This window comes from Salmo salar, chromosome 05 (assembly GCF_965601325.2).
Source record: "Salmo salar chromosome 05, fSalSal1, whole genome shotgun sequence".
Lineage (NCBI taxonomy): Eukaryota > Metazoa > Chordata > Actinopteri > Salmoniformes > Salmonidae > Salmo > Salmo salar.
The window spans coordinates 23179749-23323927 of record NC_138295.1 but is presented as its reverse complement, the minus strand read 5'-3'; the positions used below and the strand labels follow the sequence as shown (position 1 = coordinate 23323927).

At 42.9% G+C, this 144179-nt stretch overlaps 2 protein-coding genes across 3 annotated transcripts in view; both read left to right on the top strand.

Annotated features, from left to right (window-relative positions):
• Window positions 1-35599: 35599 nt before the first annotated feature.
• Window positions 35600-117010, top strand: glra4a (glycine receptor, alpha 4a). Its single transcript, XM_014199085.1, has 9 exons — window positions 35600-35961; window positions 95796-95929; window positions 97700-97767; window positions 99300-99523; window positions 100432-100514; window positions 109219-109356; window positions 109664-109878; window positions 112207-112356; window positions 115997-117010. Exons 1-9 carry the CDS (start codon window positions 35894-35896, stop codon window positions 116291-116293), a joined length of 1377 nt encoding a protein of 458 aa, XP_014054560.1. The 5' UTR covers window positions 35600-35893; the 3' UTR covers window positions 116294-117010.
• A 24359-nt stretch (window positions 117011-141369) lies between these two features.
• The window catches only part of gla (galactosidase, alpha), a 7753-nt gene continuing 4943 nt past the window's right edge, over window positions 141370-144179 (top strand). The window contains exons 1-6 of one of the 2 annotated variants that reach the window (XM_045717709.2): window positions 141370-141647; window positions 142349-142523; window positions 143104-143278; window positions 143434-143525; window positions 143702-143863; window positions 144126-144179. The exon at window positions 144126-144179 is cut by the window's right edge and continues 144 nt beyond it. In XM_045717709.2, coding sequence (XP_045573665.1) covers window positions 141487-141647; window positions 142349-142523; window positions 143104-143278; window positions 143434-143525; window positions 143702-143863; window positions 144126-144179 — 819 coding nt within the window. In that variant the 5' untranslated portion in view covers window positions 141370-141486. The remainder of the gene's footprint in view (window positions 141648-142348; window positions 142524-143103; window positions 143279-143433; window positions 143526-143701; window positions 143864-144125) is intronic. The other variant, NM_001173665.1, reaches the window with a different exon arrangement.

Sequence of the window (144179 nt, the reverse complement as noted above, 5' to 3'; positions counted from 1 at the left end):
AAACATTATGTACATAATAAGTTACAAATAATGCGGAAAAACACACACACAATAGGTTAGGAGCCCATAAAACAGCAGCCATCTTGTCCGGCGCCATCTACATCCCCAGCTCAGGGATGTCAAGTTGGTACCTAAACATGTGCTATGTGTATAGTGTAATTAACAACTATCAATAGACCTACTAAATTATAGGCATATAGTCAATCAAGGAAAGACTCTGTAAAACAAGGAATGCATTTATTCAATTCAACTAATAGAATGTATGTGTCACGACTTCCGCCGAAGTCGGCTCCTCTCCTTGTTCGGGCTGCGTTCGGCGGTCGACGTCACCGGTCTTCTAGCCTTCGCCGCTCCACTGTTCATTGCTCCATTTGTTTTGTCTTGTTTCCCTGCACACCTGGTTTACATTCCATAATCACACTACATATATATTCCCTCTGTTCCCCCCCATGTCTGTGTGGAATTGTTTTTGTTACACGTTTCGTGTTACGCGCCAGGCTGGTTTTTCCCCGGGTACTGTGTTGTACCCAAGTGTGTTTATTGTTTAACTTATGCATTATTGTGACTGTTGTCGCGCTTTGCACTTTTGCCATTTGGCTGGCGGTTTTGACGTTGCGTCCGTCTGTGGTTACTTCTGTCAATTAAAGTGTGCGCCTGATCACAACTCTCCGCTCTCCTGCACCTGACTTCTTACCAGTAGCGCACACCTGACAGTATGTCACTAAATGATTGACACTCAAACAATTCCAGTGTACATGAAATACATGATACATTACAGAATACACAGAGTAAATGACTATCAACTAAGACTTAACGTGGATACACGTGTCTTCAGTTCAGAATAATCTCTGAGAGAAAAAAACGGTGTCTGACAACTGAGATCTTGCTTGGAAGCAAGATCTCAAAGTATGAGCGAATTCACTACCCTTTAAACCAAATTCAAGCGGGAACGCACCCCGAACCTGAATTAACATCTCTTTGCACTTTTCTAGTGAGAACATAAGGCTGGAACAACACACCCAGATTCTAATCTAATCAACTTCATTTGAATGTGGAATGTGCCTGATAACCAGTCAACCCAGCATACAATTTAAATCCATTCACTTTAATAATACATCAACCAGAAAACATACAATGCAATAAGATATACAGTATACAAATGTGCAGCTCTTTATTAGCTCTTGAAACAAACCAAACATGATTTAATTGAATTCACACAGTAACATTAATTTAGTCAATTGAAGTTTTCATTAGTTGTCACACCTCTCCTGGCGTCAGTGACCCCAGGACTTCTGTGGGAACGTCTCATCCTGGAGATTGCCACGGCAAAGGTATGACTCTCACCTGTGAGATCCAGACAATGCCAAATTGACTCAACACACATGCTGCAGCTGCACATAGATCAACCCCGGGCCAAGTCATTGAGACAAAGCTACAACAGTTCAGTGTATGTTGTCAAATTGATCTTAGGGTGGCTCCATCATGGCTGCCAGAGTGGAAGCAGAACTGTGACGCTCGTCAGAAGGAGTAGACCAAGGTGCAGCGTGTTGAGTGCTCATGATAAATGTTTATTATTATACTCAGAACACTATACAAAACAATAAACAAAGAAACACGAACGTCACGTTCTGCTGGCTTCACTGAGCAATACAAAAACAAGATCCCACAACACCAGGTGGGGGGAAAAAAACTACTTAAGTATGATCTCCAATTAGAGACAACGAGGACCAGCTGCCTCTAATTGGAGATCATCCCAAACAAAACCAACATAGAAATACAAAACTAGAACATGAACATAGAAATACAACACAAAGAAAAACACCCCCTGTCACGCCCTGACCTACTCTACCATAGAAAATAACATCTTACTATAGTCAGGACGTGACAAAAACGAGCGGGGCAGAATTACACAATCTCTTCTTCAACAGCTGGCTCTCACAGAGAGCGAGAGAAACTTCAAAAACACAGATTCCAAACTGCTGCTCGATAAGGCCCAACATTCCCCTTTATATCTATCCTAAGAAGAGAAGCTTGCATGGGGATACATGGTATACACCCCACCACTCCACTACTCAACTAGAGCTTGTAAGAGATACAGCAATAACTGGCAATTGATCATTTGACTGCAATAGATTTTATTGAAAACGCATTGGGGTTAGGCAAATCCAGTCAACCACAGTCACCATCCTATGTAGATCTGCTTCCAAACACAGGGTGCAGAAAAGTAATAGGGTGCATCCCAAATGGGTCAAAAGTACTACACTACATCGGGAATAAGGGTCTATTTGGGATGCATAGGTTTAAATCTCCTCTGTGTTTGTGATTCAACGTGAGGGCAACCTTGTATTACTCAGAGGTTAACATGAATAATTGATGCAGGCTGGTTCAGTGCGTCAGATGATGATCATTACTACAGAAGACGAGATTTTAAAAAAAAATTGGAAGAAGAGGAATGGGTCCAACTTTACAAATGTTGCTGCTACTTCTTCACAGACCAAAGCATCGAAAGACCCATTTACTCGGTTACACACAGTTGGACCGGCAGCCATGTAACTGCCAGATACAAATGAAATCCAGGGTTTGGGAGCCTTTAAAAGACGATGGTTGCCATAGAGACGAGAGGGTAGAGAATGGTTGGGTGGTTGGAACGGGTGCCGGGGGAGACATCACCAGTGTTTGCCTGGTTATTGTTCCAATACGTTCCCTTCCTCCCTCCTATCTCCCTGCTGGAAAATAACCAGGCCCCGTATAAACTCAGGTTGTACAACTGATGTACAACACATTTGACACAACAATTGGGATACAACAGATATTTTTGTGATACAACAGAGAGTTTGTCTGCACAAAAGTTATTACACAACTATTGTGCGGTCTGTGTCTCGACAATCATTGTGTAAACATTTTTGTGCAGACATACTCTGTATCAAAACAGTTGTGTCAATTGTGTTGTACATCAGTTGTGCAAACTGTGTGTGTACGGAGCCAGCTAGCAAGCAACACGGTAACAGACGACCCTCATGAATCTGCTGAATTATTCTAAACTTGTAGTGTTTTTACGTCTTGAACACATCTTCGTCATACATTCTTTGGTTATCGAGGTCCTCTGCCTCATTTTCCTACTAACCATATTTAATTATGCTATTTCTAACTCACGAGACAAGAGGCCCAATATTATGGCTCCTGGTGGGCTTTGCAGTCATGTCGTTAATCTAAATTTGTTGAGAAGTAATGGGAACAGCCAACACACAAAAATTGTATCTTCTATAATTCACATTTCTAAATTGTGTGTTCCTGAGGTGGGTAGGCACAGCTGTTCCAGAGTTAGATTTAGTTAGATTGTCATCACTGTCCTACAAATTAATTTCTTTCCCACAAAAATACAGAAATAGAAAAAGTACTAGATGCACATTGTGGCGGTGATAGAGCAATCAAAATATCTCAACCACATCAAGTTAGTTATCATTTCCTTAAAGGGCAATCTGGGATTGGTATATTTTTTTACTTTTAAATAAGTTATAAAGAGGTGATCCCAGATTGCCCTTTAAGTAGCTCAATACCAAAAAAGAGAGCCAAATAAATGAATACTATTTTGTTCAAGACAGAATTAGACAGATGCTAATATCTGCAGGCGATCCTTTTATTTCCTATGTAATTCCAAATGTCGTGCATTTAACAAGAGATTCAGTAATTAAAGCCCCTGCTTATGTCCCAAATGGCACCCTATTCCCTACATAGTGCACTACTTTTGATCAGAGCCCTATGGTATTCATAGGGAATAGGGTGCCATTTGGGACATATTCTCTGAAAACCTGTATCATCCTGCCCCCAGTCCCCACACACAAAGCAGCTTTAAACAACAGACAGACATTCATAAACATTTTGTTAATTTGATCTGATTAGGACACAGAGACATTTGGGTGGCCTACATTTCTTTGCAGAAAAGAAAAGTATGTGGATGTTTCTGTCTCATTAAGGGGATTAGATACACTCACCTGGCCTCGTACAAAAGCTCCATTTATTCCCGCTTATTGGATTGGAGTCTACATTGCTACTGTTTTATTCAATTGTGCGCCGCAGTTTGTATTTATTATGGAGACTATAGGCAAGTCAATGTGTACCAGAAACAATGCCATGCGGAGCAGCAAGTATCCTGGACAAAGCATAGATCTGCTAAAAAAATATCCTAGCATTACCATTTCAATGTGTGACACTCTGTCTCTCAAAGAATGGAGAGAAACAAGGATGAAATACCAAGCAGTTGCATTGTTTGGGATCCACCTAACCTGTTTAGGTGGATCACGTTGGACTAGTTAAAAAAAAAATCTTTGCCCAGTTCGAGGTGAAAAATCGCTGTTCTGTTGTCCAGAAGTTATTTCGGTCATAAGAGACGGTAGAAGCAACATTTGGTACAAAATAAGTTAAAAAATAAGTTACAAACAATGCGAAAAAACTAACAAAATAGAATAGTTGGTTAGGAGCCCGTAAAACGGCAGCCATCCCATATTGTTTTCTTCTATCTCACGTGCAATGATGTCCGAGGGGAAAAAAACAGTGTTCGTTGTTTGCAGTAACTTCGTGGTCGTAATATCGCAAGCGGACATGACTGCTTGCAAAAAAGAGAAAAAGAGGAGAAATGCACTACAGGGTCTCGGCAGCAGTATGAAGTAGAGCTCAAAGGCTTCCTCAAGCAGAGAGCCCTGCAAGTAGCTCTACACACAGACTTCGCTCCAAGGCCTATTGAAGTTCTAGGCGTGGGGAGGAGGGAGGGAGGAGGGGGAAAGAGAGGAAGGTGTAACTATCTCTGAGTCACCCATCTTAAAGTGAGCTAAGATGAAAACTTCAAGTAAAAAAAAAATGCAGCAAAGAAAGGGGTTCACTGACGTATTTTTCAAATGCAAATCTTCCAAGCCTCGGCAACCACATCATTAAATACAAATATAGACACAGGGACGGAAGATGGCTGGTTGTTTTGGGTATTTGGTATTTGAAGGTGTCTGCCTTAAGACAGCAGCACCAGGTGGTGGGTACCATTGATGTAATCAAAACACGGTGGGTCGTTTGAGGTATGAAATCCAGAGATTTGAGAAGAACAAGAAGGATGACGGTGTAGATGGTGATGGTTGTGATGAAAATCACCTATAGGCAGGAGGTGATCATTGTTCATTACAGAAGATGTGGATGTGCCAAGGCAAATGTGTTACTATAAGCTGTTTGCATCTGTTTATGTTATGAAAATGTGTGTGTTCGTGTGTCACACAACAAGAAATCTCCACATTTTGCAGTCCCCCCAGAGTGGGTGTTGTATCCCACAATAGAATAGAGACACTTGTTGCTGCAGGCGGCCAAATCTGATTTAACCAAAGACGCATCTGTGACCTAAATGCTCATGCACCAACTTGAGATGTGTATGATTCATACAGTTCATTTCTATGGGACAAAAAATATGTTTCCCCAATGACTACATGCTGTCTCACATTGTATGGAGGGACAAGGGATGCATGCATTGAAAATAGAGGAAAATGAAGTGAGTATTCATAATGTGGAGACTGCATATATTGTGCTCCCAATGACTAGAAATGCGGCATCTCATTTGCAAAATATGCTGTCGGCTAGTTGCACAATTATTACCAGTGCTGCTGTATGACTTGACCATCAGTCAAGAGGGAAACAAACACATTGTATGTTTGTACAGTGCATTCGGAAAGTATTCAGACCCCTTGACTCTTTCCACATTTTGTTTCATTACAATCTTATTCTAAAATAGATTTTTTTTTAATCCTCAATCTACACACAATTCCCCATAATGACAAAGCAAAAACAGGTTTTTAGATTTTTTTGCAAATGTATTAAAAATAAAAAACAGAAATACCTTATTTACATAACTATTCAGACCCTTTGCTCTAAGACTCGAAATTGAGCTCAGGTGCATCCTGTTTCCATTCATCATCCTTGAGATGTTTCTACAACTTGGAGTCCACCAATGGTAAATTCAATTCATTGGACATGATTTGGAAAGACACACACCTGTCTATATAAGGTGTGCATTTCAGAGCAAAAACCAAGCCATGATGTCAAAGTAATTGTCCAGGATTGTGTCGAAGCACAGATCTGGGAAAGGGTACCAACACATTTCTGCAGCATTGAAGGTCCACAATAGTACAGTGGCCTCCATCATTCTTAATTGGAAGACTTTTGGAACCACCAAGACTCTTTCTAGAGCTGGCTTCCCAGCCAAACTGAGCAATCGGGGTAGAAGGACCTTGGTCCGGGAGGTGACCAAGAACCCAATGGTCCTCCAGAGTTCCTCTGTGGAGATGGGGGAACCTTCCAGACGGACAACCATCTCTGCACCACTCCACCAATCAGGCATTTATGGTAGAGTGGCCAGACGGAAGCCGCTCCTCAGTAAAAGGCATATGACAGCTCGCTTGGAGTTTGCTGAAAACACGTAAAGGACTCAGACCATGAGAAACAAGATTCTCTGGTCTGATGAAACCAAGCGTCACATCTGGAGGAAACCTGGCACCATCCCTACAGTGAAGCATGGTGGTGGCAGCATCATGCTGTTGGTATGTTTTTCAGCGTCAGGAACTGGAGGACTAGTCAGGCTTAAGGGAAAGACGAATGGAGCAAAGTACAGAGAGATCCTTGATGAAAACCTGCTCCAGAGCGCTCAGGACCTCAGACTGGAGAAAAGGATCACCTTCCAACAAGACAACGACCGTAAGCGCACAGCCAAGACAACCAGGAGTGGCTTCAGGACAAATCTCTGAAAGTCCTTGAGTGGCCCAGCCAGATCCCGGACTTGAACCTGATCGAACATCTCTGGAGAGACGTGAAAATAGCTGTGCAGCGATGCTCTCCATCCAACCTGACAGAGCTTGAGAGGATCTGCAGAGAAGAATGGGAGAAACTCCCCAAATACAGGTGTGCCAAGCTTGTAGCATCATACCCAAGACTCAAGATTGTAATCGCATGTAAATGCGATATTTCGTTGTTTTTTTTAATCAATTTTCTAAAATTTCTAAACCTGTTTTTGCTTTTTCATTATGCGGTATTGTGTGTAGATTGATGAGGGGGGAAAACAACAATTTAATATATTTTAGAATAAGGCTGTAACATAACAAAATGTGGAAAAAGTCAAGGGGTCTGAATACTTTCTGAATGCACTGTATATCCAAAGTGCGTCCCAAATGACACCCTATTCCCTATATAGTGCACTATTTTTGACCAGGGCCCATAGGGAATATCATGTCATCTGGGACACATCTCAAGTCTCCATCTGTAGTGTATGTAATTACTGGACTGGTTCAGTCAATGAGAATCCTCTGCTCATTCCTCGTACCCCCTCTCCTCTCATTCCATCCACCCCCTCCTGTTCTCCATCACATCTAGGGAACCTTTAACCAAACAAATCATCAACTTACAGTAATTGAATTAATTGAATTATTTAAATTTGACTCAGGCAGATAGCGTTGCAATTAGCAGTTTGCTGTTCGACTCCCTGCTCTCGACTCAGCCAGTATACAAACAAATGACCATCCTTGCCCCTTCACCAGCCAAGCTGTCCCAGGTAGAGCAGCAGAGTGTCAGAAGGGGCGGCATCCTCTTCAGCTAGAGCAGCTCTGACAAAAACACTGGGGGCAAAATTTAGGTGCTCTGGGAAGCAAGGGGAGTTTTGTCTGTTCGGAGCCACGGCAAAGTGTTTAATTAATTTCCTAGCCAGTGCGTGAAGCAATTAACCTACATCAAACTGGAGAGTGTGGGAGCTGCTGTCAAAGGCTGCATCCCAAATCTTCACCCTTCTCCTCAAGTGCGTACCTACTTGAATGGATTTAGCAATTGTGGAAAGTTACTCCTGCCAATGCTTACACCAATCCTACGCTTTCAAATCCATGATATGGAATGTGCAAGTGCATATTTCTGGAGAAGGGTGGAGAATGGGGACGTAGCCCCTCTAGGGTGGAGAATGGGGAGGTAGCCCTTGTAGGGTGGAGAATGGAGACGTAGCCCCTGTAGGGTGGAGAATGGGGACGTTGCCCCTGTAGGGTGGATAATGGGGACGTAGCCCCTGTAGGGTGGAGAATGGGGACGTAGCCCCTGTAGGGTGGAGAATGGGGACGTAGCCTCTGTGTACTCTGTGAAGAGAGCTATAACGGGTGCTCTAATAGTGAGTTCGAGCTGTTGCCAGCTTGGACAGAGCATTGAGTGCAACGTTGGTCTCCTTGGGCAGCTTTGTTGTGTGGACAGTAGAAGTGTTGCTGTAAAGAAAATAACAGTGTTCATCTAGAAGTGAACACTGTAACAAGCATGTTACATGTAACAGGAGAATAATATATATTTTTTTTTTTACCCCTATTTCTCCACAATTTCGTGATATCTAAATTGGTAGTTACAGTCTTGTCCCATCGCTGCTACTCCCGTACGGACTTAGGAGAGTCGAAGGTAGAGAGTCATTCGTCCCCCGAAACACGACCCTGCCAAGCGGCACTGCTTTTTGACACACTGCTTGCTTCACCATCTGCTTCACCAGCCGCAACAATGTGTTAGAGGAAATACTGCACAACCGGCGACCGTGTCAGCGTGCACGCGCCAGGCCCGCCACAGGAGTCACTAGAGCGCGATGGGCCAAACCTCCCCCCTAACCCATACGACACTGGGCCAATTGTGCGCCACCTCTTGCGTCTTAGACCGCTGTGCCACTCGGAAGGCCCCAATAGGAGTATAATCTAAAACAGTGTGATCGTGCAACTATATGTTTTATGGGTCACTGATGGGGGGGCATTGAATTCAATGTATTTGCTTTTATTCTTTGTATACCTTGTCAATATTTATCTTCAAAATTTATCAAAATGAGGGGGCACGTTGAACATGATGACACCTCAGAAAGTCGTTCATGTTTTTAGATATCCGCTCAGGAATCTCTGCTCCTTCTCTGATTTGACCAGAATATGAGTTTCTAGTCCAAAGTGAGAGGCGAGACATCAAATGCATTTATAATAGATCATAGACAGTCCTGCTGAGCCCTGTATGGTGGAGTAGTTTCAGCACATCAAGCTGTCTCCCACTGGGCAAAACTGTTTGAATCAACGTTGTTCCATGTCACTTCAACAAAATAAAATCTATGTGATAATGTTCAATCAATGTGGAAAATTGATTGGATTTGCAAAAAGTAATCAGTGTTAGGGAATTTCGTATTTTTGTCACCCGAATTTTAACATAATCCAATGACAGATTGACATTTTTTGTTGATTTCACATTGAATTCAGGTTAGTTGACTGCTCAACCAAATGTAAATCAAAAATAGACACTGAAATGAATTCTGTGCCCAGTTGACTAAAATCAACCGAGACTGAGTTTGAGAAATCTCTCAGAGGAGCTTTAGCCAAAACACAAAGTAGTCACAGAGGACGTTTATCAACGGAATGCTGGGATGTTCATCTAGTACTCTAACATTCTGCACCAGAGCTCTGAATTCTGACATTTTTCAAAATTTTTCTGTTAGCTGGTGCCGTCAGGGATTGATTAGGACATGAGACGTCTGGCCTTTAGAGCAGGTGCGTTAAGCGATAATACCCTGCTCATGACCGGAAGAAGCATCTCACAGCTCTTTCTCACAGGCGTTTTGGGCTGCTTAATCTGGTTCTGCTGCACAGAATAAAACATTCATGAGCAGGGAGACCAGGGAGGGCCTATGAGGAAGCAACGTTCTCAAAACAAACTTGGCACCTGGCCAAAGTTTGAGAAGAGTGTGTTCCTCCTGCTGCAACGTCTTCCTTCTTGTTTGTTCTGATGGCAAAGGTCAAGGAAGAAGGAAGACCCCATGCTTGGATTGTTTGCCATTTTGTTGCATCTCTGGTGGTTTTTCTAGCTAGGGGCTTATTTTGAAGCCAGGCTGAGAATTTCTTTTTTTTTTGCCTAGACAGAGGAAGGTAATCTTATCAGATGGCCTGAGGTTATTAGACAAAATGTTCCTTTAGCCTGCAAGACGTACAGAAAGAATACAATGTTTTTATTTCAAACACAAGTACACATTTCTTTCATAATGATTTATATAAGGCTACTTAAGATTATATATATTTTGTCACTAGTTCTGGTCTCCAGCCATTCAACAAACTTAATTCCCCAACATCACTTTGTTTTCAGTGCTATATTTTATGTGTGTACGTTACACAACCCATTAATAAGCAATAATCACCTGGATTAAAATAAAGAAATTACTCATGATTTCTTTATTTGAATCCAGGTGAATATCACTTATTAAAAGGGTTGTGTACCATACACATTGACGGAATAACCAGTCGAGACAGCAAACTGAAGCTCAAGCAAACGTGGCTCTGGGTGGTGTTCAGACTTGAGAAAATTGACTCTCTCTCCTCTTTTCTAACTATCCCTCCCTTCCCAACTCATTAAATAGTCATTACTGGGACACCTGGAAGTTTCATTCTGTACTCATCTGAGAAAACCGACCCCAGACCCTCCTGCATCTAGCCCCCAGACCCTCCTGCATCTAGCCCCCAGACCCTCCTGCATCTAGATTGACATTAGCACCATTTTTTTTTATTACAGTAGCCCCCATACTTTGCTCTCTCAGCGTGGTGAGGCAGACTACCGCTCAACTAGGACATTGATGGTGTGGTGGGTGGCCTCCTGAAAATAAAAGTGTACAGAGGAGGCTAAAGAGTAAAAGGTGGGCCAACAGTACAAAGCTAAACACAAACCTCTCTATGAGCTTTATCACAGGACTATATACTTTCACCTAAATGTTCAACATCTTGAATGTTTTTGCCCCACAAATTCAGGAAAAACTTGTCTATTGTAACGCTCGTCGTAAGGAGTAGACCAATGTGCAGCGTGTCGAGTGCTCATGATGAATATTTATTTTAACTCAGAACACTAAAGACAAAATAACAAACAAATGGCCAACAGTTCTGTCAGGTACAGAAGACAACTACCCACAAACACAGGTGGGGAAAAAAAACTACTTAAGTATGATCTCCAATTAGAGACAACGAGGACCAGCTGCCTCTAATTGGAGATCGTCCCCCCCAAAAAAACATAGAAATAGAAAAACTAGAACCTGAACATAGATATAGACAAACACAAAACACCCCCTGTCATGCCCTGACCTACTCTACCATAGAAAATAACATCTTACTATGGTCAGGACGTGACATCTATAATCACTGCAATGTCAACACAGCCTTTGTGGCCAGGCTTTGTGTAGCCTAAAGTAAATCCCTCAAAACACCCTCAAACTTTAGTAAAGGCCTAGCTCACCCTGTGCCAACACCAGCATGCTACCAGAGCACAACAATCAATCATCTAGGAAATGCTGCTTTATCATCCCACAATGTGCTGTCATGCAGCAAGTACTAATGTTATAATGATAGTTATGGTCCTTCCTCTTGCCACTGACTCATCTAAAGTTGACTACATCAATTAGCAAGCTGTGCTTTGAAGTGCTTAAACGTCTGTTTCACATGAAAAATGCTGGTGCGCTTGTCATACAGCAGGGGAAGGGTCTGTTAAGATCAGCGTAATTGTAGTTATCATTTTATATTAGTTGACATTAACTGTCTGCTATATTTGGAGGATTACAGTTTCTACCTTTTGCAGTCAAAAAATAGAACCTGAGCTTACTTCAGATTTCATCATGGGTCAAAAACAAAAAGCCCTTTCATGTTGGACTCAGTAACCACCTCTCTTCTTCCTGACAAACAGTTTTAACGGTCGAGGAAAGCTTTCTGTCTGGTCAGTGTTATGTAGAGAAGCTCAATTCCCACTTAGACCATTAACTCTGGCTCTGAGAAACATTTCCATTCCACAGCAGCTCTGGACATCAATAACAATCAGAGAAAAACGAATTAACTCATGCCAGCGAATAGGATTCAGACCAACCAGGGGTGTCAATAGACACAATGGTAATTGGAGCCAAATTCTCAACCACTAAGTTCAAACTTGATTCATGTTGTGGCTTAGGGACGCCATTTTTTCATTTTTTTTAATCGATTCATTCTTTCAATTTGAACTATGGGTAATGTGAAAATCAAACAACTCCATCATGAATACATATTAATTTCTAATAACCTCACAGACGCATGTATTTCAAATGCCCTGTTGATCTGCGGTAATCGTCTCATACCAGTTAATAAGATGGTTCAGTAGGGGCACTCACATCATTGCGCTTCATTTTAAGGCACTTCCTGCGGAGTAGACAAGGCTAAACTAATTGTAGGTGCATTTTCTCAGTCAGACGTCTGATGCTAGCCTAGCAGAGGGCTTATCAGAGAGAGGTTTACATGGTGAAGAGGGAGCATCACTCATGTACTAACATGACGGGTTCCTAGTCCCTGGTCAAGACAGCTCTTCCATCAGTCCAGGTCCCAGATTACACAATTGATATATAACATCATAAAGGTGAACACTAAAGGAAATTCAAACAGTCACATGACTTGATGTGGAGATGATTTTCTTAGACTTTGGAAACACTGTGCGCTTTGATACTTAATAACATTTTAAGGATTGCACCCTTTTTTCCAATTTTCACCTAAAATGACATACCCAAATCTAACTGCCTGTAGCTCAAAACCTGACGGAAGGATATGCATATTCTTGATACCATTTGAAAGGAAACCCTTTGAAGTTTATGGAAATGCTAAATTAATGTAGGAGAATATAACACATTAGATCTGGTAAAAGATAATACAAAGAAAAAGCATGTGTTTTTTTGTATTCATATTTGAAATGCAAGAGAAAGGCCATAATGTATTATTCCAGCCCAGGCGCAATTTAGATTTTGGCAGCAGTGTATGTGCAAAGTTTTAGACTAATCCAGTGAACAATTGCATTGCAATTCTGTTCAAAATTTTGTGTCAAGACTGCCTTTCTACTGAGGTTAAAGTTGAAAACATTTTCATGTAATGTATCCCTGCTTTCCACAGGGGAATGTATCATGTTCTGGAGTCCAATAAAAAATAAATCACAAATTCCAGGTAAGCAAGACATATGCAAACGTAAAAACAGCAGTGGATGGGAGTTCATACAATTCTCCAATGACCAAGTGATTCAGCAGCCACACTACTGTTTGCTAATTACCTTTAATGCCTGTGTTGCATTCATTTTTCTCCATTATGTATTCAGCACTGCAGCTACATAGGAGCCCCAGGGCACTGTATTGTTGCATTTTCCACATCGTCCCATCTCCAGCCCCATGAGCACACCACACATAGCTGAGGAAAATGGGACAGCCCACGTTAAACACTCCTTCACATCCCATTGTTACGAATCTGACTCATATTGATGCTGCTCAAATCAAATCAAATGAAAATCAAATTTTAGTTATTTAGCAGACGCTCTTATCCAGAGCGACTTACAGTAGTGAATGCATACATTTCAATCCATCCTTTTTTTTTTCCCCTGTACTGTCAAAAGGGCCACCTCTACAATTTACGACAAGATAGTCCTTTCCCTTACGAAAAAAGATTGCAGTACATTGCAGTATAACTGCAGTAAGCTGCAAATACTGCGTCCAAAATAACAGTTTTTTTACTACTGTAATTTTGCAGGGTAACTGCCGTTACAGTGCATTATAACTGCAGTTCAACTGCAGTATACTGCAGTTATTCTGCAATTACTGCGTCCGAAATACCACAGTCAACTACAGTTACTGCACTTCTACTTGTAAGGGTTGGTTTTGTGAGCTAGGGGTAACAAAAACTTAGCATTTTCTTTTTCTTTAACCCACTAGAGTCAATTGACACACCGGTGCGTCAATCTAAGTTACATAATACAAAAATCCCCATCAAAATCCGTTAAAAAAATAATTCATTGGACGTGTCTCAATCCACCGCATCAGCCTGTGTCGCAATTCCGCATCTACGGTGAAAGGCGGCAGAGCTAGAGCGGTGTTTGTCAGATCATTGTGGTGTTATTTGCATATTGCATCCTGATTAGTCATATGCTAATGAGGGCCTGTGGGAATGTAGGGGTTCATGAGGAAAAAATCTCTCATGTGGCTTGTAATGTGAAGCAACGTTAAATTTGAAATAAATGCATTCATAAAGATACACCATAAGTAATTATTTTACTCACGTACAGACAAGTTTGATTACACAACAACCATGAGACATCCCGAAAATCGCTCTTCTCACGTTAACGTCTGTAGCATCCGAACGGTTTGACCACTCTACAATGACCACTCTATGGAAAGGGGAGACTCTCACAAACACAATGGTGTTCTCAGTTTTGCTCTACCCCCACAAGTGTCAGGAGACTCGTCTGAAGTTGGTGCTGTTGTGCCAACTACCAACTTCTGTTTGGTAGTGTCCGAACAGTTTGGGCTACAAGCTAATGAGACCCCATTGTGAAAAGGGGAGATTCTCACAGACACAATGGTGTTCACCGTGTTGCTTTATGACCTCCACCCCCAAGTGTCACGGGACTCGTCTGGAAGTAACCAGTACCGGTTTAAAAAGCAAATGGAAGTATTAAGGTAGTTTTGTGTCTACCCAAAAAACTGAATAACACATTCATAAAGAACAAAAAGGACAGTCAAAAAATAAATCATAATATGAAAGGTTTTGAAGTGTGTCCTAGATCTATGTGTGTAAAAACTCAGAAAAAAATGATTAATATATATATATATATATATATATATATATATTCTGAGTTTTTATATATTTCCTAGATTTAGGACACACTTCAAAACCTTGTTTATTATGAGTTAATTTTTGACTGTCCTTTTTGCCATTTATGAATGTGTTATTCAATGCGTTTCTCTGGGCATTAATAGTCATGGCCAAAATCAATATTTTACCAAAAAATATATATACAGTATTTACTCAATCAAGGGTGAAAGTTAATTTGTGGAATTTCTTTCCTTCTTAATGCGTTTGAGCCAATCAGTTGTGTTGTGACATGGTAGGGGTGGTGTACAAAAGATAGCCCTATTTGATAAAAGACCTTGTCCATATTATGGCAAGAACAGCTCAAATAAGCAAAGAGAAACGTCAGTCCATCATTAATGTAACACATGAAGGTCAGTCAATGCGGAACATTTCAAGAACTTTGAACGTTTCTTCAAGTGCAGTCGCAAAAACCATATGATGAAACTGGCTCTCATGAGGACCGCCACAGGAAAGGAAGATCCAGAGTTACCTCTAAAGGTAAGTTAGTTAGAGTTACCAGCCTCAGAAATTGCAGCCCAAATAAATGCTTCACGGAGTTCAAGTAACAGACACATCTCGACATCAACTGTTCAGAGGAGGCTGCATGAATCAGGCCTTGAATTGCTGCAAAGAAACCACTACTAAAGAACACCAATAAGAAGAAGAGACTTGTTTGTTCAGTGATTTATTTATAATTCAAGGCACATTTAACCAGCATGGCTACCACAGCATTCTGCAGCGATACCCCATCCCATCTGGTTTGCGCTTAGTGGGAATATCATTTGTTTTTCAAAAGGACCATGACCCAACACATCTCCCAGGCTGTGTAAGGGTTATTTGACCAAGAAGGAGAGTGATGGAGTGCTGCATCAGATGACCTGGCCTCCACAATCACCCGACCTCAACCCAATTGAGATGGTTTGGGATGATTTGGACTGCAGAGTGAAGAAAAAGCAGCCGACAAGTGCTCAGCATATGTGGGAACTCCTTCAAGACTGTTGGAAAAGCATTCCAGGTGAAGCTGGTTGAGAGAATGCCAAGAGTTTGGAAAGCTGTCGTCAAGGCAAAGGGTGGCTACTTTAAAGAATCTAAAATATAGAATATAAACTCAGCAAAAAAAGAAACGTCCTCTCACTGTCAACTGCATTTATTTTCAGCAAACTTAACGTGTAAATATTTGTATGAACATAACAAGATTCAACAACTGAGACATAAACTGAACAAGTTCCACAGACATGTGACTAACAGAAATGTAATAATGTGTCCCTGAACAAAGTGGGGGTCAAAATCAAAAGTAACAGTCAGTATCTGGTGTGGCCACCAGCTGCATTAAATACTGCAGTGTATCTCCTCCTCTTGGACTGCACCAGATTTGCCAGTTCTTGCTGTGAGGTGTTATCCCACTCTTCCACCAAGGTACCTTCAAGTTCCCGGACATTTCTGGGGGGAAATGGCCCTAGCCCTCACCCTCGGTCATGTCAGGAGGAGCCTGCAAGAAGGGTACCACATGAGGGAGGAGGATGTCTTCCCTGGAACGCACAGCGTTGAGATTGCCTGCAATGACAACCAGCTCAGTCCGATGATGCTGTGACACAGCATCCCAGACCATGACGGACCCTCCACCTCCAAATCAATCCCGCTCCAGAGTACAGGCCTCGGTGTAACGCTCATTCCTTCGACGATAAACGCGAATCCAACCTTCACCCCTGCTGAGACAAAACCGCGACTTGTCAGTGAAGAGCACTTTTTGCCAGTCCTGTCTGCACCAGCGATGGTGGGTTTGTGCCCATAGGCGATGTTGTTGCCGGTGATGTCTGGTGAGGACCTGCCTTCCAACAGGCCTACAAGCCCTCAGTCCAGCCTCTCTCAGCCTATTGCGGACAGTCTGAGCACTGATGGAGGGATTGTGGTGACTCGGGCAGTTATTGTTTCCATCCTGGACCTGTCCCGCAGGTGTGATGTTCAGATGTACCGATCCTGTGCAGGTGTTGTTACACGTGGTCTGCCACTGCGAGGACGATCAGCTGTCTCCCTGTAGCGCTGTTTTAGTCGTCTCACAGTACGGACATTGCAATTTATTTCCCTGGCCACATCTTCAGTCCTCATGCCTCCTTGCAGCATGCCTAAGGCACGTTTACGCAGATGAGCCGGGAACCTGGGCATCTTTCTTTTGGTGTTTTTCAGAGTCAGTAGAAAGGCCTCTTTAGTGTCCTAAGCTTTCATAATTGTGACCTTAATTGCCTACCGTCTGTAAGCTGTTTGTGTCTTAATGACTGTTCCACAGGTGCATGTTCATTAATTGTTTATGGTTCATTGACCAAGCATGGGAAACCTTTACAATGAAGATCTGTGAAGTTATTTGGATTTTTACAAATTATCTTTGAAAGACAGGGTCCTGAAAAAGGGATGTTTCTTTTTTTGCTGAGTTTATTTTTATTTGTTTAACACTTTTTTGCTTACTACATGATTCCATATGTGTTATTTTATAGTTTATGTCTTCACTACTTTTCTACAGTGTAGAAAATAGTACAAATAAAGAAAAACCCTTGAATGTGTAGGTGTGTCCAAACTTTTGACTGTTGCTGTATATATTTTTATACCTAAAGGAGTCCTACAATTCAAAATCAAATAGCTAAATGAGCCATAGTATAACCATGTTTAAACAATTCCATATGTCAGTTTAGCACCCCTCTCTCCTCCAACGTCTTAGACTGTAAAGAATTAATAGGAAGTGCTTTGAGGTCTGAAATGAGGACAGGGAGCAGAGTAGAATGTTCAGTAGCAACAAGCAAGTGTTAGTCAGCACTTCAGATGATTTACGTCCACAATATGTTTCAGTCTCATACAATTGTACACACTCAAGCCAACACAATTAGATCTGTATTTCATTGTTACAATCGCTCTGTACAACCACTTGCCATGTCATAAAAAGGCTTTACAATTAAAATACACTGTAACATATCTAACATTCCCAACATGTCCTGTTAATGAACAAATGTGCTTGACGCACAAATCATGGCATTTGATATATGGAGAATGGAAGGTGTGCGTGTGAGAGAGAGAGAGAGAGAGAGAGAGAGAGAGATGTCAGTCATTTTCTAAATTATCGCAAATAAAATCATTGCATGCTTTTCAGGCCAAATACACATTTCAATGAATACATGTGCGTGTGTGTGTGTGTGCATATGCACACACTCTCGTGTGTGCTTGTGCATGTACTGTCTTGCATATGTGTCTATAATTGAAAACACAGCATAAGGCAGCTGGACCAGGTTGAACAGTGGCTTCTCTGAAGTCAGCCACTGGACTGAGGCGTTGAGAGGCACAAGCCCTGAACCACTGAAGAGTCCCAGGTTATTTCTCCGCACCACACAATCCTTCCTCTACTTCTTTAACTTCCAAATGAACGACATGGCCGAGACGGTAGGAATGCAAATGAAGTAGGAAGGGGCAGACAAGGTCTCGAATCGTCATTTGGGCCTTCCCCACATGGTTGAAAAGGAGCGTTATCGGAGAGTCGGAGACAGAGACACTCTAGCTAAGCAGTAGGACATAAGCCGGAGAGAGAGTGTGAAAAGGTGGTGAATGGACGTTACCGATTGAAAGACCAGCAACGGTTCCACTTTGGGTTTCTGGTGCTTATCTGGAAGTAGGAAGAGTAGTTGGTCTATCGGTGAAGGTGTCTGTGAGGGGGAAAAGTGTCTGGCTGTCAAGGTCTCTGTGAGAGGGGAAAAGTGTCTGGCTGTCATGGTCTCTGTGAGGGGGAAAAGTGTTTGGCTTGTCCCTGTGAGGGGGCAAAGTGTCTGGCTGTCATGGTCTCTGTGAGGGGTGAAAGTGTCTGGCTGTCATGGTCTCTGTGAGGGGGCAAAGTGTCTGGCTGTCATGGTCTCTGTGAGGGTGAAAAGTGTCTGGCTGTCATGGTCCCTGTGAGGGGGAAAAGTGTCTGGCTGTCAAGGTCTCTGTGAGAGGGTAAAAGTGTCTGGCTGTCGTGGTCTCTGTGAGGGGGTAAAGTGTCTGGCTGTCATGGTCTCTGTGAGGGGGGAAAGTGTCTGCCTGTCAAGGTCTCTGTGAGGGAGAAAAGTATTGATGTGGGCCCACTGAGTAAAGTATAGCAAAAGGACCTTTTATATTGATGAAATAAAAAAAAATGTCATCACATGAAGCTCCAAATTTTCTCCGCTTCAGATGAATCAATTTACCTGCTTTACTGTTATTCGTCAAAGCCGGCTTTAGCTAGCTAGTAGGATTATTCTCAGGAGTACTATGCCAGCACGGCAGAGTCTGTGCGTTCGGTGCACACACCAATCACGGAGAAAATTCCATTCAAGGTGGAAGTAGCGTAGTTTCACAATCATGCTACACATAGTGTCATGCAGATAGCATTGCTGAATTAAAGCTCTAAAATGGCACGCTTCTTCCATACACAGTTTGTCTGCCAGCGGTTTTTCTGTTTTGGAGATTGTTACAGCGTACATTGCTCACTGCCTGTAATTATAATTATTATCTTAACATTATACACGCTCTGGCTGTGAGTTACCCCAAAGGAGCAGAGCCTAACGCCAAGACAATGTATCCAGTACGGTAATCTTTTCTAACAAATAGTTAGACTAATACGTGGCATTTCCTGTCTGAAATGTATTTTTAGATGTAAGGGGACCACTTTGAATGAGGTATCTGGAGATCCTCCCCCAATAAAACTATACAGTCAAAGTGTCCATGTAAGGCCATAAATAAAAGGAAACCATACCGTTCGTAAGTAAAATAAAAGGAAACCATACGGATGCCCTATGAGCAGGCAGGAAGGCATCCCAATAATCCAACAGAGGTGACCTGACTAACCTGCATAGCCATGGTCTGTCATTAAAGCATTTTCCTTTCATTAAACCTTTTCCTCTCATTTAACTGCTCTGGGTATTTATGCTCACGCTCATTGCTCTCGATACAAGACTGCTCTCTCCTTGAGTCTCACCACAGCTGTTTGTTGACATCCTAGCCGGCCCTATCCAGAGGAGACATCCTAGCCGGCCCTATCCAGAGGAGACATCCTAGCTGGCCCTATCCAGGGGAGACAGAGAGAGAAAATGAGGCCAGCAAATCCACAGGGGTATGACATCCATATCATTCCCCATTACCTTTTCCACTTCTTCCTCCAGGCATTGTTCATGTCTAATCTAAAAGGGGTTGATGTTGCTGTTGTGGAGATCGCCGTCTCCCGCTGAGTTCACAGAGATTCCTTTGTAGTTATGTGTCAATCAGGCACCTTTCACTGCATTAATGGCCCAAGCGATCCGGGAGCTCGACTTGAAGCCGGGCGGGTGAATTCGATGGCAGATGTTAGCTTTTTTTCTGTAATCTTCTCGAAGCAGGTTTATTTATGTTCTGTCATATCATTACTTCTGAGTTCTGACCACTTTCACATATATCAGAAGCTATAGCAATGTTGGTGTTAAGGACATAATGGATAGGCTGGAGGACCTTGAGTAGTAGTGTATGGAAAATAACTCATCACAGTACATTCTGTCCCACTTCTGATACCAAAGTCATACATCCTTTAAATACTTAGGACAAACTCTCAGAGGGTGTCTCGGGGAGAGTTGGGATATGTGAAAAAACACATTTCCAATTCACACATGCCCATAATACACACTTCTATATGAAATAGGATAAATATAAGCACCCACCAAATTATTATTGTTATTATTACTATTATTATTATTATTACATCCTTTAAATTGGTGCTGCATGTCTGGAGGACAACTCATGACCTGGGTCATCATTTAGATCCCTTTTTCTCAAAACTGGACCTTGAGGCCAAAAGTCCTGCTGATTTTCATTATTCTTTAATCGGGGACTGATTCAGACTTGGAACACTACCCGGCAGGCAAAACTGGTTAGGTTATAAACGTCATGTTCAGGTTGTATAACAACATTTTCTTAACGTCTTTTCGCAAACAGACGTTTTTATCCGGTTGTAATCTGGTTATCTGAACAGATATTAAGCGAAATAGGACGTCTTTCTCATGATGTCTTAATGTCATCATGAAAACGACGTCTTTACTAAATTGCAACCAATTGGTTGAAAACAGGTTATATTATGATTCCTCAATAAAAAAAACTGTTTGCAACCAGAAAATGACAATTTGGACTCTGACTTTTCACAAAGCACAATGCTGTCAAAAAGATATAAATACTTCTTTGAAAGTCGTGGGGGAAATTCTCAGAAAACCTTATGAAGATTCCTTAATGAGTCTGTGTTAAACATTGGAATTTAGTTTAGACGACTCTCGTCTTAGCACCGGGGCAAGTTTTCAAATCACAAAAACACCCTATTTTTGCCCAGAGACATCTTACCCAAATGTTGCATTGTTAATGAAAATCTTTTTTGGCATCTTTGTTACCCACGTACTTTGAGACAGAATACTTTTGACTGCTTAGAAAACACCTTGGGAAGTAAGAGAATTGTTTGTCTTCCCTTGTTTGGAGAACAGGGCTCATCTTTTAAAGAGAACTTGGTCTCAGCATGACTCGCTGTTAAATTAAAGGTTAAATAAATAGAAAATTGGCACTCACCACAGCACCGACAGCTGATGTCAGGATTTGAATTTCCTGGCACCCTGGCACATGGTAAACATATCAGATAAACATTAAAGAAAGGTCAAGAACAAAATGTCAAATTTCAACTTCTGGGTGGAATTCCCCATTTAACTCTCCTTATATCACCACTATGATCTTACATCATATCTGGATATGGGTAGTCATCTGCTCGATGTCAGCCCTTTCATTCTGTCAGTGCCTGTTGCCATTCATGTGGATGGGCTGTCTACTTTGGCTGCCTTGGATATTGTACGAACGCTTTAGGCCTGCTAACTCATGCTAGAGTCTGTCCCATTGAATAAAGCCTTGCTGTCAACAGGGAGAAAGAGCAAGCGAACGCCATCCCTCTGGATTTACATCTGCTTTCGGGAACGTTCCTTTCTGGCGCGCCACACACGTAATCAAATGATATAAATATTATATTTAGAAAGCATTTTTGTGCTTTCGAAAGTTGCCTCAAACCAGGTTTTTTGGAGATAAAAATGTGAACCGGCAAATTGAGAAAGACCACGAGGATTAGATTTAAAGGGAGGAATGACATCTTTATGTATGGGGCGCTTTAAAATGAACAGGCATATTCTTTGTTGCATATGGGTCCTCTATCTTTGAATAGGCTTATCTGCATACCTTTTAAATAACTTTCTCATAGAATTGGTTTTGTTGTCTTTGCACCATGTGTATATTCTAAGTAGATGTTGTGTATTTCTAAAAGCCCACCATTGGAAATGCTGAACAGATCCTTTAATGTTGTGATTGGGAGTGTACTTATCTTACTCTATTGTTCACCTTAGAATAAAGTGATTTGTGAATCTAACTCCACGCCCCAACTCCATTATCTTAAACCTTCCATTTATTTTATGTCTCACTGTCCACCAGCTTGATTTGAAACGACCTGGTTGTCTACTCTCTGTTTTTGACTATATCATTCTTTCTCAAGGTTTTGGTTGTCTAACCTCTCTTTTTGACTAATTGATGTTCTCTAACCTTAAAAGATGCTTCTCCTGATCTAAGAGGAGGGACCAAAGATTTAGCTGGACTAATTTCTATCTCCAAGACAAACCCTGTAGTATTCCACTGAACCAGGGTCTTTGGTGTTTAGTCTGCTGCTGTGCTATGGAGGATCAGTGGAAGGCGAGGTTAGCTACAAACAGAGCTTTACAGCCACAGGTCAATCCCTCCTTGGGGACTTCAGACTGGGGGGATTGTGCGCCTCAGGGATGTGTTTGTGCACGTGCTTACCAATTTCAGAGGGAAGTGTAGGGTCAACACCCCTTGGAAGGTAACCCCTAAGCCTGCTTTATGGCCACTTTCTGTTGGATTGCAACTCACATCAACAACATAATAGAGAGCTGAAGGCCTGGAAAGACCGGATTGTGATGTTATAGGCTTTGGGGCTTTGCTCAATTTCGTTTTCGATTTCAAGGTTGGTTCTGTTTGGGTGTGGCTTGCCCTGATTAGAATCATCCTAGTTGGTCAGGATGTGTTGCACCTGTCACCTCGTTAGTCAGTCATTAGTTTCACCTGTGCTGGCACAGATGATATGTAAGAGCGGCTGGCCCCGTGGGCATAAGAGATGTTGGAAGACCTTGACTCTTCCTCATTGAGTTTGTGAAAAACAAAGCCTTTTATCGTGTGTTATCTTTAGTTAGCGCCACTTACTATTTACTCCATATTACAAGTTGGTGTCGGTTTTTATTTTAATTTGCCTTTTCTTGGGAAAATTTAGTTGGACTCATGGTTGGTGTCTTTTAGGACCCCGTTTCTTGTTGCTAGTCAACTTTCAGTGTGTCTGAGAACCTCTCCTAAAACCACACCTGATTCATTTTGGTTGTTGTTAGTGACTCTTTGTTAGTTCCCTTTCTTTTTGGTTTCTTGTTGGGGAATGTATTAGTGATCGTTAGGCACCTAGCAGAAGAATACTGACTGAAACAGGGAGGTACTACCTAGCCTTATAATAATAATAAATGCTTCGGTTTTTTCTGTTGCATTCACTTAGGAACTCAACCTTGACAACCTTTGCTGTAAATACGTTCTGTTGTTGTTGAAATGTGGGCATGTCGGGTGTACATTAATATTTTAAATTCTCTGTGATTTAGACGGTGATACAGGTATGTGACAGGGATGAAAGCAGCGAAGTACAAGACCTAAGAAGCCCTACCTGCGTGTTTGGTTATATTAAGGTTGTATAGGTAAAAGGGACAAGTTTGGTTAAATTAAGGTTGCTGGGAAGTTAGACAAAAGTAAAACTACATTTGTGTACTGTATGTGACAGGGATGAAAGCAGCTGCATTAAGATCAAGACTTTGGCTAAGTACATGCATGTTTGGCTATATTAGGGTTGCTGAGAGGTATGTGTTTGGTTATATTAAGGTTGCTGGGAGAGGATGTTCTATTGGGGTTGTATGAGTGAAAGGAACATGAAAGAGACATGGTCTGACTGACTGCCACAGCTGGAGTCATACCTTTCGTGGCTAGCTCCCATAAGTAGAAGGCAGGGAATAGAATGATGTTAGAGGTTGCGCAGCATGAGATGGATTGGAATAACTGGGTGGGTATTATTTTATAGCAGCATCCATTGTGTGGGGTTTGTCTGTTGTAGCTGTCTGTTTTCGCCCCTGTAAGGTGTTCTTAAGTATACTGTACATACTTTAATCTGTAGTGTCTATGTTAGCGTTGAATTGTAGCACAGACCTTTTTTCCTATATTCATAAGAGTACACTATATCAAAACGTTTCAGTACTTTTTATTCCGTTTACTGCCTAATCAATAAGACCGTCTTTTTAATGGGTATTGACTGTTTGGTACTTCTCATGTAAAGTTTTGTCTCTGTTATGACTATGAAAACGCTCACCATTGCTCACTTGTAGACCCACCAGAGTACATACACACAAACACACTAAGGCAAACAGCAGAAGTGACAGTGACAGCTCCTGTGCTCCAAATCTCCCAAAAGAGGGGAAAATTCACAACTTGATTTGTGGCCGAGCAAGCTGTCCCCAAGACAATGGTCACGCACCATTAATATTCGCCTATATTTGGTCAGAGCTGCGCTCTCCCTGTCACGTTGTCGAGGTGGGTGACAGATGTATCCCCGGCCCCAGATGTCAGCACTCCCGTTAGGGGGGTCATGTCAGCCAACCAAGCCTAGGTGTGTAGCTCCATGCTCAGGGAAAATGATGGTGTCAGAATAGTGTTTGATAAGTGCTGCTGCCAACAAACACCATTCTTCTTCCCCCTATCTTCTTCCTTTCTCCCTCCACCATCACTTCTTCTCTCTCCGCCATCACTTCTCACCCCATTCCACAACTTTCGTCTCAACACTATTCCACTTCCCTCATTATCACTCGCTTCCATTCCTCCTCCATTGCAGGTTGTTACCATGGAGTGGTTGTCTACAAGACATGATGGGAGGGAGGAGAGAGAGAAAGCAAAAAATAAAGAGAAATATACAATTGTGTCAAAACACACAAAGCCACGACGCCAGCTACCAGGGAACCTAACAGTGGCAGGTGTAGCAAGCCATTTTTACAGTCAATTTTGCAAATCTTTTCTGGCTTCTACTCTGTCTGCTGAATCATGGCACCCCAGGGAGAAGCGCTTTAGCAGCCAGAAAAACTCCCAGTAAAAGCAACGATAAAATAAGAGCTTTTTATTTCAAAGTGAAGAGAGAGGAAGAGAGAGAAAGAACAAAAGAGTGCAAAATCTTGTGATTGGGAAAATGTGAAGCTGGCAATCATAGCATCAGAATCAAATGCATTTTTAATAAGCTGGCTTCAGTGCAGAAGGAACAGGCAGATAATTGTCCCACTCACAAAAAAGGATGAGTTTAATCGGGCGTGTTTTCTCCCCACGAATAGATTAAAAAAATACAAGACCTTTATCTCTTTAGGTAGCGTCAGGGGCATATGGCAAAATCCGCAAGGAAGATGAATGACTTAAACAGAATGGAGGAAAATTGATGGTTAGGACCCGAGAGTGATTTCTCATGTTGTGCTCCCACCCTTTGATCTCCCAGTTTACAAACCCGTTAAATGAATTCCGTTATCACTCCTTACTTTGTGTTTTTCTTCAGAAAAGTGCCTCACGAGACATTCCTATTCAGATTGGTGATTGAGGGCTCAGCGTGGTGGCATCAAAAGAAACTAGTGGATAAACGAGAATGTAGAGAAAATTACTTGCCTTACAAAAAGTGCGTTTACACAGTCAACCAAAACATTTTTTTCACTAATTGGTCCTTTGGCCAATCAGATCAGCTCTGAAAAAGATCTGATGAGAATAGATCGGATAGGTCAAAAGACCAATTAGTGGGAAAAAAATCAGAATTGGGCTGCCTGTGTAAACGCAGCCAAAGTGCATTGGTGTTCTTTAAAAGGCTATATCCCCAGTTGGGTGTCTTGCGCATAAAATAGATTTAACCCCCCAGGACACACTACTTTGTGTGTCGCGTTTTATGCACCCTTTACCTCCCCTATGCTTTACAACTCGATAAAATGTGGCATGTATCAATGGCGACCTGTCATTCAGAGCAGAGCCCCACCTGTTTTGAGCCCCATCTGTTAAGCGAGAAACTAAAAAGGTGTTGGCATTAATGTGTCACATATCAGTTTGTAAACAATGTAAAAGAAATGAGTTAATTGAGTCAATAAAGCCGCATACAAACATGGTCTCTTTATTGCTTTCTTGAGTAAGGAAGCGCCAAAACGCAGGTGTTAAAGCCTTTATAGCTTTTTGTGGTGGTGCAGCCAGAGCGTAGGGGTTGGTAATGTTATCTAGTTGGCCGTGATTGGCTCAGTGTTCTGTCAATCATGGGGACACTACATCATCTCAAAATATACAGGGAGAGCTCGAAATTCAAGCCCCTTGGGTGCTGCCATAGATTTACATTAGAAGTTCCCATCCAAGAAGGCTTAAGGTCATTGGCCACAGATAAAATGACATCAAATCACTGTTACACTCGTCGTTTGAATGAGGAGACCAAGGTGCAGCGTGGTAAGCGTACATCTTACTTTATTTGATGAACACCAACAAAACAACAAAATACAAAACCGAACGTAACGTTCTGCAGGGCTAGACAGCACAATGCAAAAACAAGATCCCACAATCTCAGGTGGGAAAAAGGGCTGCCTGAGTATGATCCCCAATCAGAGACAACAATAAACAGCTGCCTCTGATTGGGAACCATACTAGGCCAACAAAGAAATATAAACATAGATTTGCCCACCCATGTCACACCCTGACCTAACCAAATAGAGAATAAAACAGACTCTCTAAGTTCAGGATGTGACAATCACGTTATATCTACCGTAGCTTTGATTGGACTGATGTCAACATCATACTTTCAAAATCGTAGCTAGCAAGCTAGACAAGCAGTCATCATTATGAATCAAGTCAACAATCTACTGGCAAATCCTTTTCAAGGATTTTCATATGAAGAGAAATAATAGATAAAACATATTGGTGTTCATCGGACATTGGACATAAACATTACAAAACAAATAGGAAATCACAAATTCAACAATGAGTGGTTTGGAAGGAATCAAAGGCTAACTGCAAGCGTTGCAAAGCAATCATTAGCTTGCTATTCAGTTGAGAGGGTGTGTGGTCCATGTCTGGGTTAAAGGGTCTCTTTTCCTATCTTAAAAGGATAAACATTCACATGCAATATCATAGGCCAGAAAAGGTTGAATACATTGGCCATGCTGTCAATCCAGCATGACTTCTGCCGCATTCAAAACAGCTGGAAACTCAGAACTGGAAAAGCTCAGTTCAAAACAAGTAGGAATTCTGAAGAAAAAAAAACGAGCTCCGATTGGGAAAATACGTTTTGAACAGTCAACTAACTCGGAATTCCAAGTCGGGAACTCAGGCCTCTTTCTAGAGCTCGACTCGGAAGTTCACTGACGTCATGAATCAACCTTGTTTTTTTGTCCCAGAGTTTCCAGTTGTCTTGAAAGCACCATAAATCCACAGAATTCCAAATGTTGATGACAACATTTTCCCACAAGGACCATCGCAGCAACTCCTGTTCAAGTTAGCACAGCACAACAAGGGGAGTCCAAAAATGTATTGTATGCTGCTGCATAAGTTATGTAATATGCCAGGGAGAGATGTATACTGTAGCTAAGAAAGTGTAAGTTGTGTTAGTAGACCATGTGCCTCGCCCTAATAATTTGGTCCCTTTCCCACTCATAACTTAGCCTACTGTTCTGACTTGGTGGTGCACATGTAGCCTATAGCCTGTTTTAGAGAAATGTCACCACTGAATACTGTAAGAGCTTTCATTGTCTGCTTATATGCTCCCTTTATTTATCCTACGGTTCTGACTTGGTGTACAGGGAGAACATTAAGAATGGCCCATATTCTGAATTCTGTTGCTGTAAATTTCAAAGGTGCTGAACAAAAAGTTGACTATGTCCGTCTTAGGTCTCTCAATAATGTCTTAATTGAAATTACAGATTGCCTCTTATCTGCCCATCATTCCCTTATGCCATAGTTTGTACATCTCAATTGTCAGTAGAAACCACATTTGTTTAAGCAAGTCAGCCATATCAGCTACGTTTAAAAAAAAATGAGTCTGAAGGCACTGTTTCACTCTCAGACAAGGCTCTGCTGATAGCCAGCTGTAGCAGTGGTAAGGATCAATTCCATTTTGCTGAAAAGAAAGCTCTGTTGTTGGGACAGCTTTATGTCGGCTCTAACAGTTTGTGGGCACCGTTTGTCACAGTTATAGTGCAATTCATGTATTGTATAGTGGCTTTGCTGGCATGTATCTAAAAAAAATGGGGGGGTTTGCAAAAATCGCCACTGACAGGTATATGCTTGTCGGTTGATAATGTAAATCAAGGGTTATGGTTAAAACAGTCTTTTCACTTTGACAGTTCACAAGTTGAGGACCAGACATGAAACGGGTTTAGAATATTTGAGGAGATGGATCGGAGAATAAGTTTCATAAGGGGAATGAGAATGGACTGGATGAAGCCAAGATCTGCAGATGAAGGATCTGGGGGGGGGGGGGGGGGGGACTCTGTAGGGTTTGGCTTGGAGTCTCCCATAGACATTACTGTCAGGCCGGGATAGTTAGATTGTTGTGGTTAAGGCAATCCACAAAAAGAGAACTCCAAGTTAGTCAGACCCTGGAGAGGAAGTTAGAGGTTCTGGACTGTAGCTGCTGAATGGTTGGCAATATAGTTGAGGTAGTACAGGCATACGGACGAGATGTCCACAGTGAACCAACCGTAGATCCCAGGAGAGCTAGCAGAAGCGACGGTGGCAAGGAAAAAAATTAGGTGCATTGGAGGACCTTGAGGAGAAGGGAGACATTCGGGTGAGAGGATGAACATGGAGACCCAGTAAGAAAATTGAGAAAGTTTGGATGGAAGATGTCCGCATGGAGAGGGATGAGCTGGCATTTGTAACGAAGGCAGACATAATGACCAAGTCATTGGAGAAAAAGGCATGTGATAGATGTATAAGGAGGGACAGGGGTTGGTAGGGGTTCTGTATACGGGGCCAAGCACCTGAATCGCGATTGAGTTACATTAGCCGGGTACATGTACAGCTCTAAGAACGAAGCGATTGGTTAACAGATTGCCAGGCTAGACGTCTTAGGAAACTCATGATACGGAGGGAGTCAGAATGGCCATTGTTAAGGTGTACCACAGAAGGTTGGTCAGAATGGATAAGTATGGCCCTTCTGGACCATTCGTGTCCGCGGAGAGGTGGCTACGACAATTGGGTACAACTCAAATAGGGCGGTGGGGGGGGGGGGGACGCAGGGGAGGAGGCAAATTCAGGAGGCCATGCAGCAGCAAGACAACCACTGTAGAAACCCCTGTACCTGATGGAAGGGGCTGCATCAGTGAACAGCTGTAAGTCTTCAGGAGAAGAGTAATCGGTGATACTATTCAATTGACTCTGGAGGTGGCAAAGCCTGAGCTCCGAGGGATCAAAACACCACAGTGTGAAGCAGGGAAGTCACAGAGGAAGCCAGGAGAGAAGATGGGAAGGAGCTGCCTTGAGGGATGATCCTGATAGCATAACTCAGGTGACCCAGCAGTGAAAGCAGCTGACATTTAGTGCAGGGGGGAGATGCCAAGTAATTGGAGCTTCTTCTGTAGACTAAAAACAGTCCAGGCTGACAGCATTGGAGGCTCTGATTTGGATGACTCAGAAGTGGATGCGGGAGCAGAGGGGAAGGGTTCTGTAGAAGGGTGGGATGGTGGGGGTCGAGCCTTCCCCGCATGCGGAGAAGGAAGGGTGGTGAGCTCCGGCGGGCAAGGCGGTGGGGAGATCAGCCTGAAGGCTGGCCAAAGCATTTCGGTTCTTTGTGAGGCTTGGAACGGTGTTGGGGTACTGAGACAACACAGCTGTCTAGTTAGAGGTGGTGCGTCCCCGATAATGGAGAGTCTGGAACTTAGTCTGAAAACATCTCAGAATACAAGGCAGTGAGATCAATCTCCATTGTAATCTAAGTAAGTTATCTAACTTGAGTAGACCTTACGATAAAGGTTTTTCACACACAGTGTCTTGCATGAGAAGCAAAAAAAGAATGACTGTTTGGTGAGGTTTAAGTAGGATGGTAGTGGTGATTAAGGAGAGTGAGAACAGGTGTTGAGGCTGATTAGCACTTAGTACTTCCGGCGCCGACAGAGATGGCCGCCTTGCTTCGCGTTCTTAGGAAACTATGCAGTATATTGTTTTTTTATGTATTATTTCTTACACTGTTACCACAGGAAATCTTAAGTCTTATTACATACAGCCGGGAGGAACTATTGGATATAAGAACAATGTCAACTTACCAACATTATGACCAGGAATACGACTTTCCCGAAGCGGATCCTCTGTTTGGTCCACCAACCAGGACAATGGATCGGATCCCAGCAGGTGACCCAAAACAACGATGCCACAGAAGGGGCAGACAGAGCCGTCTTCTGGTCAGGCTCCGTAGACGGGCACATCTCCCACCGCTCCCAAGTATACTACTCGCCAATGTCCAGTCTCTTGACAACAAGGTAGACAAAATCCGAGCAAGGGTTGCCTTCCAGAGAGACATCAGAGATTGTAACATTCTCTGTTTCACGGAAATATGGCTCACTCGGGATACGTTATCAGAGTCAGTACAGCCACCTGGTTTTGTCACGGATCGCGCCGACAGAAACAAACATCTCTCTGGTAAGAAGAAGGGCGGGGGTGTATGCCTTATGATTAACGAGTTGTGGTGTGATCATAATAAAATACAGGAACTCAAGTCCATTTAATCACCTGACCAAGAATACATTACAATCAAATGCCGACCGCATTATCTACCAAGAGAATTCTCTTCAATTATAATCACAGTCGTGTATATCCCCCCCAAGCAGACACCTCGACGGCCCTGAAAGAACTTCATTGGACTCTATGTAAACTGGAAACCACATATCCTGAGGCTGCATTTACTGTAGCTGGGGATTTTAACAAGGCTAATCTGAAAACAAGGCTCCCTAAATTTTATCAGCATATCGAATGTGCGACCCGGCCTGGCAAAATTCTGGATCATTGTTACTAACTAACTTCCGCAACGCATACAAAGCCCTCCCTCGGCCTCCTTTCGGCAAATCTGACCACGACTCCATTTTGTTGCTCCCAGCCTATAGACCTAAACTAAAACAGGAAACGCCCGTGCTCAGGTCTGTTCAACACTGGTCTGACCAATCTGATTCCATGCTTCAAGATTGCTTCAATCACGTGAACTGGGATATGTTCTGGATAGCGTCGAACAACAACATTGATGTATACGCTGATTCTGTGAGCAAGTTTATTAGCAAGTGCATCAGTGATGTTGTACCCACGGCGACAATTAAAACCTTCCTGAACCAGAAACCGTGGATTGATGGCAGCATTCGTGCAAAACTGAAAGCGCGAACCACTGCTTTTAATCAGGGCAAGGCGACTGGAAACATGACCAAATACAAACAGTGTAGCTATTCTCTCCGCAAGGCAATCAAACAACCTTGTTGAATTGGAACTTTACTTTGTCTCTATACTGATGCTTATCAGTATAGAGACAAAGTAAAGTTCCAATTCAACGGCTCAGACACGAGAGGTATGTGGCAGGGTCTACAGTCAATCACGGACTACAAAAAGAAAACCAGCCCCGTCGCGGACCCTGATGTCTTGTTCCCAGACAAACTAAACAACTTCTTTGCTCGTTTTGAGGACAATACAGTGCCACCAACACGGCCCGCTACCAAAACCTGCGGGTTCTCCTTCACCGCAGCCAACGTGAGTAAAACATTTAAACGTGTTAACCCTCGCAAGGCTGCTGGCCCAGACGGCATCCCTAGCTGCGTCCTCAGAGCATGCGCAGACCAGCTGGCTGGTGTGTTTCCGGACATATTCAATCAATCCCTATCCCAGTCTGCTGTTCCCACATGCTTCAAGAGGGCCACCATTGTTCCTGTTCCCAAGAAAGCCAAGGTAACTGAGCTAAACAACTATCGCCCTGTAGCACTCACTTCCGTCATCATGAAGTGCTTTGAGAGACTAGTCAAGGATCATATCACCTCCACCCTACCTGACACCCTAGACCCACTCCAATTTGCTTACCGCCCCAATAGGTCTACAGACGACTCAATCGCAATCACACTGCACACTGCCCTAACCCATCTGGACAAGAGGAATACCTATGTAAGAATGCTGTTCATCGACTACAGCTCAGCATTTAACACCATAGTACCCTCCAAACTCGTCATTAAGCTCGAGACCCTGGGTCTCGACCCCGCCCTGTGCAACTGCGTCCTGGACTTTCTGACGGGACGCCCCCAGGTGGTGAGGGTAGGAAACAAGCTCTCCACCCCGCTGATCCTCAATACTGGGGCCCCACAAAGGTGCGTTCTCAGCCCTCTCCTGTACTCCCTGTTCACCCATGACTGCGTGGCCATGCACGCCTCCAACTCAATCATCAAGTTTGCAGACAACACTACAGTGGTAGGCTTGATTACCAACAACGACGAGACGGCCTACAGGGAGGGGGTGAGGGCCCTCGGAGTGTGGTGTCAGGAAAATAACCTCACACTCAACGTCCACAAAGCAAAAGAGATGATCGTGGAAACATTAGAGGGAGCAACCCCCCATCCACATCGAAGGGACAGTAGTGGAGAAGGTGGAAAGTTTTAAGTTCCTCGGCATACACATCACGGACAAACTGAAATGGTCCACACACACAGACAGCGTTGTGAAGAAGGCACAACAGCGCCTCTTCAACCTCAGGAGGCTGAAGAAATTTGGCTTGTCACCAAAAACACTCACAAACCTTTACAGATGCAAAATCGAGAGCATCCTGTCGGGCTGTATCACCGCCTGGTACGGCAACTGCTCCGCCCACAACCGTATGGCTCTCCAGAGGGTAGTGAGGTCTGCACAACGCGTCACTGGGGGCAAACTACCTGCCCTCCAGGACACCTACACCACCCGATGTCACAGGAAGGCCAAAAAGATCATCAAGGACAACAACCACCCGAGCCACTGCCTGTTCACCCCGCTATCATCCAGAAGGCGAGGTCAGTACAGGTGCATCAAAGCTGGGACCGAGACTGAAAAACAGCTTCTATCTCAAAGACATCAGACTGTTAAACAGCCATCACTAACAATGAGTGGCTGCTGCCAACATACTGACTCAAATCTCTAGCCACTTTAATAATAAAGAATTGGATGTAATAAATGTATCACTAGTCACTTTAAACAATGCCACTTTATATAATGTTTACATACCCTACATTACTCACTTCATATGTATATACTGTACTCTATACCATCTACTGCATCTTGCCTATTGCGTTCGGCCATCGCTCATCCATATATTTCTATGTACATATTCTTATTCATTCCTTTACACTTGTGTGTAAAAGTAGTTGTTGTGAAATTGTTAAATTACTTCTTAGATATTACTGCATGGTCGGAACTAGAAGCACAAGCATTTCGCTACACTCGCATTAACATCTGCTAACCATGTGTATGTGACAAATAAAATTTGATTTGATTTAGTAGCAGCTGGAGCTTGTTTGAGGAGCTACATTCAAGGCAACTAGTTAAGTGTTGCAAATGGCAGTGGAGGCTGATTGGCAATTATTAGCAGCTGGTGCTTGTTGAGTTGCTAGGGAGCTGAGTTCAAGGCAACTAGTTAAGTGTTATACTACATGACCAAAGTATGTGGACAGCTACTCAAACATCTCATTCCAAAATCCTGGACATTAATATGAAGTTGGTCTCCCCTTTCCTGCAATAATAGCCTCCACTCTTCTGGGAAGGCTTTCCACTAGAAGTTGGAACATTGCTGCGGGGATTTGCTTCCATTCAGCCACAAGAGCATTAGTGAGGTAGGGCACTGATATTGGCCAATTAGGCATGGCTCGCAGTTGGCGTTCCAATTCGTCCCAAAGGCGTTCGATGGGGTTGAGGTAAGGGCTCTGTGCAGGCCAGTCAAGTTCTTCCACCCTGATCTTGACAAACCATTTCTGTATGGACCTCGCTGTACGGGACATTGTCATGCTGAAACCAGAAAGGCCTTCCCCAAACTGTTGCCACAAAGTTGGATGCATAGAATCGTCTAGAATGTCATTGTATGCTGTAGCGTTAATATTTCCCTTCACTGGAACTAAGGCGCCTAGCCCGAACCATGAACAACAGTCCCAGACCATTATTCCCCCTCCACCAAACTTTACAGTTGGCACTATGCATTCAGGCAGGTAGCATTCTCCTGTCATCCGCCTAACCCAGATTCATCCGTCGGACTGCCAGATGGTGAAGTGTGATTCGTCACTCCAGAGAACGCATTTCTACTGCTCCAGAGTCCAATGGCGGCGAAATTTACATCACTCCAACCGACGCTTGGCCACCTTTACATTTACCGCTAGCCCAGTAATCACTCCTTTCAATGGTACCCTGTTACTAAGAGCAAAGCAAGAAACTGATCTTGCCCCGAGTTGTGTGACACGGAGCGCCCACTCCCTTTTGGATGGAAGAAACATGCAAATATCGCAAGCCCACTACAGGTTTCCTTCACTGACTCAACTGCACCCAACTCCTTTCCCACCCACCCTGAAATCACAAATGGATCTGCTAAATGGCAAGGATCCACTTTCTCCCAAAATGTCACTCCTACTGGACCAGATTCTTCTTTATGTCCATTGATGAAAGGCTTAGGCTCCAAGCTCTTCACCACATGTTCCACTTCACATAACTCGCCCTCAATCAATTCCATTTCACCTCCATCACTCAACCTGGAGCACTGCTCACTCTTCTTCGCCCCCCGTCCCTCTTTCTATCACCATCTTCATCAAATTCAACCTCAACCTCTGCATTCCTCATTCTCGTCAATGCCTTCCTCTTTTTCATCTTCCCTTCCTTACAGCTGAAACAGAAGACTGTGTCCTACAGTTTAGGTAGAGGCAGTAAATCCCCACACTCATAACAGAAGTTCCTGTGGTTCCCACTTGTCTCTGTAGCCTTTTTCCACTCGACCGTCCCCAAAAAATCTTCTCCCCGTATTGAAACGAAGAGGAAAACCATCTCCGGCTGGAAACCGGAAAGTTTTTACCACCCCTGCACATCCACTCTGTACTAGTACCCCGTGTATATAGCCAAGTTATCATTACTCATTTTGTATTTATTCTTCGTGTTATTATATTTCCATAATTTTTCTCTCTGCATTGTTGGGAAGGACCAGTAAGTAAGTCTACACCTTTTGTTTACAGAGCATGTGACAAATAAAATGTGATTTGATCTCCCACACATAGAGCTAATTGCAAAAGAGAGAAATAGTAATGGCGTCTTTTTGTAGGCACTAACTCCGCCATGGTTTGTTGGACAAAGCCTATGAGGAAAATGAAAAAAAAAAAAAAAAAGTTTTGGGATGAACGCCCAAAATAAGGTCTGTGGTAAACACAGGTTTAGGAGATCTTATACGTTTTGTCCTATGAGATAATCTTCATCAGCTAAAGCCACTTTTTGTGAATTTTGAAGAATGTATGTAATAATAAAAATACATAAATCATAAAGGCTTCATCATTCATAAAGTTCATGTTAACCAACTGCTATTATCTCGTAGCACAAAATATAAGAGCCTGTGTTAACCTCAGAATTTATTTGCGGGGTTTATTCAAAAACTCTATTCTTTCCCATTTTTTTATCCATAGGGGTGGCTGAACTAACCAGATGTTATTTTTTGAGGGGTTTTAGGACTGCAACCTGGCGAGCTCTATAGCCATCTATCTATCTGACCAATATCAAAAAAGAGGCTACTGTCCCTTTAAATCCTCCCCCGTATTATTCCTGGAGTAAGCAGTTTGCCATTAAAAAAAAAAAAGAGCGAGAAAGAAGGAGAAAAGCACACTCCCGCTAAAACATACACTGACAAACACAAACACAAGTGTAAAAGAAGAGACCGAGTGGATTCGTACAGTCCTCTGGATTTAGTGGTTGGGGGGAAGAAGTTTCTTTCCCCAAAGCCAAACTGTTGTATTAGATTTGCAGACTCACAGAGACGATGCCTTTCTTTTGCCTAGTCTCAAAAACCGCTCAGTGGATTTGATTGCCGCTCAGATTATTTTCTGCAAATTATTCCAACGGGAGGGATTGAGAGACTGAGCCAGAGAATGCTCCCACGGGTCATAAGGATTCTATATGTCTTGTCTTTTTGCTTTTTTCAAGGAGGCTTTATCAGGTAAGAAAGACAGTATTGCATTGCTTGTGGGTTATCCTTCACTGGGCAACAGAGTGGATTTAAAACTGTTTTTTTTCTACATTTCATATAATCCCTCACTGAGATTATATCACTATCTATCTGATTATTGTGGTTAAATTTTGCTTTGAGTATGCAGAGGAATAAAAGGTGAAGTTATGATCAATTGATTTTGAGACTAACCGGACATTGATTGCTACCAGACTTTTGTATATTTGGACATTGGCAAACACATTCAAATATAGAATATTTGAGCCCTAGATCCTTTGTTTAAAAATGCATTCAAAGTTATCTTGACAGCTCAGTGAAAAATAGAGGCAAGATGTTGACCACTAACAATCGAATTATAACGGCGGGTAAATAACTAGCAACAAAAGAGACATGCAAACAATGGATTATTCACAGCACTGTCTCCTTATGTGCAAGTAACAGGTTTGTGTGATTCTACCTGGCATGTTAACCTTGTATTAACACAATATGATGCAAAAGACCTCTATCTCACCCACACCTAAACAGAAGAGAGAGAGAAGATAACCTGTATTGATTTAAACTACCTGTAGAGCATCCAGCTGAACTTGTATTATAAGTAGTGGCTACATGTATATTGTAACCACTATATAACAGTCGCCATAACCTGGTAACCTCACCATAAACTCTACCTACTAAACCATTTTTTTTTTTTTAGAACAAATGCCTTCTTTTGAAAAATCTGTCCTGATACGATTTCAGAAATGGAGGGATGAATTGTGTACCTGACAGGTGTACAATGCTTGATTTAATTATCATAAAAAAACAGTTGAATGCTGCGGTCTCATTTCTGTTTAGACACGGTGTCTGGGTTGACAGACACGAGAGAGACGCTCACTCTATTTCTCTCTCGATCCCACTATCTCTCCCTCATCCCTGCTTTCTGTATATACATTTTTTGCTTCCTTTCTCACTCACTCTCTCTTGCTCAGTCTTTCTCTCTCTCCTCTCCCCTCTATCTATACATCTATACATACACCTGAAGTCGGAAGTTTACACTCACTTAGGTTGGAGTCATGAACTTGTTTTTCAACCACACCACAAATTTCTTGTTAACAAACTATAGTTTTGGCAAGTCGGTTAGGACATGTACTTTGTGTGCATGACACAAGTACATTTTCCAACAATTGTTTACAGATGGATTATTTTACTTATAATTCGCTGTATCACAATTCCCGTGAGTCAGAAGTTTAAATACACTAAGTTGACTGTGCCTTTAAACAGCTTGGAAAATTCCAGAAAATGTCATGGCTTTAGAAGCTTCTGATAGGCTAAGTGACATCATTTGAGTCAATTGGAGGTGTACCTGTGGATGTATTTCAAGGCCTACCTTCAAACTCAGTGACTCTTTGCTTGACATCATGGGAAAATCAAAAGAAATCAGCCAAGACTTCAGAAAAAATTGGTAGACCTCCACAAGTCTGGTTCATCCTTGGGAGCAATTTACAAATGTCTGAAGGTACCATGTTCATCTGTACAAACAATAGTACGCAAGTATAAACACCATGGGACCATGCAGCAGTCATACCACTCAGGAAGGAGATGCGTTCTGTGTCCTAGAGATGAATGTACTTTGGTGCGAAATGTGTAAATCAATCCCAGAAAAACAGCAAAGGACCTTGTGAAAATGCTGGAGGAAACAGATACAAAAGTATCTATATCCACAGTAAAACGAGTCCTATATCGACATAACCTGAAAGGCCGCTCAGCAAGGAAGAAGCCACTGCTCCAAAACCGCCATAAAAAAGCCCAACTACGGTTTGAAACTGCACATGGGAAAAAAGTTTGAACTTTTTGGAGAAATGTCCTCTGGTCTGATGAAACAAAAATAGAACTGTTTGGCCATAATGACCATCGTTATGTTTGGATGAAAAAGGGGGATGCTTGCAAGACAAAGAACACCATCCCAACCGTGAAGCACGGGGGTGGCAGCCTCATGTTGTGGGTGTGCTTTGCTGCTGGAGGGACTGGTGCACTTCATAAAATAGATGGCAACATGAGGAAGGAAAATTATGTGGATATATTGAAGCAACATCTCAAGACATCAGTCAGGAAGTTAAAGCTTGGTGGCAAATGGGTCTTCCAAATGGACAAAGACCCCAAGCATACTTCCAAAGTTGTTGCAAAATGGCTTAAAGACAAAGTCAAGGTATTGGAGTGGTCATAATAAAGCCCTGACCTCAATCCTATAGAAAATGTGTGGGCAGAACTGAAAAAGCTTGTGCGAGCAAGGAGGCCTACAAACCTGACTCAATTACAACAGCTCTGTCAGGAGGAATGGGCCAAAATCCACCCAACTTATTGTGGGAAGCTTGTGGAAGTCTCCCCAAACGTTGGACCCAAGTGAAACAATTTAAAGGCAATGCTACCAAATACGAATTGAGTGTATGTAAACTTGTGACCCCCTGGGAATGTGATGAAAGAAATAAAAGCTGAAATAAATAATTCTCTCTACTATTATTCTGACTTGTCACATTCTTAATACAGTGGTGATCCTAACTGACCTAAGACAGGGAATTTTTACTAGGATTAAATGTAAAGAATTGTGAAACTTTAAATGTATGAGTAAATAAATGAGTTTAAATGTATTTGGCTAAGGTGGATGTAAACTTCTGACTTCAACGTGTGTGTGTGTGTGTGTTTAAAAAAAAATATATATACTGCTCAAAAAAATAAAGGGAACACTTAAACAACACAATGTAACTCCAAGTCAATCAAACTGTCCACTTAGGAAGCAACACTGATTGACAATACATTTCACATGCTGTTGTGCAAATGGAATAGACAACAGGTGGAAATTATAGGCAATTAGCAAGACACCCCCAATAAAGGAGTGGTTCTGCAGGTGGTGACCACAGACCACTTCTCAATTCCTATGCTTCCTGGCTGATGTTTTGGTCACTTTTGAATGCTGGCGGTGCTTTCACTCTAGTGGTAGCATGAGACGGAGTCTACAACCCACACAAGTGGCTCAGGTAGTGCAGCTCATCCAGGATGGCACATCAATGCGAGCTGTGGCAAGAAGGTTTGCTGTGTCTGTCAGTGTAGTGTCCAGAGCATGGAGGCGCTACCAGGAGACAGGCCAGTACATCAGGAGACGTGGAGGAGGCCGTAGGAGGGCAACAACCCAGCAGCAGGACCGCTACCTCCGCCTTTGTGCAAGGAGGAGCAGGAGAAGCACTGCCAGAGCCCTGCAAAATGACCTCCAGCAGGCCACAAATGTGCATGTGTCTGCTCAAACGGTCAGAAACAGACTCCATGAGGGTGGTATGAGGGCCCGACGTCCACAGGTGGGGGTTGTGCTTACAGCCCAACACCGTGCAGGACGTTTGGCATTTGCCAGAGAACACCAAGATTGGCAAATTCGCCACTGGTGCCCTGTGCTCTTCACAGATGAAAGCAGGTTCACACTGAGCACATGTGACAGACGTGACAGAGTCTGGAGACGCCGTGGAGAACGTTCTGCTGCCTGCAACATCCTCCAGCATGACCGGTTTGGCGGTGGGTCAGTCATGGTGTGTGGTGGTATTTCTTTGGGGGGCCGCACAGCCCTCCATGTGCTCGCCAGAGGTAGCCTGACTGCCATTAGGTACCGAGATGAGATCCTCAGACCCCTTGTGACACCATATGCTGGTGCGGTTGGTCCTGGGTTCCTCCTAATGCAAGACAATGCTAGACCTCATGTGGCTGGAGTGTGTCAGCAGTTCCTGCAAGAGGAAGGCATTGATGCTACGGACTGGCCCGCCCGTTCCCCAGACCTGAATCCAATTGAGCACACCTGGGACATCATGTCTCGCTCCATCCACCAACGCCACGTTGCACGACAGACTGTCCAGGAGTTGGCGGATGCTTTAGTCCAGGTCTGGGAGGAGATCCCTCAGGAGACCATCCGCCACCTCATCAGGAGCATGCCCAGGCGTTGTAGGGAGGTCATACAGGTACGTGGAGGCCACACACACTACTGAGCCTAATTTTGACTTGTTTTAAGGACATTACATCAAAGTTGGATAAGCCTGTAGTGTGGTTTTCCACTTTAATTTTGAGTGTGACTCCAAATCCAGACCTCCATGGGTTGATAAATTGGATTTCCATTGATTATTTTTGTGTGATTTTGTTGTCAGCACATTCAACTATGTAAAGAAAAAAGTATTTAATAAGATTATTTCTTTCATTCAGATCTAGGATGTGTTGTTTAAGTGTTCCCTTTATTTTTTTGAGCAGTATATTACTCACTACCGGTCAAAAGTTTTAGAACCGCTACTCATTCGAGTATTTCTTTATTTTTACTATTTTCTACATTGTAGAATAATAATGAAGACATCAAAATGATGAAATAACACATATGGAATTATGTAGTAACCAAAAGTGTTAAACAAATATATTTTCGTTTTTTTCAAATAGCCACCCTTTGCCTTGATGACAGCTTTACATATTCTTGGCATTCTCTCAACTAGCTTCATGAGGTAGTCACCTGGAATGCATTTCAATTAACAGGTGTGCCTTGTTAAAGGTTAATTTGTGGAATTTCTTTCTTAATGCATTTGAGCCAATCAGTTGTGTTGTGATAAGGTAGGGGGGGTATACAGAAGATTGCCCTATTTCGTAAAATACCAAGTCCATACTAGGGCAAGAACAGCTCAAAAAAACGACAGTTCATCATTACTTTAAGACATGAAGGTCAGTCAATTGAAGAAACATTGAAAGTTTCTTCAATTTCAGTCGCAAAAATCATCAAGCGCTATGATGAAACTGGCTCCTACAGGAATGGAAGACCCAGAGTTACCTCTGATGCAGAGGATAAGTTCATTAGAGTTACCAGCCTCAGAAATAGCAGCCCAAATAAATGCTTCACAAAGTTCAAGTAACAGACACATCTCAACATCAACTGTTCAGAGTGTGAATCAGGCCTTTATGGTCGAATTGCTGCAAAGAAACCACTACTAAAGGACCCCAATAAGAAGACTTGCTTGAGCCAAGAAACACAAGCAATGGACATTAGACTGGTGGAAATGTGTCCTTTGTCTGGAGTCCAAATCTGAGATTTTTGGTTCCAACGGCCATGTCTTTGTGACGCAGTGTGGGTGAACGGATCTCCACATGTTTAATTCCCAACGTAAAGCATGGAGGAGGAAGTGTCACCAGCAAAGCACCATAACACAGTCTATGATTTATTTAAGGCATGCTTAACCAGCATGGCTACCACAGTAGTGTGTGTGTGTGTGTGTGTGTGTGTGTGTGTGTGTGTGTGTGTGTGTGTGTGTGTGTGCGCACACACACACTCTACCGGTCAAAAGTTTTCTACCGAAACTTTTCATCTATATTCTTTGTAGCTGTTTACAGACCACCACAGACTGAGGCTGGCACAAAGATGGCATTGAATGAGCTGTATTCCGCCATAAACAAACAAGTAAACGCTCACCCAGAGGCGGCACTCTCAGTAGCCGGGGACTTGAATGCAGAGAAACTTAAATCAGTTTTTTTACCAAATTTCTATCAGCATGTTAAATGTGCACCAGAGGGGAAAGAACTCTGGATCCCATATACTCCACACACAGAGATGCATACACAGCTCTCTCTCGCCCTCCCATTTGGCAAATCTCACCACAATTCCATCCTCCTGATTCCTGCTTACAAGCAAACAAAGTTACTAGATCAATAAAAAGTGGTCAGATGAAGCAGATGCTAAGCTACAGGACTGTTTTGCTAGCACAGACTGGAAGATGTTCTGGGATTCCTCCAATGGCATTGAGGAGTACACCACATCTGTCATTGGCTTCATCAATAAGTGCATCAATGACGTTGTCCCCACAGTGACCATACCAGAAGCCATGGATTACAGGCAGCATCCACACTGAGCTAAAGGCTAGAGCTGCCGCTTTCAAGAAGCGGGACTCTAACCCGGAAGCTTATAAGAAATCCGCTATGCCCTCCGACGAACCATCAAGCAGGCAAAGTGTCAATACAGGACTGAGATCAAATCGTACTACACCAGCTCTGACACTCGTTGGATGTGGCAGGGCCTGCAAACCATTAGACTACAAAGGGAAACACAGCCGAAAGCTGCCCAGTGACACGAGCTTACCGGACAAGCTAAACTACTTCTATGCTTGCGTCGAGGCAATACTGAAACATGCATGAGAGCACCAGCTGTACCGGACGACTGTGTGATCACTCTCTCCGCAGTCGATGTAAGACCTTTTAGACAGGTCAACATTCACAAGGCCGCAGAGCCAGACGGATTACCAGGACGTGTACTGCGAGCATGCGCTGACCAACTAGCAAGTGTCTTCACTGACATTTTTAACCGCTCCCGGTCCGAGTCTGTAATACCAACATGTTTTAAGCAGACCACTGTAGTCCCTGTTCCCAAAAACACTTAGGTAACCTGCCTAAATGACTACCGACCCGTAGCACTCACGTCTGTAGCCATGAAGTGCTTTGAAAGGCTGGTCATGGCTTACATCAACATCCCAGAAACCCTAGACCCACTCCAATTTGCTTACCGCACCAACAGATCCACAGATGAAGCAGTCTCTATTGCTCTATTGCCTTTCCCACCTGGACAAAAGGAACACCTATGTGAGAATGCTTTTCATTAACTACAACTCAGCGTTCAACACCATAGTGCCCTCAAAGCTCATCAATAAGCTAAGTACCCTGGACTAAACACCTCCCTCTGCAACTGGATCCTGGACTTCCTGATGTGCCGCCCCCAGGTGGTAAGGGTGGGTAACAACACATGCGCCACGCTGATCCTCAACACAAGGGCCCCTCGGGTGTGTGCTCAGCCCCCTCCTGTACTCCCTGTTCACTCATGACTGCACTGCCAGGCACGACTCCAACACCATTAAATTTGCCAATGACATAACAGTGGTAGCCCTGATCAACGACAGGACGGCCTATAGGGAGGAGGTCAGAGATCTGGCCGTGTGGTGCCAGGACAACAACCTCTCCCTCAACGTGGTCAAGACAAAGGAGATGATTGTGGACTACAGGAAAAAGAGGACCGAGCACGCCCCATTCTCATCGATGGGGCTGCAGTGAAGCAGGTTGAGAGCTTCAAGTTCCTTGGTGTCCACATCACCAACAAACTAACATGGGCCAAGCATACCATGACAGTAGTGAAGCGGGCATAAAACCTATTCCCCCTCATGAGACTGAAACGATTTGGTATGGGTCTTCAGATCCTCAAAAGGTTCTACAGCTGCACCATCGAGAGCATCCTGACTGGTTGCATCACTGCCTGATATGGCAACTGCTCGGCCTCCGACCACAAGGCACTCCAGAGGGTAGTGTGAACGGCCCAGTACATCACTGGGGCCAAGCTTCCGGCTATCCAGGACCTCTATACCAGGCAGAAGGCCCTAAAAATTGTCAGACTCCAGTCACCCAAGTCATAGACTGTTCTCTCTGCTACCGCACGGCAAGCGGTACCGGAGCGCCAAGTCTAGGTCTAAGAGGCTTCTAAACCGCTTCTACCACCAACCCATAAGACTCCTGAGCATCTAGTCAAATGGCTACCCAGACTATTCACATTGCCCCCCCTCCACACCACTCCGTCCTCTCACTGTCAACAGTGTTTATTTTCAGCAAACTTAATGTGTAAATATTTGTATGAACATAAGATTCAGCAACAGACATAAACTGAACAAGTTCCACAGCTGTGACTAACAGAAATGGAATAATGTGTCCCTGAACAAAGGTGGGGTCAAAATCAAAAGTAACAGTCAGTATCTGGTGTGGCCACCAGCTGCATTAAGTACTGCAGTGCATCGCCTCCTCATGGACTACACCAGATTTGCCAGTTCTTGCTGTGAGGTGTTATCCCACACTGCCACCAAGGCATCTGCAAGTTCCCGGACATTTCTGGGGGGAATGGCCCTAGCCCTCACCCTCTGATCCAGCAGGTCCCAGACGTGCTCAATGGGATTGAGATCTGGGCTCTTCGCTGGCCATGGCAGAACACTGACATTCCTGTCTTGCTGGAAATCACGCACAGAACAAGCAGTATGGCTGGTGGCATTGTCATGCTGGAGGGTCATGTCAGGATGAGCCCTCAGGAAGGGCACCACATGAGGGAGGAGGATGTCTTCCCTGGAATGCACAGCTTTGCGATTGCCTGCAATTACAACAAGCTCAGTCCGATGATGCTGTGTGTCATGACGTTGGCCTGTGGGTAAGGTTTATGACCCCCCCCCCCCCCCCCCCCCCCATAAATACCTTTCTCCCTTCCCTCTCTCTCTGACTCTACTGAAGGACTCTTGAATAGCCTTTGTTAAACATAGAGAGTCTGGGAACATCAAACAAGTGGGGGGGGGGGGGGGAAAGGAACCATATTTCGGTAATAGAACCAGTTGAAAATATGCGTTGGTACTTAATGAATATGATGTCAGTTCGGTGGTCATCTGAGACATTATGACTGATGACAGGACGACATAAACTGTATTTCTTGGAAAGTCTACACATTGTTGTTATCAGATTCACATGGAATTGTTGTGCAATTTAAATGTTTGAATATGATGCTATTTGTGAAAAGATTAAATGTCATTTTAGCTTCCAAATGAGATAATTGGGTTTTCATAAGGTTAGAGCCCTGCTCAATCAGTGGCCCGCCCCTGTGAAGAGACATGGGTTATAAACTATGAAACGCACCCTTCTCTCCCTCCACTATATAAGCCCTTGACGAAAATGTAACCTTCTGTTCTGAGGACGATAGGACGACGATCCATACGATCCATGTTAGTCCATTAAAAAGGACTAACATGTCAACTACAGAACTAAGCCAACCTCAGCGTGAGCTTTGGTTGTGAATGGTATGAACTTTGAACTCTTATTCACTAAAGAAGTGAGACCTCCTAGCCGTTGAGTTAGCAACAGCAGCTGTAAACGTGGGCTACGAAAGGACGGACGACGTATCCAGTCTAACACACAACGAAGATACTACAACGTATCCAATTTACCACCAGAGACATTCTTCCGAGGACAGGAAGATCTGTTGGCCAGCATCTACGACCAACCTACCGAAGCGCAGCTCAGAGTAAATATTTATTGCATTTTCCTTTTCCAAATGGGCGGTAATTTAGAATGCATAAGATACTGTATTTACAAAAGCTTAGCTTCTCCCTTTGTTCCTCAGTCTTCTCGCTCTTTCATTCAAGCCCAACACCCTCTCTTTGTGTAACCAGCCGTCATACAGGTTCTGTCCCCCAGGGACGTTTTCTGTATGACATAATTTGCGTTCTGTGTATATGTAATTCTGTGTGATTAGTTAGGTATTTAGTAAATAAATAATTAAACCCAATTTTGTATTGCTGATTCAACTTGTTAGCCAGGATTCATGAAGATAACCAAGAATTTACAACTTTCAGATGAGACTGACATAAGGTGATGATTAATATTGACTGCTATTGATGTAAAATATTACTAGGTCTTTAAGAGTTTATTCAGAAGATAACAGGTCTATAAACACTCTTTCGTGGTGCCCCGACTTTCTAGTTAATTACATTTTACATGATTAGCTCAATCAGGTAATATTAATTACAGAGAAAGGATTTTATAGAATAGCATGTCATATCACTTAATCCGGCATAGCCAAAGACACGACGTGACACACTGCCCCAGACCATGACGGACCCTCTACCTCCAAATCGATCCCGCTCCAGAGGACAGGCCTCGGTGTAACGCTCATTCCTTCGACGATAAACTCTTGTCCGTCCTTCACCCCTGGTGAGACAAAACCGCGACTTGTCAGTGAAGAGCACTTTTTGCCAGTCCTGTCTGGTCCGGCGACGGTGGGTTTGCGCGCATAGGCGACATTGTTGCCGGTGATGTCTGGTGAGGACCTGCCTTACAACAGGCCTACAAGCCCTCACTCCAGCCTCTCTCAGCCTATTGTGGACAGTCTGAGCACTGATGGAGGGATTGTGCGTTCCTGGTGTAACTCGGCCAGTTGTTGTTGCCATCCTGTACCTGTCCCGCAGGTGTGATGTTCGGATGTACCGATCCTGTGCAGGTGTTGTTACACGTGGTCTGCCACTGCGAGGACGATCAGCTGTCCTTCCTGTCTTCCTGTAGCGCTGTCTTAGTCGTCTCACAGTACGGACATTGCAATTTATTGCCCTGGCCACATCTGCAGTCCTCATGCCTCCTTGCAGCATGCCTAAGGCACGTTCACACAGATGAGCAGGGACCCTGGGCATCTTTCAATTGGTGTTTTTCAGAGTCAGTAGAAAGGCCTCTTTTGTGTCCTTAGTTTTCATAACTGTGACCTTAATTGCCTACCGTCTAAGCTGTTAGTGTCTTAACGACCGTTCCACAGGTGCATGTTCATTAATTGTTTATGGTTCATTGGACAAGCATGGGGAACAGTGCTTAAACCCTTTACAATGAAGATCTGAAGTTATTTGGATTTTTACTAATTATCTTTGAAAGACAGTGTCCTGAAAAAGGGATGTTTATTTTTTTGGTGAGTTTACATGAGTCCGTATGTTATTTATTCGTTTTGATGTCTTCACTATTATTCTACAATGTAAAACAAATTAAGAATTTGAATGAGTAGAGTGTGTGTGCCTCTTTCGCTCTCTTTATATATATCATATACACCTCTCCTCCCTCTTCTCTTTTTGCTGTATCTCTCACCCTGCGTAGTGGAAACTTTTGCAGTGAACGCTTTCCCTATTTCATGCCCTGTCAAACCCAGGTGTGAGCAGGAGAGGGAATTAAGATCTGCATAATCCCACCGCCAGGTTCAACAGTCGGTGAACCTTGGGGCTGGAGAGAGCAGCCCTTTAGCCTTGGGGAGCAGGGGAACTGACAGCACCACCTCAGAGAAATCAGCCCTCCAACCAGGCAGGGAGAGAGTGAAGAGGAGAGCGCAGGGCCTAGAAGTGGTTAGACAGAGGGTGTGGCGGGGATGGGAGGAATAGAGAGACGTAGAAAGAGAATGGGGTGTAGGATAGAGGTAGACTAGGAAGAGGGGACATCTGGTTTGGTGGACGGGAGGGGGCAAAATATGGCAAGAAATAAGAGGGAGGGAGAGGGAAAAACGCAGTCCCCTGTGGGGATGGGGAAGGAGTGACCTGTGGCTGGGTAACATGGTTTGTTTCTTAGGGACTAACAATCCAGGACATCGAGCAGGGCTCAGTAAATTACACGCTTTGTAATCAGTCATTGTAGTGGAGACTCTGTGTGTGTGTGTGTGTGTGTAATTTACATTTGTGTGTGTTCACTACACTGCTAACCCAACGTGTGGATAAAGACAGACACCGGCATCTACAGCCGTAAAATGGCAGACCCTGCTCCCAGTGCTATTTGGTTAGTGAAGGGACCCAGACTGAGTCAGAGCTGAGCTGGTTGGTGTTCATTATGCATCATCAAACATGCGTGAACATGACCCTGATCTCAGAGCACCTCCCCATCAATAACTGCTGTGTAGCCGGGCCTGCAGGGGTGTGATTAGCAGTCACGCTAAATGCGAGTCTGCTCTGGCCTACTCAGACACTACAATATCCCAGTGTCTGTCTTCCATGCTGAACTGACCCATCTCATCATATGCCCCAGGGAGGGACGACAGGGAACATGAACGAGCACTTTAATTTATTAAATATGTACTCAACACTGGATAGTGAACTTCGAGATTGTAGCGTTTTCTTCTGAAAATGGGTTAGTGGTCATAATTCTGTAAATAAGCAAGGAATTGGGTTGAACGTGGTCGAGTGGGTGGAACTAGGGATGTGGCGGTCATGAAATATTAGCCGGTGATTGTCATGCAAATAACTTCCGGCCTCACGGTAATTGACCGCTAATTAACATAATCCTATAGAGAATGCTAACGAGCACGAGCAAACATTTTTATACAGTTTCTGACTTAAACTGTTTTCAGGACAGACATGCCAGCTCATAAAGTTTATACAAGTCAATAAAAAATGCTACTCACAGTTTGTTGCAAAACAAATATTAAACAGCAAGGCTCTTGATCCAGGAGGGAGTTCTCTGTTACCGGCAAGTGAAGCTTGATATTGAAGAAGCTAAACACTTAGCTAGTTAGCTATTTAATTAGCAAACCAAATTCACAACTGCATAGCATTTTTAGCACTTAATAGTTATAAGATATCTAGCTGGCAAACATTTAGTTGTGAATTGCGTATTGTAACTAGATCATCTGGTGTGTGTGCTGTACAACAGTGAGTGACTCCCAAGGCTTCGGTCTTTCGTTAGCCTCGTACGAATCATCCTGATCTGGCGAGCTCACATTCTGTTTCATTATACGGATACACAATGTGAGCTCACAAGATCAGGATGGATCATACGAGGCTAGTCTCTCGTCATTGTGTGCTTGTAAACATAAACCATGTCACTGAGTACTACCGGTAAGCTTCATAATGGAAAAATTATGCGATGGGTAAAATGAAGAACACTATCTTACATATCTCCTAACATCTTGCACAAGTGGACTGCAGGTATTTACTTAAGTACCAACAAATATTCAAATGTATTAAAAAAAATATCTAAGAAATTGTTTCTATTGACGGTATTGTAATACCATCCTGTGGCTATTTCCAAATATAGTGCACCACCCAAGCCTAGCTTGTATGACATCAATGGGGTATTTTATTATAATCCCCAACGTCTCATCTTTCAGAACACACCGACGACTCTCGATTTACAGCATTTCCCTCACTCAGACAAGCGCCAAATCCTGTAGCATACACCATCAAAATAAATCCATTATTTATTTTAGGCAGGTCTAAAGAAACATTATGATGAGGAGTAATTGTAGCCAATTTCAGAGGAACAGAATAGCATATTTTGAGTCCTCCTGATCTTGCTATGCCATATGTCTGTGGGCTACATTAGTTCATTTAGCAGGCAAGATTTACTTATAATTCCTGTGGCATTATTTTATAGTAGGAACAATAGAATTTAACTGAATAAAATAGAAAGTATATTTTCCACAAATGATTTCCAAGGGAGTACGCACATGTGGCTATTGTGTTGAGCGATTAGCAAAGAAACGGGTTCTCTGAGTTATTTATGCAACTTTAGTTGTGATACAAATGTTAGGTTATATGTTTTGATTTCTAATGCAATTTAAGGCTGCTTGATGCAACTAAAGTATTATTTGAAAAAAGTTGCATGAAAGGTAAGCGCTCTACTCTGTTTCTTGCTCATGCTGCACACACTTAATCAATCTCTCATTCACCATTTGACAAGCACTTGATAATATTCTTACCCATCAGACTATTCTCAATTTAATCTGGTGTTTACATATGGCCTACTAACATATGTGTGGAATGGTTATTTTTATTAACCTGTTAGGGCTAGGGGGCAGCATTTGCACGTCTGGATAAAAAAATGTACCCGATTTAATCTGGTTACTAATCCTACCCAGTAACTAGAATATGCATATACTTATTATATATGGATAGAAAACACTCTAAAGTTTCTAAAACTGTTTGAATGGTGTCTGTGAGTATAACAGAACTCATTTGGCAGGCAAAACCCTGAGACATTTTCTGACAGGAAGTGGATACCTGATGTGTTCTATTACCTTTAAACCTATCCCATTGAAAAACACAGGGGCTGAGGAATATTTTGGCACTTCCTATTGCTTCCACTAGATGTCACCAGCCTTTACAAAGTGTTTTGAGTCTTCTGGAGGGAGATCTGACCGAACAAGAGCCATGGAACGATGATGTCCCATTAGACACCTGGCGCGCGAGTTCATGTTGGGTACCCTCGTTCCAATACGTTATAAAAGAGTATGCATTCGTCCACCTTGAATATTATTCATGTTCTGGTTAAAAAAGGCCCTAATGATTTATGCTATACAACGTTTGACATGTTTGAACGAACGGAAATATATTTTTTCCCCTCGTTCATGACGAGAAGTCCGACTGGCTTAGATCATGTGCTAACAAGACGGAGATTTTTGGACATAAATGATGAGCTTTTTTGAACAAAACTACATTCGTTATGGACCTGTGATACCTGGAAGTGACATCTGATGAAGAGAATCAAAGGTAATGGATTATTTACATAGTATTTTCGATTTTAGATCTCCCCAACATGACGTCTAGTCTGTATCGCAACGCGTATTTTTCTGGGCGCAGTGCTCAGATTATTGCAAAGTGTGATTTCCCAGTAAGGTTATTTTTAAATCTGGCAAGTTGATTGCGTTCAAGAGATGTAAATCTATAATTCTTTAAATGACAATATAATATTTTACCAATGTTTTCTAATTTTAATTATTTAATTTGTGACGCTGACTTCACTGCCGGTTATTGGAGGGAAACGATTTCCTCAACATCAATGCCATAGTAAAACGCTGTTTTTGGATATAAATATGAACTTGATAGAACTAAAAATGCATGCATTGTCTAACATAATGTCCTAGGAGTGTCATCTGATGGAGATTGTAAAAGGTTAGTGCATCATTTTAGCTGGTTTTATGGTTTTGGTGACCCGGTCTTTGAATTGACAAAACATTACACACAACTCTTGTAAATGTACTGTCCTAACATACTCTAAATTTATGCTTTCGCCGTAAAACCTTTTTGAAATCGTAAAACGTGGTTAGATTAAGGAGATGTTTATCTTTCAAAGGGTGTAAAGTAGTTGTATGTTTGAAAAATTTGAATTTTGACATTTATTTGGATTCAAATTTGCCGCTCTTGAAATGCACCTGCTGTTGATGGAGTGCACCACGGGTGGCACGCTAGCGTCCCACCTAGCCCATAGAGGTTAAGAATGGCCCACAAAATGGCCTGCACTTGAATAGCAAATGGAGATTGTGCGGTTACGTTTTTAATATTAAAGGTCGACCGATTAATCGGAATGGCCGAATAATTGGGGCCGATTTCAAGTTTTCATAACAATCGGTATTTTAGGACACCGATTTGCAGAATTTAATTTATTTTCATTTTTTTATTTTTTTATACACCTTTATTTAACTAGGCAAGTCGGTTAAGAACACATTCTTATTTTCAATGACGGCCTAGGAACGGTGGGTTTAACTGTCTTGTTCAGGGGCAGAACGACAAATTTTTACCTTGTCAGCTCGGGGATTCGTTTTTGCAACCTTCCGGTTACTAGTCCAACGCTCTAACCACCTGCCTTACATTGCACTCCACGAGGAGCCTGCGTGGTAGGCTGACTACCTGTTACGCGAGGGCAGCAAGAAGCCAAGGTAAGTTGCTAGCTAGCATTAAACTTATCTTATAAAAAACAATCAATCTTAACTAGTGATTGTTAACTACACATGGTTGATGATACTACTAGTTTATCTAGCGTGTCCTGCGTTGCATATAATCGATGCGGTGCCTGTTAATTTCTCATTGAATCACAGCCTACTTCGACAAACGGGTGATGATTTAACAAGCGCATTTGCGAAAAAAGCACTGTCGTTGCACCAATGTACCTAACCATAAACATCAATGCATTTCTTTAAAATCAATACACAAGTATATATATTTTAAACCTGCATATTTAGTTAATATTGCCTGCTAACATGAATTTCTTATAACTAGGGAAATTGTGTCACTTCTCTTGCGTTCCGTGCAAGCAGTCAGGGTATATACAGCAGTTTGGGCCGCCTGGCTCATTGCGAACTGTGTGAAGTCCATTTATTCCTAACAAAGGCCGTAATTAATTATGACATAACATTGAAGGTTGTACAATGTAACAGCAATATTTAGACTTAGGGATGCCATCCGTTAGATAAAATACGGAACGGTTCCGTATTTCACTGAAAGAATAAACGTTTTGTTTTCAAAATGATAGTTTCCGGATTCGACCATTTTAATGACCAAAGGCTCGTATTTCTGTGTGTTATTATATTATAATTAAGTCTATGATTTGATAGAGCAGTCTGACTGAGCGGTGGTAGGCACCAGCAGGCTCTTAAGCATTCATTCAAACAGCACTTTCGTGCGTTTGCCAGCAGCTCTATGCAATGCTTCAAGCATTGTGCTGTTTATGACTTCAAGCCTATCAACTCCCGAGATTAGGCTGGTGTAACCGATGTGAAATGGCTAACTAGTTAGCGGGGTGCGCGCTAATAGAGCGAATGACGTTTGAAACGCTGAGACTTGGAGTAGTTGTCCCCTTGCTCTGCATGGGTAACGCTGCTTCGAGGGTGGCTGTTGTCGATGTGTTCCTGGTTCGAGCCCAGGTAGGAGCGAGGAGAGAGACGGAAGCTATACTGTTACACTGGCAATACTAAAGTGCCTATAAGAACATCCAATAGTCAAAGGTATATGATATACAAATCGTATAGAGAGAGAGAGTCCTATAATAACTACAACCTAAAACTTCTTACCTGGGAATACTGCCGACTCATGTTAAAAGGAACCACCAGCTTTCATATGTTCTCATGTTCTGAGCAACGAACTTAAATGTTCGCTTTTTTACATGGCACATATTGCGCTTGGACTTTTCTTCTCCAACACTTTGTTTTTGCATTATTTAAACCAAACTGAACATGTTTCATTATTTATTTGAGGCTAAATAGATTTTATTGATGTATTTTATTAAGTTAAAATAAGTGTTCATTCAGTATTGTTGTAATTGTCATTATTACAAATAAAAATGTAAAATCGGTCAATTTAATCGGTATCGGCCTTTTAGGGTCCTCCAATAATCGGTATCGGCGTTGAAAAATCATAATCGGTCGACCTCTATTTAATATGCCAGGTAGGCTACACCGTTTTGTAAAGCAAGTGAATGTGCTTAATTTAAAGATTTGAGCAATAAATATAGCAGCACGAGAGAACTGGGATCGTCTTTTTAAAGTGGCCAGTCAAAACTGTTTTCAAACGTGATTGCAGTATGACTGGGCTTATAAGAACACGTTTCACTAAGCTCTGTAGACTATGGGCTCTCCACCCATGTTCCAGGATCCTAGGCCTATAGGATCCTGTACTTTCAGTTATTTGGCCACTTAAATTGTGACACACACTTTATCAAAACATATATAGGCCTATGGGCTAGAATACATGATGCATGCGACTGATTTGAAAAAGTAGGCAAAACATTTCTTTAGTAGACTGCACACCCTGGGCATCATTCACAAGTGATACTATTCTCACCCATCAGGATATTGTCAATTTAATTTAGCCTTTACATATACTAAACAATAGATGTGTGAATTTAATATAGACTTAGAACGGATCAGTGTCATGTTATTAATCGCTTGAACAGCTAATGAAGGACACTTTACCGACAGCCAGGTAGGCTGCTCCTGTTGTAAAGCGAAGCGATGTGCTTAATATTAGGAAAGTTGAGAAATAAATATAGTAGGCCTAAGCTATAGAAAGCTAATGGGATCCTCTTTTTAATAGTCATCAAAACTCTGTTTTCCCACACGATAGCATAGCCTATAGAATTGTTGTGCAACATGGGCTTATAGGAACTCTTATTTCATTCTATGCATCAACCAGCTATGAGGAGCTGGATCTCGCTGTGCAATAATCCACTCTCATGAAGTGTTTGATTTTATTTTTGATTTCCTTTGCATTGATGTCAGAGTGATTAGAGGGACAATAGAGCGCTAAGTACCAGCCATTAGCGACTGGTCGTTAGCAAGTTTGGTAGGCTACTAATGATAAAATCTAATTTTATTTGTCAAATGCACCGAATACAACAGGACCTTAGAGTGAAGTGCTTACTTACAAGCCCTTAACCAACAATGCAGTTTTAAGAAAAATACCAAAAATGAAGTAACAAACTAATTAAAGAGCAGCAGTAAAATAACAATAGTGAGGCTATATACAGGGGGTACCGTTTAGAGTCAATGTGGGGGGCACCGGTTAGTCAAGGTAATATGTACATTTAGGTAGAGTTATTAAAGTGACTATGCATAGATAATAAACAGAGTAGCAGCAGCGTAAAAGGGGGGGATGCAAATAGTCTGGGTAGCCATTTGATTAAATGTTCAGGAGTCTTATTGCTTGGGGGTAGAAGCTGTTTAGAAGCCTCTGGACCTAGACTTGGCGCTCTGGTACCGCTTGCCGTGCGGTAGCAGAGAGAACAGTCTTTGACTAGGGTGGCTTCCTCTGACACCGCCTGGTATAGAGGTCCTGGATGGCAAGAAGCTTGGCCCCATTGATGTACTGGGCCGTACGCACTACCTTTTGTAGTACCTTGCGGTCGGAGACCGAGCAATTGCCATACCAGGCAGTGATGCAACCAGTCAAGATGCTCTCGATGGTGTAGCTGTAGAACCTTTTTGAGGATCTGAGGACCCATGCCAAATCTTTTCAGTCTCCTGAGGGGGAATAGGCGTTGTCATGCCCTCCTCACGACTGTCTTGGTGTGCTTGGATTATGTTCGTTTGTTTGTGATGTAGACACCAAGGAACTTGAAGCTCTCTACCTGCTCCACTACAGCCCCATCGATGAGAATGGGGGCGTGCTCGGTCCTCCTTTTCCTGTAGTCCACAATCATTTCCTTTGTCTTGATCACGTTGAGGGAGAGGTTGTTGTCCTGGTAACACACGGCCATGTCTCTGACCTCCTCCCTATAGGCTGCCTCATCGGTGATCAGGCCTACCACTGTTGTGTCATCGTGCAAACTTGATGATGGTGTTGGAGTCGTGCCTGGCCATGCAATCATGAGTGAACAGGAAGTACAGGAGGTGACTGAGCACTCATGCCTGAGGGGCTCCTGTGTTGAGGATCAGCGTGGCGCATGTGCTGTTACCTACCCTTACCACCTGGGGGTGGCCCGTCAGGAAGTCTAGGATCCAGTTGCAGAGAGAGGTGTTTAGTCCCAGGGTCCTTTGCTTATTGATGAGCTTTGAGAGCACTATGGTGTTGAACACTGAGCTGTAGTCAATGAATAGCATTCTCACATAGGTGTTCCTTTTGTCCACGTGTGAAAGGGCAGTGTGGAGTGCAATAGAGATTGCATCATCTGTTAGGGTGGTATGCAAATTGGAGTGGGTCTAGGGTTTCTGGGATGATGGTGTTGATATGAGCCATGACCAGCCTTTCAAAGCACTTCATGGCTACAGACGTGAGTGCTACGGGTCGGTAGTCATCAGAGCGCCGTTTTGGACAAGCCTAGTTACCGTGACTGAGTCACATGGAATTTGACTGTGGTCATGGCCCTTGACTGGCGGTAATACGGTCACTGTAACAGCCCTAGGTGGAATGCATAAGACAACACACAAAGGGATATCTGAGAGTGCCCAGCGATCTTGTTTATGAGGGGAGTCCTGGTTCCAGTTCAGATCATTTGCTCCTATTCTAGGCCCTTCCTGTCTTCCCTTAATGGGCCAAGGAGGACTGGGTAGGTTTTAAGATAGCTTGATCATATTGGAATTGCACCAATAGGGAAGTAATAACCCTCATGGGACAGAGATGATTGGTAAGGATTTGGACCAACCATGTAAAATATTCTGGACATATTGTCAGGACCGCCCAAATGTAAAATGCATGCACACATGACTGTTGGTAGCTTTGGATAAAAGCATCTGATACGTAGAATAATAGATGCTATTTAGCAGTGACATCCACAATGATAGTAGGGAACATGACAACTTGTGTCAAGGAACTGTCGACTGAAGGAACGATTCCTTTTCAAATTCACACAACACGCATCAAAACAAACTTGCCTTTGGGGAAGCTTTGGATTCGGGGCATGCTTTTAACTACTAATTGATACAACAGACTTTGAAAAAAAAAAAAAAAAAAGTCCTCCAGAAATGACATGAACTTGCTATTACTGCTTTAATAAAATTCTGACTGCTGTTTTCTCTAGTATGAAAGCATCAACGGAGCAAGACTCGGGGCTAGTCAACAAAGGAGAGAGCCTTGATTTTGAATGAATCACAGTCCTGTTGCTCAAAGAATGTTGGGGTACAGTGGTTCATACAAATGAAGAAATGTCTTAATAATAAAGCGTACGTGGGGACACTTTTCTTACATTTGTCAGTTTTTTTGAGACTGAGACATTGGTATTATATTCATTGAATCTGAGGAGCATTAAGATCTCCAATGTGCTGGAGTATCTTTTCATTATCTTAAATTTCTCTGTCTCAGCCGATGACTGTGAATAACTACCATAAGAGTAGACTAATGAGATGTTTTTGGGGGAAGAAATAGGAAGGGCAGATGGGATGTACATGTGGGTTAATGGTAGAAAATGAGGGCCAAGTTAGATGGTGGGTGGCGAAAAGGGACTGTTCTCCTCTGCCTGTCATCTCTACCTTGAAGGAATGCGCTATGAGGATCCAGTCAAACAAGACAAGTAATACTCAAAGAGAATGGATACAAATGAGTGACTGAAAAAGTAGCCAAATCATATCATTCTTGTTAGAGAACCACCAAAAGCTTTGAATATGGACCCAGCCACATAGAAATGTCACCTCTGTCAACCGTATTAAGACAATGTTTGTCTACGGGGCTCATCATACGTGACGGACAACAGGGACGTTGGACAGCATCCGTTGTTCTGTCTTTTTTTGAATCAAAATATGCATTGAGTTAAACCGATGCATAACGCATTCTTAATGCATTTCATCCATGGCCAGAGCACTACCTGACAGCTTTGGAATAGCAACACCATCAGAATACACTTCTGATTTCAGCCAGACAAAAATGCTAATTTTCCTTTGGATAGACGTACTGTTTTACCATTCATCCCCTGTGCACATAGTTGTCTGAGGCTGTTTACCAGCAGCTTATATGAGCTCAATAGCCCTCCGTCCAGCCACACTCATTTTGTACAGAGCAAACCAAATTTTCCCCTACTATCAATATTTGTCTTGTCGCCTGGGCAGCTTTCAGCAAACAGGAAATGAGCACACAAACCCAAGGCATACATTCAAGCATGCATTGCAGCTTTCTCTTTGCCAGATTCCTGTCTCAATGGGACTTACCTGATTTTAAAAAATGTGGAGGTTACAATTTACTGATGATCTCTCCAGTGTGTTGGTGACAGAGGTTGACACCTTGGGCCGGGAGAGAAGAAACAGATGGTTCTCAGCCCATTTCACCCGGCACCTCGCTTGACCTGAAACATGTCTCTACCATGAGATGGAATGTGCAGAACAACCTCCTTTTGTACACAACTGAAAGATAAGGGATTGGCGAAAACCGAGTATGTAGGGCTGAGAGGTACAGTAGCCTGGGATCCACACTGAATATCACTCTGGCCGTGTCCAAATACCCTTGCGTCCTAAATAGTAGGCCGTTTTTAAGTATGTGAGGAAAAAAATAGTTACGTTTTAATACTATGCAAAATTTGGAAAATCGAGGACACTTTAAATGCCCGGATGTCATACTCGTTTTATCTTTGACAACAGCTGATTAATTCGATATGGGAATGCGCTACCGCAATCAACAATTAGCGGGAAACAACGTAATGGCGCATTCTCAGTAAGCAAAAATAGAATGTTTAATAGTATGTGACATTTCCAGGATGTTATACTCATTTCAACTCTTCATTTAATAGAATTTGATGCACACTTTTCCACACTGCATTGCAAGAGGTGGGCTGCGAGTGATAGGCCCTAGTTCTCTTCAAGTAACCAACCATAAAACTAAGCTATTTAATTGGGAAAATGGCAGATGCTTCTGCGGTGGTGTTGAAATGTATGCTAAGTAGTTTTTGTTATCCATAAAATGATCACGAGTATTGCATCGTAGGCTACATCTTTTGAGAAGTTGTTTTTTCCATTTTATTTTTACACAAAGTGGGTTTCTATTTTCTCACTGAAAAGTGTTTATTGTTCTCGTCCTTCGTCAGAGCTTTTAAACAAAATACTAAACCCTCTTTAGATTTCTGAATGTGTCTGCACCGGGGACATTAATGATGTCATGTTAATCAGGCCTTTTTATCTGATTTTGTTTTAGTTTTGTCGGCTAGGCTACCTATTGAATTATTTAATATATGTTTCAAGCCTTAGCAGTCATTCTGATCTCGTTCCCAATGATCAGTGCTTTAGTTTATTATGTTGCTATCCTAATTTTATTTATCACATACAGTACACATGTTTAGCAGATGTTATTGCGGGTGTAGCGAAATGCTTGTGTTTCTAGTTCCAACAGTGCAGTAATATCAAAATACACACAATCTAAAGTAAAGGAATGGAATTAAGAATATATAAATATTTGGATGAGCAATGTCAGAGCGGCATAGACTAAGATACAGTAGGATAGAATACAGTATATACATATGATGAGTAATGCAAAATATGTAAACATTAAAGTGACTAGTGTTCCAATTTATTAAAGTGGCCAGTGATTTCAAGTCTATGTATATAGGGCAGCAGCCTCTAATGTGCTAGTGATGGCTATTTAACAGTCTGATGGCCTTGAAATGGAAGCTGTTTTTCAGTCTCTCGGTCTCAGCTTTGATGCACCTGTACTGACCTCGCCTTCTGGATGGTTGCAGGGTGAACAGGCAGTTGCTCAGCTGGTTGTTATCCTTGATGATCTTTTTGGCTTTCCTGTGACATCGGGTGCTGTAGGTGTCCTGGAAGGCAGGTAGTTTGCCCCCTGTGTTGCATTGGGCAGACCGCACCACCCTCTAAAGAGCCATGCGGTTGCGGGCGGTGCAGTTGCCATACCAGGCGGTGATGTAGCCTGACAGGATGCTCTCAATTGTGCATCTGTAAAATCTTTAGGTGCCAAACCCAAATACATCTGCGGATGTAAAAAGTGCTTTATAAATAAATATGATTGATTTGAGTTGGAGGCGTGCATACCACGCAGTCATGGGTTAACAGGGAGTACTGGAGGGGGCTGAGCACCCATCCTTGTGGGGCCCCTGTGTTGAGGATCAGTGAAGTAGAGGTGGTGTTTCCTAGCTTCACCTGGGAGCATCCCGTCAGGAAGTACAGGACCCAGTTGTACAGTGCGGGGTTCAGACTCAGGGCCTCGAGCTTAATGATGAACTTGGAGGGTACTATGGTGTTGACAATAGCTCAGCATTCAATGTACAGCATTCTTACACAAGTATTCCTCATGTCCAGATGGGATAGGGCTGTGTGCAGTATAATGGCGATTGCATTGTCTGTGGCTCTATTGGGGCGGTAAGCAAATTAAAGTGGGTCTAGGGTGTAAGGTAAAGGTGAAATGATCCTTAACTAGCCTCTCAAAGCACTTCATGATGACAGAGGTGAGCTCTATGGGGCAGTAGTGATTTAGTTCAGTTACTTTTGCTTTCTTGGGTACAGGAACAATGGTGGGCATCTTGAAGCATGTGGGCACAACAGACTGGGATAGGGAGAGATTGAATATGTCCGTAAACATTCCAGCCAGCTGGTCTGCGCATGCTCTGAGGAGTGGCTAGGGATGCCGTCTGGGCCGGCAGCCTTGCGAGGGTTAACACGCTTAAATGTCTTACTCACGTCAGCCATGGAGGAGGAGAGCCCACAGTCCTTGGTAGCGGGCCGCATTGGTGGCACTGTGTTATCCTCAAAGCGGGCGAATAAGGTGTTTAGCTTGTCCGGAAGCAACATGTCGGTGTCCGCGACGTGGCTGGCTTTCCTTTTGTAGTCCGTAGTTGTCTCGTGTCTGATCCGTTGAATTGCGACTCCACTTTGTCTCTGTACTGCCGTTTTGCCTGTTTTGATTACCTTATTGAGTGTATAACTACACTGTTTGTATTCGTCCATATTCCCAGTCACCTTGCCATGGTTAAATGCGATGGTTTGCGCTTTCAGTTTTGCGCAAATGCTGTCATTTATCCATGGTTTCTGGTTAGGATACGTTTTAATAGTCAGTTGGTACAATATTTCCTATACACTTCCTGATAAAACTCAGTCACCGTGTCAGTGTATTTGTATACGTTGTTCTCAGAGGCTACCCAGAACATATCCCAGTCCGTATGATCAAAACAATCCTGAACCGTGGATTCCAATTGGTTAGACCAGCGTTGAATAGTCCTTAGCATGGGTACTTCCTGTTTGAGTTTCTGCCTATAGGAAGGGAGGAACAAAATGGAGTTGTAATCAGATTTGCCGACGGGAGGGCGGGGGAGGGCCTTTTAAGCATCCCGGAAGTTGGAGTAGCAGTGGTCGTTTGTTTTAGCAGTGCGAGTACTATAGAACACCTTTTCAAATTTGCTTTGTTAAAATCCCCAGCTACAATAAATGCAGCTTCAGGATATATGGTTTCCAGTTTGCATAAAGTCCAGTGTAGTTATTTGAGGGCCGTTGTGGTATTGGCTTGAGGGGGAATATACACGGCTGTGACTATAACCGAAGAGATTTCTCTTGGGAGGTAATACTGTCGGCATTTGATTGAGGTATTCTAGGTTTGGTGAACAAAAGAACTTGAGTTTCTGAATGTTATCACAATCACACCATGAGTAGTTAATCATGCAACGTACACCCCCGCCCTTCTTCTTCCCGGAGAGATATTTATTCCTGCGATGAACTGAGAACCCAACTGGCTGAACGGACTCTGACAGTATATCCCGAGAGAGCCATGTTTCCATGAAACGGAGTATGTTACAATCCCTGATGTCTCTCTGTAAGAGAATCATTGTCAAATTTGTTATCCAGACTCAACATTAGCGAGTAATATTCTCGGAAGCGGTGGGTGGTGTGCTCGCCTCCTGAGTTGGACTAAAAGTCCTCTCCGATTACCTCTTTTCCGCTGGCGGAGTTTTGGAACAGCCTCTGGTATCAGTTCAATTGCCCTGGGGGGTACGAACAAAGGATCTGGTTCGGGAAAGTCGTATTCCTGGTCGTAATGCTGGTGAGTTACCGCCGCGCTGATATCCAAAAGTTCTTCCGGCTGTATGTAATAACACCAAAAATTTCCTGGGCTAATAATATAAGAATAACACATAAAAAAATCTAAATATTGCGAAGTTTCTTAAGAGCTTGAAGCACGGCAGCCCTATCCATCGTCCTACCAGCAATTCTGAATTCGTGATGCACCCGACTGTCCACGTTTTTCTGTGCAATAGCCTTTTGATTTGAACATTTAAAAAGTTTTGGTGTATGTACTAGGCTATTTGATTTAATTTATATATGTTACAGCACTTTGGTTTCACTAGTAAACATATTGAAATTCAACCAAATTCTCTGTTTCTGTCTTCAGTCTTTTTTAAATAGGATAGATGGGCTACTATGGTAAAGGTTGAATGGCTTAGTTTGCCTAAAACCAGCCTGAGTACGTCTATAACTCCACTCCTATTCTATTCAGAGTTTTGAGAAATTCATCAAACTTTAAATGAGCTATCATCAGGCTGGTTAATGCGATGCATGTCTGTTGAATTTGGAAAAATCCATCTGCGCTCGGTCCTACCGCACCTACTCAGCCAGTCAAGAGCCGCTACTGCGTTGCAACCATGGCATACTGCATACTTTTTACTAAACGGTACGTGCTAAACAGTCTGCGACAATGAGTAAATAGTATGCAGTACACTAGTATGGGTATTCAGACAAGGCCACAGTCTGTGTCTGGAATGAGGTGGGTTTTGCAGTCACTGTGAAGACTGATCTGACCTGCTATAATTTAGCCAATTCTAAGTGTCCCTCTGTTGAAGCAGGCCCAGACTGACTCAGTGAAGTGAAAATGAGTATTCCGTTTTCAATTTGCAACACAGGGAAAGGGGCCAATTATGTCATATCTCCTTGTCAAGCATATCACCTCACATGCACAGTAACCTAAATTAGTATTTTTTTCACCCAATTTTTTTTCCCGGAGAGAGGAAGGACACTTAATTTTTACTCTGTAACCCTTACCCACTATGTCCCCAGACTTGTGTGGCAAAGTTGACAGTGACATTTCTCCACTGCCAGCCACCAAACCCAGAGTCACTAAATAAAGCGCCCATCATGGAATGTAACTGATGCGGATGATGGGAGCCCCATGTCTACTTTTAATCTCTCCCTCCTTACAAGTCCCCCTAATGATTAAGTCTGCATCCCAAATGGAATCTATTCCCTATAGCGCACTACTATAGGTTCTAGTCCAAAATAGTGCACAGTAAAGGGAATAGGGTGCCATTTCAGACGCAGACAGCAGTCGGCTAGAAGTCATCAGTATGCAAAGTCGCCCGCTGGTCTGGGTTGGAGAGAGACGCAAACTTTAAAGTGCATATGTAAGATGACTGGTGTTCCGCTCGCAGTGTTTCCTAAACCCTGCCATATGACACAAACTTCTATCAGTACAACCCAATATCAACAGACAGTCACAGCCTCTCCTTGTACTAACATAGGAGTCATTACAACCGTCTCGTATAACCACATACCATTCCATACTGGCCGTGTCCGAATACCAATACTAGCGTACTGCATACTATGTACTCATTGTTGCATACTTAGTAAAAGGTATACAGTATGCTACGTCTGCAACACAGTAGCGACTCCTGATTGGCTGAGTAGGTGGGGTGGGGCTGAGTGCAGTTGGATTTTTCCAAATTCAACAGACATGCTTCACATTAACCAGCCTGATAGTAGCTAATTTACCATTTAAATGAATTACTCTGAACAGGAATGGAGTTATAGGCCTACTCAGGCTGGTTATAGGCAGACTATCACATTTGACCTATATCATAGCCCATCTATCCTATTTTAAAAAGGGCTTAAGACCGAAACAGATAATTTAGTTATATTTCAACAGATAATTTAGTTATATTTCAACATATTTATTGATGAAACCAAATGCTGCAACATACACTGAGTGCACAAAACATTAGGAACACCTGCTCTTTTCATGACAGCTTTCACCTGGATTCACCTGGTCAGTCTAGAAACTGAAGATCTCGTACAACGCTGTGTACGAGTTTGCACAGAACAGCGCAAACTGGCTCTAACCAGAATAGAAAGAGGAGTGGGAGGCCCCGGTGCACAACTGAGAAAGAGGACAAGTACATTAGTGTCTAGTTTGAGAAACAGACACCTCACAAGTCCTCAACTGGCAGCTTCATTAAATAGTACCCGCAAAACACCAGTCTCAACGTCAACAGTGAAGAGGCAACTCAGGATGCTGGCCTAGTCAGTTGCAAAGAAAAATACATATCTCAGACTGGCCAATAAGAAGAAAAGATTAAGATGGGCAAAAGAACACACACTGGACAGAGGAAGATTGGAAAACGTGTTATGGACAGATGAATCTAAGTTGGAGGTGTTCGGATCACAAAGAAGAACATTAGTGAGACGCAGAAGAAATTAAAAGATTCAGGAGGATTGCTTGACGACATCTGTGATGGTCTGGGGGTGCTTTGGTGGTGGTAAAGTGGGAGATTTGTACAGGGTCAAAGGGATCTTGAAGAAGGAAGGCTATCACTCCATTTTGCAATGCATGCCATACCCTGTGGATGCCGCTTAATTGGAGCCAATTTCCTCCTACATCAGGACAATGACCCAAAGCACAGCTCCAAACTATTGAACTGTTTCGGGAAGAAGCTGGTATTCTGACTATAATGGAGTGGCCAGCACAGTCACTGGATCTCAACCCTATTGAGCTGTTGTGGGAGCAGCTTGACCGTATGGTACGTAAGAAGTGCCAATCCAACTTGTGGGAGGTGCTTCAGGAAGCATGGGGTGAAATCTCTTCAGATTACCTCTACAAATTGACAACTAGAATGCCAAAGGTCTGCAAGGCTGTAATTTCTGAAAATGGAGGATCCTTTGATGAAAGCAAAGTTTGAAGGACACAATTATTATTTCAATAAAAAAATCATTTATAACCTTGTCAACTTCTTGACTATATTTCCTATTCATTTAGCAACTAATTTCATGTATGTTTTCATGGAAAACATGGGCATTTCTAAGTGACCCCAAACTTTTGAACGGGAGTGTGTGTGCGCCATTGAGGGTAAATCAGCACGACAAAGGATTTGAGTGGGGTATGGTAGTAGGTGCCAAGCGCACCGGTTTGTGTCAAGCACTGCAACACTGCTGTGTTTTTCATGCTCAACAGTTTCCCATGTGTATGAAGAATGGTCCACCACCAAAAGGACATCTAGCCAACTTGACACAACTGTGGTCAACATGGGCCAGCATCCCTGTGGAACACTTCCGACACCTTAGAGTCCATGTTCCGAGGGTGAAAGTAAGGGGTGCAACTCAATATTAGGAAGGTGTTCTTAATGTTTTGTGCACAGTGTATATCAAATAGCCTAGTACACACACCAAAACCTTTCAAATGTGCAAATCAAAAGGCTATTGCACAGGCTTGATCCATAAATTGTATAATTTAAATGGGTAGCCGAGCCTACAAAACTAAAACAATCCATATGTTAAAATCAAAAGTCCTGATTAACATGACATCAATAACACCGCCACCTCCTGAGTCCCTGGTGCTGACACATTCAGAAATAAGCTCTGACGAAGGCCAAGCGGAAAAACATGTAACACTTCAATGAGGAAATAGAAATCCACTTCATCTAATAAATCCAATAAATAAAAAAATACTTTTGTTTTTCAAAGATAACCTACAATGCAATACTCGTGATCATATTAAGGAGAACAAACTACTTAGCATACATTTGAACACCACCGCAGAAGCTTCGGCATCTTCCCAATTAAGCAGCCTAGCTTTGTTTGCTACTTGACGAGAGCTACGGCCCATCACTCGCAGCTTACCTCTTCCAATGCACTGTAAAAGTGTGCATCGAATTCAATTAGATGAAGAGATGAAAATTTGTGTATCCTGGCATTTAAACCATCCTCGATTTTCGAAGTGTCGCACACTATTAAACATTATTTTTTGGCATACTGCGAATGCGTTATGCGTGATTCCGTCGTTTCCCGCTTTTCATTGATTTCGGTAGCGCATCCCCATGTCTAATTGATAAGCTGTTGTCAAAGCGGAAATTACTGACATAAACATTACAGGGCAGTGATTGGTAACGATATCAAATCAGACATTGAAAATATCTATAAGCATGGTCAAGTTAATAAAAAAAAAATATCGAAGATACAGTCGTTCTTCTAAACTGAGCTGCAGGACAGGAATGAAACTGCTCAGGGATGTTACCATGAGGCCATTGGTGATTTTTAAAACCGCTACAGAGTTGTGGTTGTGAAGGGAGAACTGAGGATGAATCAACAACACTTTAGTGACTACACAATAATGATTTATATGACAGAGTGAAAATAATAATACAAATACACAGAATACAAATATTTGAAAACATGCACTAAAGTAATACTGCAAAAAAACTGACCTAAATGCAAAGCCTTATGTTTGGGGCAAATCCAACACAATACAGTGGGGGGAAAAAAGTATTTGATCCCCTGCTGCTTTTGTACATTTGCCCACTGACAAAGAAAGGATCACTCTATAATTTTAATGGTAGGTTTATTTGAACAGTGAGAGACAGAATAACAACAAAAATATCCAGAAAAACGCATGTCAGAAATGTTATAAATTGATTTGCATTTTAATGAGGGAAATAAGTATTTGACCCCCTCTCAATCAGAAGGATTTCTGGCTCCCATGTGTCTTTTTATACAGGTAACAAGCTGAGATTAGGAGCACACTCTTAAAGAGAGTGCTCCTAACCGCAGCTTGTTACCTGTAAAAAAGACACCTGTCCACAGAAGCAATCAATCAGATTCCAAACGCTCCACCATGGGCAAGACCAAAGAGCTCTCCAAGGATGTCAGGGACAAGATTGTAGACCTACACAAGGCTGGAATGGGCTACAACACCATCGGCAAGCAGCTTGGTGAGAAAGTGACAACATTTGGTGTGATTATTCGCAAATGGAAGAAACACAAAAGAACTGTCAATCTCCCTCGGCCTGGGGCTCCATGCAAGATCTCACCTCGTGGAGTTGCAATGATCATGAGAACGGTGAGGAATCAGCCCAGAACTACACGGGAGGATCTTGTCAATGATCTCAAGGCAGCTGGGACCATAGTCACCAAGAAAACAATTGGTAACACACTACGCCGTGAAGGACTGAAATCCTGCAGCGCCCGCAAGGTCCCCCTGCTCAAGAATACATATACATGCCCATCTGAAGTTTGCCAATGAACATCTGAATGACTCAGAGGACAACTGGGTGAAAGTGTTGTTGTCAGATGAGACCAAAATGGAGCTCTTTGACATCAACTCAACTCGCTGTGTTTGGAGGAGGAGGAATGCTGCCTATGACCCCAAGAACACCATCTCCACCGTCAAACATGGAGGTGGAAACATTATGCTTTGGGGGTGTTTTTCTGCTAAGGGGACAGGACAACTTCACCGCATCAAAGGGACGATGGACGGGGCCATGTACCGTCAAATCTTGGGTGAGAACCTCCTTCCCTCAGCCAGGGCATTGAAAATGGGTCGTGGATGGGTATTCCAGCATGACAATGACCCAAAACACACAGCCAAGGCAACAAAGGAGTGGCTCAAGAAGAAGCACATTAAGGTCTTGGAGTGGCCTAGCCAGTCTCCAGACCTTAATCCCATAGAAAATCTGTGGAGGGAGCTGAAGGTTCGAGTTGCCAAGCGTCAGCCTCGAAACCTTAATGACTTGGAGAAGATCTGCAAAGAGGAGTGGGACAAAATCCCTCCTGAGATGTGTGCAAACCTGGTGGCCAACTACAAGAAACATCTGACCTCTGTGATTGCCAACAAGGGTTTTGCCACCAAGTACAAAGTCATCTTTTGCAGAGGGGTCAAATACTTATTTCCCTCATTAAAATGCAAATAGTTTTATAACATTTTTGACATGCGTTTTTCTGGATTTTTTTGTTGTTATTCTGTCTCTCACTGTTCATATAAACCTACCATTAAAATTATAGACTGATCATTTCTTTGTAAGTGGGCAAACGTACAAATACTTTTTCCCCCACTACATCACTGAGTAACTGTTAGCTTGTTTTCAAGCATGGTGGTGGCTGCATCATTGTATGGGTATGCTTGACATTGGCAAATACTGTGGAGTTTTACCGGATGAAAAGAAACATTATGGAGCTAAGAACAGGCAAAACCTGCTTTACAACAGACACTGGGAGAGGAATTCACCTTTTCAGCAGAACAATAACCTACAACACAAGGCCAAATCTACACTGTTGCTTACCAAGAAGCAAGAACATTTTCCTGAGGGCCCAAGTTACAGTTTTGACTTAAATATTCTTGAAAATCTATGGCAAGATTTTGAAAATTGCTGTGTAGCCATGATCCCCAACATCTTGACAGAGCTTGAAGAATTATGAAAAGAATAAAGGGCTAATATTGCACAATCCAGGTGTGTAAAGCTATTAATCCCAGTTTGTAACTTGTCGTGGAAATTCTAACCAAAAGGAAGACGGACTGTAGCTTATTCAAACAACTTTATTATAAGATTTGCAAAAATGGAGAAGTTAACAATCATTTCATATCTCAAGAAAATGTACTTAAATATACATTTTTTTTAAGTATACTTAAATTTGTACAAAATATATTTTAAGTCTCCTTTCAAAATGCATGTGCAGAAAAATGTGCATATATTACCAGCATCCTTTTCTGTAGTTGAAGTTTTGATTTATATGATATTGTTCCTCATATTTAGCTTATTCAGATGTTTTGATGTTCATTTTCAAACTGAATGTTGTACTTTTAATTACACAACATATTACACATTTTATTGAAATGTATTACAGTAATGTGAACAACTAAAGGGAGAAATGCCAATGGTGCACAGTTCTCAAGTCTTACTTGTAAAGTGCTTTGTAAAAAGCTGAGAAGATGCCTTGGTCAATCAAGGTAACCTTTACTTAGCTTTAAATGTAGATTTTTGGAAAGCAGACTGAACCAGTCTCATCATCAACAGTGAAGAGGCGACTCTGGGATGCTGGCCTTCTAGTCAGAGTTGCAAAGAAATATCTCAGACTGGCCAAAAAAAAGAAAAGATTAAGATGAGCAAAATAACAGACACACTGGACAGAGGAACTCTGCCTAGAAGGCCAGCATCCCGGAGTCGCCTCTTCACTGTTGATGTTGAGACTGGTGTTTTGCAGGTACTATTTAATGAAGCTGCCAGTTAAGGACTTGTGAGGTGTCTGTTTCTCAAACTAAACACTCTAATGTACTTGTCCTCTTGCTCAGTTGTGCACTGGGGCCTCCCACTCCTGTTTCTCTTCTGGTTAGAGCCAGTTTGCGCTGTTCTGTGATGGAAGTAGTACACAGCGTTGTACGAGATATTCCGTTTCTTGGCAATTTCTCGCATGGAATAACCTTCATTTCTCAGAACAAGAATATACTGACGAGTTTCAGAAGAAAGTTCTTTGTTTCTGGCCATTTTGAGCCTGTAATCAAACCCACAAATGCTGATGCTCCAGATACTTAACTAGTCTAAAGGCCAGTTTTTTTTATTCCTTCTTTAATCAGGACAACAGTTTTCAGCTGTGCTAACATAATTGCAAAAGGGTTTTCTAATGATCAATTAGCCATTTAAAATGATAAACTTGGATTAGCTAACACAACGTGCCATTGGAACACAGGAGTGATGGTTGCTGATAATGGGCCTCTGTACGCCTACGTAGATATTCCATAAAAAATCTGCCGTTTCCAGCTACAGTAGTCATTTACAACATTAACTATGTCTACACTGTATTTCTGATCAAGTTGATGTTATTTTAATGGACAAAAAATGTACTTTTCTTTCAAAAACAAGGACATTTCTAAGTGACCCCAAACTTTTGACCGGGTGTGGGGTTTGTTTTTGTCGGGACCCGCGGACCGTAATGACCCCATTCTGGATCCGGTCAGCCTTTTGAGTATGGCTGCCCTGTTTTATACCAAACCCTATACTGGTGTATTGTCTATGGCTACCTGAGGGAATCCATGGAATCTGTTCTCTCTTGCTCCCAATAAAGAAAATGGCCTTTAATTGGCTGAGTAGCACTCCAGCCAATGGCTCCTGAGACCATTGCTGCAAGTCATCATGTTCACTGCGATTAGGGACATGTAGTGGCCCATTACAAAGCCCTTCATCATATCATTAAGCCCACACTATATAGCTTGAGACTGACTGACACCTCTCGACCTCGTCAATGGATTACCAATTTGGCCTCCATTATGTAACGCTTATGCATGTGATTACTGCATAATTACTATCGAAGCTGGTATGTAATGTCCTTCGCTGTTTATGGAAACAGCAGATAAAGCAATGATTCCATTTATATAGAACTAAACTGACCAAACTCTTACAAATTAGTGCAATTTAAGGGAGTGCCATAACATTGTAGTAATTTATTAGGCAACGGTGTAATGAGTTCTAGCAACAACCAAAATAAAATTCCATATGCTAAGTGTGAGCCTGGTTTGTAATGGTGTGGTTACAGAATTTGATTTTGAAAGATGGATACTGTAATTTAGCCGAGGTCTGATAGCATGGAATTGTGTCAGGTAGAATCCTTCCGAGGAGATATCCTCAGCTAAGATGAAACAGCGTGGGAGCAAATGGGTGGAACGGAGTTGACAGCTAAAGGAATTTGGACCAAATGAGAAGTCATGAGGTCAACATTTCAGTTTAACCTTGCATTGGTCTGTCAAAATAGACGAGAGAATTCAGAATTCAGAAGAACTGTTAAAGGTTGGTCAGGAAATGATTGATGAGACTGCCCTTTTTGCACTGCCTAAATGAACACCTGTCTTGACTAGATGAGCATATTATGCACTTCAGACTTCTACCCGGTACAGTCAGAGGAGGAAAAGAAGGTCTGGTTCCTATAAAGATCTCTTTCTTCAAGGTAGTTTTTCCTTGACACTGTGCTGCTGTGTCCTCTTAGGTGGTCCAAGCCAGGTTACTGTAAAGCACTTTGTGACAAGTGGTTTTAAACGGGGCTATATGAATAAAGTTTGATCGCACATAACTACACTTAAATCTAGGTTATTGGCACTGCTTAGTACTGTCTGCTTTTATGTAGGTCTATGACAATGCCTACCTAAGATTCTTAAGGCCATATAATGCAAGTGATATCCATTCTAAAATGCAGAGAAAGTAGCTGCAAAGGCAAAGCGGTGTCCATTAGGGATTCACTTTGTAGCTTGTCCGTATGGGTGATGCTATCAGAGGTAGCATATAGGGTGGTATTGAGGTCACTCTTACAAAGTACAGACTTTAAACAAGCATCTCGATAAGACCCCAAATAACAAAACACATCTTTCTCTGTCCTTCTCTCGCTTACCCCATTCACCCCATCTCTTTTTTTTTCTTTTTTTTTTAAGCCCATGTCACACATGGCTGGCGACGCAGTCCTGAGAAGGGGGGGATTACAACTGTGCTCGTCAGATAACACAATGGTAGCGCGTGGCGGACCCCGCTCCTCTCCAAGAGCATGAAATGAGAGCAAGCTGTTGCCGGTGCACACGTGAGACGTTTAATTCCTCGCAGCACTGCCTAAATTAGCAGGGCTGGTGTCAGAGCAGATCTCCGTAACCCTTTGACTCCATCCAGCCTGCTACTGCAAGAGCACATTAAATCCAACAACACTAATCACAACCGTGCCACCGCCGAGTAGCAAAGGCTGACTTGTGCACTGACCTCGCTACTTAAGCTAGCTACTACACAGGAAGTGTGTACTAACTAACTTTATCGACGTTCTGCATCCGCCACTGTACTGGCCGAGACCCTTGGAAACCTCCTCCAATAATCTGTTGCAATAACAATTGTAATTTATTGATTAGTTCAGTGTCGTTCTCCATTGCGCTTTGATACTTGTTCTGCATTAGTACAGGTTTTAGTAGATATTTTACAGAGAAACTGATGGAGGTGCTTTCTCAAGCGTGAAACAGCTGAGGCTATCTGTGGTCATAAGCCCCCTATACTGTGTCCTCCGGTCCAGTCCCAGATACCCAGCTACACACCATTAATGAGATTGACTAGCTGTCCTTAAGTGAGGCGCGGTCGGGATTTGTAGTACAAGTTGTTACACTATTGGGGTTTCAGGCCTGGGGTGGTCCAGTGGTCTGCCTTGGTCACGTGTAATATCTTTGTTCCACTGCATGGGTTTGAATCTGACCTACTTCTCTCTCTGTCCTTCTTTGTTTTTCTCTATCTCACAACCTTGTCCAATAAATGTCAAAAATTCGAAAAGAGTGGGAGTTCAGTCCTTTTAAAAGAAGTGATTAGGACATGTGTAGCAATATATTCAGTACACTAACTAACCCAGTGCCGACACACGGGACACCATCCATCATAATGGGAACACAGTATTTATGGGTTTGAACATTGAGCGTGTGTCCATACTGTATGTGCACAGAGCAGGGTTGAGTTCAGTAGGCCACGCAACAGAAATGTTGTAAACTGAGCGTTTTATTATTGGACAAGACCTGGTGGACCCTCCCTGTTTCAGTCCGTTTTCTTCTGTTTTTGTGCATAATGAACACAACCCTGCCCAACCTTCCCAGTCTTCTCTCCTGCTAGGTGCTGTGGTACCGGTATACCTGACTGTATTAGGCATGGCCAGGCCCACAGCCTCCTCCACATCATTACATGACTGGCGCTGTATCTCGTTTATCGGGCAAACATACACCGATTAGGCTCCTGACGTTCATCCTTGGGTGCATCCCAAATGGCATCCTATTCCCTATATAGTGCACTACTTTTGACCAGAGCCCTATAGGTTGTCCCATAGGGCTCTGGTCAAAAGTAGTGCACTATATAGGATGCCCTTTCGGACATAACTCTTGTTTTTGCTCTCACCTTAATGCTTGACCACTGGCTCTTCCCATTAATCTGTCTGGCCCCCGTAAAACACCCAGTCACCCACATCATTATGCTGTGGGGACAAGGCCAAATCGCTGACTGCCTATTGGCTGGAGGGTCGTTTGCCTTTCAATAAGGGGACATATCATTGGATCGCTGAATAAACCTGTTGTAGACGTTAACTGATGGCACTATATGGTGGGTACTTATTTTACTGCAACAATCTCTGGAGATGTCTGTCTACACAAAGTGAATTTGTCTTCCGGCAGTGTAGGGCACATAACTATTAGTGAGGATATCTGGGAGAGAGCTGTCTCGGTCACACTCAACATACAGACTTCTAAAAGTCTCCTGGCCAAACACAAGTTGTAATGGGTCATGAGGAAAACCCACGTACATACTCCCAATGGGATTAGCTATATGTCACTGTCCTATACTTTACTGCTCTTGTCTGTCCTTAAATGGCTAAAATGGAAATGCGTGTCCACATCTCTTTCAGCATGCATCATGCCCAGAACAACAGAGGAATCAAGTGGACTGTGGCATGGCAATGCTGCAGTGGTTGTGTGTGTCCAACACACTGTGGAGTTGGTGCCAGTTTGCAAATAGAAGGCACTCCACACAAAAGAGGACTCATCCTCTGGACTACCATACGAGTGGGCAAGAGCTCTGCTGGAGTTAGACCAGCTAGTGAGTGAGGATTATACTGTTCAGGAGGGGAGCCAAAGTCTATCCACTCAGTTGGCCGATTCACACTATAGCGCCGACTCGTACTGGCTCGGATATATAACTTTAATGTAGTCCTTTCCTGCAGTAGTTATGGTGTATGTGTAACCAGGACAGCCCAGTAGAGCTCAATTTGGGCCTTTTTTGTGTGAATCAGACACAAACTGAGTGTACGAAAAAATTAAGAACACCTTCCTAATATTGAGATGGCCCATGTTGACTCCAATGCTTCCCACAGTTGTGTCAAGTTGGCTGGATGTCCAATAAGGAATCATAGCTTTCACCTGGTCAGTCTACACTCAGTGCATGAGTCTATTTTTAAATGTTTATTTAACCTTTATTTATTAGGCAAGTCAGGTAAAAACATTCTTATTTAAAATGACGGCCTACCCCGGCCAAACCCTAACCTGGACGACGCTGGGCCAATTGTGAGCAGCCCTATGGGACTCCCAATCACAGCCGGTTGTGATACAGCCTGGAATCAAACCAGGGTCTGTAGTGACGCCTCTAACACTGAAATGCTGTTTCTCATTTAGAACTGATTTTTGAATAATGAATTGCTGTTGTTGGTAAAGATTTTTGCTGAAAAAGCAGCTCAATATTTTTAGTGTGAACATGTTTGCTGATAGCCTCAGAGAATAAAACATGACTTTTGTTCGTACTTACAGTGGAGAGGGTTCACATGCCGTCTTATCTGGTGCTGTGCATCTGTCAGGTTTCAGAAGAGGAACCTCCTCCCAGGGTTTGTACACAGTCAAATGCATCATTAACTGCATGGCTGATATGGAAAACAACCAATTTGACGAGCCTTACTTTCTCTTGCGTCTTTCACGAGCATGATTGAAAACCCCAGCCGACATACACAAACAAACATGGATGCATGCAGGCATGCACGCATGCGCGCACACACACAATCTCTGACGGGCTCAAGTTATTAATTTATTGCCACCGGGGCCCATTGGTGTAACTACTAAACTGCTTGCTAACTGTACTGCATGATTGTAGTGGATTTACTAACGCATTAGTTCTACGGTAGTTACTATGTTAACTTGACATTAGCTAATATGGTGACAACGACGTAGGCTGGGTGTAGCAGTTAGCGGTTATGATATGGGTTGGCTTGGAAAGTTGTTTTATTTTTTATTTTTTTGCCTGGTCACAGGCAGCTGATTTTGTTCACTGAAGTCCACAAGTGAAGAGAAAAGGTGAGAGGAGGAGAGCGCATAGATGCGAGAAGGTATTCAATGATCTGGCTGCTATAGAAGTGAACCGTGTTTGCGTGTGATCAGGGGTGTATTCATTCCGCCGATTCTGAAAACTTTTCTTAAACCAAAGAAACGGAACAAAATGGGGATAAACATACCTGGATTTGTCCAATAGAAACTCGTTTGCAACTGTTGGAGTAATGAGTACAACATAGATCAGCTAGATTCAGGTAAGTTTGTGGAAGGCGGTATTGAATGTGTCACTGTCTGCCACCTTGATTACTCAAATTTCTTTCGACCTGTAAACTTTCATTCATAGGCTAGGTTGTAGTAACCTCATGATGGGTATAGGGAAAATTTGAGTATCATGTAGTAAGTAGCCTAAACATATCGATGTTACATGGAGCTGGGTGAATGTAATATGAATGACAGACATCAAATATGCTGTAACAGAAATGAGGCCATGCTCATGAAAACATTTGTCCTCCCTCATTTTAAATGGCACCGACCGCCACTGAGTGAGATTAATGAGCTGACACCTCCATCCATATTCAAGTGATTACCATTTCGACTGATGAGCTGACACCTCCATCCATATTCAAGTGATTACCATTTCGACTGATGAGCTGACACCTCCATCCATATTCAAGTGATTACCATTTCGACTGATGAGCTGACACCTCCATCCATATTCAAGTGATTACCATTTCGACTGATGAGCTGACACCTCCATCCATATTCAAGTGATTACCATTTCGACTGATGAGCTGACACCTCCATTCATATTCATGCTGGCTCAGTGGCAAGTGGAAGACATTTTATCATCTCACTCAAGCAGACTGATTTGCATCCCAAATGGCATCCTATTCCCTATACAATGGAATACTTTTACCAATGTGTTGCACTAGGGTTCCATTTAAGAAGCACACTGCAGGTTCTGAATATACAGTAAGATACTGTGTGTAGACTCCTCCCATGGGATTGTGTGATTCCATCTGGTGAGAAATCCCAATGGGATTTGAAACAGAGGTGGTGGGAAGGGGGAAAGGCACACACCAACACACACCCACACTTCATTATCTAACCCAATTACCAATCCAGTTAGCTCGGATCTAAAATCCAATCGTACTCCTCTCAAATCACTGCATTTCATGGCCTTGACTAGATCAAGAACATGAAGCCCCCTGGGTCTCTGATCAGGGAGATTATACTGACTACATTTGAACACACCCGCTTTGTATAAGGCAAGGTTAGTGAAAAGGTTATTGACAGGTGTAAATTACATCAACCCACTGTCAGCAAACATCTGCTGTAAATGTTGTGTGTAAAGAGCAACACACACACAGTGAGCAACCGTAAGCATGTTACCCTAACGAGCCAAGATGCGTACATCTCGCCTACTTGCTTAATCAATTATTAAATGATCAGGTCCAATCTAATGCACTGTGGATGAGAAAACAGAATAGTACAGGAGATAATCTAGTAGTATTCAAATCAAATTTTATTAGTCACATGTGCCGAATACAACAAGTGTAGACCTTACAGTGGAATGCTTAATTACGAGCCCCTAACCAACAATGCAGTTTAAAAAAATACAGATAAGAATAAGAGAAAAGTAAAAAGTAATTAAAGAGCAGTAAAAAATAGCAATATATACAGGGGGATGCCGGTACAGTCTATGAGCGGAGGCACCGGTTAGTTGAGATAGTATGAACATGTAGGTAGAGCAAATTTAAAGTGACTATGTATAGATGACAACAGAGTGGCAGTGGTGTGGAGAGGAGGGGAATGCAAATAGTCTGGGTAGCCATTTGACTAGATGTTCAGGAGTCTTATGGCTTGGGGGTAGAAGCTGTTTAGAAGCCTCTTGGACCTAGACTTGGCACTCCAGTACTGCTAGCCATGCGGTAGCAGAGAGAACAGTCTATGACTAGGGTGGCTGGAGTCTTTGACAATTTTTAGGGCCTTCTGCCTGGAATAGAGGTCCTGGATGCCAGGAAGCTTGGCCCCAGTGATGTACTGGGCAGTTCGTACTACCCTCTGTAGTGCCTTGCAGTCGGAGGCCGAGCAATTGCCATACCAGACAGTGATGCAACCAGTCAGGATGCTCTCGCTGGTGCAGATGTAGAACCTTTTGAGGATCTGAGGACCCATGCCAAATCTTTTCAGTCTCTTGAGGGGAAATAGGTTTTGTCGTGCGCTCTTCACGACTGTCATGGTGTGCTTGGACCATGTTAGTTTGTTGGTGATGTGGACACCAAGGAACTTAACTCTCAACCTGCTCCACTACAGCCCCATCGATGAGAATGGGGGCGTGCTCGGTCCTCCTTTTCCTGTAGTCCACAATCATCTCCTTTGTCTTGGTCATGTTGAGGGAGAGGTTGTTGTCCTGGCACCACATGGCCAGGTCTTTGACCTCCTCCCTATAGGCTGTCTCATTGTTAGTGATCAGGCCTAACACTGTTGTGTCATTGGGAAATGTAATGATGTTGAAGTCGTGCCGGGCCGTGCAGTCATGAGTGAACAGGGAGTACAGGAGGGGGCTGAGCACACACCCCTGAGGGGCCCCTGTGTTGAGGATCAACGTGGCGGATGTGTTGTTACCTACCCTTGCCACCTGGGGGCGGCCCGTCTGGAAGTCCAGGATCCAGTTGCAGAGGGAGGTGTTTAGTCCCAGGGTCCTTAGCTTATTGATGCACTTTGAGGGCACTATGGTGTTGAACGCTGATGGTAACCCTAAGCTTTGTCCCAGCCAGAACTGGCCATAGGGCAGGAGCCCATCTCCCGTTTCTGTAGCGTGAGGCAGCTTGATGTACAAGTACAGTGCCTTCGGAAAGTATTCAGACCCATTGACTTATTCCATGTTATAGGTTACAGCCTTATTCTAAAATGTATTTTTTTTATCTCATCAATCTACATACAATACTCCATAATGACAAAGCAAAAACTGATCTTTGGAAATGTTTGCTAATTTCACAAAAATACAAAACTGAAATATCAAATTTACATAAGTATTCAGACCCTTTACTCAGTACTTTGTTGAAGTACTTTTGGCAGCGATTTACAGCCTCGAATCTTCTTGGGTATGACGCTACAAGCTTGGCACACCTGTATTTGGGGAGTTTCGCCCATTCAAGCTCTGTCAGGTTGTATGGAGACCGTTTCTGCACAGCTATTTTCATGCCTCAACAGATGTTCAATCGGGTTCAAGTCCGGGCTCTGGCTGGGCCCTTGAAGGACATTGAGACTTGTCCTGAGGCCACTTGCTGTGTGCTTAGGGTGGTCCTGTTGGAAGGTGAACCTTCGCCCCAGTCTGCGGTCCTGAGCGCTATCGAGCAGGTTTTCATCAAGGATCTCTCTGTAAATTGCTCCATTCATCTTTGTCTCGATCTTGACTAGTCTCCCAGTTCCTGCCGCTGAAAAACATCCCCACAGCATGATGCTGCCACCATGTTTCAAAGTAGGGATGATGCCAGGTTTTCTTCGGACGTGACGCTTGGCATTCAGGCCAAAGAGTGCGATCTTGGTTTCATTAGACCAGAGAATCTTGTTTCTCATGGTCTGAGAGTCTTTAGGTGCCTTTTGGCAAACTCCAAGCGGGCTGTCATGTGCCTTTTACTGAGGAGTGGCTTCCGTCTGGCCACTCTACCATAAAGGCCTGATTGGTGGAGGGCTGCAGATATGATTATCCTTCTGAAAGGTTCTCCCATCTCCACAGAGGAGCTCTGTCAGAGTGACCATCAGGTTCTTGGTCACCTCCTTGACCAAGGCCCTTCTCCCCCGATTGCTCAGTTTGGCCGGGTGGCCAGCTTTTGGTGGTTCCAAACTTCTTCCATTTAAGAATGATGGAAGCCACTTCTTGGGGACCTTCAATGCTGCAGACATTTTTTGGTACCCTTCCCCAGATCTGTACCTCAACATAATCCTGTCTCTCTACGGACAATTCCTTCGACCTCATTGCTTGGTTTTTGCTCTGCCCATTTTTACAGTCTTTAGTATGACTGGACTGGGGATCAAAACCCCAACCTTAAAATCTCAGGGCGGACACAAAGCACAAGATCACTAAGTTAGTATTGAGTATACAGCAGCACCATAAATATACCAGGACTAAGGTGTGTGTGTGTGTGTGATGTCTAGGCTTTGTATCCGACTACTAGTTGACTATAGTGTGTCTATTAGGGCCGACCACATTTAGTCGATTGTTTGGTCGATAGGCTGTTGGCCGACCGAGATTTCTTAGTCGAGCAGTAGCAAAAGAAAATATCATGGTGTACAAGACACCTGTCTGAGTGGCCTGATCCATTGTGGAGGCCGTGGGGATGACACAGTGTAAGACGTGCTAATGAAATTGTATATTGTTATATTACATAAGAACAATACTAATACAATATGATTTTATAACATGCACTTTGTCCCTCTTTGGATTGTGGTTTCGGTCCACGGTTCTGAAACACATCAGTGCACTGTTGAATTGCCACCTTTTTCCTAGACCATGTTATGTGCATAATAGCAAAGTTAACCAGCATACTGGTGTTAAGAACAATGCCCCAGAGGCAGCAGCAGAATGAGGAGATAAGAAAACAGCCCTTGCCGTATTGTCTAAGAAAAGTGAGAGAGGAAACCCAAGCTTAATTAGGTCTATAATCAATAGCCTAACTGTTAAATGTGCCTGGCTTTTTAAATCATCAATACAGTTGAAGTCGGAAGTTTACATGCATACACTTAGGTTGGGGTCATTAAAACTCGTTTTTCAACCACTTCACACATTTCTTGTTTAACAAACTATAGTTTTGGCAAGTCGGTTAGGACATTACTTTGTGCATGACACAAGTAATTTTTCCAACAATTGTTTACAGACAGTGAATGAAGTCAATCTGTATCACAATTCCTGTGGGTCAGAAGTTTACATACACTAAGTTGACTGTGCCTTTAAACAGCTTGGAAAATTCCAGAAAATGATGTCATGGCTTTAGAAGCTTCTGATAGGCTAAGTGACATCATTTGAGTAAATTGGAGGTATACCTGTGGATGTATTTCAAGGCCTACCTTCAAACTCAGTGACTCTTTGTTTGACATCATGGGAAAATCAAAAGAAATCAGCCAAGACCTCAGAAAAAAAATTGTAGACCTCCACAAGTCTGGTTCATCCTTGGGAGAAATTTCCAAACACCTGAAGGTACTACGTTCATCTGTACAAACAATAGTACGCAAGTATAAACACCATGGGACCACTCAGCCGTCATACCGCTCAGGAAGGAGACACGTTCTGTCTCCAAGAGATGAATGTACTTTGGTGCGAAACGTGCAAGTCAATCCCAGAACAACAACAAAGGACCTTGTGAAGATGCTAGAGGAAACAGGCACAAAAGTATCTATATTCACAGTAAAACGAGTCCTATCTCAACATAACCTGAAAGGCTGCTCAGCAAGGAAGAAGCCACCGCTCCAAAACCGCCATAAAAAAGCCAGACTACGGTTTGCAACTGCACATGGGGACAAAGATCGTACTTTTTGGAGAAATGTCCTCTGGTCTGATGAAACAAAAATAGAACTGTTTGGCCATAATGACCATCGTTATGTTTGGATGAAAAAGGGGGATGCTTGCAAGACAAAGAACACCATCCCAACCGTGAAGCACGGGGGTGGCAGCATCATGTTGTGGGGGTGCTGTGCTGCAGGAGGGACTGGTGCACTTCACAAAATAGATGGCATATTGAGGAAGGAAAATTATGTGGATATATTGAAGCAACATCTCAAGACATCAGTCAGGAAGTTAAAGCTTGGTCGCAAATGGGTCTTCCAAATTGACACTGACCCCAAGCATACTTCCAAAGTTGTGGAAAAATGGCTTAAGGACAACAAAGTCAAGGTATTGGAGTGGCCATCACAAAGCCCTGACCTCAATCCTATATAAAATGTGTGGGCAGAACTGAAAAAGCATGTGTGAGCAAGGAGGTCTACAAACCTGACTCAGTTACACCAGCTCTGTCAGGAGGAATGGGCCAAAATCCACCCAACTTATTGTGGGAAGCTTGTGGAAGGCTACCCAAAACGTTTGACCCAAGTGAAACAATTCAAAGGCAATGCTACCAAATACTAATTGAGTGTATGTAAACTTCTGACCCACTGGGAATGTGATGAAAGAAATAAAAGCTGAAATAAATCATTCTCTTCTCTACTATTATTCTGACATTTCACATTCTTAAAATAAAGTGGTGATCCTAACTGACCTAAGACGGGAGATTTTTACTAGGATTAAATGTCAGGAATTGTGAAAAACTGAGTTTAAATGTCTTTGGCTGAGGTGTATGTAAACTTCTTTCTTCAACTCTATATGTACAGAAATATGACAGATCCTGCTTCTGTTGCCTGTTTGAGTGTTTGTTTAATAGCCTACTGATTCCGTGAGCACCAAGCCTCATGCAACGACATGTCAAGTAAACAATTTCACAAATTCGGCCGTTTTGATATTTGCTTTGCTGCAATAAAAGCTTTACACTTATTTTAGTTAGAAAAGTCTCTCGTATTATTTATAATTAGTGTTTACACTAAATAATATAACAATAACGCTCCTTTTTCTTGAGTTCCTTATTGTTATTAATAAGTAGTGTCATTAGCAGGCTTAGTATAGCAGCCTTGACGGCCCTGAAAGGACTTCATTGGACTCTATGTAAACTGGAAACCACATATCCTGAGGCTGCATTTATTGTAGCCGGGGATTTTAACAAGGCTAATCTGAAAACAAGGCTCCCCAAATTCTATCAGCATATCGGTTGTGCTACCAGGGCAGGTAAAACCCTGGATCATGGTTATTCTAACTTGCGCGACGCATATAAGTCCCTCCCCCCGCCCTGGACTTCCTGACGGGCCGCCCCCAGGTGGTGAGGGTAGGTAACAACATCTCCACCCCGCTGATCCTCAACACTGGGTCCCCACAAGGGTGCGTTCTCAGCCCTCTTCTGTACTCCCTGTTCACCCACGACTGCGTGGCCATGCACGCATCCAACTCACTCATCAAGTTTGCAGACGACACTACAGTGGTAGGCTTGATTACCAACAACGACGAGACGGCCTACAGTGAGGAGGTGAGGGCCCTCGGAGTGTGGTGTCAGGAAAATAACCTTGCACTCAATGTCAACAAAACAAAAGAGATGATCGTGGACTTCAGGAAACAGCAGGTCTAAGAGCACGTCCTGTTTAGTCTTAATGCTGTAACTTACTTAGGCCAATATTTCAATACTTCTATAGGCTACTGTATCAATCAATCATTGATTTGTTCATGTCATCACACAGCATACAAGTCATTCATGATTTGAAATTCAATTTCGCATTTTATTTTTAAAATAAAATAAAGCAAGCCTTGAATAATTAGCTTAAACAATAAAGAAACTGCTCCATCTCGGGAAACAGTTGTTAGTGTTTGCTGTAATAAAGGATTAGCAAAAAAACTTTACAACAGATTCTAGTATTCATAAACTTTATTTATTTCCAAACAGTCATAATAATTATATTGTAATCTATATAGCACCTGTTTGGCACAAACAATATGCTTGCGCCTTACCTTGCATGATCTCCAATATTTTCCACAACTAGTGACATTTATTTCACACATCTGACTTTTTCTCTTTAACTCCTGCGCAACCTGTAAATGTTCCCCCATTTCGAGTTTGTCATGACCTCTGCATCCATTTTGCTGTTACGTGTTCAGAGTTTGTTATAACCAATTTATTGATGTGATTATGATATGCTATAGGCACTGCCTGCCCAGTCATTAGGCAGGATTAGGCGGCCGCCTGTGGCGGCAGATTGACGAATGTGACATTTTCTAAACTGACCAAGACGCACCAACAACAACAACAACACATAAAACCTCATATAATTACAATTGCTCTCAACCAATGGCATATGGGCTTTTTGGGTGAGCGCTGATGCCGCCCTGTGATAAGCAGTGCCCACTTTGTCAAAGGCGGAGGGGGGCAAGATATGTTGCTTATCGATTCCCAGCACGCCTCTCCAGGGTGCTGTTGGAGAGACGCATCTCTGCAGCGTTCAGTCCAAAAAAATATCTCACATGTATCATGTAGCAGATATGGTAGAAAGAGTATGTGGCCTTTTTATGTAGCTACAGGCAGGAGATAAAATGTAACGAGATGGACACCTCAGTAAGCATGGACCGACGCCCTTTCGATGTCTTTTTCTGGTGCGGCCCAGACCGCCCTTGACTTTGTCCAAACATAGGTGTCTAATAATAAAAACAAATATTTTCAACGGCTGAAAAATACAGTGGTTGCTCCACTAAAAGTTTTGCGATGATGCTGCAGGACTTAGATGTAATTTGTGGTTTAGTACGGTACCCTGCGTCACCACTTCATTGCTCCAGACCAGCACAAGGGGGAGTTAGAGCACTGATTATGCTTTTGGGTCTACTGTGTCTCTGACAATGAATGGGGGACATAAACCTAAATAGAAACAGATAATTAATTGTGCACAACTTCAGTATTACTTACTAAAACTGTTGTTACAGTAAGGTTTTTATTTTTATTTTGTTAGGATTATTTTGCTCTTACTGTAGTACTGTAGGCCACTCCCGAACAGCCCCCCCCCCCCCCCCCCCCACACTGCCAACACTGTAAGGGTCATTGCACTAATAATTGCGCAGACTAGGGAAACGTTCCCGCTGTTCTGTTCTTAGTGCCAGTCTGCACGTTTAAACTAAAACAATGTAACTAATAGTGGCATCTTTCAGATTTCATTAATAAAATAATGATAAAAATACTCTTTCAAAAGCCATGTTTATTTAGTTATGGATCCATAACGAATTACTATAGGAATAAATGTCACTGAATTACAGAAATATCCTCCATATGTAATTATCGGCAGAGAGTCATGTCATATTTTTCGATATACTGTAGGCCTACCATGGGCGACATGAGTCTCACTAGTGTTGAGTAATGTGCTGTTAAAAGTGGTGTAGGTCTTATTTATTTAAAGAGCATATAGAAGTTAGAAGCAAAAGGATTTGAAGCAATAGCCTAGCACTGTTTTGGGCTGCTCTGAGACGAGCATAGGGATTGATCTTGATAAATCAATGAGACTTTTATTTTGACAATCTCCGTTTGTGTGTTGGTTAGACTACAATTATGGTTTAGAAATGTTATACTCTTAGTGTAACCTTTTATTTAACTAGGCAAGTCAGAACAAATTCTTATTTACAAGGACAGCCTACTCCTTCCTCCCCATCGGGGATTTGAACCCCGGTCTCGACCGTCACGTTATACAGCGCCATTTTTTTTCGTTCCATCCTAACGGAAACCCAGAGGGTTTTTAATTTTTCTTGGAATAAAAACATAATATTTATCAAATTAATCCCAAACTCTAGAAGTAAGTGGAAAGGTAGATACAAATTATTTGTGACATTGTGGTTACAATAAAGAATGTAAACAAGATGCTGTGTTTTTATTTACAGTAATGATGGACAGCTGGTGGCATTTTGAAAATAGGTTTTCAAACACTTGTAGCCCGATTTCGCAGGACAATACTCTTTATAGCCTGGCTACTGTAGGTGTGAACATCCCCCTACCTGCAATGTATTCGATGCATAAGTACTCTGAAGTGTTACATTTCTAACTCAAAACAGCAGTACAGTATTTCTTCAACATCTTTATGCTTTCGTTAAAATAACTAGAAAAAATACATAAATGCAGATGGTTGTTTAAACTACATTTTAGTTGCACAGCCACCTACTTCCACGACCACAAGTAAAACCTTGCTGAGATGATCAATGTATTTGTTGCATTGTAGTATCGTCAGTTTCTCTAGCCAAAACATCTTGATGGCCTTGACCAGTTCACCTTTGCTTGTAGGTTTGGCAGAGTTCCGGATTAATGTTTTCAGTCGATGCATGTAGAGATTAAAAAAACTTTTTTAGATATACGGTAGGCCTACCGTAGGTGTTGTAGATCTTTTTTATTTATTTTTATTTAACCTTTTATTTTACTACATAAAGGTCTACTTAATCATAGGGTCCAGCATAACTCTTGATGATTTCTTCCTCAAAGAAATCTCGAGCCGTGATACCTGAAAATGGAGGCAACAGTGAATTATTGTGGAACACATAGCAGTCCGTGAGGTGTAGGCTACAATATTTGATGTACCTTTTTTTGATTTGTAAAAAGCCAAACTTACCAACAAAAATCAAATATGGGCCTGGTCTCTGGCGAGAAATTGCCCCCCACACATGGAGTTCGAGGGGATGCTTGGGACTCTGCTTGCTTGACCTTCTTCCTTTTTTTTTGTAGAAATTTTGAGCAAATTGCTCAAGGGCCACGGTTGATTCGTCTGTGAAGATGACATTGAATGACTCGCCAGCTTGGATCCATGCCTGGGCTTGCAGGACGCAAAGTTCTTTGTCAGACGAATCATCGGGTTAAAACTACAGAATAGTACAAAACGAGAGCAACACATGGTTAATGTTCTGAACCATTTTTCCAGCTGTTTTGAATGTGGCAGAAGTCATGCTGGATTGACAGCATGGCCAGTGTATTCTACCTTTTCTGGCCTATGATATTGCATGTGAATGTTTATCCTTTTAAGATAGGAAAAGAGACCCTTAAACCCAGACATGAACCACACACCCACTCCACTGAATAGCATGCTCGTGATTGCTTTGTAATGCTTGCAGTTAGCCACTGATTTCCTTCCAAACCACTCATTGTTGATTTTGTGATTTCCAACTTGTTGTGTAATGTTGATGTCAAATGGCCGATCAGCACCAATACGTTTTATCTATCATTTCTCTTCATTTGAAAATCCTTGAAAAGGATTTGCCAGTAGATTGTTGACTTGATTCATAATGACTGCTTACTTGAGAAGATTTTGAAAGTATGATGTTGACATGCTCAGTCCAATCAAAGCTACGGTAGATATAACGTGATTATAAACCTCCAGGTTTCCGTCATAACTGTCAATTTATTGGAAGAAAATAAAGAATGAAACTTTTCCTGTCCGAATCGTCCTCTGGAATAACGGACATTCTGGAGTAATAATTACATAAACAACATTCTATAGTAATACTAGTCCCATGCCAATAAGTATTTGGTCACGTGCATGCGATGGATACATGTGCCAGGTAAAGAGGGCAAGGGTCGAGGGAATAGGGAATGTTTTTTCCTAAACAAATGAGGGATTTCGGTTACAGAACTTTTCAGTCAGAAATGGCTGTAATTATGTTGCAACATGGACAGCGCGATATATGCTTATGTTCTGTGGTGGTTGCTGCAGCAGGGAGGAGAGAGAGAGAGAAAACAGGTTCTAGTATCAGTCACTCAGTATTCTTTTGTATTTATTTTATTTTTACACAGTGCAGTAAGTCTGGGCCCGGCACAATCAAATCAATTGCTGGTCGGACTCCCTCTAGTAATTTGTGTGTCTTAATTAGTTAATCAAACCGTGTGCTTAAAGCATCAGACAAGCTCAGTGAATATAGTGGATTTGATTAAAACACTTGGAGTGTCAATATATGGAAAAATACACGTTTAAACAATTTTGACCAATCGATTGGTGCAACAACAGATGGCTCTTGGTCGACCAATATTTTTTTTGTCGGGGACAGGCCTAGTGTCTATAGAGCTGCTCCTGCCATATCTCCAGCCCTAAACAGACACATCAACCGTTGTACTCCTGCCGTATCTCCAGCCCTAAACAGACACAAAGACCTCTTTCACAGCCTGTACAGTCACTGTCTCTATCAGAGATCCATGCTAGCAGTGTTGCAGTGAGACTGACCGGAGGCAATCCGTGCTGATATCAGATCTTGGACGTGTGGGAAGGTGTGTTGAATACAGGGAGGATGGGAGAGACAGGAGATATCTGGACTGAAGGCTCAGCAGAGCTGACTGTATACCAGGCGTGTGTCCCAAATAGAAGCCTAATCCCATAGGGCTCTGGTCAAAAGTAGTGCACTGTATATGGAATAGTATGGTGCCATTTGGGAAGCACACCTGCTAGAAGCCCTTAAACCCTGCTGTAGGGTAGCAGTGGGATCAACAGCGTAGAGTTCAATCCGCTTGTCAACATTTTTATGAGTAATTGCTGTTTTTAAGACAACAAGGAGGATGTTGAAGTATTGCAGGTGTTAACAGGATTCATCAAGTCCTTCAGGTGCTGAGCAGAACAATGCCATTCACTGTACAGTAGGCCTTCAGTAGCATTAAGTCTAGCAATTTGAAAATAGCTGTTACTAGACTGAAGTACTCAAAGGCAGTTCTAAAGACCTTATACCAAAGCTTTGACAACATACCTGAGAAAAACAAATATATTGGGCTCATTAATGTGTGAATTTCTCCGTATGTAAATCCTTACATTAGGCATAATTAGTGGGTGACCTTTTGAGTATGTATGCGCATATTAAACTGGATTCTACCTAATCAGTTAGTTACTTAGACGAATGTTGAAAAGAGACAAAAACAGCTGCCATGATAATTTAATAATAGAATAATCAACTGCTGGGTTTTTGCGAGTCGGCACTCAGTGAGACGGTTGAAAATGACAGCAGATGTAGTAATTAAGAGTTGAAGAAACCCAACGTGATAGAAAAAGCTTCTCTCACTTCTAATCGTGTAACATCCAGACACCTAGCTGATAGCAGCATCACATTAGAGGGAACAGTCAATATGAATAGTTTGAAGGTTTCAGTGTGAAGAAATATGGAAGTTGCAAGACTGAAACTAGAGGAGTAGATCAGCTAAAACTGGAATGGAGTTAAATGGGACATCAGACCAGACGTAGCTCTACCCTTAGACCGGACGTAGCTCTACCCTCAGACCGGACGTAGCTCTACCCTCAGACCGGACGTAGCTCTACCCTCAGACCGGACGTAGCTCTACCCTCAGACCGGACGTAGCTCTACCCTCAGACCGGACGTAGCTCTACCCTCGAGTGGAGGCCTATTGTATCCCGGTCAGTCTGGAGACAAGGCTAAGCTTGGAGACATCGTTTCGGTTGGGCCCCTAGAGATATCAAGACTCACTCCCTCAAGATTGAAGATTGCATTACAAATTAGAGTGCATGAGCGTCGGAAGTGGCGATTGATTTCTTAGTGGGTTAGCAGCATGGATTAGTTTAAATCATTATACCCCAGGGCTTGCAATCAGACGGCTAAATGTACAGCGTTTCCATAAAGCTAATTTAGCAATTTGTTGCGTTGCGCACTAAACAAATTATATTTTGTAATTTGAAAAATACTTAGCATAAACACAGTAGTGAATATTAATAGTTCAGTGATGAGGTGGAGATGGAAGAGAGACCAATAAGAAAGAACAAAATCATATGCTATCTTTGAAGAAATGAGACTGGATAGATTCCAACCCAGCCACACAACTCCCAAGGTCAATTTATGTCCCGGGACTATTTTTACTCTACTGCCTGCTCCTGTGTCTCTTGTAGCCCTGTACAGTATTTCCCCACCCACTCTATACCTCCAATTCTCAACTGTACTCTGAAAAACAATTGTTGAAGGATAATGAATTCTCAGAGCTCCATAGACAAATGATAAGGCAGCGAAGTGGAGTCAAATGTGATCCTATGTTCTCTTCCTTCAGACTTCAATGGTAAACAGGAAATACAATTCCTCATTCTTAAGATAGGTGTCTTGAATAAAACATAACATAGTAGGCCTATTAGAATATTTTGGGATGTTCAACACTAACTGCAATGTTGATTTACAAAATGTTGATTTACATAACGGGTAGAGCTCTAAAGTTATACATTTGTAACTTTCTCCCCATGACAGTAACAGCCCAGCAGTGAAACATATTGGAGTTATGTGTCTTGCAAAGAGCCTCTACTGTAAATTGAACCAGGAACTCCCCTATCACCATTTATGACTTAACTTCTCTTTCACGACCCAGTCACGACCCAACAAAAACATGTTTCTCCTCCCAGGTGTATTTCTGACCTCTTCTTTGCTCCTTAATTCAGGCACCTTGGTTGGAAAGTAAGGTAGCGGCAATGATCCCTTCCCTTTGCACTGTATTCCAGTTTGCTGTCTTGTGGGGTTTCGCCCCCTGCTCACAAAGGATAGATCTGGCCTTTACATCTGACCCATGCCAGTTTCTCACAATTTCTCGGGCAGAGCATTTTCAGATTCAGGAAACATTTTGCATCAGTCAAAGTACATACAGACAAGCTACATATTCATATGTGAAACACAACAGAGAAAAGCTACAGATATTTACCGAATATTTTCAAAAAGGTTGGCAGGATAGTGCAAAGGTCTTAAAATGTCTGTCGTGCTGGGCCTGTATTTGCATGTCAAAGTGCTTAGTGCTTCAAGTGCATATTAGTCCATCTTGTTCATTTTGAAGTATTTTGTCCAGCTGTTGATGCGATCCCTTTTGTTGTGTTCGACTGGGAGTTGCTGAAGCCTGCTACTGTATAGAGCACCATCACTGTTCACCATAGTGCAGTGGCAGTGAAGACGAATGTGCAGGGGTAAATTGCAATGTTCTCCAAATCCCATTCCCCAATGAGGCTATTGATCAATAGCGAAGGGCTTCTGTTACAGGCCATAGAGCGAGAAGGTCCACATGGGTCATTCAGGACACAAAATGACATGTTGATATATTACCATATAAAGGTCAGTGGATATGTAACATGAAATAGGGCTTGTCAACACTCTGTGTACAAGGTTCAATTCATTTGGTTTTATTGTAAAAAAATATATATATTCACATACTTTAAATGTTTTAGCGTGTGATTTGTATCAGATGTGCAGTCAATTGTGCACCGCATCGTTGTACTTTGCAATGTAACCCAGTTGTTACAAAGAGTGTCTTTTTTGCTGATCAAAGACAGATGTACTAACATGATCTGGTCTGGTTGATGAGGATGATGAATCAGGGTTCTACGCTAACTTTTTCCCCAAGGAGTACATGTGCTCCTAAATGAAAAAATGTAGGAGCACACAAAGAAATTCAGGAGCACAGAATAAAATGTTCAAGTAACAGAGTTTATTAACAAACAATGTATTCCATACATATTTACACTGTGTGTGTGTGTACTAAGGGACACACATCTGTGCAACAGCACATACCACCAATCACACATTGACCCATGCCTACTAGACGCAAAGGATATCAGTTGTCCAGATGCTTTTGTATGTTGGCAGGCTTAGAGGTCAGCGAGCGGTCCCCGGCAGGAGTGGGATCCAACTCCTCGACAGAAGGCCCCTCCAGGCTGATCCTCATCAGGTCTTCGGCGGTAGAGACCCCAAGGCAGCTTCTTGTCGAATTCTTAATCTGGTGCTGCGCAGAGAAGCCTCGCTCACACTGGGCGGCTGAAATGGGCAGCACCAAGATATCTTTCAATTTAATTCTTACCATTTAACTTATCAAAACCAACCATAGAAGGATACCTTACATAACCACTCAGGACTGTTAGTCTACCTTGTAATCGTGTCTGTAGGGGTCCTTTGTCAACATGGTCTCCCACAGGCCACTGTAGGACTTGTCCTTCAAATTGTGGCTGACCAGGATTTTCAGCCCCTGCCACTCGTAGTGGTTTGCAGCCATGTTGCACCCCAATCTGCAGGATTGAACAGAGCAAGTGAGTTTGCAAATATGCAAACATAACATTTTCTCATATGGCAATGCAGTGTCAAATAAATTCTTACCTCTCTAGAGGCTCCTTGAAATGCCTCATCAGTTCTGCCACACCATCATCGCCAAAGGTGAGAAGGCTGGCCTAGTCTTCTGGCCACGTGTCAGGGTTTAGCACTCTGAATGACTCCACTGGGTTCTGGACACCCTCATCCTTCAGCAAACCACCAAACTTGGCTTTGAGATCATCCACCACGCCGATGTTGATGGACACTCCATCTGCTACTTCAGCTGGGGATTGGTGAGGTCTGTGAAGCCTTTCAGATTCCCCTTCAGTTTAATTTCCTTTAACATAAATAACACTCACACACAGACTCACACACAGACACACACACCAACACACAATGAAATGTCTGGCCATTTGTCTGTCTCCCATAAACATTTTTATAAAAGACTTCTCCACTGCATTTCCCTCCTTATCCTCAAATTGTTCTATTGAGCAACGAATACATTGATTTTCACACTTTTTCCCGCTTTATCTGTTAAGTAGTGAGTAAATAAACTGTCACCTGTCAATTACTCGCACACTGTGCTCGTAAATAATTTTTCCCGTTCGCACATACCTATTTTGTTCCATCTCCCATTATACTAATAACACAAAATGCATGGCTGTCTAAATGACTCTGATTTCCCGTGACGCGTGCTAAATCCGAGGAGCGGCGGGGCCACTATTCCAAATTGATATGCTTTCTGATCACTGGGCTCACGAATAAAAAGCAATTGGCAGCATATGTTTGCAATTCATGAGCTGAATATGGGCTCGGTCTAATTAAAATTAATCTAATTCGGTGAATTCTACATAGAGGCGCTGCCAATTTGCTTCTTGTTGTCAGGCAAAAGTATTTCAACAGTGCTTGAGTAACATGAGAGAAGAGAAGCCCGCACTCTGCTCTTGCTAGTATCACCGTTCTTTATTAAGCTTTATGAATCGGCCTTAAGACCTTCGTCAGAGCTTTTGATAGTTTTTGGGGGGGGGTTTTGCACCCTTATGTAGACATTGCTCCATTCAATGCATCGAATGGGGTTGGGGTCAAGGAAAAATGTACGTGTTACCAAATATAACAATGTATTTTGTAAATATTCTAATAGTGTTTTTAGACGTGTTTTAATAGACTTAGTACACACTTTATTCTAATATTTATGAAATTCAGAATGTTATACGTTGTATGATTTTTCCTCGACTCCAAGAAGAAGAGCGGGTTTCTTCTTTTTCTCATGTTATTCAATTGTTACCATGCACCTGCAACAAAGGTCAAATGTGCCAGTTCCTTTTTTGAATAACAGAGTAAAAGTAACATTGAGTAAAATAGTTTGAGACTTGCATTAAGGTAGGTCAAGAGGCGAGGATGTATTATTTAAGACTGTCCACGCTAACAGTGTCGGCTATAGCTTTAATGTGGTGAAAGAGGAAGTAAAGAAGTGTGCTTAATAGACTCCTAGGGGTCCAATGATGCCTGTGGAGAGAAGAGTTGGTGCCCTAAACACTGACCCGGACACCCTTCCTCCAGTTTAAATATATTTAATACAATGCAGTTCAATGCAGTCAGACAGTTGTTGTTGTTCTACAACTCCTGACTTGTCTCAGTTCTGTTTTCTTTCACTTTCAGTTGCATCTTCTCATTGTCCCTGCATTGTAGTGAATGTTCACATGATATATAGCGTTGTTAGCTGTCTCTCTTGCTTTACCTCAGCCTTACTGGTTGCCTCAACTCCTCATGAAGATTATAGCCTCATAAATCCAAGCTTGGAGTTGATGGGAGAAAGAGAAAACAGTGCATTATGTATGGGGGTAGAAGACATGCTACTGTATAACGCTGTTCAATGGCGCTCCAAATGTCAGAAAACCTTTAGCTAAGTGAGGCTCAGGCAGAAGGCTGGACTGTCTTGGAAGCATTGTAAGATATTGGCTGCAGAAACTCACTGGAGATAAACTCCCCAAATTAGCAGAAAGCTCCAGCCCCATATGACTTGCATAGTCAACAGAACAACAAAGACGGTGAACATGGTCACTTCAAACTCAGAACAAGCTGTGGTACCTAAAATAAACTCCCTACGCCCATTAGCAAAATCTTTTATTGTAAGCCTTTAACGACTGACATAAGAAATGTACTAATATTGTATCATCTGTCAAATCAAGAAGTGACGAAAGCTTGAAAAGCAGCAAAGGGAGGCCTCCAAAGATGTTTCCAATAGTTACAGGACTGTCAAATGCTGTTGCTGTGCTGACCGTAGACTCACTGCTCCTGACAGGGCTGACGGAAATCGACACAGTACTTCCTTCTCAAACCAGACTGTCAGCATATTACACTGGGTCGACACAATCAACACAAGATGAAGATGTACACACTCACCTCCCTTAATGAAATGGGAAATATTGGTCCTGTGGTGTTCTGCCAAAGTTAAATATCGCATTCATTCTGAATTAATACTATGCAGTTCCATCTTTTGATGCTAAACAAAAACTGACATACAAGACAGGGAGTTGAATACACTTGGCACAAGCCATCTTGAGGAAATGACGTTCTCGCTATGCGTTCATCTGTCTCGGTTGTTGCTCAAAGAGGGATGTAAAAATGCGAAACTAACGATTCATGCTAAATTTCTGCACGTAAAATTCAGTGACGAGGATGTTTTCCAGGATTTTTTTTCCCTCTCCAAAATGCATTCTGAACAGCTGTTGAGTTATTATGCAATTCTCCTGTTGTATTTGGTAACAGCACTGTTCAAGGTTTGCCCAATCCCACAGCTTTGAGGTTTCCAATTGCATTTGATCTATGGCAGAAATATATCTTTTTTTTTCTCCTCTCCAACGGCGGAGCAGTTACAAGTCCCTGTGTCTCTCTTTGTTTATAATTTCAAGAAATATGGCAACAATTTAACCTCTGTTTCAAAACACATTGTTGACCAAATGTGTTATTTGTCTGGAAGTCAATAATAAACTAACCACATTACAGGAATCTGATACACAGAAAATACAAGCTTTCTGTGAGCTGGGAGAGGGAGAGATAAGGAAAACAGAGTTGTTAGATATTCTTGGACATGCTCCGATGTGGATGTAGAGATCAGACAAGATGTAGAGAAGGCCTGAAAAGGTAAATTCAATGTCCCCAACTTGCATCTCAGTGATTTAGGAAGAGGCCCTCGGTTTTATTTAACAGGTTCCTGTTGCTCTGTCGAGCCATCACCGCTGACCTAAAGATGCAAGCAATACAGACTTGATGGAGGCCACAACCTCTGTCAGATAAAGTTGCACAATTTACATTCAACGTCGGGTAATATGGTGTCCATATTAGGATTTAGTCAATTGTAAGAAAAAACCTCTGACCTCAATGTGGTGTTGTTTTTTGGGCTGCGTAATTGTTGTGGTCGGCAGGTTTCACTGGCTTAATGGCAATAATTCTTTACCCTTGATGACGCAGGACAGTGTAGGCAAGACTCAGATTAGAAATGCGTTAGGCTTTACAGTACATCAACTCTCCATCAACCCTAAGGGGATGCATAGGAATCCCACAGCTTTCAAGGGCACATGGGTCAAGATTCAAGATTCACATGAGAGAGGGCTGCAGACCATTACAAACAGGACCTAAGAACTGCTGAACTGTTGTGGACTGAAGGAAGCCTATATAATGTTGGGAAGGATCCAAACTCGAGGACCACTCTTTTTTATGTCTTTGAAAGTTAGCTTATTATAGCAGAAGTCAGTATGTAACGGGTGGGTTGGATGGTCCAAATAAATATATTCTCAGTCCCCAAGTCAAAATTCTAACTGCTTATTAAAGTAACAGCTTTAAAAACAATAACATTTCAATTGTATTTGTCACATGCTTTGTAAACAATAGATGTAGACTAACAGTGAAATGCTTACTTATGGGAGCCTCCCAACAATGCAGAGAGAGAGAAATAATAAAGTAAATCACATAATAATAGATTCACAATGAGTACTGATAACTTTGCTTTATACATGGGGTGCCAGTACCGAGTCGATATGCAGGGGTAGGAGGTAGTTGAGAGCCATCAGAGGAGACATCTCAAACTGAACTGTCCTCAGTTTATTAGTATTACCAGGCACATAATGAGTCACCTAAAGACTGCTCCACGATTCTAGGCTGAAATTCACTCATTCTGTCAAAAGTATGTCTTCCCTAATAGCTTTGTTTCCAGAGGATTGCCTCGCTGATACAGTATATGGGAGAGAAGTAGGTTGGCTTATGCTCTCGGCTCACTCCGTCTTGAGCGAGAATGTGAATAAAAAAGTTTCCCCAACTCCACTGAACCCTTTTGCGGCTTAACTGACATGGGCGTCATAAAATGGACACCCTATGGAGATTTGTTCGATTTTCGCAGGTAATTGTCCTCTGTCACCTTCCCGCCGGCCTGTCACAATCACCCAGAAATCCATGCCAACACCTTCGCAATTGTATTTAAGGAGACCAGTTTCTCATGTGTCAATATTTCTTGAAGTCTGAAGAGAACTGTCACAGCTATTTAGATTTTTACCGCTCGAGGCGAGATCGAGTCACAAATCTGCAGCTCAGAGGAAATCGCTATTTCAAACTTGTCAAGAAAATCCGATTGCTTTTGTCTTTGGAAATTTAATTTGGAGCTTGGTCTCACAGCAGATATGTTTCATTCCTATATTTACTGGATAGAATTCTATTCAGGTTACCCATACAACGTTGTGTGTGTGTGCCTCTGTGGCCATTACCGAGAGTAAAAGAGATGGAAGGTGCATCAATGCAGTAGCATCAACTGTAAACTTCATTCAACAGCAGATGAACCAAAGACTAGGGGGAATTCAGGAACTTTCCCGCAGTAAGAGAGACTGAGATGTAGCTCAGTAGATTCCTCAGGGGTTTATAGTTGATGACTGATTTTCAATGGAGGGTTGAGAAAGTGAACGTTAGTCAGACATCCAAGGAGACCGCAAATCAAATCCTAAGGTTTTACTCTCATCATTAAAAATGCATGTTTTTTTGGTGCAGGCATCATCTTATTAAACACATCACAGCAAAGTTTGAGTGAGTAATGTGTGATACTATTCAAGGCTTTTAAACCATTTTATATCCTGTTTTAATTTTAGTCATCAGAAACACCAGAGCATCCCAATCATGTAAAAAAAAAATGACAATCGTATCTATGTAGCTAAGTTTGCTACCCGGTTTCATCAGATTTGGGGGCTCTTCCAGGATTGAATGGAGTCAGTGTTGTGGCTTGTCGAGGTGTTTGCCTGTGTAGCTGGCCAACGCATGTTGGGTTTCATTCTTTTTCTCATACCCAACTCTATACACATATCAAAAGCGCCAGTGCTTCTGAAATGGAGGTGGTGGTTCGTTGAACCTTGTTATTTGGATAAGTAACCTTGCCTGAGACCTGAAGACTTGTGTGCTAGTTTCTCAAGAAAATGCCTTGGCTTTAGCTCATTAGCCTAACACAGTCTTGGCATGTAGGAGGCCGGGGTTCAAACAAGAGTCTATGGGACTCAGCAGATGAGTACAGTTCAGAAACCTTGTGATCTGTCTGGAACCTTCACCACCCAGACTACACAGGGGCACCAGACTACACTGGGGCACCAGGCTACACTGGGGCACCAGGCTACACTGGGGCACCAGGCTACACTGGGGCACCAGGCTACACTGGGGCACCAGGCTACACAGGGCAGACTGCACACATGGAGCCTCTTCAAAGACCAGGTTACACTGGGCACCAAGTTACACAGGGCAGACGGCACACAGGGAGCCTCTTCACAACCCAGGTTACACAGGGCACCAGGTTACACAGGGCACCAGGTTACACACGGCACCAGGTTACACAGGGCAGATGGCACACAGGGCATTTGGCACAGAGAGCCTCTTCACAGCCCAGGTTACACAGGGCAGATGGCCCACAAGGAACCTCTTCACAGCCCAGGTTACACAGGGCACCAGGTTACACGGGGCAGACGGCACAGGGAGCCTCTTCACAGCCCAGGTTACACAGCGCACCAGGTTACAAAGGGCAGACAGCACACAGGGAGCCTGGGGGAGGGGCCTGGGGTGGGATAGTCGTCCATAGTTCACAGGAGGGAGCCAGGATCGTGATTGATCCGCTAACAATTGCATCAAAAGCATCGTGCAGAATCAGCGGCATGCCAGCCAGGAGAGATCCATCACACAAGCCAGGGCCCGTGGGCTCCGGAACTGCTCTCTCCCCCTCTCTCTCAATCGCTCTCTTTCTCTCCTTGGCCTGTTGGGCCTGTCAGTGGCAGACTGAGCCATGCTGGAGCTGGAATCAAAGCCTTCCTCCCCTGGTGTGACATTCACAGCATTTCAATTGAGCCATCAATCTGTCAAGCCCCACTGCTGCTAAGCCAGGCTGGAGTACACACTGAAAGAGGGAGTGCTGGGGTTGGATGTGGATGTACCTTTCCCCTTTCACCGCCTCACTGTAGTTAGGGTCTATTGAACACTATGTACTGAACATCACGTGACAAAAGATGGGTTTTCGGAGGCGGCCGTGTAAAAGTTGTTTTTCTCTCATTATGTATTCCACTGATGCCAATGTGAAGTTTCTGTAACTCTTGCTTCTCTCTCCCTCTCTTTATGTGTTTGTTTTTGTTCTTCTTCAGACCGGGCTCCTGTAAGGAGGAGATAAAGTCCTCTAGTAGGACAGTCCCCTCCTCGCAGTCCCCGTCTGACTTCCTGGACAAGCTCATGGGGAAAAGGTCTGGCTATGACGCCCGCATCAGACCCAACTTCAAAGGTACCTTAAGTATGTTCAGAAGTGGGCCACAGCTCCCATAAAAAAAACATTGAAACTTCACGGAATGAATGCAAGCGGACAGCCACTGTTTTTAATAAAAAGCTAGATAGGACTTGCCTGTAGAAGTGTATAGGAAGCATAGAACTGCTTACTTAGTTTGACTGAATAAGTTAGAATTTTGTCCATAAATGTACCCAGATTTCTATTATATGAAATATTTTGATTACTGAATGCCATAATGTCATTATTTTGTTAGATACTTCTCCCTAATAGCTGTAATCATATTTTTTCGAAGCCATTTTAGCTGTCACGCTTGCTGTTCAGTCTGAACATATTCACAAATCATGGGAATCCGTTGTGCTGTGCAGACACGGTCTCCCTCCGAGGCACGTGTTGCTAGGCAACCCCCTGCACTTGCCTGGGCAGGCCTGCTCCCTCCGTGGCTAAAGCCAGTGTAAGAAACATTGTAACAAACGTTTGTGCTATGAAACTAAATACAACTTCTTTGCTAGATTCAGATTCATAGTGTTAGACAAAGCAAGGAAAGTGAACTCATTTGCCCATGCTAACGTTCAATCAAACTGTAACTGAATGCCTCAATTCCGGTCTGCCTACTTTCTATAGCAAACCATTTCATGAATGGGGTGGGGTAAATCCCCCAAAAATTGTCACATACACATGGTTAGCAGATGTTAATGCGAGTGTAGCGAAATGCTTGTGCTTCTAGTTCCGACAGTGCAATAATATCTAACAAGTAATCTAACAATTCCCCAACAGCTACCTAATACACACAAATCTAAAGAGGTGAATGAGAATATGTACGTATAAATATATGGATGAGCGATGGCCGAGCGGCATAGGCAAGGTGCAATAGATGGTAGAAAATACAGTATATACATATGATATGAGTAATGTAAGATATGTAAACATTATTCAAGTGGAATTATTTAAAGTGGCATTATATAAAGTGACTAGTGATCCATTTATTAAAGTGGCCAGTGATTGTGTCTCAATGTAGGCAGCAGTCTCTCTGAGTTAGTGATTAGCAGTCTGATGGCCTTGAGATAGAAGCTGTTTTCAGTCTCTTGGTCTCAGCTTTGATGCACCTGTACTGACCTTGTCTTCTGGATGGTAGCGGTGTGAACAGGCAGTGGCTCGGGTGGTTATTCAGGGCAGTGCAGTTGCTGTACCAGGCTGTGATACAGCCCGACAGGATGCTCTCGATTGTGCATCTGTAAAAGTTTGTCAGGGTTTTGGGTGACAAGCCAGATTTCTTCAGCCTCCTGAGGTTGAAGAGGCGCTATTGCGCCTTCACCACACTTTCTGTGTGGGTGGACCATTTCAGTTTGTCTGTGACGTGTACGCCTAGGAACTTAAAACTTTCCACCTTCTCCACTGCTGTCCCTTCGATGTGGATAGAGGGGTGCTCCCTCTGCTGTTTCCTGAAGTCCTCAGGATGTGGGGACAACAGACTGGGATAGGGAGCGATTGAATTTTCCATAAACACACCAGCCAGCTGGTCTGCGCATGCTCAGAGGATGCGGCTAGGGACAGTGTACCTAATAAACTGGCCAATGAGTGGCTATTTCATACTTGCTCCACATCAGAGTTGACAGCAAGACACTCACTACTTCCTGTACATACAATAACCCTCAGTGTCATTCAAAGATTTCAAAATGATCTTTAACAAACTTTTACCCAGCAGGTCAAACAGTTGAAAGGATTCTTCCATATAAGGAGTGATGGATTGTCTTTTTATAATTTCTTCAGGTCCGCCTGTGAATGTCACCTGCAATATTTTCATCAACAGCTTTGGGTCCATCACGGAAACTACTATGGTGAGTCAACTGACCAACTTGAATTTCCACAGTAAATTAACATCCTGGAATTAGAAACTGTTTTAAGCTAATAATTTAATGTGTTGCTGACTGCTGCCATCTTGAACGGGTCTCAGAGAGACAAACCTCTATAAAGGTGAAAAAAAAAATGTAAATGAATATGCGCTTTATACAAAATACCATAATTATCCAGGTAGCATGATAAACCTAAGGCAGTCTCATTGCTTTGTAATCATGAATGACCGTGATAAGGAGCATATTTGAGCAGGTATACTCTAGCTAAATCCCTGAATTGAAGAAAGAGAAATCTAAATGATCTCCTCCAGCTAATACAATACCCTGTTAATTCCTACCCTTTGGCCTGCTCAGTATTGGACCAATTCCCTCACCTCTCTCCCTTTATTTCCTGGAGTCTATCAGAGCAACCTTCAGAGACCAGTGGGTCAGTGATGTTCTGATAATGAACTGTCCGCTCTGCAATTAAAATGAAAAATTGGAGGAAAAAAAGAGTGAAATGGGAGAAGTGCGAAAGAATCTCTCCCTGTAAGCCTGTCCAATACAAGAGGGAAAGTGCTTTGTCAGTAGATTGTAGTTGTTAAAGGTTCTTTTGGCACAGAGGGCTGGACCCCAGGTTAGGTCAGTGTGGACAGAGGACACTAGTGATGTCACTGGACGATGTGGTAAAGGCCTAGTGTTTATTGTGATTAATGTGTTGTGCTGCCCTTAGTTTATTTGTGGTGCCTCATGGGAACAGAGACAGACCGTTATGAACTGCCAGAGAAGACCGACACAGTTGAGTCTTTCAATACCATGAGCATTTACTTAAAGATTCACTTGAATAACTCCTGTGACTAAATGAGGATGTGAACTTTTTGTGGAATTAACCAAATTTCAAAGTAGTCATTCATTGATTTTGCTTCCCACAAAGCATATTTTTGTCATTTCAACAGGCACTGAACAGAACTTAGATTAACCCAGAATCTGGTAGTATTCTAGGTTATTGTCTGTGATTTCCCCCTTTACAAATGGACAAAATGTAAATTACTCCTGCATGACTCCTAATTCCTTTAGCGTAACCCTAAACTACATAGATTCACACTACTTTTGAAAGAACTAATTAAAATGTTGCATTGTCTTGGCTATAATTAACAACAGTAAAGGTTATTAATTTAATCAGACTTCCTACTTTACATCAGAGACAGACGATCATGAACCGAACAACCTAATTGAAGATTTGAAACCTGGCAATGGTATCACTTCATTAATTGCCTCCTATTGTGTGTGACAAGGTATGACGCACTGTCTCGAACTACTATGTCTCAATCTCGATTCATCTTCCACGATTCCTGACGTCCTACCTCCACGCCTCCTTCTCAACCGCATTCCAGGAGAAGTTCCAAATCCATCCCCTGACCTTTTTTCCAGTGTGTTTTTGAGGAGGAGGAGGAGGCGGCGAAGAAAGGGAATGCGAGGAATCGAGGAAAGATTCATTGAGAAAGAGACGATTACTAAATTTATTGGTCAATCCACAGGACTACAGGCTCAATGTGTTCCTACGGCAAAAGTGGAACGATCCCCGTTTGGCTTACCAGGAGTACCCAGACGACTCCTTGGACCTGGATCCTTCCATGTTGGACTCCATCTGGAAGCCTGACCTTTTCTTCGCTAACGAGAAGGGGGCTAACTTTCACGAGGTCACCACCGACAACAAACTGCTGCGGATCTTCCAAGATGGGAGTGTACTATATAGCATCAGGTGAGCAGAAACAGTTCAGTCTGTGGCCACAGGGGGAGCAAGTGAGTTACTCAAGATGCTTCTGTCTGTGGCCACAGGGGGACCTAGTGAGTTATTCATCACATTAACTTTGATACCAATATATTAGCCCCACAATCAAAACCAAACACTGCTGTGAGTTGATCGATATCTCCTTCATCAACATTCATGACCCCATGAAAGGAATTCAAAAACATGCAGTTAGCCATACCATATTGGTTACAACAGCAGATTTATTCGCTAACAATTACACAGTAGTCCAAAAGGCATTTTAGTAGCTACCTCTGAAACCGAGGACACAAAGAAACTTCGAAGGCTCATTTGTGGGGGATATTTTTGAGCCTGGAATTTCACATCATCGCAGCACAATAGCGATGGGGCTCCTGCTGCGAGCAGTGTAGCGCTGGTGCCTCTCGTCTGTCCTCTGGGCAATGCATTACAGCAGGTAATTACACGGCTTCTCTTAACTCAAACTCCTTAATAGTTACTTCTCTTCCCCGCGGCTCCTTGAAGGCTCAATGCATCAGTGCCTCAATAAATAAAGGGAAGGATGTGTCTACCAATTAGTTTGCTATTGTAACCAAATGGCATTGTAACTCACGGCATCCTTTGCAATTTGCCTTTTTTGATAATGCAGAAAAAAGCTCACAATTCATGCCGTAATGTATAGTACAGAGTTAATCTTGGGATAGGTCGTAAAACTGTCCACCGTCAAAGCATTAGGTGAGTTTTAATCAAATGTCTGCCCTGTGAAGCACCTTTAGTGACCTTTGCAGCTGTCCTCCTGGCCTCTGTCTTCATTTCTCTCTGTATGTTATAATTCTCTTCTTTCACGCTCTCCTTTGCCCTTTACCTTAACCTAAAGCTGCCCTTCTCTCTTTCTATCTCAGGCTGACTCTCATCCTGTCCTGCCCTATGGACTTGAAGAATTTCCCCATGGATATTCAGACCTGTACCATGCAGCTTGAAAGCTGTGAGTCTCCCTCTATCTCCTTCCTCTTCTTCGTTTTCCTTTTCAACTCCTCCTCCCCTTTTCACACTGGCTATTAGCTTATAGATGGAGCAATTTAAGTTGTGAAAATCTTAAGAGATATTATCATCACAAAGGGGTGACATTGATTGAGGTTATATTCAAAGCCTGAATGTGACCGGCTAGGTTTTGAGTTGCTGCTTTTATCAAACATCCTCTGATGACGGTTACGCGTGCATAAAATAAAATATGGACTTTCTGACACCGACTTGTGTAGTCAGTGACAAATTACACGCTTTTTATTTTACCTTTATTTAACTAGGCAAGTCAGTTAAGAACAAATTATTATTTTCAATGACGGCCTAGGAACAGTGGGTTAACTGCCTTGTTCAGGAGCAGAACAACAGATTTTTACCTTGTCAGCTTGAGGATTCGATCTTGCAACCTTTCGGTTACAAGTCCAACGCTCTAACCACTAGGCTACCTGCCACCCCTTTGACAGTGATATCCCTTAAGGGTAATGAAATTAATGTGCGGTGTATCAAACATGTAGGAATCTCTTCATAAAAAATATAAATAGAACAAAGTCAGTGGATAAATCCTGGATATAGCATGTCCTTCCTTATTACCTAGATAAAAGGTCAAGAAAAAAAGAAGTCAATTCGCTACCCCCTTGCCCCCAGCACTGATGGCATCTGCCCCCCCACAAATCCAATTTCCAGGATATCAATAATGAAACCTTCATTTTATGTTCCCTTTTATTATATGACCCACCCCTGGTGCCCTCCACAAGGCCAGACAAAATAACTTAAGTCTAGTTAATATTCCTATTGCTTTGCCCCTCTGTTTCAATTGGAAGATCTTTACTAGTGTAGGAACTTGCTTGGAGCATATACACAGAGTATACCAAACATTACATTTACATTTAAGTCATTTAGCAGACGCTCTTATCCAGAGCGACTTACAAAATGGTGCATTCACCTTATGATATCCAGTGGAACAACCACTTTACAATAGTACATCTAAATCTTTTAAGGGGGGGGGGGGTTAGAAGGATTACTTTATCCTATCCTAGGTATTCCTTAAAGAGGTGGGGTTTCAGGTGTCTCCGGAAGGTGGTGATTGACTCCGCTGTCCTGGCGTCGTGAGGGAGCTTGTTCCACCATTGGGGTGCCAGAGCAGCGAACAGTTTTGACTGGGCTGAGCGGGAACTGTGCTTCCTCAGAGGTAGGGGGGCCAGCAGGCCAGAGGTGGATGAACGCAGTGCCCTTGTTTGGGTGTAGGGCCTGATCAGAGCCTGAAGGTATGGAGGTGCCGTTCCCTTCACAGCTCCGTAGGCAATCACCATGGTCTTGTAGCGGATGCGAGCTTCAACTGGAAGCCAGTGGAGAGAGCGGAGGAGCGGGGTGACGTGAGAGAACTTGGGAAGGTTGAACACCAGACAGGCTGCGGCGTTCTGGATGAGTTGTAGGGGTTTAATGGCACAGGCAGGGAGCCCAGCCAACAGCGAGTTGCAGTAATCCAGACGGGAGATGACAAGTGCCTGGATTAGGACCTGCGCCGCTTCCTGTGTGAGGCAGGGTCGTACTCTGCGAATGTTGTAGAGCATGAACCTACAGGATCGAGTCACCGCCTTGATGTTAGTGGAGAACGACAGGGTGTTGTCCAGGATCACGCCAAGGTTCTTAGCACTCTGGGAGGAGGACACAAGGGAGTTGTCAACCGTGATGGCGAGATCATGGAACGGGCAGTCCTTCCCCGGGAGGAAGAGCAGCCCCGTCTTGCCGAGGTTCAGCTTGAGCTGGTGATCCGTCATCCACACTGATATGTCTGACAGACATGCAGAGATGCGATTCGCCGCCTGGTTATCAGAAGGGGGAAAGGAGAACATTAATTGTGTGTCGTCTGCATAGCAATGATAGGAGAGACCATGTGAGGATATGACAGAGCCAAGTGACTTGGTGTATAGCGAGAATAGGAGAGGGCCTAGAACAGAGCCCTGGGGGACACCAGTGGTGAGAGCGCATGGTGCGGAGACAGATTCTCGCCACGCCACCTGGTAGGAGCGACCTGTCAGGTAGGACGCAATCCAAGCGTGGGCCGCGCCGGAGATGCCCAACTCGGAGAGGGTGGAGAGGAGGATCTGATGGTTCACAGTATCAAAGGCAGCAGATAGGTCTAGAAGGATGAGAGCAGAGGAGAGAGAGTTAGCTTTAGCAGTGCGGAGAGCCTCCGTGACACAGAGAAGAGCAGTCTCAGTTGAATGCCCAGTCTTGAAACCTGACTGATTAGGATCAAGAAGGTCATTCTGAGAGAGATAGCAGGAGAGCTGGCCAAGGACGGCACGTTCAAGAGTTTTGGAGAGAAAAGAAAGAAGGGATACTGGTCTGTAGTTGTTGACATCGGAGGGATCGAGTGTAGGTTTTTTCAGAAGGGGTGCAACTCTCGCTCTCTTGAAGACGGAAGGGACGTAGCCAGCGGTCAAGGATGAGTTGATGAGCGAGGTGAGGAAGGGGAGAAGGTCTCCGGAAATGGTCTGGAGAAGAGAGGAGGGGATAGGGTCAAGTGGGCAGGTTGTTGGGCGGCCGGCCGTCACAAGACGCGAGATTTCATCTGGAGAGAGAGGGGAGAAAGAGGTCAAAGCACAGGGTAGGGCAGTGTGAGCAGGACCAGCGGTGTCGTTTGACTTAGCAAACGAGGATCGGATATCGTCAACCTTCTTTTCAAAATGGTTGACGAAGTCATCCGCAGAGAGGGAGGAGGATTCAGGAGGGAGGAGAAGATAGCAAAGAGCTTCCTAGGGTTAGAGGCAGATGCTTGGAATTTAGAGTGGTAGAAAGTGGCTTTAGCAGCAGAGACAGAAGAGGAGAATGTAGAGAGGAGTGAGTGAAAGGATGCCAGGTCCGCAGGGAGGCGAGTTTTCCTCCATTTCCGCTCGGCTGCCCGGAGCCTTGTTCTGTGAGCTCGTAGTGAGTCGTCGAGCCACGGAGCAGGAGGGGAGGACCGAGCCGGCCTGGAGGATAGGGGACAGAGAAAATCAAAGGATGCAGAAAGGGAGGAGAGGAGGGTTGAGGAGGCAGAATCAGGAGATAGGTTGGAGAAGGTTTGAGCAGAGGGAAGAGATGATAGGATGGAAGAGGAGAGAGTAGCGGGAGAGAGAGAGCGAAGGTTGGGACGGCGCAATACCATCCGAGTAGGGGCAGATTGAGAAGTGTTGGATGAGAGCAAGAGGGAAAAGGATACAAGGTAGTGGTCGGAGATTTGGAGGGGAGTTGCAATGAGATTAGTGGAAGAACAGCATCTAGTAAAGATGAGGTCAAGCGTATTGCCTGCCTTGTGAGTAGGGGGGGGAAGGTGAGAGGGTGAGGTCAAAAGAGGAGAGGAGTGGAAAGAAGGAGGCAGAGAGGAATGAGTCAAAGGTAGACGTGGGGAGGTTAAAGTCACCCAGAACTGTGAGAGGTGAGCCATCCTCAGGAAAGGAACTTATCAAGGCGTCAAGCTCATTGATGAACTCTCCAAGGGAACCTGGAGGGCGATAAATGATAAGGATGTTAAGCTTGAAAGGGCTGGTAACTGTGACAGCATGGAATTCAAATGAGGAGATAGACAGATGGGTCAGGGGAGAAAGAGAGAATGTCCACTTGGGAGAGATGAGGATTCCAGTGCCACCACCCCGCTGGCTCGATGCTCTAGGGGTATGCGAGAACACGTGGGCAGACGAAGAGAGAGCAGTAGGAGTAGCAGTGTTATCTGTGGTAATCCATGTTTCCGTCAGCGCCAGGAAGTCTAGGGACTGGAGGGTAGCATAGGCTGAGATGAACTCAGCCTTGTTGGCTGCAGACCGGCAGTTCCAGAGGCTGCCGGAGACCTGGAACTCCACGTGGGTCGTGCGCGCTGGGACCACCAGGTTAGAGTGGCAGCGGCCACGCGGTGTGAAGCGTTTGTATGGCCTGTGCAGAGAGGAGAGAACAGGGATAGACAGACACATAGTTGACAAGCTACAGAAGTGTTGTTTCTTGTATTATTGTCTCCTGTGTCTTTAGAGAACTGTTTCACTTTGATATCCTTTTTCTTCTGTCCTGATTTTCTCTTTCTTTTCTTCTGTTAACTAGATATTCTTTGTTGTTCTTCGTTAGCTAGCTAGCTTCTTCCAAAAGAGTCCCTAGCAACTGCTTAGCAACTGGTAAACAATTCAGCTTGCTAAGATAACTACAATTTTATGAAAAATAGTTATTTTTCAAAAGCCTATCTTCTTTGTTTGTTGCTTGTTTTTTCTCCTATTCAGTCTTCATTAGGAACACCTTCCTAATATTGAGTTGCACCACCCCCCTTTTTGCCCTAGAACAGCCTCTAGAGTGTCCCACAGTATGAGTCATAATACCCATAAAACCTAGTGGTCAAACAGGGAAATGGTTCCAATTGTTTTTCCATTGGAACCATTTACCTGTTTGACCACTAGGTTTTATGGGTATTATGAAACCTCCACTGTGGGGTTCTATATGTCGGGGAATGGACACTGCTAGGTGTCCATGCCGGATGCTGGCCCGTGTTGACTCCAATGCTTCCCACGGTTGTATCAAGTTGGCTGGATGTCCTTTGGGTGGTGGACCATTCTTGATAAACATGGGAAACTGCTGAGCATGGAAAAACCCAGTAGCGTCGCAGTTCTTGACACAAACCGGTGTGCCTGGCACCTACTACCGTACCCTGTTCAAAGCCACTTAAATCTTTTGTCTTGCCCTTTCACCTTCTGAATGGCACACATACACAGTCCGTGTCTCAATTGTCTCAAGGCTTAAAAATCCTTCTTTAACCTGTCTCTTTCCCTTCATCTATACTGATTTGAAGTGGATTTAACAAGTGAGAACAATAAGGGATCATAGCTTTCATCTGGATTCGCTTGGCCAGTCTTTTGTATACTCAGTGTATTTCAATGCCAAATATGATAAAGATTAATAAATATATTTGTGGGAATCAATGCATGTACAGATGTAGGATCTTAATTTGACCTATATTGTCACAACAAAATAATCCTGCAGCAATAGGATTTGAAAGTTTAGTTCATAACTTTGCTTGATTGTGGATAGGCTATAAGTTGGCCACAATTAGGCTACATGAAAAGTGCTAAACTGTTAATGTAACCATGTTGGTTTTCTGTGAATTTATGCAAATTTGGAAGCGTGGTTCAGGAAAATTCTCAGCAACAAAAGAATGATCAAATTAAAATCCTACATCTGTGAGGTTCACTATTCTCAGCATTGCCCTACAGAGTAACCCGATACCACTGTCGTCGTCATCCCCCCCCCCCCCTCCGTTGTCTGCAGTTAAACCCTCCTAAAGTGTGGAGAGATCTTGTCCAACAGCGGAGAACGTGCCAGCCAGCAGGTTTACTACCTGACAGGGCCATTACAGGAGTCCTAATCATTTCTGATTAAAGGAAGCCCTCCTCTCCGTGGCTCTAAAGGGGCCGGCCAGCTCTGTTTTGACAAGTGTTACTACACCGCCCAAGGGTGTGATCACCTTGTCTGCCCGGGAGGACAGGGCGAGGACACAGTTGCAGGTTTAACTGCCACGCGATGTGCCAACTGCCAACGCTGCCACATTGAGAGGGAGGGAGGGGGGAGGGTAAGAGGGAGTGGTCTGAGGATTCCAGTGCTGTTTGTTAGCTGTAATCTTGATGCCTTGAACTCTAGTAAACATTTACATTTTTAATGTGTGCCTTATTCTGACAGATCATGTAGCTATTTCATAATTCAAACAATCTTTTTAATCATAATGTGTTCTTGTGACCCAATTTGGTATCATTAAGCTAGTAAGTAAATGGATAAAGTGTAAATCCACAGGACAGAGTTAGACTGGACTAATTCAGAGCACCATCTAAATGTGTTTTTTACAGGGACAAGGCCCATAAACATCAAAAATACACCAGACCACATCAATACAAAACCATATTCTCTACTAGGTAACCTTGTCAAACACATCCAGACAGTCCAGAGAACATTTCATCACCATTATGAAAACCTTGATATTCTCCTTGCTCGTTAATGAAGGTTGTGTGAATGACTCAGAAGTCAACAGGGGAGAAATACGTGTGTTTTAGTGGTGCCGTTGTTTTCAGTCTGCTGGTAAGGATCGGGGGATAATATCTTGAATAATTGATGTCTTTGTTACTCAGGCCCCAAGGGACCCCAGATGGACATCAGTAGTATTATTCAGATGTGTCAAGTATTCCACGGCAGCCTCAGCTTACTGTCCTTTGTCTGAGGCGAGGCACTTCTAATCAACTCCTGTATGCTGTGCTCTAATGGGGGGGTGCAAAGCAATTACAGTCTCGTCTTGAGTGGTTACGTATGGGTGCTTGGTCGAGTGTGATGTATGTTTGCTTACACTGTAACCTCGCCAAACTGACAGGCTTTGTGGGTCTTCAGCGGCACAAACACGTGTAAGCGAATGCAAGGGCAACCCTGCATCCATTAAGCCATTAGCTCCCGCTGTCGGGGAGGCATGCATCTCACGTTCACCCTTCGCATACAACCTTCAAGCAACCGGTCTGCCACTATGGTGTATGACCTTTATCATGACAAACAGGCGGAGAGGGAGATGTGAACAGAATGGCAGCTGGACTGAGGGACATCACCCTTTATACCCCACACCTCTCTCTCTTTACACCCCAGTCTATCTCTGTCCAACCCTCCATCTCTCCCATTCTCAACTCTATCCCTCTCTCCATATGTCTATCATTTAAGCTTGGGCGGTATACCGTATACCAGGTTATTTGGAAATGACCACGGGATGGTTTTTCAATACCATTTGAAACTTTCTTTTAAGTTTTTCAATACATTGTAGCTACTTTTTAAGTAAATACCTGCAGTCAACTTGTGCAATGCGTTAGGAGTTAAAGCAGGTTATTACATATTATTTTACATTATGAAGCTTATAGTTCACCAGAACAGTTGAGCCAGTCATGTGTAAATAGCACAAAGAGAGAAAGCCAGAGCAGGTGAGTCCAGCTGTGTATTCAGCTGTGTATTGACGGGTCGCGTTTCATATTGAATGTTTTTGGTTTCAATCGAGTGATCAGGGACGTGTAACTATAGATTTCTGTCAGAAATACGTTAGTGCAACACATTCGGCAGAAAATGGGTTAATTTTCATGAACAGAAGTGCAACGCTATTCGGCTGGCAGCCATACAAGGTTTTTGCAAAAATTATGCATGGCCATCATATTTCTAACGTTTATCATGTTTTTCTTGAAGTTCATCTTGCATTTTACCAGAGAAAAGTAGGTTGGCTATACCAAGAAAAGTACCAGAGAAAAGTAGCTACACATCAGTCAAAGCGCTGTCTGCTGATAGAATGCCCGTTCTTGAATTCCCATGAGTGGAGAGGTGCAACTGAAGCACAAAATGTGTGTGAGGCCCAGCAGAAATTACAAAAATAAGCATTTTAGATCTTCTTTACAAAACGCAGAATCAGATTTCTTACGCATATTATCTTTTTTTTTCCTGCATGAAAAATTCAGTCAGAGTGCAGTATAACCGAGGTACAATACAGTATAACTGCAGTTAAAGTGCACTATGCTGCAAATACTTTTTTTTACTACAGTAATTTTGCAGTGTAACTGCAGTTACAGTGCAGTATAACTGCAGTTATAAACTGGGTGGTTCGAGCCCTGAATGCTGATTTGGCTGACAGCCATGGTATATCAGACCGTATACCACAGGTATGAGAGAACATTTATTTTTACTCCTCTAATTACATTGGTAACCAGTTTATAATAGCAATAAGGAACGCTCGGGGGTTTGTGGTATATGGCCAATATATCACGGCTAAGGGCTGTATCAAGGCACTCCGCGTTGCGCATAAGAACATCCCTTAGCCGTGGCACATTGGCCATATACCACACACCCTCGTACCTTATTGCTTAATTATATTGCAGTACACTGCAGTTATTCTGCAATTACTGTGTCCAAAATACCACAGTCGACTGCAGTTACTGCACTTTTTTTGTAAGGGTGGCTAGTTATCTAAGTAAGATACTGAATTAATAAGGTGACGGGGCATCATAATGTCTTAGCTTTCTGCCGTGTCAAAGAAGTCAAAGCCCTTTGGATGAGTTATCTGTACAGCTGCCAATGCTATCTTTTTGATTTCCTTGCATTTTTCTCCTCTGCCTGTCTGCTCCTCTTCGTCTGCACTTTCCACATCTTCTCAGAGCAGAGCAGGCAGGCCCCTTGCCCTAGCGACTCCGGACAGACATTGTGTACACATGCTGCTTCAGAGCAGACAAGCATGGATCAAAACAGTGTTCATTTGCGCAATGTCTCATTCACATTCGCTTGTAAATGTCCAAACTCACCAAAAGTGACATTCGGTAGCTCCTACATATATTTATAACTTTATGAGCTGGATTGCCTGTCTTTGCAATTTGTTATTTTCGTGTGTGTTTGTTAGCATATTTAGCTAGCAGACTCCATGGAAATTCGCTATTACTTGCGCTACTTTTGTTTGCATTCTGGAAATAGATTCCCAATGGTCGTTTTTTTTGCGTTTGTTTGGCACCCCCTTGTGTATTAAGCATGTAATATTGTAAATCCCAGAATGACGATACAAAAATCTGGAAACCGCCCAACCCTTATATCTTTCCCTTTGCACCTCTGTTTCTCAATCTCTCCCACCCCTCCCCCCACTTTCTCGTTCTCTGTAGTTGGGTATACCATGAATGATCTGATCTTCGAGTGGTTGGCCAAGAACCCGGTGCAGGTGGCTGATGATCTGACGCTCCCACAGTTTGTGCTGAAAGATGAGCAGGATCTAGGCTACTGCACCAAGCACTACAACACAGGTGGGACCTTTGGTGTTACTTCACTTCCATTGTTCTTCTGGTAGAAATATAAATGACAGTATAGAGGTTTGGGGATTGAATCCAAGTTTAAGAAAAGTTCAGAGCATAAAGACAGTGCCTTCTGCTCACTTAGTTTAACTGAAAAATATATATATAATTAAGTGCTCAATGGAGTAGCAACAACTTCCTTCTCAACATGGACCAGTGGCAACTTTTCCCACCTACACATTTAAACTACATAAATTATTCTGAATATGCCAGAAAGACTGACACACATACTTGCCATTTCTATTGTTTCCGGTGGCAGGTAAATTCACCTGCATCGAGGTTAAGTTCCACCTGGAGAGACAGATGGGCTATTACCTGATCCAGATGTACATCCCCAGCCTGCTCATTGTCATCCTGTCCTGGGTCTCCTTCTGGATCAACATGGATGCTGCCCCGGCTAGAGTGGGCCTAGGCATCACCACCGTGCTCACTATGACCACCCAGAGCTCCGGGTCCCGTGCCTCTCTACCCAAGGTCAGCAGAGATAACGGTCTAGCAACATCAGGGATGTAGTGCGTTGAGGACAGACGTTCCGCTAGCGGAACGCCTCGCCAATATCCAATGGTAGAGCGTGGCGCGAAATACAAAATCCTCAGAAATGCAATAATTTCAATTTTTCAAACATACGACTATTTTAAAGACAAGACTCTCGTTAATCTAACCACATTGTCCGATTTCAAAAAGGCTTTACAGCGAAAGCAAAACACTGGATTATGTTAGGAGAGTACATAGCCAAAAACAATCACACAGCCATTTTCCAAGCAAGCATATATGTCACATAAACCCAAAACACAGCTAAATGAAGCACTAACCTTTGATGATCTTCATCAGATGACACTCCTAGGACATTATGTTATTCAATACATGCATGTTTTGTTCAATCAAGTTCATATTTATATAAAAAAACACAGCTTTTTACATTAGCATGTGATGTTCAGAACATGCATTCCCACCCAAAACTTCCGGTTAATTTACTAAATTACTCATCATAAACGTTGACAAAATACATAACAATTATTTTAAGCATTATAGATACAGAACTCCTTTATGCAATCGCTATGTCAGATTTTAAAATAGCTTTTTGGCGAAAGCACATTTTGCAATAATCTGAGTACATAGCTCAGCCATCACGGCTAGCTATTTTGACACCCGCCAAGTTCGGGGCTCACTTAACTCAGAATTACTATTAGAAAAATTGTATTACCTCTGCTGATCTTTGTCAGAATGCACTCCCAGGACTGCTACTTCCACAATAAATGTTGTTTTTGTTCCAAATAATCCATAGTTCTGTCCAAATACCTCTGTTTTGTTCGTGCGTTCAGGTCACTATTTGGATAGTGACCTGAACGCACAAACAAAACGAGACAAAAAATTAAAAATGTTCCTTTACCGTACTTGGAAGCATGTCAAACGCTGTTTAAAATCAATTTTAATGGTATTTTTCTCGTAAAAAACCCCCCGATAATATTCCAACCGGACAATAGTGTATTCATTCAAAGAGGAAAAGAAAAAACAGCATGGTCGTGGGACCGCGCATATCCAATCTCTCTGTCACCAGGCAGACCACTGACAAACTGAGCTACCTTACTCTGCCCAGAGACAGGAGACGCCTCAATCCGCTTTCTGAAGGCTTTAGAGAGCCAATGGAAGCCTTAGAAAGTGCTACGTAACATCTCAGATACTGTAGTTTCGATAGAGAACCAAAAGAAGAACTACAAATTCTCACAGGCCACTTCCTGCTTGGAATCTTCTCCGGTTTTTGCCTGCCATATGAGTTCTGTTATACTCAGACACCATTCAAACAGTTTTAGAAACTTCAGTGTTTTCTATCCAAATCTACTAATTATATGCATATTCTCATTTCTGGGCAAGAGTAGTAACCAGTTTAAATCGGGTACGTTTTTTTCATCCGACTGTGAAAATACTGCCCCCTATCCCAAACAGGTTAAAAAGTAAGGCAAGTAAGTGGGATGATGGATGGCGAGTATAGTAAGTGCTAGCAGTGCTAAGGCGCGTAAACACTATACACCAGATGCGTCGCTGTCAATGCAGAGCTTGTAGGAACCACTAGATTTGGTGGCTATGTATCTGAATCTTTCAAATTGTTTCAGTTCAATCAAATGACTCCTCTCCCAATGCTGATTGGCTATTTCAGATGTCACTTTAGCAGGCTGGTTCAAAGTAGACCATGCCAATTTTCGAGGTATGAAGCTAAGATCAATCTGATGTTACACCTGGTTATCATCACCTGACAGATCAACAGAACGCAATGTAACAGTCCAGTTCATAACCAATACTTCCAGCATCTGCAATGCTTGCCATGACGCACATGTGGCAGTACCTGGATAAGTAACTGCTGCCTCACGCTAGGCCTCTAGGTTCGACGGGTTAAGAAAATATCACAATAGCTAGGTTAGACTGGATAAGGAAATATCACAATAGCTAGGTTAGACTGGATAAGCACATATCACAATAACTAGGCCATGTCTAGACAGGTAGCCGGCAGACTATTGAATTTCCAATTTGAGTTGGACCTGTTTTGACCTTGGCGTGTTCATGAATAGAGCGGAGTTGACTTTCCCTGGGTCTTACTCTGACCTCTCAAGGATGATGTCTGCCTGTATCTTATTGACTCCCATTGGAATTCTGAGCCATTCTGAGGACATGGCTCCTTAGTCTGCCTGGTTGAGGGATGGGTTGAAAGTCCTTGCACCACACCGCCGTCATTATGCACACCAACACCTCAATTGATTGGCTATTGATGACCCGGTGACCTTGTGTGTTCCTTCCCTGCGTCTCCAGGTGTCCTACGTGAAGGCCATTGACATCTGGATGGCCGTGTGCTTGCTGTTCGTGTTCGCCGCACTGCTCGAGTACGCAGCAGTCAACTTTGTCTCACGGCAACACAAGGAGTTCATCAGACTGAGGAAGAAGCAGCGGCGGCAGAGAATAGTGAGTGTAAACCACCCCACACACACACACACCTGTCATCTCCTATCACACTGACTTTTGCCCCATGTTATGGTGCGCCTATGTTTATTCAGAAACTGACAACGGCAACAAACTACAGCTGGCCGTCACATTACATGAGAAAGATCAGCTCATTTCAGGCTCAGCTCATTTCCATGGTGAGCACTAACTTGCATAGAGGTTTGTGTGCTCCCTGCTCCCCCCGGCACACCATTCCCCTGCTGGGTTAACAGGCTGTTTTCCAGCCTCACATCACTGGAACTCTGGGAAAGTAATACAGGGGGTTTTAAAGGATGAACAAGAGCTTACGACTTAAATTGCTGATCTGAAGTATTACTTTCCAGGCAAACAACCTATCCACCATGTACCCACTTGTAGAGAGTGTAGAGCGGTAGTGCTACTGAGAGCATATGATCAAATGGAAGACCCTTTAGCGAAACAGAATTAAATCTCAAGAGCAGAGACAAGAGTCCGAAAGAATCACATTAAGCTGTGCTCCAAAATGGCTGGGCTGCTTTCCCAGACTTGTAGTAAAGCTTCCACTGTCCAGGGCAGACAAATCCCACAGATTTAATGAACCGTCTACTGGACCCAAATCAATAACAGGGGAGAAAATGATTGTCCATGAGAGCAAGAAGTAACTCCTCCCATAGCGGCTATATCGGTCCGCTAACACAGGACTAGTAAAGGGCCAGTACATTACTTTTGTGAGGAAATATTAATATTGTTTTTTAATTCCTATTTTTCAGGGGGTCCTTCAGCACCCCTACTTCCCTATGACTCCTCCTCTCCACATCAGTTGGGCAATTACTCCTGTCGTGAAATTTGGCTTCTGAATTATCCATCTAGGGTGGTATTGAAGCAAAGCCTTGGTCTGATGGAGCACACCTAGCTACTGCCACCGACTGACCAGGGTTCATCAATACCTATTGTACCTCCATGGTCTTCAGCTTTGAAAAACCAGAGAGAGCAGTTAGACCCTGAGTCCCAAGCACCCATGTACCTCTACTGTATACACTACAGCTTACATCATACAGGAATTAAAATGTGTTATATTGTAGGGTGTTTGCCGAGCCTACTCTAGTTCCTTCAGGATATTTTCCTCAGCCTCCTGAGCCACAGTAATTCCTTTGGTAACAGCTATGGATGATGAATTGTACTTTCAACGTTTTCCTTGAGCACTTCTGACTTACAGACTAAATAGCATAGCTTGTTTTCTGTTTATTTCCACATTTTATGTCCACTTCTTTTATCACATGTTTTGTCTCAAAGCTAGTGCTTTAGCTGAATTTGGAATGAAGCAGAGAACATTTCCTGCACTCAGCAAAAAGCAGATTAGCATTTCTGTGGAATGAAGTTTGAGGAACTAAGCGAATCTTTCTCTCGGGACCCTTGTAATATAATAAAAGCTGAGCAAATAAGTACACAGTCCAATGTGCAACTGGTTTCTAACTGGTTTTAAAAGAGAGAAAAGCATGGTTTCTGACTGGTATTGAGAGAATAGCATGGTTTCAAATGGCATTATTCCAATCTGTGTACTTGCTCCTTTCCCTACGGAGGCCATGGCCTTGGCCAATCAACCGGGGAGTGTCGAGTCACTGAGGAAAGTGAACGACCTGCATAGCAACAGCACTACCAGCACCAGCTACCACGGGAACCTGAATCAGCACTGCAGCGCCTGTGCCAGGGTAAAACCAACCCGTGTCACGTCTGACCCCAAACCGAATGTCTTCCGCCACTTCTGATCCCCAAACTGAATGTGTTCTGCTCCACCATGTGTCGCCCTAAAACAAGCCCCTTCTCACTCTCCTTCCCCTGGTTTGGCTCCTGACCTTCACTCCGTCCTAATTATAAACATTGATTTGAAGTCCGATGTCTTTCTATGTCTGCGGCTCCAGGTGTGTTCTCTCCCTCGTCTGTCATCACTTTGTGGGGGGGGGTTGGGTTTCACATTGCCTTCAGAAAGTATACATACCCCTTGAAATATACTTACCTGTTTGATTTCAAAGTGGCGACAACTACTTGCTGCTCTGACCCCCAAGCCAAAGTCGATAATGTAAAACGTTGGTGTGAATTTCTAGCAGTCGGGTAAAAGGAAAGTCACCAGAAGTGCAACTCCATTTTTAACACAAACCTTTCCACATACACTCAGTTTACACTCTGTAGCAGAAACGGACTGGCAATAGGGCAGTTCGGGAAAATGCTCGGTGGGCTGGTCCATCTTTAGGACGCAACGCGGGCGCAGCCCATGCATGGGCATGCAAATGTTATGATTTTTGCTCAGAATGATCACCATTTGGCTAATTGACTGCTGTCCAATTAACCAGACGCTGGCCCAAAATGTACCAACCCAGGGCCGGTTGTGTCAGAAATGCCCTGGCAAATTTCTGGTCCTTGTCCGCCTCTGCTTTGCAGAGTCAGGACACTGCATGCTGTTGATCCCAGTGGTGAGAACGCCACTCCTCTTCAACAAATCACAAAATGTGTACCGAAGATACCTGACTGGGGCCATGAGCACGGGCCAACGATGATGAGTACCTATTATCTTTAGTGAAACGCATCATTAGACCTCAGCACATGATCTACTGTAGTTTAGGTGGAAGTAGAAGAGATAATTAAGTGCAAGAAGATCTCCTCATCCTTCTGTTGTAAGGTGTAATTTGTCATTGTGTAACAGATAAATGGTTAGTTTCTACCAAGTTCACTTACAGCCAAGGAACAAGGCAGGCAAGTCGGAGAGGGAAGCCAATGCTCATTATTGAAGAAAGGAACATGGCGGAGCTGAAGTTGGGCTATAAATGGGGACATATTGGTAACTGCCCTTCACTAAGGGCATCAAGGGTCAGGGAGAGAGACACTCGAGGGGGGGGTCAATTGACTCACTGCTTTCACACTGACTATTAATCACCCAATTTAGATCCTACATCTCCACTTTCCCCCTGCCAAATGGCATCTTTCAAGGTGTCAAAGGACTGTCAGCGTTAAGCTACATGTCTATTAATATTCTCCACAAAGAAAGGGAACAGGGCGTCTCACTCTGCGTGGAAAGGGTGCCATCCATCACATGGTAATGCCCATTGTGAGTTTTTTGTCGGACCCTGACTTTTCACTCAGGCACCTTGAGAGATCCATTATTTCAGAAATTTAGGGGGAAAAGTGTCCTTAGCCTACAAAGAGAAATGGAGGTAATTTTTGTTATACTGATAATTAAAATTTCCCCTTCGCTTTAATGATGCTGTTCCTCTCCTTCTACCCTCCCTCTGTGTAGAGACACTCCGGAAAGGCAGATGATTGAACAAAAGTGATCTTAGGTCGCTGGCTTGATTAATTAATCAATCAATCAAACAAATGTATTTATAAAGCTCTTTATAAACATCATCTCTCATAAAGAATCCATCACACGAGGCAAAAGTACAACACTAAGCTGGAAATACAGCTCCCTTTAAGTTATATTTTCAGGCATGCTTGATGTTTTTTTGTTTCTTTTTATGTCGTGCCTTCACCCTATAGACCTTTTGCTACGATACACCCCAAATGACTGCGTCTGAGAATTATCCACTGGGAAGAAATATGAGCTGTTGACAGTGTGAAGCCAATCTGTGTTTTCCTTTTGATTCCCCAGGAAGAGGAACTGGCGAGAGACAGCCGTGGGTTTTACTTCCGCGGCTACGGACTGGGTCACTGCCTACAGACCAAGGATGGAACAACTGTGGAGGGGGCAACGGTCTTCACCCCGCCACCCCCAGCGGTGTCTACTGTTTATGATGGTGAAGCGGTCCGCAAGCGCTTCGTGGACCGGGCCAAGCGCATCGACACAATATCCAGGGCCGTCTTCCCTCTGAGCTTCCTCTTCTTCAACATTTTCTACTGGATCACCTACAAAGTGCTGCGACACGAAGACATCCATGCAAACTTGTAATACGCTCTCTGCTCTAATCCCCACAACTTCCTCATTGTTTCATGCTACAGTTTTTCTTCTTTCAACCAAAACTGCCTGCAAGATATACATTAAAAAAGGAGGATGAAGTGTTTGAGGCATATGCTTCATAACCATTGATCCTAAAACTCTGCTCAGGTAGGCCTTCAGGATCTCAGAGCGAGAGCATGTGAGCAGAGAACGAAGTGAAGATATGGATTCAAACTGGTGTTAGATTGCAGTTTGTTTTTTGCGTTCTCTTTTATCTTACTCTTGTTTTGACTGGATTACAACAGATGCTACAGACGCTAGACTAGAGACATAACAATGCTAGTCTTTGAACTTCTGCCTGAACTCTGAAGTCGTGGTCTTTGCCTTTAGCCATATTCCAAAGTGAATATTGATTGTAGCTGGATGGATAATGCTGACTTGAATTTTAACTCAATGCATCTTTGAATGAATGTTTTTAAAAAATAACAATAAAAAGGCTTTTTTTACAACTTTAGATTGCCAAATGAGGGAGGGATTGGGGTCTTTGATATTCTGGATATTTAATGGGGTGGGGATATGTTGTTTTAACTACATATGACGAGATTATATATGTATCACACACAAATGTATAAACTGTAGATAAACAGAGTTGTTCATCGATTGCACACCTCACAAATGTGTATTTCCTTTTGTCTAACATTTGAATAAATGGGATATTCTGCCAGGAAATTGCAATTGCTTTTGCTCCTCTGTCGCTAAATGTATTGTTGGCAGAAGATTGAAATTGCTCACATCACAGAAGTGCAGAGCTGTAATACACAGAAGATTCAAGACTGACTTTTAAAACAGTCAGGAAATTCCCCAACAGATTTACAGCATCATAGACAATTGGTTTCTGTTATAGTCTTCCATTAGTTTCCATTATAAACTGGGTGGTTGGAGTCCTGAATGCTGATTTTGCTGAAAGCCATGGTACAGTATATCAGACAATACCACAGGTATGACAAAAAAATACATTTTTACTGTTCTAATTGCATTGGTAAGCAGTTTATAATAGCAATAAGGCACCTTGGGGGTTTGTGGTATATGGGCAATATACCATGGCTAAGGGCTGTAATCCTAAAACCAGCCCCTTAGCCGTGGTCAATTCGTCATATACTACACCCCCTCAGGCAGTATTACTTAGAGTACAGCAACTGTGGGCCAAATTCCATTAGGCAAGTGCAAGAAGTGTTGCCACTATTTCATGAAATTTTACAACTTTGCCTCCCAGCAAATAGAACATCAGTGAGCATCAACAGTTTTTGAAGGCTTTTCCCCAGGGCATTAATTGTCACTAGCAGAAACATGCATCACCCCTATACTTTTTTCTATTAGAAGCGTCACTGCCAGAATCCTTGAGTGAAACGTATGAAAGCTCCCATTCATTTTCCTGTCCCCAGTGTGGCTATGGACGTGTGGAGACGTGGAAAGAAAGAGGGCATTGCCAGCAAGGGAGGATTAAGGTTTTTTTAATGGGAAATCAGAGGGTGTTTTATCAACTAATGAGTTTAAAAAGGACTTGCTGTTCACTGCTAATGATAATGAATTCAGACCAGCAACTTCAGCTTACTGTCCCTTGTCTGAGGCGAGGCATTCCTAATCAACTCTTGTTTGCTGTGCTCCCATGTGCGGGTGGATGTGGGGGTGTGATCTGTGCCTTTTAGATGTCTATGTTCATGGAAGGTTAAAGGTAGGAGGTTGTGGACACTTGATTGATTGATGCATACGGACAGACCTATTGTCAAAAACCAGCACGTAAACCAATCAGACTGAAAGGGAGTGGGATCTCATTACTTGGGGGATAGTTGCATACAATCTCCATACAATCAGATTTTGAAGGGGCTATTTTTCCCCTCTGATGGAGCTTGTCATTATGATTATGAAATTACGTGTATACTCTTCCACATGCCCACTGCAGAGTTAAACCAAGGTGGCCTAGAAGGCCCATAATAAAACACTGTCCTCACTATGACAAGTTACGGAGAGCTCGATTCCTGTTGTCTCAAATCAAGTTTGATGATGACCCCCTTTTCCAGACATAAATACATGAAAAGAAACATCGGAAATGGGGGAAGGTGAGGCACATTGCCTCAGAGAGTTGAAGGGTTTCTGGACATGAGAACGAATATAGTGGGTTGACACATTCGCTTAAACCCTGCATACTCGCCTCTGACAGCTTAAGTAGATTTTTGAAAAGGAAATCTGAGGGCAATAGGCAAATGTCAAAAAGATTGGATTTTGTAGTCAACAGCGAGGGTCTGTCCCCCGTTTTCTTCACAGCGATCACAACCCAAGGGGGAGAGAGTACAACAGGAAAAGTTCCAGAAATGGAGACTGCTGTAATTTACTTTAACAACCATTGCAGCAATAATGTATCCATTTATTTGAATTATGGCTCTGTAACATGAGAAGGCATTGTCTCATTTTGTGGAGAAAAATTGTGCTTTTGTGTCAGTTTAAGAGGCTTTTTTAAATCTGCAATCCATGACTGACACACAAAATAGGCCCTGTGCTTTCTGGCGCATCACTCCCACTACGCTCCATCCTGCTCCCACCTGCTTCATCCCCACCTCCTGAAGGGAACATCTATCCTCAGGGTCTCTTCACTCAGGGAAATGGGGGAAGATTGAGGGGTGGTGGGGCTCTAATGGATTCCAATAAAGTGGAATCTCACGGATGCCCCTGTAAGATGACTCCGCGGACCTTCCTCTTGACAAGCAACCGGGTTTCATAAGCTAACTGTCATTACGCACTTAATCCCCGGGAACATGAGGACTTTTACAAACACCGCGCTCGCTCTCTTGCACTCTCTGTGAGAGTAGCATGATTGATCTTGGCGAGGTGGCCCCCAGGTTTTCTCCTGATGGGCATCATAGGTAAAGGCGGAACCACAGAGCCCTCTAACGGTCTAATCAATAAACACATTTTCCATCGGAATGATGGCTTCAAATGAGAATATGAAATATTTATTCACTCACTCGACCGTAAAAGCCACTTGACGATGCCGCGTCATTCCCAACAGGTGACATCAGTCGACTTCGATGACTTCTGTAGCGAGGCATGTTTTTGTGTCTAAGAAAGGGAATTTGGCCCAACCAGGCACTGGAGAAAAGGATATGGTCTGTGTGTTTGTTCCATTTCTTTATGGCAGGCTTTATCATTTTCTGGTTGTCCATGAGCATTCAACAACACAGGTGAACAGAGGACAGACGTGTTGGTTTGATGGATGCGTTGGTCCGCTATGTCAAGGGCATGTCCTTGCCTCCCCCTTGGGGATAATCAACATGCTTTTGCCACTTCCTCGGAATAGCATGTCAATGGAAGCCACAGGTAAAAACTGATGTGTAAGCCACCACAGAGCATCCTAGGACTGTTGTAATCAATACTGTTGTCCTTTTGGATGAAAGCCTTTTCTGTTTTTCAGTACCATTTCTCACTCACAAGCACAGAAACACATGAATATAATAATAATTGATTACATTTGTAAAGCACTTTTCTCAAAGTGCATAAAATAACAAATAAAAACCAAATAGAATGATTGTTGACACAACTAGACAGGGGAACTGACACCAAGGAACCCAGCTGACGCTACAAGGGACAAGGACACCAAGGAACCCAGCTGACGCTACAAGGGACAAGGACACCAAGGAACCCAGCTGACGCTACAAGGGACAAGGACACCAAGGAACCCAGCTGACGCTACAAGGGACAAGGACACCAAGGAACCCAGCTGACGCTACAAGGGACAAGGACACCAAGGAACCCAGCTGACGCTACAAGGGACAAGGACACCAAGGAACCCAGCTGACGCTACAAGGGACAAGGACACCAAGGAACCCAGCTGACGCCACAAGGGACAAGGACACCAAGGAACACAGCTATCAACAGCAAATATGCACTTATCGAACTACTACCTTCCTCAGACTCGTACACTATAAAATATGATAGAGTGTTTGTACAGAGGGAATTGCTCCAAGCAGGGTTTTTAATGCAGACCTTGAAAATGTCACCAGGCACTTCAAATATAGATATCCGTGCATGGTGAATATACCTTTCATATGTGGTCGCTTCAATAGCTCCCTTTACGTAGGGGCCAGGAGAGAGGAGTGATCCTATTTAGCCGTTCCTCTCCCTTAGAATTCCCCTGACAACCTTATAAAGGCTCATGTCAATGTCTGTTTCCCCCACAACGTCACATCTACATTAAACAAAATACTCGGGACTCTCTTGCACGGTGCAGAGAAACACGGCGCAAACACACAATCCTCTGCACACCAACACAACTAAAAAAGCACCATCAATACCACTGGCCCAGAAAAGCCAAGGTGCACCACAATTAACCAGCTAGAGATTCTACATCAGCTGTAATCACATAAAAGGAGACACGTCCATACACAAACATGATTCATTTTTTATTTTCTCATTTCTGTTGTCTGAGGTGCAAGTAAGCCTGTTAAGTCCACTGGGAGCAACAGCAGAGATGCCACAACACACAACCATTACAGAGACAGAAACTCAATTTCGAGACTCTGTTTACTGAAAATCTGGAGGAAACCTGCAGTATACAGAGGAAACCATTTCCCCGGTATCCTGCAGCTCATCTGTCAATCTCAAAACCAAGGTTAAAAGCCCCCATAATTGATGGTGCCTTAAGGTCACAGAGAGATAATATTTGTAACTAGATAATATTTGTAACCAGGCTCCCTGTCTCTGTGGCAGAGGTTTCAAACCTTCCGCTAGATTTACGGCTGAAGCCCTTCTGAACACCCCCCCTCCCCCACCTTTCCGAGTGAGAAGACAAGGATACAGTCCAGTGTGTGATCAGTCCTCCGAGTGAGAAGACAAGGATACAGTCAGTGTGTGATCAGTCCTCCGAGTGAGAAGACAAGGATACAGTGAGTGTGTGATCAGTCCTCCGAGTGACAGGACAAGGATACAGTCCAGAGTGTGACGAGTCCTCCGAGTGGGAAGGAAATCCATTTAAAAAAGCATTTAGGTGCTCACTGTTCTGCACACTTAGCTATAGCAGCCTACATAGAAAATCCATACGATTTCCTTTTCACTAATCCCCCTCACTGCTTCTGCATTTCTTTAATTCAGTAATCTGAGAGAAATTCATTTTCAGCCTACAGTGGGGGAAAAAAGTATTTGATCCCCTGCTGATTTTGTATGTTTGCCCACTGATAAAGAAAGGATCAGTCTATAATTTTAATGGTAGGTTTATTTGAACAGTGAGAGACAGAATAACAACAAAAATATTCAGAAAAACGCATGTCAAAAATTTTATAAATTGATTTGCATTTTAATGAAGGAAATAAGTATTTGACCCCCTCTCAATCAGAAAGATTTCTAGCTCCCAGGTGTCTTTTATACAAGTAACGAGCTGAGATTAGGAGCACACGCTTAAAGGGAGTGCTCCTAACCTCAGCTTGTTACCTGTAAAAAAGACATATGTCCACAGAAGCAATCAATCAATCAGATTCCAAACTCTCCACCATGGCCGAGACCAAAGAGCTCTCCAAGGATAACAGGGACAAGATTGTAGACCTACACAAGGCTGGAATGGGCTACAAGACCATCGCCAAGAAGCTTGGTGAGAAGGTGACAACATTTGGTGCGATTATTTGCAAATGGAAGAAACACAAAAGAACTGTCAATATCCCTCGGCCTGGGGCTCCATGCAAGATCTCACCTCGTGGGGTTGCAATGATCATGAGAATGGTGGGGAATCAGCCCAGAACTACACGGGAGGATCTTGTCAATGATCTCAAGGCAGCTGGGACCATTGTCACCAAGAAAACAATTGGTAACACACTACGCCGTGAAGGACTGAAATCCTGCAGCGCCCACAAGGTCCCCCTGCTCAAGAATACATATACATGCCCGTCTGAAGTTTGCCAATGAACATCTGAATGATTCAGAGGACAACTGATGAAAGTGTTGTGGTCAGATGAGACCAAAATGGAGCTCTTTGGCATCAACTCAACTCGCTGTGTTTGGAGGAGAAGGAATGCTACCTATGACCCCAAGAACACCATCTCCACCCTCAAACATGGAGGTGGAAACATTATGCTTTGGGGGTGTTTTTCTGCTAAGGGGACAGGACAACTTCACCACATCATTTGACGGGGCCATGTACTGTCAAATCTTGGATGAGAACCTCCTTCCCTTAGCCAGGGCATTGAAAATGGGTCATGGATGGGTATTCCAGCATGACAATGACCCAAAACACACGACCAAGGTAACAAAGGAGTGGCTCAAGAAGAAGCACATTAAGGTCCTAGAGTGGCCTAGCCAGTCTCCAGACCTTAATCCCATAGAAAATATGTGGAGGGAGCTGAAGGTTCAAGTTGCCAAACGTCAGCCTCGAAACCTTAATGACTTGGAGAAGATCTGCAAAGAGGAGTGGGACATAATCCCTCCTGAGATGTGTGCAAACCTGGTGGCCAACTACAAGAAACGTCTGACCTCTGTGATTGCCAACAAGGGTTTTGCCACCAAGTACTAAGTCATGTTTTGCAGAGGGGTCAAATACTTATTTCCCTCATTAAAATGGAAACCATTTTATAACATTTTTGACATGCGTTTTTCTGGATTTTTTTGTTGTTATTCTGTCTCTCACTGTTCATATAAACCTACCATTAAAATTATAGACTGATCATTTCTTTGTAAGTGGGCAAACGTACAAAATCAGCAGGGGATCAAATACTTTTTTCCCCCCACTGTATATGCTTCATGGTTTATATGGAATGTTTACGGGCATGTGTTCCCACTACCCTTCTCCTCTTTATGTGAGAACATGACAGAAAGAGAAATAGCACTTTGGCAAATCCTTCAGTGTTGTGGAAAAGAATCACCGAAATGACTGCCAAGCCTCCTAACCAAATCTTTTCACTTGCATGATTAAAGTCAAGGAGAGCAGTCTAGTCACATAGACTAGATGTAACATAGTAAGCTTAAATCCGTGACACTGAAATGAGTATGATATGTTACGTTTGGTATGGTTACATAAGACTGATGGTTACTTAAGGCAAAAACAAAAATAGGGTGGTTGGTCGGTCGGTCGGTGTGGATGGGTGGGTGGGCGTATAGTGTGAACCCAAAGGTAGCAAGTTCGAATCTCATCACGGATAACTTTAGCATTTTTTCCAATTTACAACTACTTACTTATTTTTAGCTACTTTGCAACTACTTATCAGGCTAGCTATTCTTTCCCCTAACCATAACTTTAACCTAACTCCTAAATGTAAAACATTTTATATTTACATTTTAGTCATTTAGCAGATGCTCACCTAGCTAGAATTCGTAACATATCAAACATTTTGCAAATTCGTAACATATAGTATGTTTTGCAAATTCGTAACATATTGTACTTTTTGCAAATTCGTAACATAAGATTTTGAACATTCGTAACATATTGTTATTTGTAACATATCATATGAAATGGATGATGGACATCCACAAATTAATACATACTACTGTATATGAAACGTAACATTACAATATTAACCTCTTACATCTAGACGTTCCGCTAGCGGAACACCTGCTCCAATATCCAATGATAGGCGTGGCGCGAATTACAAATTCCTCAAAAATACAAAAACTTCAATTTTTCAAACATATGACTATTTCACAGCATTTTAAAGACAAGACTCTCCTTTATCTAACCACACTGTCCGATTTCAAAAAGGCTTTACAGCGAAAGCAAAACATTAGATTATGTCAGCAGAGTACCAAGCCAGAAATAATCAGACACCCATTTTTCAAGCTAGCATATAATGTCACAAAAACCCAGAAGACAGCTAAATGCAGCACTAACCTTTGATGATCTTCATCAGATGACACACCTAGGACATTATGTTATAGAATACATGCATGTTTTGTTCAATCAAGTTCATATTTATATCAAAAAACAGCTTTTTACATTAGCATGTGACGTTCAGAACTAGATTCCGGAGGAATTTGCTAACAATTTACTAAATTCCTCACGATAAACGTTCACAAAACGCATAACAATTATTTTAAGAATTATAGATACAGAACTCCTCTATGCACTCGATATGTCCGATTTTAAAATAGCTTTTTGGTGAAAGCACATTTTGCAATATTCTAAGTACATAGCCCGGCATCACAGGGCTAGCTATTTAGACACCCGGCAAGTTTAGCACTCACCAATATCAGATTTACTATTATAAAAGTTTGATTACCTTTTGTTGTCTTCGTCAGAATGCACTCCCAGGACTGCTACTTCAATAACAAATGTTGGTTTGGTCCAAAATAATCCATCGTTATATCCAAATTGTGGCGTTTTGTTCGTGCGTTCCAGACACTATCTGAAAGGGTAAATAAGGGTCGTGCGCATGGCGCAATTCGTGACCAAAAAAATCTAAATATTCCATTACCGTACTTCGAAGCATGTCAACCGCTGTTTAAAATCCATTTTTATGCCATTTTTCTCGTAAAAAAGCGATAATATTCCGACCGGGAATGTCCATTTAGCTAAACAGAGGAAAGTAAACAAAGCTTTCGGTCGACGCGGGCACGAGCCTGAGTCTCACAGTACTGTAACCAGCCACTACCCAAACGCGCTACTTTTTTTCAGCCAGAGCCTGCAAAGCCACGATTCAGCTTTTTACCGCCTTCTGAGACCCTATGGCAGCCGTAGGAAGTGTCACGGGACAGCTAAGATCCTCACTCTTCAATAAACAGAGACAAGAAGAACGACACCTTGTCAGACAGGCCACTTCCTGCATGAAATCTTCTCAGATTTTTGCCTGCCATATGAGTTCTGTTATACTCACAGACACCATTCAAACAGTTTTAGAAACTTTGGAGTGTTTTCTATCCAAAACCAATAATTATATGCATATTCTAGTTACTGGGCAGGAGTAGTAACCAAATTAAATCGGGTAGGTTTTTTATCCAGCCGTGAAAATACTGCCCCCTAGCCATAACAGGTTAAACACACCTGAATGACCAGCTATGGCCAATTTATTTCATAGGTGGGTGATTCCATGCCAGCATAGGCGGGAAATATTGTTGGAATGTTCTGGCAGTTCTCACATAGAAACTTTATTGGGAGGAAGGATGTTTGGCATGCTTTTTACATTTGTATCACAAACCATTTTTGAGAAGATCATGATGAAAGTGACCCTTTTATGCCCTTTTTAGACATATACAGTTGAAGTCGGAAGTTTACATACACCTTAGCCAAAGACATTTAAACTCGGTTTTTCACAAATCCTGACATTTAATCCTAGTAAAAATTCCCTGTCTTAGGTCAGATAGGATCACCACTTTATTTTAAGAATGTGAAATGTCAGAATAATAATAGACAGAAAGATTTATTTCAGCTTTTATTTCTTTCATCACATTCCCAGTGGGTCAGAAGTTTACATACACTCAATTAGTATTTGATAGCATTGCCTTTAAATTGTTTCACTTTGGTCAAACGTGTCGGGTAGCCTTCCACAATAAGTTGGGTGAATTTTGGCCCATTCCTCCTGACAGAGCTGGTGTAACTGAGTCAAGTTTGTAGGCTTCTTTGCTCGCACAAACTTTTTCAGTTCTGCCCACAAATTTTCTATGGGATTGAGGTCAGGGCTTTGTGATGGCCACTCCAAAACTTTGACTTTGTTGTCCTTAAGCCATTTTGCCTGAGGTCTTGACTGATTTCTTTTGATTTTCCCATGATGTCAAGCAAAGAGGCACTGAGTTTGAAGGTAGGCCTTGAAATACATCCATAGGTACACCTCCAATTGACTCAAATTATGTCAATTAGCCTATCAGAAGCTTCTAAAGCCACGACATCATTTTCTGGAATTTTACAAGCTGTTTAAAGGCACAGTCAACTTAGTGTATGTAAACTTCTGACCCACTGGAATTGTGATACAGTGAATGATAAGTGAAATAATCTGTACATAAACAATTGTTGGAAAAATGACTTGTGTCATGCACACAGTAGATGTCCTAACCGACTTGCCAAAACTATAGTTTGTTAACAAGACATTTTTGGAGTGGTTGAAAAACAAGTTTTAATGACTCCAACCTAAGTGTATGTACATTTCTGACTTCAACTGCCTGCTGTAAGACCTTATGATCCATGACAATCCGTGAACAATCTGAGATACCAAAAACATTTTACGCCTTCGCTGGTGTGGAATCGCCCAGGTCACAAAGTACAACAGCATGCAATATCAGGACTTTAATTTCTTCATCTCACCTCAAACTCAATTAGATTCACAGCAGATCTCCCCTCTCTCCAAACTTCCCTCCCATGGATCTGAAAAGAGCAGATGTGTAACAAACTGATACAATATTAAAAAAGAGAGAGAAGAACCTCTCTTTTGTAATAACACATCTCTGGAGGTCTATCCACGCTGACCCGTGCAGTCACAAAACGGACCGTCTCTCTGGAATCCCTCCCTCCCCTCCTCCTTCCCTCAACCGCATCGCCTTTTGGTTAATTCCCTCTCTCCTCTCAGTCTCTCCATCTGTCTAGGCGCTATATTATTAACTGAGCTGATTTAAGCAGCCTGCAGGTAGGAGGCTAGACCTGGGGACTTTGACAGCTTTGAAGGGAGGGGAAGAGATAGGCAGGTACGGTGCATATGCTGCTGCCTCTGCCTGACTGTCTCTCTACAGTGTCTCCAACTCAGCTCTCATCCACCTCCACTCTTAGGTCTAACCCCTATCTCCAAGAGGATTTCTTCTCCTCCCCCCTGTTTTTTCTGCCCATCTGAAATCACTCACACTGGTGTAAATGCCCAGGAGAACGGGCGAGTGAGACAGCCCCGCACCGGTTTCCACCACACTCTGACACTGATTCAGTGCTGTAGGTTTGGCCCGGGAGAGAGACAAGAGAACAGGGGAAATAATTATTTCCCTCCCTGGGAGGTGTGTGTGTGTGTGTGCGTGCGTGAGTGAGTGAGTGAGTGAGTGAGTGAGTGAGTGAGTGAGTGAGTGAGTGAGTGAGTGAGTGAGTGAGTGAGTGAGTGAGTGAGTGAGTGAGTGAGTGAGTGAGTGTTCCTGAAGCTCAGACACACATCGGAGGGTTAAGGTAACACAGCTAAACGCCTCCTTGCCTCCCCGCAGAGGAAATATGGAGGAAAGCCACTTACCCCCCTTCCGCTTGCTCCCCTGTCAATACCACGCCACTCAAGGAATTACTGTACACTTGGAAACCAAAAAGGGCACGTTTCACTCTAAACCACCCAGCCAGCCTTCTTGAGTTTATATGCCCACTGTACACCTCCCACTCAGTGAATGAGGCCCGTCACATGCTCTCTGTGAATAAAAGAGCTTGGCCTCCCGCTATTCTGAGTGTGTAGCCAGGAGACGTTTCTGTGGGAACAGGGACGTATTCAATAAAGGCACGCATCAGAAAACGTTCTAAAATGTTTTGTAACAGAAGCATTTGTAATTGGACAGGTCCGGGTCCTGGTAAGTCCCTGTGTGTTTCAGTCAGTTTTCCTCTGTTTGGTGCATAATGAACACAGCCAAGGTGTCATCCCTGTGGCCTGGACCTCACCAGGGCTACAACGGCAGAGGTCTGTAATGAATCAAAAGGTAACTTCCTCCATGCTAATTAGCGAGGGGGTAGGGTGGGGAGGTAAAGTCCCTCTGCTAAATATCATGTGGATCCCTGCGAATGCCACACTGCATTATAATGAGCGTCTTAAGGTTAGCCTGTCCGTTCTCGTCATCCTCATGCTTGTTTCCAAGGACAGGTGATAGGCGAGGCAATAGGGAAGAGGATCCTCTCACACTGGGTTTAGTCTCAGGGTATTTCTTTACTCTTTGCCGCATTTTATATTTATTCATTTTATTTTACCTTTATTTACCTAGGCAAGTCAGTTAAGAACAAATTCTTATTTTCAATGGCGGCCTAGGAACAGTGGGTAAACTGTCTTGTTCAGGGGTATTTAATCAATACAATTAACAAATGTCACCCAAACACAGTGGAAACTAATTTATAACACCATTTTTATTTGTTTGAGATAGGATTCTGAATAAGTTTAACTGGGAAGGCGACAAACACATTAATCTAGGTAAGATACAGTCAAATTAGTGTTTCCTCACCCAAATACTGCATCTAGAGAGCTGATCTTAAATTGTGCCTTGGACTAACTTTGGGTGATTCTGGGTTATTTTAGGTAAAAGAGTCAAACTTAGAGGGGTATTTTTCTTAACACACTGTCCTGGAATTAGAAGACTACCTTCTGTCTGGGCGAGCCAAACCATTTCTCACTTTCTACACTGTCTGCTCTTGTCAGCAACAAAACTATAATAATACTGCTGCAAGGTCAAGGTGTTGGAGAGGAACAAAGCTCCTGGACTCCTTTTGGAGTTAATGGTTTGTTTTGATTTATTTTTCAATTTTTTTCATTTGAACTGCTGCTTTGTTTTTCTGTTAAAGGAAGTTTGGAGAAGTTCCCTGCCAACTACGAGTTGATGGTTTTCTTTTTGAGTGTCAAACTAATTGACAAAGAGCATTGATAAGATCCTCTTTCCTTCATATACACTGCAGCTATTTACACACTACATGACCAAAAGTATGTTGACACCTGCTCGTCGAACATCTCATTACAAAATCATGGGCATTAATATGGAATTGGTCCCCCCTTCGCTGCTATAACAGCATCCACTCTTCTGGGAAGGCTTTCCACTGGATGTTGGAACATTGCTGCGGGGACTTGCTTCCATTCAGCCACAAGAGCATTAGTGAGGTCGGGCACTGATGTTGGGCGATTAGGCCTGGCTCACAGTCGGCATTCCAATTCATCCCAAAGGTGTTAGATGGGGTTTAGGTCAGTTCTCTGTGCAGGGTTAGGGTTAACCATGAAAAACACCTCCAGACCATCATTCCTCCTCCACCAAACTTTACAGTTGGCACTATGCATTGGTGCAGGTAGCGTTCTCCTGGCAGCCGCCAAACCCAGATTCATCCGTCGGACTACCAAATGGTGAAGCATTATTCATCACTCCAAAAAACGTGTTTCCACTGCTCCAGAGTCCAATGACGGCCAGCTTGTGTCGGCCATGGAAACCCATTTTATGAATCTCCCGAATAACAGTTCTTATGCTGACGTTGCTTCCAGAGGCAGTTTGGAACTAGGTAGTGAGTGTTGCAACCAAGGACAGACAGATTTTTACGCGCTACGCACTTCAGCGGTCCCGTTCTGTGAGCTGATCGGCCCAGCTCTAGCAGCGCAGAAATTTGACGAACTGAATTGTTGTAAAAATGCCATCCTATGACAGTGCCACATTGAAAGTCACTGAGCTCTTCAGTAAGGCCATTCTACTGCCAATGTTTGTCTATGGGGGTTGCATGGCTGTGTGCTCGATTTTATACACCGGTCAGCAACGGATGTGGCTGAAATAGCTGAATCCACTAATTTGAAGGGGTGTCCACATCCTTTTGAATATATAGTGTATGTCTCCCAAAAAGAGATTTGAGTCAGAGCGGATGCAAGAGCTGGAAATGTAAAATGTCTTCTTATTGTTTAACATTATGGGGAAATGCGCTCTATAAATGAATTATTATTATTATTATTATTATTATTATTATTATTATTATGATTAACAATTTAACGTACGTTTTCTCTATCAAGCCTTTGCTTCTCCTATGTGTGGCTACCAAAATAATGATGTTTGTCTAGACCAGAACAACCTCCCAGATACACAGCAACATCTTGTTGCCTTGGAAACAAGGGCCTGCTGAGAAGCTGGGAGCAAGTCATTCTGTGGGAGGAGGAGGGCAACCTAACCCATAAGAGCTGTGGGGTGAGGAGAAGATGTGACTGGAACCATGCTGAATTGAACTCATGGACCATTTATTCCCCCCCCCCCCCCCCTCCACATGCACACACCCCTAGATGACCCCAACTCCCGATATCATCATCATCACCATTTGTCTCCGCTGGGGCCTCCATCCTAAAAATCCCCATCTCTCTTTATTAACTCTGCGTTGAAGGAGAGAAGCCTGGCTTCACAGCTCCTCGTGTGTGGAGTGTTTGGGTGGAGGTGAAGGAGTGTTGTAGGGGCGGACTGGCCCACCAATTGGTGGAGCAAGAGGCCCAGGAGGGCAAGGCTCTAGAGGTGCTCCTACGCTCCATTATTAACTGTCTGCCCTCTGCGTTGAGCACTGAATGCTGCTGGTTGCCCATCCAGTCCAGTCATCCCCCGCTACACACCACCGCAATGTGTCAACTTAACTACTGGAAATAAAAAGTGCTGTACAAACTCAAATTTGTCTGGGGCCTTGCCATTGCTCATAATCTAAACAAATAAACGTGTTGCAGATACAGAAAATGGGTCCATGAATGCTATTTGTCAAGCACTCAACCCTGCTCCTGAGTTGGAAAAGTTATCACTTTTTCCCTGCATCACCTATATTTTCATTTTGGATGTGCATGGGCTACAAAATGCAAGTGTGACTGAGTTACACACATAAAACTGTTCTCTACATTCAAGGACATATTCTAGTACTTGAACTTAAAGTAATTTAATAATTTATGAATGTTTTTATATTTGTATTCATAGACAACAATAACAAGAGGTACCTGAGAGCATTGTTTGATTGAATCAATCGTTGATAGGGCTTGAAGCGGCAGCCTTTGAATTTTCATTAATGAGAAACGTGGAGAAAATTGATTATCTGCTTTAGCTACCAGGCTCATTGATGGAGCAAAAACCTGTGGGCTACATATTGTTTGATATATTTTCCTGTTAATTTTCTCGCAGGGAAAGAGTTACTTACTGGTTTACTGGTGGTTGCAAATATGAAACTGGTATTGTTTGTTTCATACTGCTGAAAATCCCCTGAGCATTTTTGACGCTTTACACAAAACTCATAAAAGATGAGGCACTCTCACTTCGTACAAATGATTAGGAGCTTATTTTATTTTCCCCTCTAAGGACAGAGAAGAAATAGTGTATTACAACATCAGATCTTGTTCTGTTTTCGGAAAAGGTTTTCATACTGTACAAAACCCTTGGGAAATAATATTTTACCACTCAAAGACAAGGTGTTGTAATATGGATTATGGAGGCAGTGTTCAACATCATACAGTATCCCCATTTTGCTGACAGTAACAGAGAGACTGAACAGGCAATGGGAGGTATTTAACGAAAGGCCAGAGGGATTACTAGGGACTAAGCACTACTTGGGTCAGTTTCTCTAATAACCATTTCCCCCAAAAAATTGCATTCCTATTATAACACCTTCATGCACATGAGAAATATATTATTTTTGACTGGGTTGAAAACTAATTTTAATAAAATGTTGCCTTTGCCACATGATTCCCACGTCGCCATGCTTGCCAGTCAAGTGCAACAAGAGGTGATAATGGGTTGAACCTTCCCGTTTTAGCATGATGTAAATTTCAGACCAGACAATGTCTGGATGCCACAAGAATGAAAATCTGGGTTGCATTCCCCTGCTCAGACATTGCATAAATCAACCAATGGTTGCGTGCCACGTCGTCGATTGTGCCATTGGGCACTAGATTGCTATAACATCTGTGGTTAGCTGATACATAAAAATAACTATCCAGGCGTTGTAGGATCTGGCATGTGTCAGTAACGCCTGGGCAGAGGAACACTTTTTACATTTTTTTATTTCACCTTTATTTAACCAGGTGGCCAGTTGAGAACAAGTTCTCATTTACAACTGCAACCTGGCCAAGATAAAGCAAAGCAGTGCGACACAAACAACAACGCAGAGTTACACATGGAATAAACAAACATACAGTCAATAATACAATAGAAAAAGTCTATATACAGTGTGTGCAAATGAGGTAGGATAGGGGGGTGAGGCAATAAATAGGCCATAGTGGCGAAATGATTACAGTATGGCAAATTAAACACTGGGGTGATAGATGTGCAGAAGATGAGTGTGCAAGTAGCAGTACTGGGGTGCAAAGGAGCAAAATAAATAACAATATGGTGATGATAAAATAATTTATCTGTTTAAGGTTTTGACTAAAGTGTTCCACTCTGAAACCATATAACTTTGTGAAATGTATTAGAATTATAAGGCTATAATAATTTGTTAAAGCCTATTATCCAATACTGTGTGTGAGTAGACTTTTTAAGACTAGGACACTGTTACTATTTCAAAATGAGCAGGGCATAGTTGATAAGACGACCTTGTGAAAGTAACAGGAAAAGGGGCCTCCCTCAGTTAGGGAGGGGAACAACTGCCCGAAAATGGCTAGGAAGGCAGAAGATTAGGAGACAGGTTGCAGAAGTGTGATAAAGAATGTATGTGTACTGTGGGAAAATACAGCTGCCTAAAGCGGGGTGGAGTTCTCTACTGATGTGAGTTAATTTGTGTCTGTGTGTGTGTGTGTACATATAAAACGACTGTGTCCTCATTTTTAAGCAGAGCTCTCGTAAATAAACATTCTGACCATTGTAAGCTGGGTCTCCGTCTGCTTCATTCAACCAGAATCTTACACCCTTTGGGGGGCAGACTGAGTAGTTTAATTGAAGTTCGGTTTAAGAACATTGATAACTTAATTCACGTAACAATTGATGAGGTAGTTAGATGGGCTATTTATAGATTGGCTAAGTACAGGTGCAGTGATCTGTGAGCTGCTCTGACAGCTGGTGCTTAAAGCTAGTGAGGGAGATATGAGTCTATGAACACGCCCCAAATCTTTCTGATGTCAGCCATGGGGACATATTGGTTGCGTTCCTCTGCTCAGATGTTGCATGCATCAACCAATGGTTGAGTGCCACGTCATCGACTGACAGATTGCTATAGCATATGATGTGGTTAGCTGATACGTTAAATACCTTTCCAGGCGTTGTAGGATCTGGCATGCGTCAGCGATGCCTGGGCAGAGGAGCACTCCCACTTCTTCCATGGGATCCTCTGAACATAGATTCAAGGATATTACCTTGTCTAGTTTCTATAGTGATCCCTATTGTATATGGATATACACAGTGTTATATAGCTAGGCCTATAGACATCCACTGTATATGGATATACCCAGTGCCATTTAGCTAGGCCTATAGACATCCACGGTATATGGATATATCCAGTGCCATTTAGCTAGGTCTATAGACATACAGTGTATATGGCTGTGGATATATTTGTTGATAATCATTTATTGTGTTCTATTGTAAATAATTCTATGGTAACAAGGAAACAACTTATGTACTCGCTCCTTCTCCACTAGCTTATCAAGTTTACAACCAGTGTGTTGATTTACAAAGGCTATTGCAACAGACAATGCCAAATTTAAAAAGGTATTTTAACCAAACTGATAGGATTGAGATCCCATGTGTTCTCTTCCAAAACCCTTGCCTTTGGCTCATCTTACCGTCCTAAGTGGCCAGATGAAATCATTTGATAACCCGATCGTCTTATCAGATTTGTTTTCTCGTCAAATAGAGCCATATTGCACATTGTGTTTAGTTTAGGAAGTAGATAAGATTTAGAAGAACCGTGTTTGTGAATCGTGACATATTTTCTATCTCAGTGGAAGGAGAATAAGAAATGCTGCACAATACTAGGAAATCTATTTGCTGGTTGATAGTTGGTGAAACAGTGCAGTCATAATGCCAGGAAAATCTCAGCACATTTTACAGCAGCAATGGCTCAATGCGAAACAGCACAAATTATTTGAGATTATTTTTGGACTTCTTTTAAACCACAAATGTGGTATACAAAATCCCAAATCCAATACTGTATCGTTGGAACAAACCTGGCAACACAGAGCAAGTAAAATTACTTTCCTTTCTGATTTTATACAAATCAGGAAATCTAAAAGTTTGGTTTTTCCTCGGGAGTTACAAGTGCCTTGGAGCTTGGTGTGTAAACTAGGCTTAATGTCTCATCCAGCCTTTGGGGGACACCACTGTTTTTATCTCAGAATGAAAAGGTAATTTCTGTACTCTCTCACACTGATGCAGCAACCTGTGCTGTGAACCGTAAAAAAAGGCATTTTATTCTAGTAAAAATCTCTTACTTTGTGCCATATTGCAAGGTTAGGTGATAGAGAGGCAGAGCATTACACAGTGTGACCGCCGTCTCCTCTCTGTCAGGCAACACAATAATAATTCTCTAATCAAAATTCACCTGAGGATATTATTTACCTCATCAGCGAGCACAAAAGGTACAGCTGACGCAGCTTACTCAGCGTGAAGGACCAGTGGTGTAAAGTAGCATGGCAGTAGCTGGATGACACAGAGGACCCATCAAAGACTCTCATCAAAGCCTCCTGGAGCAAATCAACTTTTTTTTGTTCCCTTTCACATTATTTTATCTGTGAAAAGAATAAAAAATATGCTATCTTTAAAAGTGAAGGACAGTTCATGTATTATGTGTGTACCACTGGTTTACCTGTTTTTTTACAAAGGTATAATCTGATAAAATGTTATATTTACTGCCAAGTAATTCATTTTGTTTCATTTGTGAAACACTAAAACAAGCGCCACACAGTATAAATTGGTATCAGGTAGTTGCTAATCGTGTTGAATTATTTGAAGGCAATGTCCTCTGTGCCACACCAGGTAAAAGATACCACCTCCCTGAAAAAGCCTAGGTCTAGGACTATAAAATCCAGTGTTACTGGTACCCATGAATCTACTTGTCTAGTCAAGTCCTACACAGACAGACAGATGATTTGTGACTGTGCTGGAGAAGAAAATGCACTCAGACAAACACCAGGAAGACTGTTTGCAAAGATCCTTGAGCTGCTCTCTCCACCAGCCTGCCTGCAGCCTGTTTCTGTGGGAAACATACTGCCGCTACTCTTTGTTTGGCATTTTGCTGTGGCTATTCATTTACCAGCTCCTACTCCAGCAATAAAGCAATAATATGCAGGTCTATCTAATTATTACAGGGGGCATGAGACCCATCAAGGCTCCTCAAAGTTGAGATTAGTCATGGCAACCTTGTATGCAGTACAGTGCTGCGAACGGTAATCATAGTCAGAGCGAAGGTCAGGCTTTGTGTACTCTCAGACTCTTTAAAGGACTACAAGCTGAATCATGTATCGATTACACTATAAAAATAGAATTTTATTTTTCAAATATACTGAAAGGCCCTTCACCAAGGCCTTGTAAGTCGTCATTGAGGTATAGTAGCTCTGCTAGATCATTATTAATAATATTATAGATTGTAATCATGAGGAAGCCATTATTGAAAATCATTTTCATAACAGCGACCAATGTAAAATGATAATTAGGTGCATACGTTTCACGGTATTACTCTCCCCACTGTTTGATTCACTATCTGGGCTTGGGCTTAAGTTTTGCAAATAGATGTTTCAACAGAGCTTTCAGTAGTAGAACTATTGAAATGCCAATGTGTGTGTGTGTGTGTGTTCCAACCTACAAGGACCAGAGTGTCTGGGCCTAGAAAGTGTCCATCAATTCATCATACTGGGTAACATTTATCAAGTGGGACTAATAACAATCTGTTCTCTCCAGAAATGTACAAGAAAATAAGAGTGAAGAAATCGTTTTTAAAGTATTTTGGTGGCTGTTTACCAATATACAGATAAACTCAGCAAAAAAAAGATACGTCCTCTCACTGTCAACTGCGTTTATTTTCATCAAACTTAACATGTGTAAATATTTGTATGAACATAACAAGATTCAACAACTGAGACATAAACTGAACAAGTTCCACAGACATGTGACTAACAGAAATGGAATAATGCGTCCCTGAACAAAGGGGGGGGGGGGGGGGGGTCAAAATCAAAAGTAACAGTCAGTATCTGGTGTGGCCACCAGCTGCATCTCCTCCTCATGGACTGCACCAGATTGTCCAGTTCTTGCCCCACTCTTCCACCAAGGCACCTGCAAGTTCCTGGACATTTCTGGGGGGAATGGCCCTAGCCCTCACCCTCCGATCCAACAGGTCCCAGATGGGATTGCTCAATGGGAATGAGATCCGGGCTCCTCGCTGCCATGGCAGAACACTGACATTCCTGTCTTGCAGGAAATCACGCACACAACAAGCAGTATGGCTGGTGGCATTGTGGGTACCACATGAGGGAGGAGGATGTCTTCCCTGTAACGCACAGCATTGAGATTGCCTGCAATGATAACAAGCTCAGTCCGATGATGCTGTGACACACCGCCCCAGACCATGATGCACCCTCCACCTCCAAATCGATCCCGCTCCAGAGTACAGGCCTCGGTGTCACACTCATTCCTTCGACGATAAACGCGAATCCGAACATCACCCCTGGTGAGACAAAACCGCGACTTGTCAGTGAAGAGCACTTTTTGCCAGTCCTGTCTGTCCAGCGACGGTAGGTTTGTGCCCATAGGCTACGTTGTTGCCGGTGATGTCGGGTGAGGACCTGCCTTACAACAGGCCTACAAGCCCTCAGTCCAGCCTCTCTCAGCCTATTGCGGACAGTCTGAGCACTGATGGAGGGATTGTGCATTCCTGGTGTAACTCTGGCAGTTGTTGTTGCCATCCTGTACCTGTCCCGCAGGTGTGATGTTCGGATGTACCGATCCTGTGCAGGTGTTGTTACACGTGGTCTGCCACTGCGAGGGCGATCAGCTGTCCGTCCTGTCTCCCTGTAGCGCTGTCTTAGGTGTCTCACAGTACGGACATTGTAATTTATTGCCCTGGCCACACCTGCAGTCCTCATGCCTCCTTGCAGCATGCCTAAAGCACGTTCATGCAGATGAGCAGGGACCCTGGGCATCTTTCTTTTAGTGTTTTTCAGAGTCAGTAGAAAGGCCTCTTTAGTGTCCTTAGTTTTCATAACTGTGACCTTAATTGCCTACCGTCTGTAAGCTGATAGTGTCTTAACGACCGTTCCACAGGTGCATGTTCATTAATTGTTTATGGTTCATTGAACAAGCATGGGAAACAGTGTTTAAACCCTTTACAATGAAGATCTGTGAAGTTATTTGGATTTTACGAATTATCTTTGAAAGACAGGGTCCTGAAAAAGGGTTGAGTTGAGTTTATATGTGAAAGGGATGAATGGTATACTACACCTTTTAAAACATTAACTAAATTGACACACTGAAGCCCTTAAAGTGCTTATAAAGATGCAATCTGACTACATTTGCCATACTTCATGAGGTAAAATGTTGACAGGTCATTGATATACACTACACTACCAAAAGTAGGTGTACACCTGCTTGTCAAACATCTTATTCCAAAATCATGGCTATTAATATGGAGTTGGTCTCTACTTTGCTGCTATAACAGCCTCCACTCTTCTGGGAAGGCTTTCCACTAGATGTTGGAACACTGCTGCGGGGACTTGCTTCCATTCAGCCACAAGAGCATTAGTGAGGTCGGGCACTGATGTTGGGGGATTAGGCCTGGCTCGCAGTTGGCATTCCAATTCATCCCAAAGGTGTTAGATGGAGTTGAGGTCAGGGCTCTGTGCAAGCCAGTCAAGTTCTTCCACACCGATCTGGATAAACCATTTCTGTATGGACCCATCTTTTTGTCATGCTAAAACAGGAAAGGGCCGTCCCCAAACTGTAGTCACAAACTTGGAAGCACAGAATCATCTAAAATGTCATTGTATGCTTTAGCGTAAATATTTCCCTTCACTGGAACTAAGGGGTCTAGCCCGAACCATGAAAAAACAGCCCCAGACCATCATTCCTCCTCCACCAAACTTTACAGTTGGCACTATGCATTGAACCAGGTAGCATTTTCCTGGCATCCGCCAATCCCAGATTTGTCCGTCAGACTGTCAGATGGTGAAGCATGATTCATCACTCCAGAGAACGCGTTTCCACTGCTCCAGAGTCCAATGGCGGTGAGCTTACACCACTCCAGCCGACGCTTGGCTTTGCGCGTGATGATCTTGGCCTTGTGTGCGGCTGCTCGGCCATGGAAACCCATTTCATGAAGCTCCCGGCAAACAGTTCTTGGCAAGATGTTGCTTCCAGAAGCAATTTGGAACTCGGTATTGAGTTTTGCAACTGAGGACAGACGATTTTTGTGAAATGTGACGAACTGACTTGTTGGAAAGGTGGTATCCTATGACGGTGCCACGTTGAAAGTCACTGAACTCTTCAGTAAGGCCATTCTACTGCCAATGTTTGTCTATGGAGATTGCATGCTGTGTGCTCGAGTTTATACACCTGTCAGCAACGTTTGTGGATAAAATAGTAAAATCCACTAATTTGAAGGGGTGTCCACGTGCTTTTGTATGTTCAGTGTATGTTTAGTCTTGGAGGCAGGGGGCTTATCAGGTGGGCAGAGTACACTCACTGGACAGTTTATTAGGTACACCAGGCTGTTCACGAAAATGGATAGCTCCTACAGACAGTCAGTCACGCGGCTTGCTATATCATGTTACTGTTCGATTAAACATTAGAATAGGCAAAAGGAGTGACCTAAGCGACTTTAAGCGTGTATTGATCGTCGGTGCCAGGCGCGCTGCATCCAGTATCTCAGAAGCAGCTGCCCTCCTGGGCTTTTCACGCACATCTGTGTCTAGGGTTTACAGAGAATGGTGAGAAACAAAAAAACAACCAGTCAGCGGCAGTCCTGCAGGCTAAAATAGCTTGTTGTTCAGAGAGGTCGAAGGAGAACGGCAAGAATCATGCAAGCTAACAGGCAGGCCACAAACAGACAAATAGCGGTGCAGTACAACAGTGAGGTGCAACGCACAACTCGTCGATCCTTGTTACGGATGGGATATTGCAGCAGATGACCACATCAGGTTCCACTCTTATCAGCTGAAAACAAGAAGCAGCAGCTCTAGTGGGCCGCCCGATCACCAACGCTGGACAATTGAGGAGTGGAAACACATCGCCTGGAAACACATGACCGCGAGTTAAGTTTGAGAAAAATTTGAGAATCTATCACTGCTGTGGCTGGGAGCGAGATCCTTTTTATAGTGAGGAAACCAAGTAAGTTTGTAACCAAGTAAGTCGATGGTCAATCGCTCAGGTGGGACGAGTCATTTATAGCCTCCACTTCTTTGCCCAGGCTCTCTGATAGGAAATACAGATTGTTTGTATCAGGCCTGTCCCTCTTGGTGAGGCCTCTGATGTTCAGGGCTGAAATACACACCCTTAACATTTGCACAAAGGTCAGGTTTTGTGTTCATTTTATGATGCTCGCTTTCTAGACCCATGACAGCACAGCGACAGGGATTATTATGATAGTCGGGTTATGTCATCTCAATAATTCTACCTTGCTTGTTTACAGTGTAGGCTGGATGTTCACTAGCCCAATAATGGACTAAAGAAACCTAGCGTCACTCCTTATAGTCCAAGGACCTTACATGTTCTGTTTAAAGGCAAATTGGCTCTGGAAGCCAGAACAGTCAAATTCTCCATCTAAATGTGAATTGATTCTCAAATGCAGTACGGTTCTAGAAATGTAAGTTCATACCACATAAAAATAAATTCACAAATGCAAAATACACACTTACTGTAGACTGTTTTAACCAGTTTTAACACAGTTAAAAGTATTGTGCCGAAAATCTCCCCCCTGCCAGAATTGTCCCCCCACCCCCTGATCTTAGTAGCAGAGAGCATTTATGTCTGCAGTTTTCGTTTGGCTATTTGTTTCAGTGTATTAGTCTATAAATAAATCTCTTTGCCAAAATTTGTCATCTCTCCCATGTCTTATTCGACTAGTAGTTGTTCTGAAATGTTTATTGCTTGCCTACATTTGACTCCCTCCTCTGTTTAATATAACACACATAAATTCATTATTCATTTCGGTTGCCTATCCTGACGTGAAGTTTGTTCTATAGAAAGTATTTGACTCTGATGTGTGCCACAGAAAGTATTTGACTCTAGTGACAAAATTTAAGAAATTAGAAGGGGGGGAGGATTTCGGCAAGGCCATTTTCTTGCCACGAATTCTGTCAGGAGGAGATTTTCGGCACAACACCGGCTCCAGGTATAAGTGGTCGCTTAGGGCCCCAAGCCTCCTTTTTTTTGGGGGGGGGGGCGACTCAGTCGGGGTCTCAACTGTCTGTTGACAGTTAACATAGTAGAATACACAAGTTGGAAGTTTAAAATTTGGTTGTGCATCAACAATTTTTGTATTTTTATGTCAGTCTCTGACAGTCACTCAATTAGCCATGTCAGCTAACAATTTTCAGATTGGTAAATTAGTCTAGCCAGCTATCTAAACTTGTAGTTACCATGGCAGAACAACTACCAGGCACGCAGGGCATATGTAGAAATGCAGGAAATTAGCTTTAAAATGGAAAAAAATTAACTCCACCCCTGGGCAAAATAAGTAGAATTGCATGAAATTTGTTATAAAACTGCAACATTTTCTCCTCACCCCATGGAAAATGTGTAGAGTTGTAGGAAATTAATTGCAGGAAAATTAACCTCTGTTCTCTTGGCCCTCCCACCACTACAGGAGGGCAGCTCCCGCTCAGTCCAGTCCAAGCTCTTCTCTGTCCTGGCACCCCAATGATGGAACCAGCTTCCCCCTGATGCTAGGACAGTAGAGTCCAGGCCTATCTTCTGAAACCCCACCTCTTCAAAGAGTATCTTAAATAATCCCACCGCAGTCCCCCAATAATAAAATAAATAAATATTGAACTAACACTGTTCAATATACTGTATACAGTATATGCCTTTTGTGAATTAACACTCGCACTTGACTTTTTTCCCCCTTACTAGCTCTGACTTTGCTGATAGCTACTTTATTGAGGAAAACTGTACTCACTATAACTGTGTTATGTGGTTGTTTCACCTAGCGATTTAAGATGAATGCACTAACTGTAAGTCGCTCTGGATAAGAGCTTCTGCTAAATGACTAAAATGTGAAAAGTGCATTTTTCTCTTTGCCATCAAGAGGGGTGCCACTAAAATGTGTTGCCCGCTTAGGGCCCAAAAGAAGCCGGACCTGTAGCCCATTATTTTTCAAACCTAGCAAAAGGGATTATGAAGTTATGGCCAGGTGCACATCACAAGTTACAGAAGAAGAAAAAAAGAATTACAATCCATGTCATCAAGCAAACACTTGACACAGGTGCGCTTCCTTGTTTATATCCAGACACGGGTGCAACGTGATTGGCTAGTTTCCAGCGCACCATGATATTACTGGTCCATGTTGCTGTCAATCTTCCAGTAAGGCGGGCCCGGTTTGTGTCACTATCAGGAAATAGATGTGCTTTCAATTCACACATTGTTGATGAAGATTATTCGTTAGTCAACTGAAACCAATAACTAAAATGTCTGCTGTAGTTCTGGTGCTATTTACAATCGGTGCTTTTATCAGTCCAGTTCGATCTCTGGACAATGGTCTCGCGCTCAAGCCTACAATGGGTTGGCTGCATTGGGAGAGATTCATGTGCAATGTCGACTGTGACACGGACCCCAATAATTGCATCAGGTATGACATCTGGCTTCACCCTCAACTCTACACGTACATTTAAATGTTCCAGACTCAATCAAACATTGAAGACAAGGGAAACAACTGACCGGATGGGTATAATTGTGTGGCACGTTCCAACAGGAATCTGTTCCAAACACTTCGTAAAGTAACGTTCGATGGATGCCAACAAACAAATGCATACAAAGTAGCATGATCAATCCACCTAGCTAACTAGCTGCCGAATAGGCATCAACTCACCACGTAGCTTTTTCTTAATGTTTGTCCATAGGCTACCAGAGTGAGGACAGACATTTTTCGGAATAAACGTTGGGAGTGAAAAACTTAATTTAAATAGCCCACGCCCTACCCGGTATCTTATTCTGCCGCTATACAACTCTGTATGCGTTGTTTGTTGGCAGCCTTGTTATTTACGACGTTTCTGCAACAGATTCCTGTTGGAATGTTCCACAAATTATACCCACCAAATTGACACCACTAAACTAGCTTAGACCATTTTGATGACGGCTCAGTTCAAACTCATAGCAGGAAGTAGAGTAACTGTAGGCGGTAACATGAATGTTAGTGGGATGGTTCTACATTCATCAGGTATAAATGGCCTCACACGTTCACTGTTACTTCATTGACACATTGAAGCATAGTTAATATGACAATATGAACTGGCTAATAGTTTCCTCTGTCCCTGATCTCTGTGCTGCTAGTGAGAATCTCTACATGCAGATGGCAGATGTGATGGTGACGGAAGGCTGGAAGGAGGCTGGCTACGAGTATGTCTGCATCGATGACTGTTGGCCCAGCCACCAACGTGACGCCAAGGGACGCCTTCAGGCAGACCCGAAGCGGTTCCCCAGAGGCATCAAGAAACTGGCCGACTATGTGAGTGTATAGGCTACAGAGAGGTCGTGCTCATTAGGGCACACATTTAGAAAAACGTTTTGCAATGGAAAATTAAAACAATTTATTTTTGGCCCATTTTATTTGGTTTTGTGTCTACTGAACATGAACCAGTTGTTGAGGGACAACTTATATTATCCACATACAGTTGGTGCACTGCTTATGTCAGCTCCAACTCCAATGTTTTCTAGTTCCCAGTGCTTGTCTATCACACACTCTGTCACTTTAACACAACAAACAGAAACATGTCCTTCCTCGAGTGATAACCTACCCAATGGGACTGTAAGGTTATGTGTTTTACTAATTAGATCATCCACCTTGCTAAGAGTGACACATAACTATGAGCAAACAGAAAGGGAATATTGCTGTTACCATGGTGCTAAACTACCAAAGGTTTCAAAACCCTCTGAAGAGCCATGAAAATGTGGTTTAGTAATACAACATCACCATCTACTGGTTTCAACTGTAAGGGTCCACTTTGTTCATGGATTTTGGCCTACAGGACAAACCTTTTCTAAAAGCCTATCTATTGTAAGATTGTTATTTGTGATTGGTTATACAGGTTCATTCCAAGGGTCTCAAGTTGGGGATCTATGCTGATTTGGGAACCTTTACATGTGGAGGCTTTCCAGGGAGCCTGGGATACTACGACATCGACGCTCAGACCTTTGCTGATTGGGGTGTGGATCTGCTCAAATTTGATGGGTGCTACATGAAGTGGACTTTACTGGGGGAAGGTGATTTATATATTAAATGTCATGCTACAAAACTACTAATTCAACAGCTCATAAGTCTCTTTCAGATGAAATTATGTTTCATGAATTGAATAGAGAATGATTGATTGGTTACACCCGAAAACCTATAATTACAGCTGTGTGTGACTTTTTCCCAGGTTACACAAACATGTCAATAGCACTGAACCAAACTGGGAGAAGTATCCTGTACTCCTGTGAGTGGCCACTGTATGAGTGGCCGTACCATCAGGTAAGAAAGAGCGAGGTGGTAAATGCCTTTATTCCTAGCATTCCTTCAGTTCGTTGGCTAATGAAAATGCTAAATATACCTGAAACTGAATTGATTTCATCTTAGTCAGGAGGATTCATTCATGATTAATTTTGCATTGATTAATGTGTCCCACCATGTCAATGATGTACTCACAGCCAGACTATGCTGCCATACGGAAGGCCTGTAACCACTGGCGCAACTTTGCGGATGTGTATGACTCCTGGGACAGTGTGAAGACCATCTTGGACTGGACTGCCGACCATCAGGACGTCATTGTCCCAGCGGCTGGGCCTGGGGGCTGGAATGACCCTGACATGGTACTGTGGCTGTTACTCTTTTCACTATGGATAAGGAGTTGGGGCCAATTCATCCCATTGTTTTCTATGGGGAATGTTTAAGTGAACTTCCTGAATTGACCCATCCAATCCTGCTACTCAGTTGATGGCATTCAGTAAAACTTGTCTGAGTAATGATTAATCATGAACTCTTCATCTTACTCACACCAGCTGTTCCTGCCATAAGCCATGTACTTTTTCTGAATAGTATGTCTGATTGACATTGACGGTGTTCCTTCCTCAGCTGGTGATTGGAAACTTTGGCCTGAGTCACACCCAACAGGAGTCTCAGATGGCA

What these genes read in the sequence shown, in the direction of transcription:
- glra4a (XM_014199085.1), top strand. Translation starts at nt 35,894, where the DNA reads ATGCTCCCACGGGTCATAAGGATTCTATATGTCTTGTCTTTTTGCTTT. An exon ending in CCCGTGCCTCTCTACCCAAG is followed by an intron (nt 109,879 to 112,206) that starts GTCAGCAGAGAT and finishes CTGCGTCTCCAG; the next exon opens with GTGTCCTACGTGAAGGCCAT. An exon ending in AGCAGCGGCGGCAGAGAATA is followed by an intron (nt 112,357 to 115,996) that starts GTGAGTGTAAAC and finishes TTGATTCCCCAG; the next exon opens with GAAGAGGAACTGGCGAGAGA.